Genomic DNA, 144,179 nt, shown 5'->3' on the forward strand with positions numbered 1-144,179 from the left:
AGATTATCTCACAGGTTGGATAGAGATCGACTAGGTAATGTATGTGATACTTTTCAAACTATAAATAGCTAAGCTCTGTAAAATACCACTAAGAGATGAGCTTCCCGATGTCAGAGTCCTGTTGAAGCAGAAACTTGGCAAGAGGGAGCAGGCCGGACCTGGTGTGACGGATGGACCTAGGGCTGGGCCATGCCACAATGAAGAGACTTAATAATTACTTGCAACTGGTCCTGGGAGCAGACACAGAGAAAACCGGTAGTAAGAAAGGTGAGATGAGGAGGAGGCAACCACAAATTTTACTTATTTCCCAATCTTAGTGGCAATTAATATTAGGGGGAGGGAAGGAACAAAAGGAAAACACATTAAAATGCATCACCACTAGGTAGGATGGTTAGATATACATTTTTCTCAATTCCAAAATTATTCCCTGTATGCAAATTAAAGTACCATTGAGAAATACATGAATTCTACTAAGTTACATTTTCAGTATATGGCGAGTCCTCCTAAAATGATGAAAAGAAGAATCTTGGCATAATGAGCTTTTGCACTGGACAGAACTCCCTTCTCGTGCCATTCCCACCAGTCATATGGCACATGACAAGTTATGGAAACTTTGCGAGTCTTAGTTTTCATAGCTCAAATATTTAATAATGCTTTCTGGGGTAGGTGACTTTTCTGTGAAAGTACCTAGCAGAGTACCTCTACACAATGAGTATTCAGTAGCAGTCAATGGATATATTTGTCTTATACACTGTTAGAAGAATGAATTATATTACTTCCTAGATAAAGTTCATTACATGAAATATATCAAAAGGTCAAAGGAAAATCTAGGTACTAATTATATTTATAGATTTTGAAGCAACTGTTGTATTCTATAAACTTTTGGAATTATTTATATTGCCCTCCTCCAAGTCAACTTTAATGCTGATATGACTGATGATGTTTCTGTTTTCTTATTAAGGGATTTTTGAGCTTTACGCTGAACAACTCATCCCAGACTGACGAGGCCATAAAATACAATACTTGTTTTCTTTAATTTATCATTTATGGTCTGAATGTTCCTTCGTGTTTCTCACTGTGATGGAGAGTGGCTGGAACAGGAAAGCTACTTGACTGGTTACAGATCCACCCTCATGTTTACCCAGACCTGGAGATGCATTCCAGACAGCCCAATGGGAACTTGTGACAAGAGATTGCTTGCTTCGTTGCCCATCCTTGCAACTGACTAAAAGCCACAATTTGAGGTCCCTCAGGCTGGAAGCTATTCCCTTAACTTTTTGCTTTTGCCCAAGGATTGGCAAAATTTCACATGTAAGGGCATATGTCTCTTCACAGATGTTGTCATGACAAAGTTTATTGATGGCTACTTCATTGTTTTCTATGGTTTGCCAAACAGATGGCATCCTGAAATGAAATCACAGCTAATGGCAGAGCTAAAAGCTATGGTGATAAGAATGAATGGAATGAAAAAGACTTAACAGGAGAAATGAGGGACTCTAGGAAGTATAGAAGTCACTAATTAAAAATCAGCGATCCCTTGACAATTAAACAGTGAAATCAAAATATCAATACCTAAAGCTAATTTTAAACAAAGAATCATCCATTTTGGTGACTGTGCTCTTCTAGTAGCACACATTAGGTTTCAATAAAGAATTTCAAGAATTTCAAAGGTTTCAGAAAGTCAATATTAGTTAACAGCAATATTTGAATTAATTGTTTAGGCATACTCTTTGTTTTGGCATATTATGGAAAAACTCATTGAACAATTTCTTCATGAAAAGTCACTTAGAGAAGAATCAATTGACTTGTAAAATGGAACTGCGTTGTGTGCACAGAGCATGGCACCTGTAATCTGTCTTGCTTTCTAACTATCATTTGAAAAAATGGGAAACAAAAAGAAGTAAGAAGCTAATTTAAAGCAAAGGAAGAAAGAGTGAATGGTTTAGGCATTTTCTCTGGAAAATTATCAATCCGTGGGCAGCCTGATGGGGAGTCTTGAGGGAGGAACCATTTACACAAAGAGATTTATCAGACCAGGCACCGCTGCATGTGTAGGAGATAATGATGATGCTAAAAAGAAAGAATTGATTCTGGAGCAGAGAATAGAGCTCATTTGAGATAAGGAACGGAGCTTCATTAAATAAATAAAATGAAAAATAACAGAGTGTGGGCAATATTGTAACTTCTTCAAAAATTTGGGCTAATGATATTTGGAATTTGTCACTTGTAGTACAAGATGGAGTTTGGTTATAATTAATCAAAAGTTTAAAAGTGCAATATGTTCAAAAGTGCAGAATGTTTCAAAGGGTCTGGTCAGCAGGTTGCTTGTTGTGAAGATGGTGGCATCTAGGACGGGGGGTTCAGAGATGCAGAGTGCAGTTAGGCGCAGGAAGCAGAAGCATTACCCACATCCTCTGTCAGCCAGGGTCCTACCCAAGCCTCTGGCTTCCGTTTTCCAAGGCAATGGCTCCGCAGAACATTAAAGGAAAGAATAACGCCAACCTGGTTTACAGATGTTACCCTCTGTTCTGCAGAGCTTTGACCAGGGGATGCGTGTCTGCGTGTGTGTATGTTTCTTCTTTTGAACAGGAAACTAGTTCTCAGTGATTACTTTGCATGGAAAATAGATTTTGAAATTCACCTCAGAAGCATCTCTCTTAGGGATGGCTGCAAGATAATGATCTTGCCCTTTCAAACTCCTCTTTATTCAACTAATTTTTCTTTATTTTTTAAACTCAGTAGTTTGGCCAATTATACCACCAGTAACAGTCTTGGGTGCTACTGTTTTATAATTAAGATAATTTCTTTATGGTCAGCTCTTTAATTAAGTCATTCAGGAAGCTGTCATTGCGCGCTCCGCGTGTTCCACATTGCTTCCTCCCAATCAGCGGCATTTAAGCTTGGCCTTGGTGGGCGCTGAAGGAGCCTTAGGGAGTGAACCCTGCTGGCTCCTCAAACCCCTCTCGAGGCCGTGCAGGGGAATGAGCAGCTCCCCTTGGAAGGACTGAGGGTTTTCACCGGAGAGCTAGGTTTCAATCAATGTGTGTGTTGGCAAATAATGTAAGCTCTAGGGAAACCGTCTGTTGAATTATGTCTTAGGAATAAATACCCAGGAGTCGGATTAATAGGTCAAAGATCAATAACTTTCTCTTAGTTCTTGAAATATATTCCCATTATGTTTTTAAAACTTGTGTCAATTTGCAATGTTATTGGGAAGGAATTAGTGTGATTCTGTGTGTCTCGTTTTGAATTAAATCCTAACATGTATTTAGATTTATGTTAATTTAATAGGCATAAAATTAAATTTCATTGTTGCTTAAATTCCTATGCTTTCATTACAAATGTTCTTGGACATTTTCCATATTTTTTTTATTCTTCCTGTTTCCTAATTTGTGATGCTTCCACTCATAATAATCACCCATGTATCTATGGGAGTGTTGATAATTTTCTTACAATTTTAAAACCATTACTATTCTTCTGAAAATGATACTTGCTAATTGCAAAAACAATAAATATGTATAGAGAAGCATAAAGAAAAGGTGCGATGCTATCATCATACAGAGGCCTGGTGCTGAGTAAGCGGTGGATTACGAATGCAGACAAATCTGCTTCCTCTCCTATTAGTTGTCACCTAAGGGAGGATAGCAGTGAAGAAGGTAGGGTGACTTAGAAGTTCCACATTCTAGGTAATTGCTGTTAAGTCTTTGGTGACAATTTGTGATATATATTTTGTAAATAATTACCCATTTTCTTTTTTCTTGTTTATGTGAAGTTTACTTTTTCTATTCAAAAGTCAGTTTGCTGTAAAATTTAACAATGTTGCTTAAAAGTGACTTGGGTGGGAATTTAGAGTTGTTTGAATTCTGTGGAATAACCACATGCCCCTGCTCCATTGATGTCAGACCTGGCCATTAGACTAAGGAAGTGAGGTTGCTACATTCAAGATGAAGCTTCAAGACGTCATGTGGTTGTGCTGTGTCCCCTTTCCTCCTCTTGTGGTGGAAATGTCTGGACCGGATCTGCTCTTTCAGCCTGGACCCTCAAAGGCTAATGGAATAGCAGCCCAGCTGATCTGTGATGTATATGTAGCATGAGTGAGAAATATATGTTTTGCTTCTATAAATCATTCAGATTTTAGAGATTATTTTCACCACATAACTTAACCTAAGCTGTCTGATAAAGTCACATGCCTTCTGAAAGGCGTTGCATAATTCCTGTTACATTTCTTTTTGGTTACTATGCGTTTGTGTCACTGCTGTAACCAACACACATTGTTTTATTCTGTCTCCTTATTGACAGTTGTTCATACAATAAAAGCTGATTTGTACTTATTATTATTATTATTTTTATGTTCCAAGCAAATATCTATACTGTGGATAACATTTGTCTGTTCTTCATTTCTCCCGTAGTGTCATTACCAGGTGGTCACCACTCCCTATACGCTCAAAACCTTCAAAAGGAAGCCTTGAGTTCAGATTCCCCTTTTGAGAACTAACAGCATACTGTATATCTCAGCCTTGATTTTCCTAAGTTCAGCAATGAATCTATTAAAAAAAAAATTCTTGATTTTATTCCCAAATGTCTTTTTCTTTCCATATCCTCTATCCTAAATAACAGCAATACCAACACCCAGTCACCTAAGCCTCCAGTGTGGGAGCCATGCTTTGACTCGCCCTTGCATTCCATCAGCAAATCTCATTTATTCTACCTTCTATACTCCTTTAAAACATGTCATCTTCTTACATTTACACTGTGTCTGCCTTATTTCAGTCCCTTATCATTAATTACTTAAATAGTTATGATACGATCAGCTATCTCCAACCCTCCAACCCTTTCTTTACATCACCCCCAAGGGTGATTTTTCTACAATCCATTTTTATTACTTTTAATAATTTTCTATGATTTCCAATTGTTTCCAGGATAAACTCATTGAACTGTATTTTGTCCTAGTTGACAAAAACATTTTAGATTTATGATTGCATTACTCATTGTTTGAAGTCCAATAAACTTATTTTAATGATGAAAGACAAGGTAGGGAAATAGGCTTATTAGGGTTCTATCTCCTTGGGAATCAGAACTAGCAGGTGGGATCTGTGATGGCATGGGAAATAAAATGGGATATCTCATGGCTGCCCTTGAAGATGTGACACCTGGCTAAAACAGTATTTATCTACTATCATAAGCCTTTCATGCATTACTACATAAAGTCCTTAGCTGCAAGAAATTAGGAACCTTGAAATTCTCACTGCTACGTAAAACTCCCATGGCTTTGCCATATATATCTCAGGAGAACTAACAACAACTTCTCCCTGTCAGTACACAAACAGGTTCAGATGGCTGTCCTCCTCTTCCTGGGAAGACAAAAAGACAATTGCAGACTTTAAGAGTTGATCATAGTATATAATATATAGGCTCTTCCTTGATATAATTAATGTTTACTTATCTTGCCTTATTTCCAACCTCTCTTTTTTAATCAGCAATATTAATATTGTCTAAAATTTGTTGGATTTTGGTCATATCTTTTGCCTTGGTCTTTACATGTGCTTTTCTTTTTACTTAGAATTCTATTTCTGCTCTTTTTGTCTAAGTGCCTATCATCCATCAAAATTTAAATTAAGTGTCAATTACCTTATACCACACGACTCATTGCCATTCCCTTGAAGCATGTTGATATCTACATTCCTTCTGTACTTACTATATATTGTACATATTTGCCTCAAAATGTTTAGTGTGTTTTGAATATTGTTTCACATATTTTTCTCACTGATTAGATTATGAGCTCCTTAAAAAAAAAAGTTTTTGTCTTTTTCATCTTGTCCAAACAGACACTCAATAAACGTTTGCTGTTTAAAAGAAGGAAGCAAAATTTGCAAACCTGTGGGCCTCTATATTCAAAAGATCAAAGAAAAACACCTCTATTTTACTAAAACATTTTTAAAACATCTACCAGGTTTGTGTAGTATTTCTTAATAATCAAAGGTAGGTTACCTTACAAAAACAACTGACTAGTTATAGAGAAAGTACCATTTATTATTTATCTTTTGACTTGTATTGTGAAAATATTCAAGCATATAGAAAAGAAAGAGACTATAATAATAAACGTACTCATCTGTTGATTTAATAATTGATACCATGTTTATCTGTATATACCATATGGTTTTTGTTTTGTTTGTTTGCTGAAATATTTTAAAATCTGTTCTATCATCTCTAATTCTGAATTATTGAGGTCCTTTTGGTTGATGGTGTTCTTGCACTCTTCAATGTTCTTTCTTGTTTTATCTGTAGTTTTTCTATCAATTGTTAAGAGAGGAAAGTGGAAGTTTCCAACTATGGTTATGGATTTGTCTACTTCTCCTTTCAGTTCTATCAGTTCTAATTTCATGTCTTTTGAAGCTTTTATGTTTGGTGCATATAAATTTAGGATTGCTATCATTTCTTGGGGCATCAGCCCTTTTATCATTATACTGTGTCTTTCATTGTCTCTGGTAACTTTTGAAATCTACTTTATGTGTTACTGTATTGGTATTCCCACTTTTCTTTGATTAATATTTCTCTGATGTATCTTTTTCTATCCCTTTACTTTCAGCCTGTGCAGATTGTTATATTTGAAGTCACTTTCTTGAAGACAGCATATAGTCAGGCCATGTTTTGTAATCCACTCTACTAATCTTTATCTTTTAATTGGTTTATTTAGATCTTTTAACTATAATGTAATTATTGATGTGTTGGGCTTAAGTTTTCTATTTTATGTTTTCTTTTCTATTTTTCTTTCTGTTTTAGTTCATCTGATTTATTTTTCCTTCTTTTTTGTCAGTTATTTGATCATTTTTTACAGTAATATTTTTATTTTTCTTTAATGTTCTTAGTATATATCTTTGTATAGCATTTTTAGTGATTGCTCTAGGTATAAAATTATATATGTATAACATCTCTATTGGTATCAGCATTTTACCAGTGAGGCATATAAGTCTTACCTTCCTTACATCCTTTATCCTCCCCCATTTGTAATTGCTTTAAATGTCCTCTATCAACATTTGGAATCTTATCAGGAAGTGTTAAACTTTTGCTGTAACTGCCAAGTATAATTTAGAAAACTCAAAAAAAAAAAAAAGGAAAGCCTATTTTATTTACCCATGTTTTTGCTCACCAGGCTCTTTCTTCTTTTTTGATTTCCAAGATTTCTCCTTTTATCATTACCTTTTTGCTTAGAGAACTTCCTTTACCAATTATTTTATAGAAACTCACTGGTGACAGATTTTCTTAGTTTTCCTTCATCTGAGAATGTATTAATTTTCCTTTAAATCTTGAAAACTATTTTGCAAGGTATGAGTCCTTTTCTTTCAGCCCTTGAAAGACTCTCTTCAGTATTGTTTTATTGTATATTTTCCCTCTGCTGTGTGCACTGATTTTTCTTGTTTTATTTTTCAGTTTCTGATTCTTTCTTGTGTCCCTTCCATTCTTCTGTTTAGTACATCCACTAAGCCTTTTCTTTTGCTTACTGTATTTTTCAGTTCTAACATTTGCATTTGATTCACCTTTATATCTTCTATTTCTTTGCTGAGATTTTATGATTTTTTATGTAAGTAGGTTTATAATTGTTTGTGGAAGTATATTTATGATGGTTGCTATAAAACCTTTGTTAGATATTTCTATTATCCAGATCGCTTTGGTATTAGCATATATTAATTCTCCCTTTTTTCATTCAGTTTGAGATCATCTGGTTCTTAGCATAATGAGTGAATTTTTAATTGAAACTTGGACTTTTTTATACTATGTTATGAGAGGCTGACTCTTATTTAAACATTCTGTTTTAGATGGCTTTATTTGGCATGGCAGGGGGTGGGTACTGACTCATTATTGCCATGTGGATATAGGAGTCCAAGTTCCCCACTTAGCCTTCATTGACACCCAAGGGAGGGCATTCTCATTACTGCCAGGTGTGAATTCTGCTCCCCATGTGGTCTCCACTCACACTGTATAGAGGGGCCTTGTTACTGCTGGATGATGGCGAAAGTTCATGCGCTTCACTAGGCCTTCTCTGACACTATCCCACTGGGTAAGCATGTAGAACTCTCAGCTCCCCATGTGGTTTTCACTTACCCCAGGGGGAGGAGAGAGCTTTTATTGCTAGCACATGGGGATGAAAAACCTGCCTCTCTACTTGGCTTTCTCCAGCTACAGTCTGGCATGGGTATTGGGGTACTTCATGGCAGCCTCGTGACGATAGAAGTTCAGGTTCCTCACTCAGCCTTTGCTGACATGGAAAGGGGTGAGACTGCAGTTTTCCCCATGTTTCTGTGGTAGAATGTTTATTATGTAAACATTATGTAAAAGTTCTCTATTTTGATAAACTGCCTCTTTCCTGTCCCTTTGGATACAAAGAGCAGACTTTCATTTATTTTTCTCATAACTCTTAATGTTTCTGATTAGCTATCTTCTTCAGCTCAGAGTCTGGAGTATATGAGCAAAAAAAAAAAAAACACAAAGAAATCACGGCTGCGCAGCTGCCTGAGTCCTGAGATCCCTGTCCAGTCACCTTCTTCTTTACACCTTTTAGAATCTTCCTATGTCTGTTCTGTATATGGTGTCCAGGAGTATGAGTTGTACTTAAAGTTAATCGAGACTAACTTTAGTTGCATAGGAGGGATAGTAAAAACTATGTCTGCTCCTTTTTTTCTAGAAGTGGAAGCCTCTTCTGTCTCTTTTAATTTTGAGAAGAATCTTGCTGTACTGGAAAGCAAAGAAGTTCATAAAACTGAATGGTATTCTAACAAAAAGACCTAGGAATCAGCTTGAAGGAGATTCTTCAGGACAAATTTGGGACAGTTTGAGCCCTTCCCTTCAAAAATGATGACTGCAATTGATGAAAACAATAAAAAATTTCTATCTAGGTGTGTGTGTGAGTATGTGTGTATGTGTATTCCTTAATTCTATAATCATATTCACAAAATAGAATGCCACACACATACAAATTAACAAAATATATTTGACGCTATTAGAAGTGACTACTACACTGAGTTCTTTCTTTGAAAATTGATAATGTAAAGGAAAGAAATAAGTATTAAACTGCCTTTCTAATAAAACTGTATTTCAAGGTAACCAACATGTCCATTTCTGAAGCAAAAGCTCTTTATACAAAAAGAATCCTTGAATGTAATCATGGCCATTTAACAAATCCTAATGGAATAATTGAATCAGATAGTCATCATCAAAAGGTGATAAAATCATTATTTGAAAGTTAGTCAGAAAATGAAATATTCACATTGTGCAAAGTTATTGCTTCACATATTATTACCAGCCCTGAGGGCTGTAATGTAACTTCACTGGAGAGGTTCTGCCTGTCGTTGATTTAACCCAGAGATTAATCTCACCCTCACTACTAGTGACCTTATGCCACTACATGTGCCTCCTGAGGTGATGCAAATGAAGTATATCACAGCTCCTGTGAGGATCCTCTCTAAAATATATTACCTGAATCAAGCCAAGCCTTTAGATTTAACTTTCAGTTAACAACATATATAAAAGACAGAAGGACAAGTTAAAGCACATCAGAATAAATTTTAAAAATCCAGAATGTGGGTTGTTTTGTAGCACATCTGGATGGTCTTTTCTACAGTCAATAATGTGGGTAGGAGTGCGGCGGTGCTATTTATTTGAACCTCATTATAGCTCAGTCAGAGACCTTTTAGTGGCTTTTAAATACTCAATTTGACCACAGTGATATATCCTCAAGGGTACAAGAACTGATGACACATGACATTCAATATTTCCTAATCATCACTCTTTACGCAAATAGATCTGCATAAAGAACAAAGACTAAATTGTGAAAGAGCTACACCCTCGTTTCAAAGTCTGGAAAACCACACACTTGGTTCTCAGTACTTTTCCAAGGGATACTTTAGTATCCTTTTTTCCTATCCCAGGTAAGATGGTCTTCTTAGACAAATGACAAGAAAATGCAGATTCTAAAGAATTTCAGTGTTGCCGTTTGCTATTTCAGAGGTAATTGAGTGCAGTGGCGAAGAGCGCAGAGGCTGGATCCAGACTCCCTCCATTTGAAATCCAACTCTGGCAAATGTTAACTGTAACCTTTGGCAATTTACTAAATTTCTCTATGCTCTCTCTAGTTCTTCATGTGTAAAATGGAGATAATAATAGTGTCTATATTACGGAGTAGATTGAGTATTAAATAATTTAATATTTAAAGCAGTCAGAAAAAGACCTGCCACCTACTATGACAGTTTTAATGTTAATTAATATTGCCTTGACGACAAATCCCACAACCGAGTCAAGCCAGATGATATCCATATAAAACGTGCCCTTTTCCCTCACATCCAAGCCCTTCTTCTGCCCCAAATGGCCTGAGACTACCTCTGCTTTTGACTTTCAGCATATCCTTTAAGGCTTAGTGCAAATATTGAAGATGGAAATCAATATTACTCATGTCCACTCATCTCTTTTGTGATATTCTTGCAGTTTATTTTGTGTTGTAGTTATTATTTCACCTGGGATGACTTAAGCTCTTTTATATGGTCATAAATCTAAGGTTTAGTGAGCATTTATTAATTTCCAGGACTAATTTGATTGATTTACATGTTTTACTTCATCTAGTTCTTCCAATAATACATAATTACCTCCCAGAGGCAGTACACATGAGGAGCCCTTCAGCCCTTATTAGCATGATAATTCCTGCCCTCCTACCATCATATTTACCTCACTTAGTTCAGTTCAATCTGCACTGTTTTGGAGTCCATCTTACCCATGAAGTCCTGTTTGAACATGTTGATGGCATAATTGGGCAGCATTTGTTAGCTTAAATGTTTTTTTTTACTACTTTGGCCTGAAATGCAAAGCTAGTGTCACTGTTCCAAGTGCTGGAGTCAAAGTCATAGCTGAGCACACACCCTGCAGGGTTAGATCCTGAGGGCCCGCTGAGCAGAGCAGCTGCATTTTCTTGATGTAAAAATCTTGGCTGATACATTCTGCTGCTTCTAAGTGATGGATTCAGCATTTGCCATTATGTTTGTCTTGTTTGCTGACTAACTTCATCAGTTACTTTTCTTTTGTTAGAAAGTTCAACAATCGAAACTCTGATGACAGGTAGGTAAAATGAATTTTTCTCATAGATTTTTTAAGGTCTAATTAGATGGATACTTTCAGATGTTGTTAGAATCCAAGGGCACTGACCTTTCTTATGAAGAAAGTAAATCAATTGTATTGGAAACGTTTTCTGAGTCTTTGATAAATGATGGGCTATTCTCACTTGACAACTCTACACAACTGAAAACTGCATAAAAGTTCACTAAAAAACTGCAATTCCTATGACTATCTCTGAATATTTCTATACAAAGCTATGTTAGAAATCAGATCAAGGTTTGGATACCTGTTTTACTGATATATTTTCAGAGTTGTTCAGATAACGAAATCACACTTTAGTAGATCATATTGTAGATGAATAGTGTTCATGAGGGACAGCATAATTTCAACAAAAATGGTTGGTGATTCAGTCACCTTTAGACTATAACCTGGTATTGAGTGTGTTACTAACTCTAACTTTTCTCTGACTGGCTCCCCTCCAGGCAGTTTCTGCAGTGGTTGGGGTCCAGGGGCTGGAGACAGACTGAGTTGAAATGCTGGGTGGACCTCCAATTACCTTTGGCATGCCATTCAGCACCCCAGAACTCATCTGTTTAATGGGGAGAATAATAGTTCTGTCTCATCAGAATGTTGTGAACGTCATATTAATTAGCAAGGGAAAGAGTTAAAAATTTACCAGCCTTTTAGGAAATTAAGGTCACAGCAAATATTAACTATTATAATTACTTCCATAGTGATTTTTAATTTTTAGAGTATTTCTCATTTATTATATTGTTAAATCCTTGTAACAGTACTATGAGGCAGAAAAGCATTTCAAAGATGAATAAACTGAAGAAAGGGAGTTGAGCATTATGTCGTTTTTATGCATTGAACTTGGGGAGACTAGAGCTGACAGCCCACTTCTCCTAATCCCTAATCTGGTGCTCTTTCAAGTTAAAAAAAAAAAATCTGGTTTCTCAAAATGGTACTGCTGTCTCCAGTTAATTTCCACATCAGCTTACCCTTCTTGGATCACTGTCATTTTCTTTTTGGCTACCTTCGGGGTCCCTAAGTTAATTAACCTTTCTGCATTTTAATACCCACATTAAAAATCTTCTTAATATATGGTGTCATTACTGGTTTTAATGAAAATGATGATGATGATGATAATGATAGCAATATTTAGGTAGCATTTCATTATTTTCATGTCACTGTTCTTGATACTTTGCAACTTATTTATCTCTCGAAACAAGCCTGTAAGAGAGGTACAGTCTTAATCCCTGTTTTACAGATGAGCAAACTGAGACACAAAGAGTTAAGCAAGATTCACACCCAGTCCAACTCCAGAAGACAGGGCCTTGGCCATCACTCTCTTTGCCTCTCAGTAGATAGTTACTGTGGTTTCTTGAGAGCCAGAATTCTTAGGGGTGACCAAGAAACAGACTAGCTTCCCTGATGCTCTCTCCTTTCAAAAGAATCCTCTCCTGTGCTTATTATGAAGAGGCTCTTGTTTCAGTTATTGCTATTCTGATAACCTCATCTGCACTGAGATGTCAGTGGATGAAAGATGCTAGTGTAATGATCATCTCAGAAAGTACTTTTGCATTTATCAGAATGGCAGCTTGGGAAGGTTTTGGCCTGGAGAGTCTTTGGCTCTATCCAAAGAGGGACATTTATCCTGCCTGTGTCCTCAAGCTGCCTTTCATGTAAAAGAACAAGTTAAGATAAATCAAAAGGAGGACGTGACTTATTACAAGAAAGACTTGATTCAAACATCCCAAAGAGACTAATATGCATCAAGATTTTGAATTCTGGATCACATTGGAACATTTCAATCTTATCACCAATTCTGAGACAAAGTAGGATAAAAATAAAGTTTTCTGAAGAAATGGTGCAAAATACGTAATCCCAAAGAACAATTACTCTGCAGACATGCCACCTTCTGTGAAAATGTAAAGTTTGACCTTTTTTTCAAATTTCCTTTGAACTTAAAGAAACTTAAAATGTGCAAGAGGTTTTGGCTGAATGAGTAACCTTGAACTGCAAGTTCAGATGTATTGATTGATTCTGTCCTTTCGTTTTCAAGTGTATAAAGGCTGCTGGTTTCCTTTGAGGCACCCCTGAGACGACGCAATCTGTTCTGTTCTAACGGTCTTGGTGCTGCTTCTCCTCCAGTTGAATATTCTGGTACATCTGGATGCTAGACTAAAGGAATGAACCCCTGCAGTGCTTTCCACCAGAGTTTCCGGGATTTGATTACATCTTCCTAGGAGAATATGCAGAGTCTCAGGGCACTCCTGGAGGATGAATCCCGTCGTATGAGAGTAAGGTGGTCAGAGCAGATGGATAGAAACAGTGATGGATTTCTACGGCATCCACATATAACTGGCAAAGGAGAGTGAAAGAATTTCCCAGATGATTTTAAGCTAGGAGTGTATGATCAAAAGAAAAAGTTCAGGCTCCTGGTACAATGGGAAAGATACACAGGGAATTCTGGAAATTACAAGGGAAATGTTTTACTGTTTCTCGCTACCTTAGGGTACTCTTCTGGGTACAGAAGTTACCCATTTCTAGCATGAAAATAGTAATGAGAGGAATTCTGAAGAGCTTGGAGTTGTTTAGTATCAAGCCAGTCAATGGAGGTTTATACTAAATAATCTCTAAGGTCCACATAGATACTACTTGGCTTCCTAGCGAATTTGGGTCCAGTATGTGGAATGTACCATTTATTACGTACTTTTCTGCTCTTGCATCTGCCTGTAGAAGGAGATGTTTTCAGGCCGTGCATTTTCATGCTCATGTATTTCTTGGTATATGGAATCAATTTGCTTTCCTTCCTACACAATTATGACTTTTGAATAAAATCTCTCTCTCTCTCCCTTCTCCCCATAGCTACTTCCACTTATATACCCCTTCTCATTGTGCCTTTGTGCTTCCTATGTGATCCAGTCACCTCTTTATGGGGCCCTAAGATCACTTTTCTTATTTCCTTCCCCTGTATGGACATTTGGTGTCCTTGGTAGCAGCCTTCCTTCCTGTCTTTGTCTGGAACACTGGGCATCTTTTGCATCTTAATTATATTTCTTAGAAGATGAAGTTTACTTCATCTGGCTGGGTTATCTTGTTGCAGGTTTTTTCTCTATCATGTCCAGGTTTATTTTTCAAACCTCTTGATCAAATCAGGTGGCCTCTAGGTGAGCAAACTGTGCTGTTTGTGTGTGATGCCTGCCCATGAGAAGGCATTGATTCCTGTATCTGAAGCCTTGGCCAGAAAAACAAACCTTTCGCAGCATGATCTTTATAACCCTGTTCACCTTCCATTTCCTCCTTATTCATCCAGACTGTGAATCCTTTTTAGAAACCAAGAAAAATGGAAATGTTGCCTGTACCCTGCAGTCCTTTCTTCTCTCAATATATTTTACCTTGAGATGCTTCCTAGTTGTCATCACATCCCTACACAATCAGCAGAGTTGAGCTACAAGGAGCAGGTGTGATTTGCTTGGTGAGCTCCCAGCCATAAAGTAGGCAGAGGCTCCTGAATTAGCTTTCGCTCCTGCTGGCCTCATTGTCCTGTACTTGCAGCCTCTAGCTTCGCAATGTAACTTCCTCTTGGTCCAAAAAGAGTTCTCATACCTTTAGTACTAAACAAAGCTTGTCCACTTCACATTGCATGCTGCAAAGTTGTTGAATAATACATTTATACTATCATTAAAAACCTATGTTTTCAACAACCTTAGGCATAAAATAAGGGAATTTTTGGGTCAGGAGCAGAATATGTTTTTGCATAAATTTTGCATATTCATTTGTATATCTGTGAACATCAACTTTCAGAAGAAATACAAGAATATGGTAATTAAACAAATGTCTCTTATTGGTATTGAATTCAAAGTAGAGGAGGTCATACCTGAAATAAAGAGAGAGATAATTGACAAAAGATTTGGACTTTGGATTAGCAAAAGATTACTCATTTGTAAAATGTGGATTATAATAGTATTTGCCTCATGTACATCTTATGAGAAGTAAATGAGGTAATTCACATAAGGCTCTCAAAGTTGTTCTGGACCTGGCACATAGTAAATACATAAATATTAATTATTATTTTTAATAAAGGAAAAGTAAGGAGGAGTTTAGATAGCAATTATATATTTTATAATTCAAGCAGCTTTCCTTGCTTCTGATGGTGGAAAAGTTTAGCTACATACCAGGAAATTTATTTTAATCAGAATATACTAGAAATTTATAATATATTGAGTAGATTTATTAAATAAATATGAATAAATATGGTTAATTAGTCTCTGTTAGCAAAATTTATATTTTCTAGACATCATCAACTTGGGGAAAAATTGAATAACTACATTTTAAATAGAGTAATTTCATCAATATAAATATCATAACCCCATCCACACCCAAAAAGTTTTTCCATCAGGATCCCTCACAAAAAAATTTGAGATGTAACATCCAAGTTGTGGTGGGCCCACTGGTTACCCCAGCAGCCAGAAGTCAGGTTGGAATGGTGGTGAATCTGGCAGAGAGAAGAACATCATGACTTAACCAGGTCTCTACCCAGTAGATTTGTCCAAGATGACAGGATGCCAGACCCTAAGCTGGGATATGGGATGAGGGTCCAGTTCAGAGAAGAGCTGGCAAAATTCTGATAAGGTGGTAGGTTGCCTTGGACATTGGACTAAGTTCCAGACCTGGAGGAAGTGGGAGTACCAGAAAACACGCAGGGATAGGGTGAGGTGCAATCTTGTGAGATGCATCTCCATAGCTCAGAGGCTGAGTAGAGTCTGCAGCTTGGGGGAACATGGCTGCTTAGGTCTTGTCTTCTGGGACATTGTGGGCTGGGTCTTGTATATGGCATACAGACTCCCTAGTCTGATGGAATGACTCAATTCTACCACACTGATGGAGGCTTGTTCATGGAGAGCTTAGACCTGAAACTGTGTCACAAGTGATCTGGGTGTGTGTTGTATATGGAGTGTTGTGTGCATGTATGTGTGTATTGTGTGTGTTTGTTGTGTTTGTGGTGTGTGTGTGTGTGTGTGGTGTACCAATAGATCCAGAAGGAGGAGACTGGGAGGGAAGCTTATTTGGGGCACAAAATCAAAGTAAAGTTGAGATGAGCATAATCAACAATAACAATGGCCGGCATTGACTGGGGACTTAAACGCCAGGTACTATGCTAGAATTTTAATATAGTTTATGCATCCAGCCACTTAGATGGTAGTTCTCACAATCCCCATAGAGCAGTTGAGGAAATAGAAACTCAGAGCACTGAAGCTACAAGGCAAAGATGATACAGGAATTGCAGAGCTAGTACTTTTAGCTAGGTTTGTTTGACTTTAAAGATAGCATCCTCTCAATTATGATATGCTGTCCGGAGTCAATGAGCATATGTCTATTAGTGTGTAGATCCAGTATAGCCAAACATCCCAGGGAATGTTGACTTTGTCTCTGCTCTTCCTGCACAGCTGACTCTTGATGTCACCCTAGCTGAAGTCCAACTTGGCTGAATACCCCATCCATGTTATCATGATCTTAGGTCATCAAAGGGAAAAATGAGTGCAATGAAGAAAGAGGCACATTCATTTCCTAAAATATTATTAAGAGAAATAGAGATGGTAAAAGTTATTATAGTAATAAGATTATCTATTCCTATATTTGACAAATACTTATTAAGTACTCATATCTGTCTCACTGTTGAAAGGTTGACAAATAATCGTTGTTGTATTTAAACCTCAAACTAAACTTGTAAGGAAACTAATGCTATTCTTTGATTTTTTAAAATGCATCTCAGAGAGGTTAAATAAATTTCCTTCAATATTATATGGCAGGGCTAGACTTAAAATCCATGGTTTTCTGATTTTTTTTTCACTACCCTGCTTTGCAATAGGAATTGTGGTGCCAAGTAAAAGGGCAAAAGAAACATCTGGAAAAAAAGCTTCTTTAAAAGTTATATTTCTATTTCATCCCTAGAGTAAGAGCTTCAGAAGAAGAAATGGCTGGAATAAATAAATTTTGACCACACTTTCTAGAAAGAAGGCACATCGTAATGATATTAATACACTAATAATAGCAGGAATTGGAGTGGTGGGTGTCTTTTTGCATAGGACGGATAGCATCTTGAAGTCCTACATGGAAATAAATATGCTTTGTGTTCAGTATTTAGAAGACAGATACAATAGCATTTCCCATATTAAAAAGAAGCACATAATTAGAAGTAGTTACTTGGAATGTAATGATTTCTTTCTTCTTTTGTCTTGGCCCGGCCACAGCTGTGCCTGTTATTTCAAAGTGTTCCATCTGTTATCATCCATCACAGGAGTTATGCAGCTAGAAAAATCCATGCGGCCTTCTCTTGAATTCTGAAATAGATATGGGTATTTTTCAGGGTCCTGGGAGTCAATGCTTGTAGGAACTCTGTTATGCCCTCACAATAAGATGTACGTATGCTGACTTTATTTTTAAAGGGCCACAACTGTGCCCAGTTCTCTATTGCAGAATTCCCTGTCTGCTAGTCTGTATGTAGATAAATTCCCAGGAACCGGTGCCTGGATGTATGCCTTTCTTTGCCCTTAAACTGACCATGGAGGCCAGAGTTCCTTATTGGGGTACTTAAATCATTTGGAGCTGGTCATCAGAGATGCTAAAGATGTAAAAACTGGCAAATATAAAAGAAGGAAAATCTCTCCTTTCTTATTCATCCTGAGGGAGTCAATGGAAGAAGAGAAAACAAGTGTTTGATTATGAAGTTAATGTTTCCCATAGCAGTGGGTAGTTTGATTCAAGGGGTCTCCCTTTTGTTTTGGTGCCTACTTTCCTGGTGGGTAATTAAGAATTCACAAAGCACTAAAGAGATCCGAGGCTGTCTTGGTAGACTAGTCTACAACATTTCAGCCCTCTGCATCCATTGGTTCCTAGATAGATACACACATTGCATCGGATGAAGAAACAAACACTAAACAATTGAAATTATTTGAATTTTTAAAAGCATGAGATTGGATTTGATCTCTCAGATGTTTATAGTTACTGAGTAGTTTCGAGTCAATGGCAGATATCTTAATGACAGAATTTGCTGATATCTTTGTCCCGAGATATCATTTTATTTTTACTTTCTAAAGGCAAGAAGTAAGTAGAAATTGCCAATACATAACTTTTTTTGATATGATCTTCCAGGGAAACTCCATTCTTTGGCGAACTCAGATGGTAAAAGAAATAGAGAGAATTTGATATTGACGATGTGCTGTTTCTCCCATTCTACACTATAAGCTTCTTGTGCATAAAATCCTTGGCTATTGCACCTCTGTATTCTCACAGTGCCTGACACACTGTAGGTGCTTAGCAAATAGGCATAGGATGATGGATGCTTCCCAGCTCATTGAATGTCTAAACAAACGCTGAGGGGCTATCAGTGATCTATTATGTATTTAAACAGGCGGCACAATATGAGGATTATTAAAGAAGAAATAGTCTCACTTTTAAATTAATTTTTAAAGGCAGAATAATTGACAGCATTCATTATTTCTGTCCTGTGTCAAAGCTATTCTTCAACATCTTTTGAGTAACACCCATGAGGTGGATGACCTCACTCAGTCTGTTTCCATCTGACTTGAGCACAGACTCAGCCATACAGATAGACAGACCCAGCATTCTCTTTTCCTACTCAAGATTCATGAGGGAGAACTGACCCAAATTGGCACATGTATTTATGCCTCATCCAATAAACTCTGACCCAAGGGAGGGGTTATAATAATAAACAGAAAAGAAAATCATGTCTTCATGTGGATTAGAAAAATGGAAAGATTTAGAAAGCGGGAAACTGTGGTCAACTAGTTAGACATTTAGAAGATTTTGGCCATAACACTTTGTTGAACAGGATGATTCCCTGATGACAGCCATTCCCCAGGTGGGCTAATCTGGCAGCAGTGAGATTTTACTTAGAGAAATAGAAGGAGGGGAAAATTAAGAAGGTTTCTGCTTTAAGAAGGCTCCTGTGGAGAGACTCTATCTTGTAGGGAGCCATTGGAGTCAGATAGGGTACGTCTGAGCGGACCACAGGAGTTTCCAGTGGTGGCAGAAAGTTTGTTCATTTTAGCTGATATGTGGAGCATTCTGTGGCACAGCACAGGTGTCAATGCGGTTCCCAGACACTATGCTCTATCAGGACAATGAGACTTGGCACAGAGAGTGGAGAGAAAGCTCCATTCACAAAGACGGAGCAGCAAGGCCAGCAGGTTCAGACCGTGAACCTCCAGGGATTCCTTTATCAGGAACAGGAATGCTGATTGGAGTGACCGTCAAAAGAAAAGTGATGCCCTGGGATAGAAGGAGGGGATCCCAGACTTGGTCAAGGCAGAGACCTATCTACTAGAAATGAAACACAAGTTGGTTGATTTGATCCTATTAATAAAAGCAAAATGGTGGCCTCCGTTTGGAACTGGATGAGAAGAAGATCGTGATGAGAGACGTATAAATGGAATTCCACTACATAAAGGTGGTAGTTGGAGTCATAGGTTGGAACCAAGGATGCAGGCTAAGGCCAACTCGTCCACGATATCCATGTTAGGATATGTGAGGAGGAAACCAGAGAGGTAGAGAGTGGAGAAGAGGAATGACCAGACAGGGAGAATGAGAGCCGGGTGACAATTGTCCCTGACTTCAAAGGGAAAGGAACATTTAAGGAGGAGGGGGAAAATTATCAATTTCAAATTCTACAAGAAGGTCAAGGCAGATAAAAAACTGAGAAAAGGCCCATGAATTTTGGAACTAAGAATTTACAGGTTATCTGAATTTAAAAACCTCGATTCTATTTGTTTCTTCCATCCCCCCTCCAGCACACACGAGCTCAGTCTCTCACTACACAGCCCCTTTCATATTTCTAAACATATTGTGCAAATGTCTTCAGAGGATGTACTGAGTCAGTACCCTCATGGAACAAGGAAGCACATTATTGCTCTGGTTCTTACTCTCCCACATTAAGCTGCCACAAACCATTTTCATGACATTATGACAATGTTGTTGATGCACGTTTAAAACAAGTTGACTGACAATTTTTTTCTCTGTAAATCCACTTTGACTCATTTTCAAATCCCCTAACCTGGTCAGTGTTACAGATAAATCCTTATCCCAGGAATTCATTCTGTTGCAAAAGTTACTGAGCACGTTGTATCCTAGTGTAGAGATTATTTTGGAAATGAATCCTGCTAGAAAGTTTGAAGATACAGGAGAGAAAGAGAATAAACACTGGAGGAAGATTCCAGACAAAGGTCAAGGTGATGAGATAGAGAACCCATGTGTGCAGGTAAATTAAAACAAGGCGAGAAATTCGACCTTCACTGAGATGAAAGAGAACGAGATGTGGATGGGAATGATGAAATATGCGTGCATGCATGTACCTGTGTGTGTGCGTATGTGTGTGTTGGGGGAGGTGAGGAGAAATTAATTCCTGATGCAGAATTGCATAAATTACAAAAAGGCATCCTTTTTGGGTGGACCAACTGCCAAAGGACTCCCTCTCCCTTCAGACAAATTACACAAACTGAGAAAGCCCTCTACCTCAATACACATTGGGTTTTATTTTTCACTCCACCCCTCAGCAAGTTGCCTTTGTGTGATGCAAGTGCTGCACATCTGTATGCAGAAGCCCTCCTTCATAGCTGTATCTTATTTCTAAATAAAAAATAAATAAAAAATGTAGATCTGCTGCTTGAAATAAAGAGATTGATAGAAGGAGATTGGAGGGAAATCATGTATATTTAAAATAGCCACTGAGTCAAACGGGGGAATAGAACCTTACTAGGGAAGTACAAATGAGATTATGGCCACTTCTGAGTTTGGAAGAAAAGGGTATCTTTGGCCACATTTGTATCTGTCTCTATCTAGGCAGGGATTTGAGTGGTAGGGCAAATGATGGATGATTAGATGTTGAGAGAAAGACAAGTGGAAAAGAGACGACAGTGTTGCCAAGAGGGTGGTTCACGTGGAAAACCATGAGTGTAAGACGGATGTTAAACAGTGAAGCCAGAGAGCCTGAAGTGACTGCAGACAAGGAAGGGTCAAGAGGAGGAAGAACTGATGAACCAGAAGGAGAGCAGAAGCTATGGAAGTAAGGATATGCGTGTATTGGAAGTTCAGAGTTTGTGATGAGAGCACAACACTGGGCTTTAGGATTCCAGGTGTGGATCAGTTGTGGATGATGACAAATTATGGGCCGTGGCCATGGAGTGACTGCTGTTTAGAGTCTGAGAGTGCCTGGAGTGGAGAGTTTCAGGGAACCACGATAAGGTTAGTTGAATGGCTTCTTTGCACAGGTGTCGAAATCTTTCAGCATGAATGTGAGAGATGAAGTACAGAGGAAGGTGAATGGGGATTGTGTGGGGTGAGGGAAGGTCAGGGCTCTGTATCCATGTGTCCTTGTGTCATGGCTTTCAGCAAAGGAGGAAAGGGATTTCATAAGAGTAGAAGTGAGCTAGGAACATCACACTTCTGTAGTTGCCTTCTTGGCTCCGGGATAGGGGTCTGGGGGAGAATGGGCTGCCTCTGCCGTGAGCAACCACCTTGCCTGGGTGGAAGACGGCTTTCAGTTACGTCTAGGAGGGAGGATATTTGAAGAGACTCAGTATGCAGTGCCAGCCTCTGGAAACTAAAGCCTTCAGGATCCATGTATCTTCTGAAGGAATCCCTCTCCCTCTGCCTAACTAATTTGTTTTTTTAAATGCTGTTTCTTCCTTCCCTTTGACTTAGAACATTCTTCCATATTTCTACAGCAAAACTTGCTGCCTTAGCGCTTCTGATTATTTCTAAGTATAACATTGTTTCAAAGACAGCTGTGGCTAAAGTAACAGGTGTCTGCCATGAGCCTGGAAACGTTGCACAGCTGACTGACATTAACACAGTGTTCCCCATAAACCCAGCGAACAGGGGCTCCATGCCTCGGCAGTACCACACTGGGTGGGCCTGGGTAAATGACTGGAGTTCTTCGCTTCTGCTGTGGTATAAAACAACACATGCATTGCCTGCTTTTCGGCAGTTTTAAAATAAATAAAAGTGATCAGTTTCCTTTAAAGAAAATCTAAAATGAGGTAACCAGGATGGAAATTTGTGTAAATAGGTTACAGCAACCTAGCTATTGCATTTTCTGTTTTAAAAAGGAGGAAATAAAATGCAGAGACAACCAATGAAAATCACAAATGGGGTCAATATATAGAGTTCTATAGTGATGCTTATGGAAAATATGTGAGTGTCAGTGTAAGGAAAGGTAATACTTCGCCAGAAAGGGTCACTTTGCAAAAGGGAAGCCATTCCAGTTAAATGGCTACCACTTCTCTGCTGAAACATTTAGAATGGTAAAAGTCTTTGAAAGCTACACATTTCATTCTATTTCTTTTTCTAAAGCTAGCATCTGAATATGTCCACTTCAATTCAGACTAACCCAAAGGATAGCTCTATGCAGCTTGAGAGACAGTGAAGAAGAAACAAAATTTTGGAATGACAAAGAAAAACTACCCCCCAGTTTCCTGTAGAGAGCACAAAACAGTCCCATTCTCTGCTGCTCTCTTCAGCTTGTCACAACCCACGCAAGCTGACCCCATTAGCTAATGTCTGCAACATGAAATAATTTAGGGGAAAAAGAACCCTGCAATGCTATATTTCTAGCAGTATTTTCTAATCATAAAATGCATCCCAGAGAAAATTCAGAAGGGATTTAAAAACTGAAAACGGCAGCATTTATAATGTGAGGAGTGTAAACCATTGCCACAGGCATTTAATGGCATGAAACAAAATTGCGTCTTGTGGGTAAGGTTTCTGGGGGTGAGAAGAAGAGTGTTCTAGACGATGCAGCGTTTGAGTTGATCTGCTGCCTAGAGCTCTAAGGGACATTGTCTTCCCAAGAATTTAGAGACTATTGTTCTAAATCCAAGTGTCCCGTCCAGCAGTATTTTTGAAGAACTGGGAGTCTAAATACACCTTCCATCATGACACAGTACTCGCACATATGTGTGTAACGGTGAGATGCATGCTCATACTTTCCTTTTTGAATAATCTCTTCTCTTCAGTTTTCAAAATGCTGATCTTGACCCCACTGCATTGATTCCAAAACCTACTATATGTTGCTGCCATGGATGGAATAGTGACCTGTTTGTGAGAAGTTCTTAATGAACAGGTGCTGGTTTGGTTTTTCATGCCCCTCTTGTTCCATAACCTTTTTGAAGGTTTTTTTCCCTGTCATGATTCTCTCCTTTTCTCTGTGGATCCCCTACCCACAAATGAGGCCTTGTTCATGGGCCATGTGTGAACACGGCTCTCTGACCTTCTCCTAAAGCCTACTTTCTGGGGTGAGGTTGGAGAAACAAACCTCTGAAGACTTTTCACTTCATCTGAACACCATTGGGCCGAGACTCCAGGATTCACAGCTGAAGAGCTGAAGATATTTAATACGACTCTCTAAAACTGCTATGTCATGGCTTATGTCCTACCCCATATTTTACAAAGAAAGGAAATTGATGAAAATGTTCTCATTTTCCTTCCACCAAGTCTCCTGACTCTGCTGCATGCATAGCCACATCTGTGTGCCCCGTCCTGGTGTGATGACAAAGTGCCCTTTCTCCACGACTCTGCTGTCATACTTAGGGTACTAAGCCTCCCCCTTCCTGTGAATTATCCTTTCTGTGATTATCCTGTCTTCCCCTGCATCACTGATTCTCTCTTTCCCTTCAGCCGACAGACACCCTGTAACACCCCACATTAAAACTAAACAACATGCCTCACGCTTGAGCACAGATTCCTCACCAGCTGTCACCTTGCTTCTTTGCTTCTCTACACAGCAAAGCTTCTTGAAAGAGTTGCACATGTTTACTATATTTACTTAACCTCAGTCTTCTCATAGTCCACTCCTCCAAGACATCAATCTTCAAATGCGAGTGAATCTGCTCCTGATACTTTTACTGGTGACATTGTGCTACACTCTCAGAGGTCACTTACTTGGTCCTCCTCCTGTTCACACTCAGCAGTGTTCGACATAGCTGACCACACCTCCTCTCTGGAAAAGCCTACTTCAGTCTCCTGATGATCCTCTGATCTCACTGGCTGCTTCTTCTCAATCTTCTTTGCTTGCTCAGCCCTCTCCTGCTCTGTTATTGCCTGTAACCCTTGTACTTTCTACCATTATCTATTTTAGTTAGTTTATTGTCAGTCTCCATCACTAAAATGTACTCTCTGCCACTACAAGAGATGTATGTTTATATATATTTTGTTCTCTGATAATCTCCAGCATCTAGAACTGTGTGTGATATATAATAGTCATTCAATACTTTGTTGAGTGAATACGGTAGTGTTTTGGACATATATGTTTTTAAATTTTCCAAATGCTATTGTGCTATAGATCTTCTTCCATCTTTTCTTTAAGTATAACTCTAAGCATTCAAGACCACTAACGTTGCCATATGTAGATAGAATATATTGCTTTTAATTGTTGCATGGTATTCTCTGTCATGTAAACATGACATTTTATTTTCCTGTTTACTTAGGAGTGAACATTTAAGTTGCCTCCAACTTGGGATACTACAAATATTGAAACCAAGATGAGTCCCACGAAAGTCACCTTATGGACCTGTGAATTTCTCTGGTAGGGGCATACTCAGGAGAAGGACTTTGAGTTAGAGGTTACACATGTACATAATCTCAGTACATACTGTCAGATTGCTTTTTAAAAGTGACGCACGAGTTTGCATTCTTATCAAAGGTACATGGATGCCCTCATTTTCCCATATATTGTAACAAATTTGTAATTATCTTTCTTCCTTTTGTCAATCAGATTAGTGGACAATATTTTTTTGTTAAATTAAAATTTAAAAAAATGTTCATGTTCCAATACAGCTTTATATATGAACACTGAAATTTGAATTTTAATAATTTTCATATGTATAAAATATTAATTTTGATTTTTTCCCCCAACCATTTAAACATAAAATAATTTTCAGCTTGTGGACTGTACAAAAAATAGGCAGCCAACTGGATTTGGCTAGGAAGCCGTGCTTTAGGTGGTTGGGAGAATAATACCTTAATGTTGCTTTTCTTTGAAATTGTATAACTACTAATGAATTTAAGCATCTTTTTCTGAATGTTTTAGCTTTTTGGATTTCCCTTTTTTTAATTGCCTATTTCCTGTCTTTGCTGAATTGTGCTCTTATTAGTTTTCCTGTATGTGTTTATATTTTTAGGAATTTCTTATATATTCTTAAATATTAATCTTTGTCAAGCTTTTACATTTCAGTTATGTCCTCTCAGTTTATCATCTGTAAGACAGCCTCATATTTGTCTCTCTGGGTTGAGCAGATATTTCAAATTTTGATATAGTAAGTTCCAGTAATTTTTTTTATCTTCACGGTTTGTGTGTTTAATATTACTGAAGAGATAATTCTCTACTTCTAGATCACAAAGATAGTATTCTATATTTTTAGCTCTTAATTCTATGTTATCTTTCACTTTTAAGTTTTTAATTCTGCATCCACCTTGTAGTTAGTGAAAGATATAGACCCAGATTAATTTTCATGTGAGGTGAATAGTCTTCCCAAAACAAGCTGGTTAATAATTTTTCCTTTCCTGTTGATTTGTTGGTGCCACATTTATTATTTATCATGTTTTATCTGTTTTCTGAGGATTGATTTCTGAGCCTACTATTCTATTCAAAAAGAGTCTATATTTTAATTGGTCCCACAGTAACACACTGTTTTATTATTGTTAACATTATTATTACATTATATTCTGTCTTAAATTCTTGTGTAATCAATTTCTTTTTTATCTTCTTAAGACTAATGTAGCTATTCATGAATTTGAATTCTTTAACATACATTTTTAAATAATTTTGTTGAGCATTTGAAAAATATCCAACTGAGTTTTTAATATGGTCTCATTAAATTATAAATTTATTGATTAATTTGGAGTTAAATGATATCCTTTTCTGTCTTTGTAGTCTAAGGTTTTAAGAATTTTCTTCATCAAGTAGTGCACTTTCTTTGTGAGCTTAGTTCCTGGTATATTTTTTTGATTTGCTCTTGAAGATGTAGAGGAATGTTCTTGATTAAGAATCAGTGCTAGCAAACTTGTTGTACTCATATTACTCTTAATAATATATTAAAATTCTGATATATTTTCTGTAGTTGCTCAAAAATATCTATAAATAATGGATATTTTACATAATTTTTTAAAAATCCATATCATTTTTGTTTTTTTTGCTGGTCTCAAAGTATTATCCAAACCTTCTAGTGTCATGTGTAATGACAGCAGTGTTAATAGGTATCTTGTCTTTTCCCTGCATTTTAAAGGAGCACATGGAGACTTCTAGCTTCTTGTCACACACATAAAGAGTTGGAAGTTATTGTTCCTGTCCACACAAGAAAAAAGCTGAACAAACTGAAAATAAAGAACTCTTTTTAGATCCATTGGAGAACTTAGCACACAGGACATACTGCTGCCCTCAAAATTCAATAAACAAATATGTGGGGACAGAGAATCACAACTCACCAGCACAAAAACCCCGAAACAGAAACCTGCACAGGGACAAGTACCCAGTGAGAAAATGTAAACTGTGATTAATGAATTGCTGGAGGCTCCATGTGCAAAAGTTTGAGTTAAAAACCCATGGGCCCGGTATGAGGAGGGAAATGAGAAAGAATAGGATATCCAAGAACTGTGGGACAACTATAAAAGGTGTAGCATGTGTATAATAGGAATATCAGAAGAAGAAAGAGACAAGAAGAGAAAACATACTTGAAGCAATAATGACTGATAATTTTCCAAATTAGTGATAGACACCAAAGCATAAACACAGGCAGTTCAGGGAACATCAAGTAGAACAAATAGCAAGAAACCTATACCTAATCATATCATATCTAACCTGCAGAAAATCAAAGCCAATAAAAAATTCTTCAAAGAATCCAAAGGAAAAAAACACCTTAGCTACAGAGCAGCCTTAATAAGAATTACACCAAACTTCTCTTTAGAAACAATGCAAGTAAGAACAGTGAAGTCATATATTTAAAGTGTTAAAAGAAAAGAAGGAACAACCTGGAATTTTATATCCAGCAAAATTATCATTCGAAAGTGAAAGAGAAATAAAGCCCTTCTCAGATGAACAAAAATTGAGAGAATTTGTCACCATTAGACCTAGCTTGAATGAAATGTTAAAAGAAATTCTTTAGTAGGAAGGAAAATAATATAGGTCAAAAATTTAGATACACACAAAGAAAGGAGGAGTGTGAGAAAAAGAATAAATGAAAATAAAACAAAATGTTTTGTTTTTCCTCTTCTTCTTTTTATTTTTTTGGAGGAAGATTAGCTCTGAGCTAACTACTGACAATCCTCCTCTTTTTGCTGAGGAAGACTGGCCCTGAGCTAACATCCATGCCCATCTTCCTCTACTTTATATGTAGGATGCCTACCACAGCATGGCTTTTGCCAAGCGGTGCCATGTCCGCACCCGTGATCCAAACTGGTGAACCCTGGGCTGCCAAAAAGCAGAACATGTGCACTTAACCACTGTGCCACCCAGATGGCCCCTGTTTTTATTATTCTTAGTTGATCTAATAGATAACAATATGTTCAAAATATTAGCAACCATGAATTCAGTGATTATAACTTAGTATAAGTGAAATTAATTGCAGTAATGTTATAAGGGATGGTAGGGAGGAATTGGGAACACTCTATTATAAGGTACTTGCACAATCCAGGAAGTGATATGGTGTTATTTGAAAGAGGACTTGGATTAGTTGTAAATGTATGTTGTAAACTTAAGAGCAACTACTAAGAAAAGTTAAAAAAAAGAAGTATAATTGATATGCTAAAATGGGAAAAAAATGAAATCAGACAAAATGCTGAGTTAAAACTAGAGAAGGAAGGAAAAGAAAGAAACATTAAAAAAAGAAACAAAGACCAAAGGAACAAATAGGAAACAGTAACAAATATGGGAGATCCTAACCCAGCTATATCAATAATTACTTTAAACATCAATAGTCTAAATACACCAATTAAAAGACAGAGACTGTGAGAGTGAATTAAAAAAACAGTCCCACATGTATGTTATCTACAAGAATCCCACTTTAAATATAAAGATACAGATTGACCAAAAGTAAAATGTTATAGAAAGATATACCATAATAATACTAATCAAAAGATAGCTGGAGTAGTTATATTAATTTCAGACAGAGCAGACTTCAGAGCAAAGAAAATTATTGGGGATATAGAGAGGCATGGCATGATAATAAAGGACATAATAAAGGACATGCAAGAAGACATAACAGTCCTTAATGTGTGTGAACTTAACAACAGCATCAAAAGATGTGAGGAAAAAATCTGATAAAACTGTGAGGAGATATAGATGAATCCACCATTACAGTTGAGGAGTTCAACATCTCTTTATCAGTAATAGACAAATCCAGTGAGCAGAAAATCAGTAATGGAGAAGTTGAATTGAATAGCACTTATAATCAACTGGATTCAGCTTCATCCACTGAGACCAGAATATTCATTCTTCTTAATCTCACATGAAACATTCACCAAATTAGGCAACACTCTGGGCCAAAAAACACACCTTAACAGACTAAAAAAAATAGAAATCATACAAAGTCTGCTTTCAGAACACAAAGGAATTAAAATAGAAATCAATAACAGAAAGACAGTTGGAGAATCCCCAAATACCTCTAAATAACACATGGATTAAAAAAAATGCAAGAGAAACTAAAAAATATTTTGAACTAAATTGGAATGAAAGCACAACTTATCAAAAGCTGGAAATTTAGAGCTTTGAATTCATATATGAAAGAAGAAAGATTTAATATCAATAATCTAGGTTTCCACCTTAGAAAACTAGAAAAAGAAGAAATTAAATTCAAAACAGAATTGTTAATCAGAAGCAAAAGTAGTAAAATTTACAGCAGAAATCTTTGAATTTGGAAACAGGAAATCAATAGATAAAATCAATGAAACCATTCTTTGAAATGATCAATAAAAATGATAAACCTCTAGCCATGTAAACTAAGAAATAAAGAAAGAAGACACAAATTACAAAGCTCATAAATGAAACGGACCATCTCTACTGACTCTATGGACATTAAAAGGATAGTAAAGGAATATCATGAACAGTTCTATGTGTACAAATTTGATAATACAGATTAAATAGACCTCTTCTTTGAAATACACAATCAATTAAAACTCAAGGAGAAATAGAAGATTTGAATAGTCCTATATATGTTAAAGAAATTGAATCAATAATTCCTTAACAGAAAGCACCAAGCTCAAGTGGGTTCTCTGGTAAATTATACCAAATATTTAAGGAAGAAATTATATTAATTGTCTACAATCTCTTCCAGAAAGTAGGAGAAGGAATACTTCCTAACTCAATCTATGAAGCCAGTGTTACCCTAATACCAAAACTAGGCAAAGATATTGCAAGAAAATCTCTCATGAGCATAGATGCAAAAATCATCAAGTGTACTGCAAATCAATTCCAACAACATATAAATAGAGTTAGACACCAGAGTAAGTGAGATTTATCTCAGGTATTCAAGGCTAATTTATAACCAATTAAGTAATCTATCACATTGGTAGGTTAAAGAAGAAATATCATATGATCATATAAATAGATGAAGAAAAGCATTTGAAAAATTCAACATTCATTCATGATAAAAACTCAGAGTAAACACTAGGAATAGAAAAGAATGTCCTCGAACTAATAAAGAAAATCCACAAAAATAATCTACCGATAACATCATACTTAATGTTGAGAAAATAGACGCTTTATAACTAAATTCAGGAACAAGGCATGGATGTTTGCTCTCAGCATTCCTATCAACATTGTTGTAGAAGTCCTAGCGAATGCAATAAAACAGGAAGGGAACATAATGGGCATACAGATTGAGAAAGAAGAAATAAAACTGTTTCTGTTTGCAGATGACAAGATTGCCTGTCTAGAAAGTCCCAGGGAATTTACTCCCTGTCCTCGCCCCCATGAAAACCTCCTGGAATTAGTAAATGATTATAGCAAGGTTTCAGGAAACAAAGTTAACATGTAAGAGTCATTTGCTTTCTTATATGCAAAGAATGAATAATTGGAATTTGAAATTACAAACACAATCAAGTTTTTAGGTAAAAATCTAACAAAATATATATCAAATTTCTTTGAGGAAAACTGCAAAACCCTAATGACAGAAATCAGAGATCTAAATAAATGGACACATATTCCATACACATTATAAAAAGACTAAATACTTTCAAGATATCAGTTTTTCTTGATCTATAGATTCGATGCAATCCCAATAAAATCTCAGCAAGCTATTTGGTGGACCTTGACAAAGTGATTCTAACATTTGTATTGAAAAGCAGAAGACCCGGAATAGCCAACACAATATTAAAGGAAAAGAACAAAGTCAGAGTACTGATAATGCCTGACTTCAAGACTTAGTATAAACCTATAGTATTCAAGAAAGTATGGTATTGGTGAATGAATGGAGAAATAGATCAATGAAACAGAATAAAGTGCCCAGAAACAGACTCACAAAAATATAGTCACCTGAACTTTGATAAAAAAGCAAAGACAGTTCAATGGAGAATGAATAGTCTTTTCAAAAAAAGGTAGTGGAAAAACTGGACATGCACATGGAAAAAAAAGTGAATCTAGAATTTGATCATACACCTTTCACAAAAGTAAATGCAAAATAGATCATAGACCTAATTGCAAAACATTAAAGTGCAAATCTTCTTGGGGCCGGCCTGGTGGTGCAGCGGTTAAGTGCGCACGTTCCTCTTCAGCGGCCTGGGGTTCTCCGGTTCAGATCCTGGGTGCAGAGATGGCACTGCTTGGCAGCCCATGCTCCGGCAGGCATCCCACATATAAACTAGAGGAAGATGGGCATGGATGTTAGCTCAGGGCCAGTCTTCCTCAGTAAAAAGAGGAGGATTGGCAGCAGTTAGCTCAGGGCTAATCTTCCTCAAAAAAAATAAAAAAAGAATTAAAGTGTAAATCTTCTAAAGGATAGTAGAAAAAAATCTTCTAAAATATAGGAGAAAATCTAGGTGATTTGGGGTTTGGTAATGCCTTTTGTATACAACATCAAAAGTATGATCAATGAAAGAAGAAATTCAGTTGGACTTCATTAAAATTGAAAACTTCTGCTCTGTGATGGGCACTATTAAGAGAATGAAAAAATAATCCACAGACTGGGAGAAAATATTTGCAAAACACATATATCGTAAAGGACTGTAATCCAAAATATACAAATAACTCTTGAAACTCGGCAATAAGAGAGAACCCAACTGAAAAACAGGCAAACATTTGAACAGACATGTTACCAAAATTGACAATGTCAAATGTCAGCAAGATATGGAACAACATGAACTCTCATTCATTGCTGGTGGGAAAGTAAATGGTAAAACTTTGTAAGATAGTTTGCCAGTTTCTCACAAATCTAAACATACTCTTGTTAGATGATCCAGCAATTACGTGCTCCCAGGTATTTATCCAAATAAGTAAAAAATGTTTGTCCCCACTAAAACCTGCAGATGAATGTGGTACAGCAGCTTTATGCTGAATTGCCAACACTTGGAAGCAACCGTGGCGTCCTTCAATAGGTAAATGGAGAGACTATGATACATCTATGCAATGGAATATTATTCAGGAATAAAAAGAAATGAAGCGTTGTTTTAACTCATGCTTCCATGATAAATACAGTAGACTGAGTGGCTTAAACAATATGAATTTATTTCTCAAGTTTTGGAGACTATAAGTCTAAGACCAAGGTACCAGAAGGGTTGGTATCTGGTGAGAGCTCTCTTCCTGGCTTGCAGAAGGCTGCATTCTTACTTCTCACTGCTTACATGGCCTTTTCTCTCTGTGTGCACATATATGTGGAGAGCACACACACACACACACACACACACAGAGGAGAGATCTGTTCCTCTTCTCAAAAGGGCACTAACGCAATCATGAGGGTCCCATCGTCAAGACCTAATCTAAGCCTAATTACCTCCAAAGGCCCACCTCTAAATACTATTACATTGAGGGTTAGGCTTCAGAATATGAGTTTTAGAGGACAAAAACATTCAGTCTATAGCAAGTATCGAGCCACAAAATAACATGGAGGAATCGAATGTATATTGCTAAGTGAAAGTAGTCAAGCTGGAAAGGCCGAATACAGTAATGTGCCGCATAATGCTTTGGTCAACAATGGCCCATACATACAACGGTGGTCCCATAAGGTTAGTACCATATGGCCTAGGTGTACAGTAGGCTATACCATGTAGGTTTGTGTAGGTACACTCTACGATGTTCACACAACAATGAAATTGCCTAATGACACATTTCTCAGAACGTCGTCCTGTTGTTAAGCAACACACGACTGTACTGTAATTCCAATCATACTACACTCTGAAAAAGGCAAAACTTTAGCAAACAGTAAAAAGATCAGTGGTTGCCGGTGGTTGAGGGGTGAGAAGGAAGGAAGGGATAAAAAGGTAGAGCACAGGGACTTTTAGAACAGTGAAACTATTCCGTAAATACTTTCATACTGAGTACATATCTTACACATTGGTCAAAACCCACAGAATGTCCAAAACAAGGAGCGATGCAAATGTAAACTGTCTACTTTTGTTAACAATGAGTATACCAATATTGGCTCATCAATGCTAACAAATTTAACACACTAATGCAAGACGTTAATGATGGGGAGAAGGCCAGGGGGTATGTTTGAACTCTCTTACTTTCTGTTCAAATTTTCTTTAAAGCTAAAACTTCTCTAAAAACAAAAAGTCAGGAAAAAAAAAGAGTGGCCTATAAAGTAAAAGTGACTTGAGAAATATAGCTATAAAATGAAATATGTACACCGACTTTGAACAAATCAATGTAAACACATATGAGAAAATGATAATGATATTTGAAAATAAAAAAGGAAGTTCATCTAAACTTGTCCAGCAAGTATCTTATGACTCCTGGATGTTGTCTTTCATCAAGAAAAGGAAGTTCTTCTTCTCCATGCTTCTGATTTTTAAAGATCATTAGGAGATATTGCATTATACCCAATGTTTTTTTCTTTTTTATGCGATTAGTGAGTTAAATTCATATATATAACATTTTATGATTCATGTAAACAAGTAACACAGGAATACATTGATGCTTAATATCTGAAATATCTATAAATGTGAATATATATTTTCAGTGTATTGCAAATATGTTTGTATCATAGATATTTTGGATATTAACCATCAATGCATTAGTGAGAAACTTGCTTAGTAGAGTTTATTTTAAAAGAATCTGTTGGATTCAGTTAGCTACCATCTTAATTACAATTTTTGCATCTCTGTTCATAAGTGAAACAACATTAACCAGTTGTCAAAATAATTTTTTTCTTCCTTCTTTCCTTCCTTCCTTCGGGCCTTCTTTTCTCTCTTCCTCCCTGTCTCTTTCTCTCGTTGTCTCTTTCTGTATTTTCCTTTTTAGGTTTGGAATTTAAATTATTCTTTTATTCTCATCTGACAAACTGACTGGGCAGCTTTCCCTTTTTATAATTTTTTTTTGAAAATGTTGTACAATATAGAGTATCAATTCTTTGAAAGTTTGGTGCAATTTACTATAATAAAGTCTTTACCTGGGGCTTTTTTGAAGGAATACCTTATATTATTATTTACTTAAGTGTGTCTATTCAAGTTTTCTATTTCTTTCTTTTTCTGAGGTGATGATTTATTCTTTTCCTTAGATATTTATATATATTATCCAGGTTTAAAAATTATTGTTGGAGAGTTGTTCATATCTAATTTTGTAATTTTTATTACTTTTATATTCATCCTTATTTCTCATTTTCTTTATTCTAAATTTTATTTATTTGTTTATTCTCTTTTTAGCTTTATGAATATGTCTTTTTGATCTTTTGAAAGAATCAGGTTTTGGGTTTGTTAAATTTATAGAATTTTGTTAATTATTTTATAATTTCTCTGCTTAAATTTATTATTTCCTTTTTTATGTTTATTTAGGTTTGTTATGTTGGCCTTTTTCAAATTTCTGGAATTGAAAAGTTACCTCAGCTGCTTTCAATATTTCTAGTTTTCTGATAAATGTCACTAAGTAGTGCTACAGTTACAATTTTCATATGAAAAGTCTTGCATTGCTGTTCAGTTCCAAGTATTCCTTAATTTCTCCTTTTGGTCTTCACTCTACCAATCAACACTTGGCGCCAGTAAGGGTACAAGGAAAGGCACCCTCAAAACTGGGATTCTGATACTGAGTTGCTAACTGTTTAATCTGCAGTAATGTTTTCCTTCCCCTTGGAAAATAGGATATATCTACAGCATCACTGGCATCTAGACTACTTTTCATAATTACATGTTGCTGTTTGGTGTGGAATTCTACCTGGAGAACAGATTTGCATGTGCCATGAGGCAACTTCACCTGAGCACAGTGATGATGGTCACATGACTGTGACCTCTGTCCAAGAATAGCAAAAATAAAAACAGTGCCACATACTTTGTGGAATTACAAAGATTCGTGCCAACATAAATGCCTAAAAATTACATTGTAGATTCTTTTTTTTTTGCATCAATTTTTAACTTTCATATTTGGCCCAAGCAGGAGGTAAACGTGTCTTAGAAGATGTCTGCATATTATCTTAAACTTTATCAGGTGGAGACACCAACAGCAGCTCCTGTTTAGATGCAGTCTCTTTATTGGAGCAAATCTACAAAGGCAGTGGCATTTGGTATGGAATGATTGTCTTGGAAATTGCTTTCTCTATATATTAGTTGTTAAGTACTATCAGATACAGTTTACCTGGCAGGCACAGCAGTACACTTCTCATATGGCTATTTTGTTTCTATCTTTCTATCATAATCTGGTTTGCACAGACCCTAACCAGTCAGTATCAATCTACTCCACTGATGACAATTGTTCCGTTGTATCTGGTAAAGAGAGTAGCACTTACCTTATATACCTAAATATGACACATGTATGTCAGAAAGTGGGTGACAAGCTGGCAAATATTTTTATATTTTCATACAGTAAATTTGACATTTCTGTTTTGTTGTACAGTTTTATGCATTTTAACATACATATAAGTTTGTGGAACCACACCAGAATCAGAATACAGAACATTTCCATTATCCAAAAAATTCCCTTAGGAATTTTATAATCACGTCTTTCTCCAACCTCTAACCCTTGGCAACCACTGTTCTGTTTGATGTCTCTATAGTTGTTTCTTTTTCAGAATATCTAAGAAATAGAATCAAACAATACATAGCCTTGTAAGACTCCTTTCATGCAACGGAATGCCTTTGAGATTCATTCAAGTTTTTGTGTATATCCATAGTTTGTTCATTTTTATTACTGACTAGTATTCCATTGTAGGGACTTCTCCCAGATATTTCATCCATTCACTAGTTGAAGGAATTTGAATAGTTTCCAGTTTTTAGCTTTCACAAATAAAGTCACTATAAACATTTGTGTACAGGTTTTTCTGTACACATAATTCCTGAGTGCTATTCTGGTCCATTGATCCATTTTGTGATCTCTATGCCAACATCATATTGTAGCTGTACAGTGAATCTTCACAGGATATCAGATAGTTTGATTCTTCCATCTTCTGTTTTTCATATCTATCATTCATCTATTATTAATTAATTTATTTATTTATTCTGATTTTGGTTATTGTATTTTTCAGTTCCAAGTTTTCCATTTGGATCTGCTTTCCACTCTTTCTTTGCTGAAACATTATATTTTTCCATTTGTTTCAAGCATTCTCACAATTGATTGCCAGACAATTCCAACGTATGTGTGGTCTTAGTCTTAGTCAGTCTTGGTGTCTGTTGTCCTATCCCATGAAAGTCGAGATTTTCCTAATTCTTTGTATGCTTAATACTTTTGGTTTGTATTCTGGACATCTGACGAGCTACTATGTAAACCATGTTTCAATTTTATATATTTAACCTGAGGTTTTTCTTATTTTATGTTATAAAAATTGTTAGGAAATCTGTTGTAGTTAAATTTTTAAGTTAATCTTTCTTGAATAAAAGGCTCTCTGTATCGTCATGAAAGGACACGTCACATTCTCTTTGAATTCCTTCATTTTCAATTAGGTGTCTTTTTGATGCTTTTTCTTATCTGTTACCTGAAAAGATAATTGAGTCAAATTTACGTCATTTGTTTAGGCACCTCCCAGTTTGATGGAACTAAGGATACAGATATAAACAGTGGTTTTCCTAGTAGGAAACTTAAACCCTATGTAGTTTATTATTTGTGTTTGCTACAGATATAGTGGAAACTAGATTTCTGTTCCCAGTCCTATATTTAGACTGACTTTTATGTGTTCTTTCCAGTTCGGCTACCCAAGGTCATCTTTGTATATAAGATGCCTAACATGGTAGTGAGAAGCCCTATTATCTGATGTCTCTTTGATGCAACTCCAGCAGGGACCTGCAGCCTCTCAGTGTAGCTACTGTCATATGATGTTGATCCAGAATAGTGTAAAGAGTTCTGGATACTTTGTACGCTAGATATCCTATGACTTGATTTTGCCATCAAAACTGGGTGGTATAAGTGGGATTTTGCCACTAGCGAGAGGAATAGGCAAGGAGGACTTAGTTGGCTCTGCCAAGATGCTGTTTCACTTGAAAGAATGCCTTAAATATATTTTTATTGTCTTTACCTGTGATTACATCTGTTACATTTTGCCTTTGGTTAGGAATGAAGTAGTCTAGATACAGATGGCATTTACCACCAACTTTTTGACCCCTTGTGTCCCCAAAACCCTGCATCCTTACAATCAAATCCACACAGCCACCACCTGCAGCTTCAGACACTCTGGCATCAAACCTGTGTGATACGGTGTGAATATCTAAGCTATTGGCTGAAACCTCTGCTCTTTTGGCTCTGCTTGTTTCTTAATAACTTGGATTCTCTCTCATTTCTGTGTCTGAGCATCCCCTTTGGAGCTTATTCTGTTTCCTTGGACTTTATATTTCCTTCTGATATCTCATATTTTTCTTGATAAATTAGCTAAGAGAACGGGGCTTTGCTTGCTTTTTTCAGTCCACCAAATCTGCAACACCGATAACCCGCAGACTTACCTCAACCTCACAGCACTGTGGAGGTCATAGGGCATTGGCAATTTTTCTGAGCCTCAATGAACTCACTTTTCAGGAATCAGACTTCCTCCTGGCTGCTTTTCTTACCACCTCCTGTTGTTGATGCCGCGTCTTCTCTGGAGGACTGACAGTATTTCTGTCATCAGTGTTCACTCCTCAGTTCTCCAGGGCTGACCCCACCTGGCAGGCACGTCCATTTCTGAGTTTCTGACCACTGACTTCTGCTCTGAGCCATTTCTGTTAACCTCTTTGCAGCTGGCTGGTTATAAGTTCAAACTGAGCCTTTGTTCAGTGAAATAGTACTTTCCTAATTCTTGAATAATTGTGGGTCAATCTTTCCAGCTTTTTCAAGCTAACTTAGTAACCTATGGACCTGTTGTGATTAAAAAGCAGCCTGTCTCTTTCTACTTTTGTTATTTCCTTGAAAATGAGAGCTCAGAGCACAGCATTTTATAAATAGGGTAGATTTTCTTCTCAGATGCATTATCTTCCCCTTCCTCACAGTGGAGATTATTTATTAGGTTTCTGCTCACTCACTGAGCCCTGTGAGTTTTCTTTTTCCTGCAATTTATCCTTGTCAGCATGGCATTTCACTACCTCTGAAATCTGCAAAATAGGGTATTTTATGGTATATTCCTTTCCTATACCATTTAGAAAACCATAGAAGCCAGACCTAGCAGCACTGTGTGAGGGGGCAAACTGTTTACTTTTATTTATCATATTCTTCTAAGGAACGTTTATTAAAAATGTAAAGAAAAAGAAAAGTCACGCTGTGCTAGGATAGTGTGTAGTGAGGAGAGGATGGTGGGTGCTATAGTTATAAAGATGAAAAATCTATAGTTCCTGCCTTCTAAAAGAGAAACTAGGTATGTACACAGAATATGATAGTTGCTGTAATGCTGAGATGATAAAAGTGACCAACAGATGGTGTATTTTGGAGGAGACCACTGTCAGTTATCATTTGTCTGATTATGAATGAGTGAATATGAACTAGAACATCAATAACTACCCCCCCACCCCGAAATGCTGTGTCTCTGGACTTTTAGCTGGGGGACCACAGAACACGGCACAAAGGGATTCCTTATAAAACAGGCTTCAAAGAATGGTGATTGCTGCTTTACCATAAGCAATTTGTGCATGAAGACACAGCGTATATAATGAATGAAGATGTGGAAGGGAGGAAGAATCAAATTAGTGGTTTATTTCCAGTGTTCAGCAGCCACATGTCCAACATGATGGCCACTAGCCACATGTGGCTGCTGAACACTGGAAATGTGGCTAGTCTAAATTGAGATGTGCTGTAAGTATAAAATGCACACTGGATATCAAAGACTTTTGTACAAAAAAGAATGAATAATACATAATTAATTTTATTTTTATTGATCACATGTTGGAACAATTATATTTTGGATATATTGGGTTAAATAAAAATATTATTAAAATTTATTTCACCTGTTTCCTTTTACTCTTTTAAAGTGGCTACTAGAAAATTAAGAATTACATGACTCACGTTATGTTTCCATTGGGCAGTGCTGGACTACAGCATGAGGTAATTTTAGGGAGAGAGAAGTTAGAGTCAGTGCATCAAGGATGTTAAACACCTGACCAGGTAATTCAAACAACATTTGCCAGGTGGTGGGAATTCATTGATTTTTGAGGAGAGGAATAAAATAGAATACCAAGGGAAGATTAATCTAGTGGCCGGGGTATATTTCAATTTCCAGTTCCTTATTCACGATAAAACATTACTCTAAACCTTAATGATAATTCATTTTATAGCTTTCCAGTTGAAATTTTGCCAAAGGAAAATATGATTTATGTCATCATGCCTATTTACTCATTTTCAGAGAGATCCTAGGTAGATTAATTTTTTTAAAATAGCCATATTTCCCCTTAAAGAAACTTTGTTACCTTTCTCTGAATCACGTATGTTGGCGTAATTGCATAGAGCTCTTTTTGATAAATCTTACCCACTTGCTGAGAAGGAAAGTTATTCTTACTCTTTTACCAATTGCGAGGACTGCACTCCACACAGTAGGCATGCAGGAAACATTTGAAGGAAAGTGTGTTACAGTCACATTCTCTGGCACAGTGTTGCATATATTTTTAATGTTCATGTAGAAAAAACCCATAAGGTTTGTGCCCAAGTTTCTACAAACTTTGAGTTCCTGGATGTGGGTGTTCTTTGAGATGAGGTGCCATATTTTTAAGAGATGTTTTATCTAAGTTTTAATATCCTACTGGCAAATTAAAATGTGTACATTTACTGGGCTGAATCTGATTGTCCTGTTTTCAATGTAAATAAATGATTGAGTTATTTTAATCACTCTTTGCCATTTCTTTCTTTCCTGTCATATATATGCATGTATATACTTTTAATTTAAAATCGGACCATGGAATCCTATGCCTACCTCTGATCCATCTAATATGAGCAAAACCTAACTCTCATTCCATTCTCTCCATTCATTCTTCCACATGGTAACTAGAATAATCTTGACAAATTCCAGAAAAATCTTAATGTGATTTTATCAAAATTGTCTTAAAAATTATAGCACTCTGAAGTGAGATTTTAAATCTTTACCATATGGAAAGATCCCATTTTGGAACTTGATATGTCTATCCATTTAATCTATTTTTATTTCTATCAGAAATGTTGTTTAATTTTGTTTGCATATGATATACATATTACTTATTGAATTATATTTATAAGTATTTTGAAAATTTTTGAAAAGGATCATTTTATGTGCAAAATATATATTGCTATAATAAAGAACACTTACTTTCATATTTATTTTGCTTATGACCTCATTCTTGAACTCTCATTATTTCTAAGAGCTTTTCTGTTTGTTCTTTTGGTGTGCATCATAAATCTATAAGTAATGATGATTATTTATCCTTTTCAATGTTTATGCCTCTTATTTATATTGACTTCTAGAGAGAGAGGTATTTGAAACAATATTAACCAACACTGGTGGTAGAAATTGTCTTGGTACTTTCTAAGACTCTATTAATTATGATTTCTGTTGTTTTGACTATAATTTTTCTTTATCATGTTAACGTTGCATAAATTTATTATTAGTTTCATAACTACTTGCAAGTAATAGACATAGAATTTTATGAGATGTCTTTCAGGATATTCAAAACAGTCATATGCTTTTTATGCCTTTAATTGTTATGAGGATTCATATTATTAGTTTTCTGCTAATATTGAATTATCTTGAATTATTATATCATGGTCACAATATATCACTATTGTGATATAACGCTAAAGTAAATCTGGTCAAATTATAGTCAGGATACATATATATTTGAAGATATTGTGTTCTTTGCATTGCTTTGACTAGGCTTAATGTTAGCTTTATGTTGGATTTATGAAACAGAATGGAAGACATTCAATTATCATTTTTAAATTCCCTTTTATGATTTGGAATAGGAATTATCTACTCTTTGTAAATTTTAAAGGACTTATCTTTAACTTCACTTTAGACTTACTGCCTTCTGTTGTGTATTTTATGTTTAATTTTTCCTTGTTAGTGACTTTTGTATTGTCTGTTTAAACGAGTATAATTTGATTTATTTGTTAATTATGATTTTTTATATTTATTAATATCATATTTTTCCTCTAGATTAGTTTGCTTTTTATGGCTGTGTAGTTTTCTATTTTATTGAAATACATAAGTTTATTTTTTAACAGCTTTATTGAGGTATTGTGATATACAATAAACTGCATATGTTTAATGTATACAATCTGATGAGTTTGGACATATGCATCCACCCATGATGTCCTCACCACAATCAAGGTGGAACACATATCAAGACACTTCCAAAAGTTTCTTTTTGTCCTTTTGCTTTTTTTCTTTGCTGGTAAGAACATTTAACATGAATCAACCCTCTTAACAAAATTTTAAGTGTCCAATAACGTTTTATTAACTGTAGGCACTATGTTACAGAAGATCTCTATAACAGATTCATCTTGTATAGCAATAACTTTGTACCCATTGAACAACTCCTCATTCCCCTTTTTCCCATTTCCTAGCAACTATCTTTCTATTTTCTGTTTCTATTAGTTTGACTGTTTTAGATATCTCATATAAGTGGACTCAAACAGTATTCGTGCTTTTGCGACTGACGTATTTCACTTAGCATAATGGTCTCCAGGTCCATCCACATTGTCAGAAATGTTTAGATTTCCTTACAGGAAAGAAAACGACAGAGTGAAAAGGCAACTTATAGAAAGGGAGAAAATACTTGCAAATCATATATCTGATAAGGGGTTAATTTCCAAAATATATAAGGAACTCACACAACTCAATAGCAAAAAAAAAAAAAATTAATTAATTAAAAATGAACTCATTTAAAAATGGGCAAAGAACTTGAATAGACATTTCTTGGAAGAGCACATACAAATGGCCAATGGATATACACAAAATTATTCAACATCATTAATCAAGGAAATGTAAATCAAAACCACAATGAAATATCACCTCACACTTGTTAGGATGGCTATTATGAAATGAAAAAGATAAGTGTTGGCAAGGATGTGGAAAAGTTTGAACACTTGGGCACTGTTTATGGGAATGTAAATTGGTATAGACACAATGGAAAACAATATGGAGGTTCCTCAAAAAATTAAAAATAGAAGTACTATATCATCCAATAATCCCACTTTGGGTATATGTCCAAAGGAAATGGAATCAGTCTCAAAGAGATATTTGCGTTTTCATGTTTTTTGCATCACTATTCACAATAGCTGAGACATGGAAACAGCCTAAATGTCCATCAACAGATGAATGGATAAAGGAATTGTGGAGTATATATACAGTACAATATTATACCTTAGTTTGTTTTTACTATCATTTTCTCAATAGTCAGTGATTTGTTTGGATTAGTGTGTTTAGGTCTTTCCTCAGTTTAAGAATATTTTCTTCTATTAAATCCCTTAGTAGTGTTTCTCTCCATTTGAGACATTCACTTTGTAGGAACATTATGAGGATGTTCTAGCTCTGGTTTCAGAACTCCATTTTCTTCCATTTTTCTTTTGTGAGGAAGATTGGCCCTGAGCTAACATCTGTGCCAATATTCCTCTATTTTGTATTTGGGACTCTACCTCAGCATGGCTTGATGGGCAGTGTGTAGGTCTGCAACAGGGATCTGAACCTGTGAACCTTGGCCCACCAAAGAGGAGCACGCAAACTTAACCACTACATAACCAGGCTGGCCCCTCAGGTCTCCCTTTTAATCTTTTCTCCTTTAATTATTTTTCATGTCTGACCCATGTCTCCATTCTGTAAGAGACTCTCAGACTTGCCCTCTGAGACTCAGTTATTTGCATCTGCAATTGTATTTTGACCACTTTTATAGGCATCTGAAATTATGGAGGGACAGAATTTACTTTTTCCTTAAGTCAGCCTCTTCTTTTTATAAATGTTTTGTCTCTTGGCTTAAGATCTCACCCATCTCTTTTTACTCTGAAGAATTCATATTTTCTTTATATGACTTCACAGAACTAGTAGATATTTTCTATCAAGTATTTCTTGTAAGAAATCTATTTTTAAAATTTCATTATCAATTTCTTTATGTCATAGTATATTGATTGTAAAACTGGGTCCAATTTTCCACCTCTTCCTGTGCCCACACCATTTACAATATTACCTTGCAGCTTCTACTATCAAAAGGTGGGATCTACCTCCACCCTTTGAATCTGGGTAGGGCTTGTCACTTGCTTTGGTCAGTAGAAATGAAAGCAGAAGTGACCTGTGTTATTCTGAGTCTATGTCACAAGGGGACTTGGACTCCTCTGCTTTGGAGCACTGCCTCTTCCAAGGAAAATGCTCATTGTAGCTGGCCAAGTGATGAGACACATGGGAAGGTGCGTCCATCACCCCAAATGATGCCAGTCAACTTCCAGATGTGGGAATGCACCCAGTTAGACCAGAAGCAATGTCGAACCTTTCTTACCAATCCACAGGACTCATGAGCTGAATAAATGTTTACTGTTTTAAGCCATTACATTTGAGATGGTTCCTTTTTCTGCTCATTGTGGCATTAGTTAAGTGATAATGATTATATATTTATCCCTTTTTTGATTCACAGTTTTGTATAGATATCATAATGAAATGTTTTCCTGGGTAATGATTCTGAAACAGAAGCATTTCTTTCTTCAAGTCCTGTTTGTCCCACTACCATATGGACGGATTCTTCCTTGATCCTATATTTATTTACCTGTCTGTTTCTGCTTCCCTCTTCCTGCCAATGGCCACAAGAGTCATATGGGCTGTCTTTGACTGTTGAGGAAATTCTCCCCCATGCTGGTGAAGTTCTATTTGAGAATATTGCCCATACTCACATGCGTTCTGGTGCAGCTGCACCTTGACTCCATATGGCCATTTCCAACTACTGATCATCTCTGGAGAACTAAGTAGGTTCATGAGAATAATGACTTCTAAACCTCTTCTTCTCCCATTGCCACTCTTTCAAATTTGGGGTTTCACCAGGATTTCCTCTCAAAATTCACCGGGAAAATATAGCAACATTGTCCCATCTGTACCCAGAAGAAATAAGTTGATATTTAGTATTTCCTTTCCTAGTTTCAGTCTTAATGCAACCTGCCTCCTATTTATGATTTTCTTTCTTCATTTTGGTTGTTTTGGCTAGGAGAGGAGCAAAAAATTGTGTATAGTCATATCTAATTCACACAAGTTTTTCAGAAACAACTTACATTTGTATTTTTATAAGTGAGCTTCTGGAAGCATTGAGCTCATTCTGTGGTCACAGTCTCTGTTTCTGGGATACAAGTTAGTGTAGGGTGATCCTGCCAGCCTCTCTGATCCCTGGGAATCCACGCCAAGTGGGCTTAGGATGGAGCACTCACCTGGAGCTGGGCTTATCAGAATCCCTTCCTGGGAACTTGGATCTGGAGCTAGCAGTTTTGAGTCTCAGCCTGGCTGGTAATTTTTATTGTTTTCATGGAAAATGCATACGACACAATTTTCTACATTGTGATGCAGGATCGAAAGAAAAGTATTCTGAAGAAGGAGGAGAGAAGAACAACCAGGTGCACAGAAAGAAGCAGAGGTGAGAAGAAGAGGGGAAGTGCTTGTGTGCTCCATGGCCTTTCAGCTTCCAGTGTTCTGAGATCCACGTTTATCACTGTAATAAATCCATTTTTCACATGTAAGCCTGAGCTGCATTGGGAAAGAGTGCAAGTATATGCACCAAATGTAATCTCTGCTTACCTAATATCAGATTTCTCCGTGATCTGCCTTCCATGACACTCCCTCAGGCCAGCAGTTATGATACCTGCTGTCCCAGCTCTGGAACTTTCTGGAGACTGAAGGATCTGTGAAAATATTAATGCAGTGAAGCACCATAACTCACTGTGAAATATCACTCTAAGGCTTCAAATATTGTGATCATTCATAAAATAATTACATCCATGAAAAGTCAATACTTCCCTGAAGACAATTTCACTGCACCAAGATTGATATGTTCCCCACATTACATGGGTAAAGTTAACCAACCTACAGTACATAATAAGTCCAGAAGGCCAAGGCAAAGAATGTGGTTTCAAGCATACGCTACTTTTCTATTAGCCTTTCAACTGACCATCTCTAAAATATTTATGTACAATAAACTGAATTATCTCCATTATTAGAACTGTGTTTCACAACTTGCGGGTTGAAGTGTACCTTGGATTCTTAGAGAAATGTGTTCTGATACCTGGATAAAAAAATCCTCTCCGAGGAGGATAGGTTGGACCCTGCATTTCATGCATTTCTTTATCTCATTCCAGTTTCACCATCTGCTTACTACAAGAGATGTGATCTGTGAAGTTGTTTTATTTGTTAAGCTATATTTTTTTCTTTCTTCTTCATCTATCATTTCCAAATCTTTTGTAATTGCAGAGTTCTTGCCATTTACTTGCATGAATATTATAATTGTTAAAAGCTCTCTAAGCCACCATCTCCTAATTTGGAAATTGGAAATGATCAGATTTACCTTATAGGACTATTAAGAGGATTCGATGAGCTTATTATGTAAATGTAGTTGTCAAATTCAGCAAAGCAGTTTCTCTCTCCCTTCACTTGTGGGAAGTCTTTCCCACGACTGAGGACATCCATTCCAGGCCAATTTTCTTTGTTGGTTTTGTGGACCCAAAGTCACGACAGCCCAGATGAACACCCACAGGAGCATGTGTTGGAAACAATAACTTTGGATTTAGTTCAAAGGTGATGAGCAGGGTTTTTATGAGAACATGTAGAGATCAAACTAGTGAGCAATGTTTTACTTTCATTGATACTAGTGTAAGGTTGGCTGATTTGTTCTGAAATTGGATTTTGACCTTTTGTCTTGGGGGCTTGTAGGAACCTAAAGTTGAGGTTAGCATCTTGCTTAAATGGAAGCTTTGTTTAATGCCCAACTGTGGAGATGAGTGAATTTGTATGGGGCTCCATAAAATCTTGTTTAGCTATACATGAACCATGACATTAGGACTTCTTTCCAGGAACTTCCTACTTTCTTGTCCCTTTCTGTGATGTTAAGACCTCTCTAGGAACTACTTACTTGGTTGTCCTTTTCTCTGAAGTATAAAGTCAGTTGGTCACAAAGGCTTACAAGGTATTTTATTGAAGACTCTTTTTTGTTGTTGTTGAGGAAGATTAGCCCTGAGCTAACATCTACCGCCCATCCTCCTCTTTTTGCTGAGGAAGGCAGGCCCTGAGCTAACATCCATGCCCCTTTTCCTCTGCTTTATATGTCGGACGCCTGCCACAGCATGGCTTCACAGCAGTGCTAGGTCTGCACTCGGGATGTGAACCGGCAAACCCCAGGCCACTGAAGCAGAAAGTGTGAACTTAACTGCTGTGCCACTGGGCTGGCTTCTGAAGACTCCTTTTGAGGTGGAGATAGACTTGGAAAATTTATCGTTAAACAGGAGTAGAGTATTTACTGTCTGAAGAATCTCAACCCCATTCTGTGAAAGCCTGCTCTAAAAGCTTTCTAGGTTCTACTCAACCCTCAATTAGAGAAAGCACAAAGGCAGGAAATTGACGCCCTTGTTGGTGGGATGGCAGGTGGAAGGGTGGCCTTCTCTATAGCCTGGCTTTATCATGACTGCTGCTGTCCTCCTGCTCAGAGGAAGAGCATGTGGCATGAGATGTGTCTTGTTTACTAAATGACGGTCAGTGACTTAGCAAAGGGCCCCGGGGTCAGCCACTAAAAACATCAATTTGAACATTGCATTACTACAATGATTATTGATCTCTTTACTTAATGTTTATGTAACATTGGCTAAGCCTTTCACCCTTTACATAGCATAAGGCTTGACAGTACCATTTATTACACTCTCTAAGTAAAGAACTATTTTCTAAATAGAAGCGCAACTTGATTTTAACCTAAAGGTCAATCTCATCATTGAGGCAGAATTATAAATGGGGCCATCTTAAAATAGAAAATAATCAACTATTAATTATTTAAAGTGCTTAATGATGCATGAAATTTGTTACATTTCCAAGTGCATTTCTAGTTAAATATGCACAGATGATAAAATCCCTGGGATCTAAGTCAGCAATTAATTTCAAATCAAAATATATTTGAAATTCAGCACTCTACACTTCTATTTTTTAAAACATAAAGATTTAGAAGGATCTAAATGCCTTGCCTTCACACCTTATTTATAGCTGCAAGTTTCAATAAAACGCTTCTGTTTATATTAAAAGAGAAACAGCATATTCTTGCAAAAGCTTTAGAATTTTGAGATAAATTTAAGTCAGCATTGTTTGAAAGCAACCAAGTTAGATTTTGGAATATTATGTTCAGATATCTTCAGTAACAAGATTAGAATAAATGCTAGTAAGATATGAAAAAGAATGAGGTCACTGTGTTTAAATATCGTACCCTATGTGAGTCAGGAAAAAAGTAGACATTTGCAAAACACAATTAACCTTTGAAAAGAAAAAAAGCCACATTCACATTAGGGAATGGGCAAACTTAACTAATGAAAATTTATAGCCCTGTAATGTTTGCAAAGAAAAAGTCTCTCTCATTTGAAATGTCAGAATGATCTCAGATCTCCTGTTAAACAATTTGTTAAACTTGAAATGGTAATAAATATTAGATTCAATAATTGAAAAAACTCAAGTAGAATGAGTCTACTGAAGTGCAATTGCAAAACGCTTCTCTTTTAATTTCAAACATCTATTTGTTGATTAAATTATTTATTCATCTTATTGATCGCTCCTTCAGTAAATCGAATGTCTCCTAAGTGCCCAGGCATTGAACTAGAATCTACTGACACTAAAAATAAGTAAATGAGGTGCCTGTCCTCAAAGCCCTCACAATCTTGAAAGTAAGACCTGTATAGGTAAGTCATTTAAATGATATGGTACATGCATTATGGATCATGTGACATTGACTACTAATTGCCTCCCATATCAATTCTCCCTTCTTCTATTAACACAACCCCACTTTTATTCTGGTACCAAATAAAGGCCAAATTTTCCCAGACTCTTTTGCTGCTAGATGTAGCCTCACAGAATGTTTGGCTGGTTAAACATAAGGGAAAATGTGTAGGAATTCTTAGAAATCACCATAAAGGAATAGGCCCCTGTCCTTCCTGTTAAGTGAAAGGCAGTCATGAAGGCTGAGCATCTCCAGCCATCTTGGACTATGAAGGAACGTTGAACACACATGCCATGTTCTGGGATGATGGTGCTGAAAGAGGGAAGGAGTCTGAGTCACTGATGATTATGGAACCTCCAAAACAATCTGGGGTGGATCACCTCTGAACTTTGTTTTATGAAATAGAGAAATATACTTCTATGTTATTTTGGGTATCATGTTATAGAAAACTGAACTCAACACTGATATGATTGTATATTCAATTATATGCTGGTACTTTATAACATACCTCATATCCTCAATATGTTTCTAGTACACAGGAGATACGGTGGTAAAGAGCACATTCTCTGATCACCCCATATGTCACAGAGAAATAGACCAAATAAATAAGCATAATAACATTAAAAAAAGATACAATACTGAGTAAGATACTTTCTCTGAAAAAATTATTGTGGTAGCCCCAACATTTAACAATAATCCAGAGGAAGACTTGAGGAAAGGTTTCACTGTGGAGTCATAATTGAGCAGAATTTAAATTAAGGAATATTTTGGAGGCTGCTATTAGGCAGACGAATAATCCAAGCAGAGAGGGCAGCATATGCAAAGACAGAGACGTAGGATAGCAGTGCATTTTCTGTGAGATGTAAATTGTTTGCTTTGTTCTTGGGGTAGAGGGTACCCATGGTTGAGTGGTGGGCTTTGTGAGAGAGGGGGGAGTAAGAACAGCAAGTTACAAAGGGCTCCATCCTGGGAGGCCCTGTTACTTCAGGCATGCGTTTGTGTTACAGGAAGATTACATAGATGCTTGGAAAAATTGGCATAGAAGTTGGATTAAGAGAATATTACTTAGATTTTAAGAGTTAAATATGCCTCTGTAACATTTTGAAGAATTTCTTTGTTCTACATGGAATATTGAGAAGCTTCTCAATTGTTCCTTAAAAATAGTAACAGACACTTATATAGTGCTTGATCTGTGTGAGGCGCCACCAAGCACTTAGTATTTGGTAGTTTATTTAATTCTAAAATCACTGCTATAGGCTATAGGCTAGGTGCTATCATTAACCACATTTCACAGATGAGGAAATTGAGGCTCGGCGAGGATGAGTGACTTGACTGGGGTCACATGGCTAGGAAATGGAAGAGAGAGGATTTGAGTCTATGTTTTGCACAGTGAAAAATTGTTGATCTCCATGAATCACATTCTCCTCCTTAGGGTTAGGTCATAGCCAAGCAAGAGGAGCTTAAATTTGGACACCACTTAAGATTTTGGAAGAACAACGTCATATTTAATTTTCACTACTATCTTGTAACTTTGTTCTTTCCATCTCCTTTCTGTAAAGAAACTAAAATCAAAGGAATAAAAACAACTCATCTAGTGTCATACTGGGAGACCATGTTGGGACTTAAGCCCCAGGCTTCTGACTTCACAAGTTACTTCCTTGTCATGTTTACCGGTCAGCTCAGCTATCTTCTTGCTTTATTGGTAAATCTAAGGCTCCAACTGCTAGTAAAGTTCTGTCACCCCTCTATAAAGGTTATTCTCTACCCAGAGTGTCCAAAGCTACATATTAAGGTAGTACAACTCCCAGGCTTGGTCTCAAAACAGGAGCCTAAATACAGTCCTGTCATGAGGAGGCAGCAATGGACCATTACCAGAAACCAATCTCGGATAGTTCCCCAGGAGAAGAGGCTGCAACTCATCAAAATGGAAGGCCTCTGGGATGTGGTGCTTATCCTGCCTCTGCTGAGACTAACACAAAGGGTCTTCAGCAGGTTCTTTTGAGGCCTCTTTTCAGGGGTCACACTCTATTTTCAGGGTAATCCTTTGGAAATTCTTCATAAGTTGGGAGGACTTTGGGGATTTGACCTGGCTGTGTTAGGAACCTGTGTGCTTGCAAAATAACTATTTCCTATCCTCCTATTTGAAAATAACTTGTTTTAGAGGTGCAAGTAGAGATTTTCAGCTGCATTATTAAAATCATTCTGGAAAGGGAAATTTATTAATCATTTATAGTTAGAGACAAGTCACTTAATATTTAATATTATTTAAATGAAAGTGTTTAAACATTGTTTTTTCCCCCTACTTGATTGTTAAACTGATGCCGAAGTAATTCCAAAGTTTGTGACAAGTTTTCCCACTAAGCTTGAGTCTGTATGAGGCTCTGAGGGCCAATAGTTTCGCATCAAAACAGGGAGTGTTGACAGTGCATTTGGACTCTCTCTTATCATTAAGTACTCACGAGGGGAAGAGGCAGCTCATTCTGAGGAAAGAGGAGTCAGGGTCATGAGAAGGAGTGGGGAGGGTGGAGCTAATGGGAACTATGGGATCTCAGAGCAGAACAGCAGAGGTCGTACACTTATGTCATTTCCTTAGCTTCTTAGAAGACAGAGGGAATGGGACACTGGTGCTTCCTTTTGAGTCCTGATCTCTCGTAGTTGTTGGAGGATTTATTTGTTCATTTAACAAATATTATTGAGAGCTAACAATGTGTCAGGAATTGTTCTGGCCACTGAGAATACAGGGGTGCACAAGACTGATTAGTGCTAGTCTCTGTCATCAAGGAAACAAACACATAATTTGTGACTAGACATGTGTTAGGAGGGAAGACACACATATAACATCATAGCGGGTGACTTGTGGCTGGAATGAGGTGGGAACATTGGAGGGTTTCCCAGCCTGGGGCACCTCAGAAAAAATGCAGGCTGAGGGAAAGAGATGCACTGTCTCTTCATTTATAAAGAAACATTAGTCCTGTGGAAGTGAGAGTGAAGGAAAGGAGAAAGGCAGGAAGTATGGAGACATATATCCAGAGGGGGAACTTTAGAAGAATTTATTTACCCACTCCATCGCCTGTAAGTTAAACCCAAAGTGAGGTCTAACTCCATGTGCTTCTTGTTTTGCACACACACAGGTGCAGAGCGGGGTGCTCTGGGCCCACTGTTTGGATCTGAAGAGGAATGGAGTGAGGTGCTGTCAGGTTGTGCTTGCATGGAATTGCCCAGTGCCTGCAGGGCTGGTCACGGGAACAACAACTATAACAGAAGCCCCAATGGGTCTAGAGTGCTGTGTGAGAGCGCACATAGTCTGCTGATGGCCTCTGTTACATTTGGCTCCCATAATATAACTCAGGCTTCAATTTTTGTGAAAATGAGACATCTTCACTTCTTTCCTGAAAGGAGAGGTGGAAGACAATCAGTTGTCTTGTTCTTGATTGGACAACGGATAGCTGCAATGGACCATTTTCTGTGATCCCTGAGCAAGAAAGCTCCAAAAGATGCTCAGGGAATCTATCCTTCAGGTCCAGAAAAGTTTGTTCCTTCCTCTATAGCAAGCCTGACCCCTCAGAGTAACCAGAGGTGATGACCCTGCCAACTTAGTAACACAAGTGACGAGGTGTTAGCCACAGATGAATTCCATAGGACACTAAAGATTCCCTCTGGCAGACACATTATTTGTGAGGAATTAGGACCTCTAACTCGGTGGAGCCTAAGGTTGGGAGATGGAAAGCTCATCTTCCTCACATGGATCACTGTTTTGGCCTGTGAGGACGTGCTACTGCCTTCTAGAGTGTAGCACCCCACTCTGCAGTTGTTGTCCCCAAGATGACCTCATAACTGAAATTTTAAAGGTTACTGCACAGTTCTATTAGAGCAGCTGTATCCGGATGATACAGATGGATAAGACCAGTGCATTGTGTATCCATTTTTATCCCTCTTCTTTTTTTTTTCCCGAGGAAGACTGGCCCTGAGCTAACACCCATGCCCATCTTCCTCTACTTTATATGTGGGACACCTACCACAGCATGTCTTGCCAAGCAGTGCCATGTCTGCACCCGGGATGTGAACCGGCGAACCCCGGGCCGCCAAAGCAGAATGTGCGCACTTAACCACTTCCCCACTGGGCAGACCGCTATCCCTCTTCTACCATAAAATGTGCCCCTTGGTCATGGGCAATGCTGTATGTGGATGCAGTGTTGGAATGTACATTCCCCAGATCTTCACATAGTACTGTTGATTGAGGCGCTGCAGTCAATGAAGAAAACTAAATGCAAACATGTACATATACAAAGTGTATATCATTCTCAATAAGGACAAATTCCACCTCAGATTGGAAAAGATCCATGAGCCGACTGATTTGATTAAAGAATGGTGCTCAGCCCCAGTCTCTGCTCTTGGCATCTTGGGAAGTCTTTACCAGCAGTAACTATCTTAGATGTGTTGAGAGAGACAGAAAGAGATAGAGACAATGACATTGGGCTTTATATCTCTATCTCTGCCACCATGCCTACTCTGTGAATGGTGGGGACCATAGTACAGCAATGGCATAGCCAAGGAAAAAGGCTCGATGACATCCACAGGATGAGCCACTCTGTCTACCTAGCTGTCGGGATCCTCCTCTGAAGAAGATGCTCTCTGGTGGGCATTAGCGTGAGACATGAAATGTACTTGCTTCTTGCCTACTCCCACTCTTCCATTCACAGACCAACGTCCTCAGTCCTTCCTGGACTTGATCTTTGAATTTTGTTCCTTCTATGTCTCTTAGCAACTAGCCATGACTTTAACCACTGCCCAGGACTTTGCGTTTTCATAGCTCAGCCCAATTCTCACTATATGAAGTAGAGAATCAAGTGAACGTCTCTCAATACTGTCCTTCAGGGGATTTTCCTTTACTATTGTTTTTTTACGGCCATCACTGAGCAGGACTGTAATGTATCAGAGTCCTTCTTCTGCTGACACGAACTTATTATGTCAAGACATCTGTGAACTAGGTGATAATTCTTTCCTGCTCTGTCAACTGGGCATTGGGAATCTCCCAAAATAAGTATCCTTTGAAGCACAGGCTTCAGTGCAAAACAAGTGGATGCCTTGGGCATTTGGAGTACCTGTTCATGAAATTTCCTCATTATTCCTGGAACTACATAGATTTTATTCCAAATATAACATTTTCATTAAACATTGGATTGCTACTGCCACTTGATCATATGGATTAGTGGATTTGAGTCACACAGTCTCTGGGAGGTCAGGCTCTGCCAGGTTCGCCACGTCTTTTCCCCAAGACCATGTCGGGGCAAATCCAGCATCTCCTCCTCTTTTGTTATAGGTCAACATTGTGTCCAAGTTTCAAGAAGCTACTCTAGTAGTTCAATAAGATCAGTTCCAGGGGTCCTAGCTAGAACTTTGAGTTCCAAGTCCTGAGTGATATAGCACATGTCATTGTACTCTCCATATCCAGATTTATATTCTGACCCCTCTGTACAAGTCCAGGAGCCTCCAAATTCACTTCCACATACATTTCTCCAGTGGCTGAAATTCCCTTGTCATTTAAGCTACCTTCTCCAGAAGTGGGTTGTGCTGAGACTTGACTCTGGTTTTCATCCTGGAGGCAACAACAAGTGGTGTATTAATTATCTGTTGTTGCATAACAAATTGCCTCCAAAGCTTAGTGGCTTAAAGCAAAAATCATTTATTATATCATCATCTCTGTGAGTCAGGAATCAGGCATGCTTAGCTGGGTGACTCTGACAGCGTGCACTTAAGGTGCTGGTTAGGGCTGTGGTCTCCTGTGAGGGCTTGGCATGGGGAGGATCCTATTTCAAGCTTACTTACATGTTTGTTAGCAGGATTCAACTCATCTCTGGTTGTTGAAAGGAGGGTCTTTTGTCTTTGCTGGATATTTGCTGGTGTCTTCCCTGTTACTTGCCATGCGCACCTCTCCACAGGGCACCTCAGAACATGGCATGTGGCCTTCCTCAGAGTGATCAAGTGAGTGAGGGGGACAAGCCAAGATGAAAGCCATGGTATCTTTGTAACCCAGTCTCACAAGTGACACCCATCACTTTTGCCATATTCTATTCCTTAGAAGCTAGTCATTAGTTCTAGCTCACACCCAATGCGAGGGTATTACACAAGATTGAGATCACCAAGAGGCAAATATTGGAGGCCACCTTAGCGATGTTAGAAAGATGTGATTCTTTCATCCCATTCTGAACGTGAGTCTGAAAATGTCAGTGGTTGTAACAGTTCGTCAGTGAGCAGGGATGATTTACTTTGATATTCAACTTTTATTATCTCACTTCCCTGTTTATAAACTTTTAATGCATCTAATTGTGTACACTATAAGATAAAATCCAATAATCTGCATTTGTCCCAGGCACTTTGCTAAAAGTTTAAATGCATTTACTTCTTTAAGTCATACAATGAATGACAGAAAGTGAAGGCCACATAGTGAATGTGATGGGCCCTAGGCACTTTTACCTTGTTAGACCACTACTGTACACACACGCACACAAGCATACACTGTATATACATATACATATATACATGTGTGCATTTATATATATATATTTATTCTGTGATTATATTAATATAATGGCATATATAATCCAGGTTGGATTATATTCACTTTTTTCTTATGATTTAAAAATACATTAAAACATAAAACATTTTTGTAGGCTCCTAAAAGTATCACGGGCCCTGCATGGGGTAGATTAGATTTATTATGCATTGAGAAAACAGTAAGCGCAGGAGATAAGAACTGGAAGTCTGGAGCCAGACTGCCTAGGTTTGACTCTGGCTCGCCATATATGGCCCACGTTCATGTAAGCAGGTTACTTGTCTGTGCTCGGCTTGCTCACTATGATTTACGGATAACCACCTCACCCCACGGCATTGTTCTAAGGCTTAAAGGAGGTTTTACTTGTATGGAAGACAATATAACTTCATCAATATCTGATCTGAATTATGTCTCTTTCTGGGCACAACTGTAATGCCCCATACACTTGAGGTTAGGCAAGGCAGTGTGACTTCATTCGCCTAAGGAAACGTTAGAGAAAGTGATTGGTGTCAATTCTGGGTGAAAACGTTTAATCATTGGTCTTAACTTTCTGCCTTGCTACTTATCTGCTCCAAAGTTAAAGTAAGAAGGAATTAACACGGTGCTCTACAAACTGAAAATGGAAATGCAGCACTAGTGAAAAACACAGGTTTTATTGCATTATGAGTGAGATATTAGTTATGATCGTTATGGCAGAATAACCTATCCTATACTTCCTAATGCCATATGAAAATACCAAGATCAAAACTGGGCACATCTACACAGTAATCACTTTATATATAAGGAAACTGGGACCTTTAGAATTTGAATAACTTGCTTGGGAGTCAGATCATTTGGATTCTACTACTTTCTAATTGTGGAATATTAGACAGGTTACATAGTATCTCTAAACCCCAGTTTTCTTATCTGTAATATGAGTTTAACAATAGCACAAGTTCAATAGCTTAAAGTGAAACTTTAATACAAACAATATAATATATAAAATGTGAGCATTCCATTTTTCATTGCTCAATTCTCTTACTTTATGGAAAACTCTGTGCTAGGTACGTGAACGCAGATGCAAATATAATGGCAGTCTTAGGTTCTTAGGAACTATTTATCTTGTAGGGAGAGAGACACCAAAAAAATCGGTAAATAGTATGCTGAGAACTATGAGAAAGGTACAAGTAAAATAATTTGTTTTTAGAAAGATATAACAAAATGTTCTAAATTTCAGTGGGGTTAAAGTGATATAAAATTTAACCCAGAATTTGAAAGACTAGAATGTTTTGTGCTTAGATAAGTAGGGGGGAAGAGAGTAAGAGTATTTAGATGGAGAGAGGATCAGTTAGGAACCAGAGAAGATTCTAGTTCTTGCAGTTTTATAAGAATGCATGTAAGACAGGAGACTTGACTGGAGAAGTAGGCTGATGCCTCAGCACAGAGTTCCTTATGGCAAAAGGGCTTTATATAGAATCTTCTATTTTCCTGTGTGTTCCTCATGTCAGGTAAGCAAGGTGTTCTATCCAGATAGGAGATCTGTGGAGATTACATTGATCTAAAATCAAAAGGACCTTCTGCCAATTCGACCTGCATTCATCATAGGCAGAGGAAGAGGAGAGGAAATAGGCTGCTGCCAGAGCTCAATTCTTGCTGAGCTCTTTCTATTCCTTCTTTGTTTTCTTAAGAGTTACCCTATAGCTCACATCCTCTGCCCCTGTCAACTTCACTATTTCAAAAGTCAGTGCATTAGTACCCTTGCCCCCGTCTCTCCCTTTTCAGTCTTGATATACTATGAGGTCCAGAAGGCAGAGATTATGTCTTTTGTGTTCATTCGGTAAATCCATTCCTTAATACAGTAAGTGCTCAATATATATTTGCTGAAGGAATCTTTGAGGGAATAGATTCTTTCTATACAATGCTGTGCGGGCAGGTTTATTGCATTAAAAACACTGCTGATAGTGTCATTTTCTCTCTTAAAAATAATCAATAGCTCCCTGTTATCTATTGAATTTAGTCCTAATTCCTTATTCTGACCTGCAACACTATCCTCAATTGTCTCTTTTCAAACCTCCTACAACAATGTTACATGAACCTCATCCTCTCACTTAGCATCTTGGAAGTAAAGGACATCTCTTAAGGATTTGGGAGGGATATTGTAATCACAATAGTTAACACTTCTTTGGGAATTTATAATATACTGGATAAGGTGTTGACAATATGAGAAAGTTTCCCAACAAATCAATATAGGTAATAATAGGAGGAAACAGGTTATAGATTAAAGCAATGTGATTCTAGTTCCTAGCCTAAGCTACTACACCAAAAGGACTTGTTATTTAAGCTGACAGTGTTAATAAAGTTCAAGATTCACGGCATAAGTATTCACAATACTTGTACATCCTTAATGCATATTCAAACCACTAAAATACAGGCTTTATCTCATCGTTCCATTGCGGCCGATAGTCTCTGTTGCCTGCACTCTTTAGTCTACATTCCCATATGGGCATTCAAAGTCATCCATGATATGGCTGCTTTTGTACTTGTCCAGTTTCACTTCCTCTATTTCCCTTCAAATACTCTTATGCTTGAGGCACACCAAGCAAATGTGCTGCACTCTGCTCCAACTCTCCTTTCCTTTCCTTCATTTCCCCATGTGGTACGACATCATCAGTACTTCAGGGCTCACCTTAAGTGCCAACTCCCATAAACAACGTCCTGAACACCCTCTTCCCTACTTCCACCCTAGAAGTAGTTCCATGGAATTTTATCTATACCTCCTTAACTATTTTTTTCACATTCTCTGTTTTATTTATTCAAATGCATCGTTAAATATCCCATATTAGTCTATAAACTATTTGAAGTCAAAGACAACATAGACAGAGATCCTGAGAACTCCAAACTGCATAACAAAAGTCATATTAAATTTAAGAGATTTTTGTCCTTCCCTGGATCCCTTCAGGTCCCACTGTTGCTGTGCTCTCTGTTCATAGGAAAGCTTTCTATAGGAGTTGTCTACACTTCCTCACATATTGCTTCTTTTACCTGTTAAAATCTCTTCCATTCATTTCATAATATTTTTGTCCAAATCTCAGTGGCTTTTATTTTCCTGAGCCAATGACCACTTCTCTTCGCGAATTTTATTTAACCTTTCACCAGCATTTGAAGCAGATTCCCACTCCCTGCATCCTGAAGTACAGTCTGGTTTTGGCTTCTGCAATACCCTGCTCTCTTTCAGTTTTCCTTCCTGCCAAATTAGATGCTATTCTTTTAGTGTCCTTTGCTTGTTGCTTCCCTTGAGGTCAAGAAGAAATGTGGGAAGTTCCCAGTGTTCAATTCAAGATTGTCTTTTCTGCTACATCCATACTCTTTTTCTAAGTTGATTTTGTCCAATTTAGTGACACTAAACAATGAAGAGAGAGAACTATATTATTCCGAACTCACATAACTACGCTGCATCAGTAAAGTCTAGGAGACTTTTCTAAGCCTTGAGTCCTAGTCTCTACTTCATTTTGGGAACGATGACATTTCATACAGAGAGCCATACTTTCTATAATTCAGGAGTTAAAGTTCCTGTAAGATGGCAGACCCAGATAAACCTACTTGGAGAAATAAATAGCATATGGTACTTGTCTCTCTTCGCTATACCCACAGAGCATAAAATACGTGTCCTTGTAGGTTTCTCCAAAGTCCCTTGCCCACAGAGTGTGTGAGAGTTTCCTCTGACAACAGCCCATTTCCTTGAAGGAGCTCCACATTTAGCACTGCCTAAAAAAATCTGCTTCAGGTACATGGCTGAACTTTCTAAATCATGCATATTAAATAAAATGTTCATTGCATTTATGGCGTTTTCACAACTTCTAAAAGATAAGCGACTGCCTGTGCAGAGCTGATTGTGCTTGTTATCCTTTGCAGGAATATAACTGTCAGTTTACCTAGCACTTGGGTTTATTAAGCAGATTATCACTGCAATTTTAAAGCTAACTATTAGCATGTGTTTGGGAGAGACTGTTATGTTTCACAATATTAAGCAAAGAAATGGACTCATAATTGCAAATTAAACTATAAGGAATTCTTTATTTTAATAAAATATCTATGGTTATACATGAATGAGGATTTTTCTTTCAGGAATTAAGCAAAAGAAAGAATACTTTACTGATTTTATAGTTTTTATTTTTTTGAGGAAGATTTGCCCTGAGCTAACATCCACCGCCAATCCTCCTCTTCTTGCTGAGGAAGACTGGCCCTGAGCTAACATCTGTGTCCATCTTCCTCTACTTTATATGTGGGATACCCGCCATGGCATGGCTCCATAAATGGTGCTTAGGTTTGCGCCAGGGATCCAAACCAGCGAACCCAGGGCTACCAAAGCAGAATATGTGAACTTAACTGCTACACCACCAGGCTGGACCCTATTTTACAGATTTTAAATGACAAATTTACACAATTGTTTTAAACATGCTCCATCTCAGAAACCTTCAATGAATTCATGCCTATCCCATTCCTGTGGATTAGAGAGAAACCATTTAGGGCAAAGTCAAGGAATGGTATTCTAAGGTCCAAAAAGAAAGTAAAAGAGTGCCAGATGCCTTAATTTCAACAGGAAATATTCATCTGGAGCCTGTGGGCACACAGTGTGCAAACCTAGGTACCACCTGTCACCTGTGAGCCGAGCTGCTGTGGACGGGTGGGTGGAGGATAATCTAAGTGCTTCACTCAATAAATAGCCCATGGGAGCCCCACTCGAAGTGAATCCTTGAGTGTACAAACACAGTATAAACACAGAGCTTGCTGGTGACAAATGTGTTACTGTTTATATAGAAAGATTTTTGTTGTGACTGAAAAGCATTCTGGAAAAGGCCTGGAATTTGGAATGAGACAGGAGGTTTGGATCTTAGCTGCACATTAAAGTTTTAATCTTTTCCAAAATTTTAAATTTCTCTGAGCCAAAATTTTCTCTACCATGAAATAGAGATGATGTACTAACACCAGTGTGCCCTAGGCACCTTGTGAGGTGCAAGGACTAGAGCCTGAGAGGAAAGGAAATGTTCTCCAAGAGAATGTTCTCTGTATCACAGTAGTTAAAGAAAACCTCTCAAACCAGAAATAAACAGAACAGAGTGGATGGAGGATTGGACTCCGAGTCGTTAAAAACGCTGAAGAACACAAGCTAATTTACACCACTTTAAGCATGTTTTACTCTCTGCAAGAGAAAGAAAGAAAAAAAGAATAGGTTAGTCTTTCTCAAACTCTTTCATTCAAATACCTAAGGTCATAGAAGGATGTGCGTATGACAGAAGATGTACTATTAAATTAACCTATGCACACTCAGATTTCTTTGAAACGTCCTGATCAACTACCAATGTGAATTTTGCATTCGACTTCATAATATAAACATTTTTTAACATAGAATGTTTCTTTAAATTACTTGCAAACTAAATGATATGACTTCCTCCTTCTCCCAAAGCTTTGGGAAAAATTCATGTTTCATACAGACATTTCTTGTAGTGTTTCAGATCTGCCCTGCCCAGCCCGCCTCAGCCCCACCAGGCACACAACCACGTGCCCACTAGTTGGAGAAGCCCTGTGTGAGATGATTTCTAAGTGCCCTCCCAGCTCTAAATTGTGTTCAATTCACACATGGAGAAAACATTAAAATGAAACCCATGGGAAGATAAATTTGTTAGTGGAAAAGTATTAATAAAATGATTGCTTAAGCTGGAAAAAAGCATGAATAGGGAGTAATTAACATCCACAAATTATATCCTTGCCTGAGGGTCCATCTGAGTGATATTCCTACAGCAGGTCTGATTAAAATGGATATGACCTGATGAAGGAAAACATGACCATGGGTTTTGCTTTGGTTTTTGCCCATAAACCTTGGGCAGAGAGATAATCTTGAAGGAAAAATAAGGCCACCTTACAGCAAATTCCAACCTAAAAAGAAATAAAAATGACACAGCAGAGTACATATTATGAAACCAATTCTTTGTCTTAGTTTTGAGTAAAGCAAAGTTAGTTGTTGGATGAGACTGACCCGTTTGTCAGGGACTTCAACTCTGAGTTCTATACCAAATTTCCATTTCCTTAACAATGAATTAGGCAATGGACATGACCCTGGGTTATCTGGTAATAAAAAAGAGATGAATGTGGTGCCGTCCTTGGCTATTTTTCTGGTTTGCAAGATAGACCAGGAGACACTAGGTTATAGTGCCAGGTTATGATAGAGAAGGCATAGCATTGACAGAAGCTCTCATTCAGCCTGCTTGGAGGAGAGGGGTGGGTTGTTCAATAAAGAAAGACCATGGGTTGAAATTCAAAGGGATTATTAGAATGTACTCACATATTAAACTATTGCTGTAGATAAAAAACCTTATAACAAAAAGGAACAGAATGTGCAAATATGTAAGAAACATTTTAAAAAATATTGGAAAGCATGTCATAGCTGGCAAAGTCTAACTATTTAAATATGACTAGTATAAGGTGAATATAAAACATAGTGAAAATAAAGCCAGAAATATAAGAAGGAAAGGGCTAAATCACACAGGTTTTGTAGATCTACTAATCATTTGATTTTATCCTTGCAAGTAATCGAGGAGAATTGAATTATTTAAAAAATGGAAGTAATGTGATATTTGTCTTTAGAAAGATCACTCAAAAAACACAGAAGATGTTCTTTGGAAAGGGAGAGAGGAGTTTAGAGCTTTAGAGAGCAATTAGAAGACATTTTCAGTGTCTGCACAAGAAATAACAATGACAAGAATTAAATAGCTATGAGGACGTAAAAATTTGGACCAATTTCAAGGATCTTCAGAATTGAATCAATAAAACTCGGTGACTAGCTCAATGTGAGGGACAATGTCAAGGGAAAGTAAGCCTCATGCTACAACAATGTGTCTGATTTGCTCACTCTTAGAGCCTCATAATTTCGGAGAGTTTTTGACTCACTTAGGCAGTTAGAAAATACATGTTATTTAAATTAAAGGATGAGTAAATAAATGGTTTGTGTAAATTTGATATTTACCAAGGGTACATGGGGGAGAAAAGATGCCATGTGGAGTGTGAAACGAAGACTTATGGGTCATCCAGAAGAAGTTGTTCAAGAAGCAGGTAGAAATAATGATCTGGAAGATTCCAATTTTAGTTGTATTAGACACATCCTACAGCAGGTAACAACAATAAACTTTGAACAAAATATTTTTTAAAACCAGGCTATTTGTAAGTACTTGAAAGTGAACCAAAGCAAGAAGAATATGGAGATAATTTGACCATTGAAAGAAGAAAGTGGAGTTTTACCCTGAAGAAACTTTCCAGTAAAGACAGTGTTGAAATATTGGAGCTCGAGTGGAAAGTCACAGTCTTTATGGCTTGAAATGTGAAAGGAAGGAGATTATGGAGACGAGAGGAGCTGAAAATTGAAGACTAGAATCCCCAAAAGAAAGGAATTAAAGACAGAGAGTCCACAAATCTACATATAAACTTTTCTCAAAGCATTGGCTAACCACTGAACTATGTACATGGAGGGAACCTCCAAGGAGTCCAATGGTTAGCTAGAGTTATAAGGCTAAAATATTGGAGCAAATATTTCAGCAGCTACCCATCACAAGAGATAGAGTTTGGAGTTTGAATCCTAACAAATTAGAAGAGCTTGGTAAATATTCCAGGCTCACCATTAAAACAGAGCCATTCCAATAAAATGCAATTTTAAGCCTATACAATTCCAAAGTACTAATTTCCAAAGGCAGTGCTTTACCTACCTGCAAGAACAAAAACTACACTCTCACAGGAGGCCACAGAACTCAGAGCTCTATAATATATCCAATGAATCATTTACAGTGATGAGTATATATTAAAAAAAAATGACTAGATGTGAAAAACACCTGAATATATAAGCTATGCTAAAGAAAGAAGCAGTAAGCAGAAAATCACCCTGCAATGACTCCAATATTAGAATTAACATTTGAGGATTTTAAAGCAGCTACTATAAATATAATCAAGAATTTTTTTTAAATGGTCATAATGAGTGAAGAGTGAATCTTAATAAAAAAACAGAAACCATAAAAAACCTGGAAAATATAGAAATAGAAAGTATAATCTCTAAATGAAAGATATACTGAATGGAATTAACCACAGAATGGAAATAAATAAAGAAATTATGAGTGAGCTTAGAACAGGTGAATATATATATATATAAGTATAAATAAATATACGTGTGTATATATATACATATGAAATCTCAAGGGGCTGGCCCCGTGGCCGAGTGGTTAAGTTCGCGTGCTCCGCTGCAGGCGGCCCAGTGTTTCGTTGGTTCGAATCCTGGGCGCGGACATGGTCACTGCTCATCAAACCACGCTGAGGCAGCGTCCCATATGCCACAACTAGAAGGACCCACAATGAAGAATATACAACGCTGTACCGGGGGGCTTTGGGGAGAAAAAGGGAAAAAAATAAAAAATCTTTTAAAAAAAAACTCAAAAAGATAGAAAAAATGGAAATGCTTTAGCAGAGTCTCAGTAACTCCATAAAACAATATCAAGCATGTTTTTGAAGGGGGAGGATAAAGAAACTTGAAGAAATTAGCCAAATGTCCCCCAAATTTGATAAAAGTTTCCACTTCTAGATCTGAAAATCTAATTTCAAATTCCACACAGGGAGCAACACCTTGGTCTATCATGGTTAAAGTACTGAAAACCAGTGACGAAGAGAAAATCTTGAAAGAATTCGAAGGAAAATAATGATATTATAGAGGGATGCAATGATATGAATAAACACTTACTGCTCAACAAAATCATTGGAGGCCAGAATACAATGGGAGACAACTTTGTGGCATTGAAAGAATAAGAATTGTCAAGTATGAGTTATATATAAAGTGAAAATATCATTCAAAATGAAAGCAAAATAAAGACATTTTCAGATCAATGAAAGCTGATAAAATTCATTGTCAACAGTGTTGCATTAGAAGAAATATTTCAGGAGCTGTTTAGGTTGAAGGAGTGTGATGCCAGATAGAAAGCGCAAACTCAGTTCTACAAGAAGGAATGAAAAGTATTAGAAACATTGGTAAGTAAAAGAGAGAACCTTTTCATCTCCTCTTAACTTAAAAAAAAACTGTCAAAGATGAAAATTACATCAATTTACTGTGAAGTTATATGTCTATGAATGTAAAATATTTAGCAATAACGTTACGAAGGGCAGAAGTGTATTTTTAATTATATTGTTGCATAGTTCTTTTATCTTACATATAATAGTACAATATTAACTCTAAGTAGATTCTGATAAGTTAAGGATGCATAATTTAATGCCTAGACAAGCACAAAAATACCAAAAAAAGAGCTAAATATATTTAGATGAGTAATAAATAAACTATTTAAAATATCTGGTTTATACAAAATAGACAGCACAAGAGAAGTAGAGGAACAAAAAATTGATGGGAGGATAGAAAACAAATAGCACTGTGGGAAATTCTCACAACTATATCCATAATTATGTTACATATAAATGGAATAAATCTCCCAAATAAAAAGGCAGAGATTTTCAGAGAGTATCTAAAAAACAAGACAAAATTCTTCAAGAGAAACGGTTTAAATATGAAGACAGGAATAGATTGAAAGTAAAAAGAGGGAGAAGACATAGCGTGTAAATAAATAACATAAGAAAACTGACGTTTTTATGTTAGTATTAGACAAAATAATTGTATCATTTTTATATTGCTGTTGTAACAAATTATCACAAATTTAGTTGCTTAAAACAATGCAAATTTATTATCTTAAAGGTGTGTAGATGAGAAATTTGCCAAGGCTCTCACTGGGAAAAAATCAGTGTGTTAGGTTTGTATTCTTTTCTCCAGTCTTTAGGTGAGAATCTTTCTCTTTTTTCCAATTTTAGAATTTTTACTTTACCTCATTATTTTAAAATGTCTTTTAAATGTTGTATCCATTTAACGCTACTTTTATTTGCTATAACTTTTTATTATAAAGATAATATGTATTCTTTTCTAAAAGTTCTTTTATTTTGTTTTAATATAGCAAAGAAAATATATAAAATTATACATAATGCTCACACATAGGAATAAATGCTTTTACCATTTTGGTAGTCTTTCATTCTTTTATTTATTTACTTTAGCAGCTTAGGCCAGAATATTTTTGCAGCTTCTCGAGGTTGTCCGACTTCCTTGGGTAATCTTCCTTCATCTTCAAAGCCAACAACTTTGCATTCCTCTGTTTCTTATTCTGTAGTTACAACTCCCTTTGACTTTTCCCAGCAGGGAAATGTTCTCTGATTTTAAGGACTCAGGTGATTGAATTCGGTCTACACTGATATTCCAGGGCAATCCCTCTATCACAGGGTCCTCACCATAATCACATCTGCGAAAGCCCTTTTGCCATGTAATATATTCACAGATTCTGGGAATCAGAGGATGTACATTTTGGGGGTGCTATTATTCTGCTTACTCTAGTAATATTAATCATAAGAGTATTCCTACTAATACAATTAATATGTAAAGAGGGACATTTCATAATATAAAGAGGTTAATTCATTAAGCACACATAACAATCACACACGTGTATGCACCTAAAAATAGAGAACGATGAAGCAAAGCCCGACTAACTGAAATAAAAGAAACTGACAAATAAAAAACTGCAGTTAGAGATTTTAATACCATTTTCTCAATGAGTGATAGAACAACTAGACAAAAAATCATTAAGATTATAAAAAATATGAGAAGACCATCAACAACTCTGACCTAATTAATATTTATAGAGCAGTACACACAACTGCAGACTACAAATTCTTTTAAGGGCTTACTCAACATTCATCAAAATAAACCATAACTTAGACCATAAAATAAGTCTCAATAAATTTCAAGATTGAAATCTTACAGAATATAATTTCTGATTTTAAGGAAAATCCTTTGAAATCGATAACAGTATGACATTTATAAAAGACCCAAATATTTGGGAATTGTAAGCTTCTAGAAAACCTAATTTTTCAAAGAAGAAATCATAAGAGAAACTGGAAAGTATTTTCAATCAACTGGTAATTAAAATACGCATATAGAGAATAAGGGAATGCAGCTAAAGTAGTGTTTAAGGAAATATATATCTTTAAATGTTTATTAGACATGGTGAAATATTTAAATAAATTATCTAAATTTCTAACTTAAGAAGCTAAGGAAAAATGAAAAATCATAGAGGTATAAAATATGGGGGAATAAAAATAAGAGCAGAAATTAATGAATTATAAAATAGGAAAACAATATAGAATATTAACAAAGTCCAAAGTTGATTATGTGAGAAGATGAATAAAATTCATATTTAACAATATGGGTCAAGAAAAACATTTATAGAAAACACAAAGTATCAAAGCCAGAAATGAGGTGTTAGCCTGGTGGCGCAGTGGTTAAGTTCTCATGTTCCACTTCAGTGGCCCAGGGTTTGCTGGTTCGGATCCCAGGTGTGTAGGCTCATTAAGCCATGCTGTGGCATGTGTCCCATATATAAAGAAGAGGAAGATGGGCATGGATGTTAGCTCAGGGCCAGTCTACCTAAAAAAAAAAAAAAAACCTAGAAATCATAGGCTTGCTATCTAGTCACATCCCAGTGACAATAAAAGGATCACAAGGGAATATAAAGAACAACTTGATGCCAATAAACAAGACAATATAAATACTATAGGCAATTTATTTAAAAAGAACATTTCAAAACTGATAAAATAGAATATATGAATATCTGTATATTTTTAAAGTAACTGATTTCATAATCAAAGAGTATTTCATTAAAAAATATAGCTGGACCCAGGTAACTTCACTGGTAAATTCTATCAAACATTTAAGAAAAAATATTATCAGTCTTATGCAAACATTGTTCAGAAAAACAGAAAAATTGAAGACTTCAGTACTTATTTCTTATATACAGAATGTCCCCCAAAAGCAAAGCCTGAAAAAGACATAAGAAAAGAAAATTACACACCAATATCTCTTATAAACACAGATGTAATAAATACTTAAGGAAATATTAGCAAACCAAATATAAAAAAGTTAATTTTATCATGACTAAGTGTAAAAGAAAATATATACCCACAAAAATTCTTGTGCAGGAATCTTTAGGTCAGCTTAATACATGATAGACAAAAACTAGAAACAATCTAAATGTCCATCAATAGGAGAACGGATATAAAAATTGTAGTATATTTGTAAAATTGAATGCTTCTCAATAATAGAAATTATGAACTGTAAAACACAACAATATGGAGGATTCTCAAAAGCATTATGTTGAAAGGAAGAAGACTGGCCTAAAAGAGTCTCTATCACTGTATTAAATTTTGTATGAAGTTCTAGAACCACCAGTTTTAATCTATGATCACAAAAAGCAAAGTAATGTTTGCCTATAGGGAGGGTGTAAGTATGACAGACCTTTCTAGATCTTTATTATCTTGGTAGTTACTTGTATATATACATACATTTTTCCAAACTCATCAAATTTTGCAGTTAGCACCTATGCATTTCACTGTATATAAATTTCAGCGTGACTGCACCTAGTACCAGTAGAGGAAGAGGAAATGTTGGTTGAGGATGGAGCCCCGGAAAATACAAACATTTAAGTGTGGTGGAAGAAATGGTAACTTTAAAAGTGACTGAGAATGAAAGGGAGATATGAAATAGAAGTAAGTACATATGTTCGTGAAAAGACTTGTACTAGAATGTCTGTAAGAGCACTACTCAAGCTGGCCACTATCCTAGTGTCCCTCTACAGTAAAGTGGGTAATTAACTCATGGTATGTTCACATTTGAATACTGTCAGCAATGAGAATCACAGTTGAATCAAAACGTGTAAGAATCTTGCAAACAAAGAGTGCAAAGGGAGCCTTTGAGCAAAGGAAAAATAGACACACTGTGTGGTTCCCTTAGGGGAGATGGCGGTCTCTGCCTGGAAGAGGCATGAGGGGTCTTCTGACTTGTTGATCATGTTCTGTTTCCCCATCTGAGTTCTGGTTACACAGATGTGTTATGTTTCTGGACATCATAGAGCTCCACACTTATGAAATGTCTATTCTGCTATGTGCAGAGAAAAAGAAAAAGAGAGACTGACAAAGTAAAGTCTGAGACCTGAGTTAGCCTGGGATCTAACATGGCCATTTATTTCAGACAAATGGCCAAATGTATGTACATGTTAACCGTGTTAACCATGAATCTTTGCATTTAATTATGTTGCTAGTCTGTATGTATATGTTCAATGATAAAGAAATTTAAACTGTATAAACCTATAGATAATTCTAGAAATAATTTCTCTACAATCTTAGGGACAAGTAAATCCTTTCTCAGGAAGGGGAAGAAAGAAGTAGATTTTTTGCTGTACTAGTTGCTCTGCCTTCAGTGCCTGGTTTACTAATCAGAGGGTCATATCATACTGTCCATTATATAGATGAGGAAATGAGGTTAAAGAGATGAGCTTAAACAAATGAAGCGTTTTGGCAACCCTCATGGAAGCTGACAAGCATGAGACCGGCATGTGATCTTAAGTGTGACATCAAATCCTATTCTTGATTCATTCTCATCAACCTAAGTGAAAAACATTCCACTGGTTATTTTGTTTTCTTTAGTTTATTAATACTTGAACATACAAATTAAATGAGCATGTTTCTCTGTTAGAGAATTTAAGGTGTCGGATATCAAAGTAAACTACTTATATTACTTAAAGACAGGGCACTTTATAGCCATTCTTAATTTTTAATGAAATTGAGATCTATAATATACTGAGAAAAATTCAGAGGATAGTTTGTATATACTTGCTTATCTTTCATATATTTTCATACAGAAAATGACTTTTCTAATGGACTTAGCTGATACAATGTTCTTTTTTCATATTATTGTATTCGATCTAAATAATACTTTACACCCAAATATAAAGTGTCTCATAATTGACAAACCTTATAATTCTCCTATATTTATGTCAGTAGTTCTTGACTTCAGCTGCATAGCCAAATAACTTGAGGACTGGAGGAAATTTTTAAAAATTCTGTTTCTTAGACCCAACTTCAGATATCCTGAATTGATTTCAGAGGGGGAGCAGCTGGCCAGGTTTGAGAACCACTTGTTTATATGATGGGAGGGAGGACACTAAGCATCACCCAGTTCTTATCTGATCCACAAATGCTTTATTAGATTTATTCTTCAAAAAGTTACTGAAGTGGCATTTTGTCCTCACATACAACACGTTTCCTTTCCATTCCACATTCCACATGCTCTCATTTGTAGTTCTGCTAATGTACAGTTTCCCTGTTATGTCATAACACAGATGACATCTTTGTGTCTCTACACCACTGTGAAGCATTGCTCATGCACTATGCTCCATTTATGTTATATCTGCAGGAAAATACAAGGGGCTCTTTGCCCAACCACACAAGCCAATCTCTTTCTCTCTTTTCTCAGAAAAGGAGAAATCTCTCTCCCTCTGAAAAGTCAAGTCCTCCACTTGTGTTTAGTCTCTTCCCCTTTCATGTTCGCCTGGTCCTCAATCTCTTGGCCCTACATATTGCCTGTCTCCTCTGCCTACAAATAATGCAGACGCTACATTTTAAATGGAAACACTGGGTCCCCAAGTGGTCCAATTGTTGCTTAGAGTCACATCAGGCAATAGTAATTATAAAAGAATTCTAAACCTTATTGGAATATCTCTATGAATATTGTCTCTACAAGGGAAGTCATAGCCACTGCAACATTTTCCAAAGTTCTCTTGCTCTCCTCCTCAATTATTTTATGTTCTGAACTTCTCCTTTGGCAAACTCCAATTTCTGTCCCTCAACATTTCTTCCTCTTTTTTTCCCCAGCACTGCCTCCGCCGGCTGGCAGGGTTCCCAGGGCCCCTGCACCTGCTCGCTACCTCGAAGCGGGGAGAAGCTGGTGCCCATTCCACCAGATCCCGCCCCAACCCCATTTAAGTTGTGGCTGCAGGCACTCTGAGAAGGCTGGGAGGTTTTTCCTCCTCTCACTGCTTTCTGTGATGCCCATGGAGAATGAAGTTTGAAGAATTAATTTCTCCTCCTCCTTCCTCAAAAACATCTTCTTTCAAACCTACAAATCTATGTCAAACACCATTATTTACTCATTCATTAGCAGTTCTTTCCCCTTGCTATCCTGACCTCTTCTCAAAATACCCGTGCATATTGTACAGTAACCAGCTTCTCCAGGTCACTAACCTTGTCCTTCCTAGTCACGCATCTGGTTGAAAGATATATTTGCGGCCTCTTCATGCTGCTGCGGTATCTAAATTTGCCCTCTTGGCTTCTGGAAGACTGTGTTCTCCTCATCTTTGTCCTTTTCATACACCTTTAATCAGGAATTCTTTGTCTTTTTCTGGCTCCGCTTCCTCCTCCTGCTTCCTAAGTATAAGAATCCCCAAAGAGCTGCTCTCTCTCACACGTTTCTCCATTGTCTGCATGATGAAATATTTTTTTAAATGACTCATTTTTTGTCTATACCTTATTCCCGTTCTCAACTTTTAGCCTTGCAGTTCCACTGACTAATGAACATCTGCCTGTGGATGTCCCCCTAGCATGACGAAGTCAACATGACTGCAAGTGAGCTCATCATACTCTCCCACTCTGTCCTTTCCTCTGCATTCTCATTTTCTCCTGATTGTACTATTTCTGTCACACAAGTCTCAACACTTTTTGATTCTCCTCTATTTTCTCCAAACATCTGATCAATCACAAAGCCTTTTGACGATTTAATTTTGGAATATTCTTCCTTGTTGATTTCTTTTTTATGTGTCACCTTTATGTGGCTCATCATTACATCTTCCTAGATTTATAAAATCTTAAAATAGACCCCCACACTCATAATCCTCAATTGGCCCTGCTCATTGTTGCCACTTCAACATTTTCTTATAAAACTTCTAATCGTGTTACTCCTCAGCTCTGAGCACTTGTGGCAGGTCAGGCACCCTAGGAAGCAGGCTCTGAGGTGGAGTTTAGGGTGCAAGATGTTATTTAGGGGCTGCCTCCAGGATCGGCACCTGTGGAAAGGAGTGGGAGAAGTGGGTGAGGATGCAGGGAGAAGTTGAGATGCAACACCAGCGCAATGCCAGCCTCAGCTGACCCACAGGGAGCTCTGGATCTAGATGATCCTTAAAAGTTATCTCCCATTGGCTTGAGATGGCCAGACCTTTTTACTCCAGCCATTTTAGCCAGTCTCTGATGTTGGGCAAGGAGTCTCCCTGCAGCTTGGGCAATCCTTGGAGAGGCTGACAGCCAGAGGGTCTCTATCGACAGCCCTCCTTAGTGCGTCTTCCATTGAAGGGGAATCTGAGTGGCTCTTCACATTCTCCACCAGAGTTCTCAATGGTCCCCTATTATTTACTGGCTATAATTCAAGCTCCTTAGCCTCGAGTTCATGAGCAACCACTGCCTGGTACAAATTCCCTTCCAGTTTCATGGTTCCAAGTCTCTGTTTTTTCAGGGCTTTGCTGTCATCAGGTTGAGTTTCTCAGTATTCCTTCCACATGACATGAACTTTTTCATCTCTGTGATTTATGTTATTGCCCATTTTGCTAAAACTCTCTATTCAATCATTCCTTCATCTCCTCATTTTTTAAAGTTCAGCTTACATGACCTTCTGTCTGAATTCCTTCTCTAGTTAAAACTTGTATGGATCTTAGTAAAGTGATAATAATAATAATATTTAGGCCTATTGTGCTTACCGCCATCACTATCACCATCATTGTTGCCATTGCAACTTAATAAGGCCTTACTGTTTCCCAAATGCTGCACCAAGTGCTGATCAATTTCTAGTTTTTATAACAGTTATCAGTGCTCTATTTCCCATTGAGTGTTGCTTGACATAACTTTGCATTCTCAGTCAGATCCAGCCTAATGCTTGGCTCACAGGACCCAGTCAACAGCAGTTTTCTGAATGACTAAATAAATAAATAACTGTTATCCAATAATGTGTGACATCATGGACTTCTCTCCTGCTCTGCTCCTGGCCTGGCAGAAAACGATCCTTGATGTCTGAGAAGTGCATACTGAGGAACACTGAGAAGGAGTGTTGAACGGCACATCTCAAGTCTGTAATTTCACAATGCACTATACACTTTTATGACAGTCTTCACAATAACAACCATACTCTCAGAAATAAAATTTTAAAGTGCCCAACTGTGTCCCACCTTTGTCAGCACGAAGCAAGTACAGTCCAATGAGCAGGTGAGTTTTGCTGGCTGTATGTCCCAAGACAATGACAGAAAGTTGGAAGAGTGTAGACGCAGAAACAGGAGTAATTTGTGGAGCACAGAAGCATTCCAGTTTAATGAGTTGAAATACCCTTTCAGCTTTTAATATTTGAGATCCTACTGTTCTTGCTTAGATTTTTGCAGCTTCCTTGAAGGAACAAATAAGAGCTTGGCCTCTTGAGCGCAAAGAACACAGTTTCTCTGAGTAAGCTTATTTTACTCTTCTTCACTCTTGAGCCTACAAGCTCTCTTGCTTTTCCTCTGAGAAAGGAAGCTTAGAACATGTTAGGTAAGACACTGAGATTATTTAGTAATGAGGAAGCATGAGGGTTTGGAGAAAGAATGAGCTGGAAGAGGAATGAGTTCTAAGTTAGCATTCATAAGTTTGTTCTGTACTGTGAAAAATAGCATGCATCAATTATGCATGGATACTATTATTGCAGCAATGAGCTTATTCAAGTTTATACCATTGTAAAATGTAATAAATAGCTTATTTTCATGTGGGGAAAAATTCATTGTTTTTCAAGGTTCCTAATTACAAAAATATGCTTAAAGTCTCCTTTGACCTTATGGAATTTTCCTTTCGGTTCACAAGGAAAAAGCTTTGCCTCACCTGACCCTTCTTTCCAGCTCTTCCTTAAAAAAGATCCTTTTGCAATTTTGATTTAATCAAATAAGGTGCTCAACATTTTCTCAATAGAATGGGAAATCCTGCAAATAATAGACTTATGGAACAGTATGAATCAACCCTTATCATTTAAAAATCCTTAAGGGAAAAAAAAAACGTTTATTTTTTTTCAGTTTCCCAGAGCATAATTTGGTTCTGCCCTTTAATTTAACAAAACCATTTTTTAAAATGTCTTTTAAAAATCACATCATATTGTGTTTTCAAACAGTCAAAATATCAGCAATTTACAGCATCTTTTGTTCTCTAACAGTGTGAATGTTTAAAATAGCTACAATTAATGTGATCATTAGGAAAGGGAAAGGAAAGTGAAGACTTGTACATGGCCAAAGCACAGCTCAATCTAGATTTTTAGCTGCAAGTGATTAACACAGGGAATTTGTGCCCTCACAGGTCTCTAATTACAGCCACTCCTGCATCAGCAACCTCTCATGGCTGGTTGAGGGAGCCACTGTGGGTACGGCTATACTGTGAATTAGGAAGTGCTGAAGCACGATGCTTACATATCCCTTCATCGTAAAATGGAGTTGACAATGGCAGTTTTGCTTCATTATTTAAAATTACATGTGAGGTAACTTTAAATGTGACCCACTGAAATATTTATGTAGCCAGAAGACTTTGTGCAATGCTGGTATTTCTTTTTAAGACGGGAATGCTATCTTTAACTTTTCTGTATATTATACTAAATCAAAAATGATATTAGAACATGAATAGATGACTAAATTGACAAAATGCTAAGAATCTTGTAGAATTGTCTTGAGATGGGGTAAGATGAAGCTATATGAGGAAGGAACACACACACATACACACGTATGAATATCCATGTGTATATATACGCATATTTACATTGGAGCCACAAGAGACACATTAATTTGAAATATGCTTCACTCTACCCTCTTCCTGATGGCTTTTTAAAACAGTGTTGTCTCTTAAGCTGCACTGGCCACAGGGACCAGCCTTCCTTCCTCTTTTCTTCTCCTCATCTACTGTCCATTTCTTTTTTTTTTTTTTTAAAGATTTTATTTTTTCCTTTTTCTCCCCAAAGCCCCTCCGGTACATAGTTGTGTATTCTTTGTTGTGGGTTCTTCTAGTTGTGGCATGTGGGACGCTGCCTCAGCGTGGTCTGATGAGCAGTGCCATGTCTGCGCCCAGGATTCGAACTAACGAAACACTGGGCCACCTGCAGCGGAGCACGTGAACTTAACTGCTCGGCCACGGGGCCAGCCTCTCTACTGTCCATTTCTTGTTAGCTAAACATATATTTTTACTTTGAAAGGATGTTACTGTGTGTATTCTATTCTACAGTGATATTTATATCTTCTATTTTTCATCTATAGATTAATTCTCAATGTTGAAAACGAATTGACAGTTTTTGCATAATTATGTTTCAAGTGGATGAAATAAAAAATATGGTACTTAGAGCCTCAAGTAGAACTAAAATAATATTCATTGAAAATTATGGAGGGAGAGGGCAATGTTTAAAGTAGGCTAAATACCAATCTTTTATATATAATTAATAAGTGTTTAATGAAATTGATAGCCAACATATAGATTCAAACATAAAAAGAAGACTGGGAGCAATAATATGCTTGGTGATTGGTGTTAGGAAGTGGGAGTGGGGATGAGGAGTGGGTCAAGCAGTCACTGCTTTTCTTGAGAAGCCCTTTCATATGATTTCACATTTTGCCAGTTGCATGTATTTTTTTCTGCATAAAATAACCAACGGTAGGTTAAATGAGAGGATGGAGAGGCAACTTCCAAAGGAGTGTTTTTATATCTCTGACATCTCAAATTCCTTTTCTCTTCCATTAGTCATGTACCAAAGGACACAATCTAGCCCTGCACTTTAGTGTCACATCCCTGAGAGAGTTAGTAGAGAGGGCAATAGATACATCCCTTTAGTCCTTGCTACAGTAATGTGTTAACAATAGCTCAATTAAACACAGAAGCAGCTGAAAACCACATAAATCTATCACACCCAGCCCAAATTCAGTTTTCTCTAATCACATTTCCTTTAACTAAGTTTCAAAAATGTCCACAGTTACTCCAGCACCACAAGAAGCATTGAAGAGAAGTATGAAGAAGGGATGGCAGAGTGGCAAGGGATAGGAATCTCAACTTACTGTAATTAACCTATTTTATTTTGGAAAATTTATGATAACATATGGGCAAGCAAACAAGTTGGTAGAATCTGCTGCAGGGGTCTTGGAACGAGCCATGCAAGTGAGACCCCCTGAAGTTAGAGTTTCATTGGCTTCCTGGTGACACTGCCTCTGGATACCAGTTCCAAGAATTTGTTGTCATGGTGGGAAATGAAATACAGAGAACTCTCTGATTCAAACAGATTTCTCCACTCAGGAAAAGAGAAAGAAAAGCTTCAGAAGAATGTCTGACCTTGCCAAACAAATAGTTATCACAATGAAACCCAGTGTCTTCTGTCTGTTGTATATCCAGATAAATTACCATGGACAGTTTGATTTTGAATACTGATCTTCCCACATACATTGTAACTTCTTCAAACATTGTTCCCTGCTACTCTGATGTAAGTTCACCAAATTTGGATTTTTATGCATCAGGTACAAAAGCCCATTGTGGGCCTTGGCAGCCTGCATTTTAGCTTAAGTGATATCTCCATCTTTGTTAAGCAGATTATACAGTTACATAAATACTTTACTGTAGTGGCTTTCAAACTGTGCAGCAGAAAAGGGAAGATATGCCCTAGGGACATCAACCAAGTGGTGGGGATGGTGGTAGAAGGAGTTCCCTGAGATAAGGAGGTCTGAGCCAGTAAGGATCCAGTCAACTGCCACCAGAGGCATTCGGTGATTATCTGCTCTCTAGATCAGAATTTCAGGCACAAAACATCAGAAGCAGCCCCAATCTTCTATAAAATCACACCTATACTCTTTTATTTATTGTATAATTACCTAATCCTGGATAGGAAATTTAATATAGGTGTGGCATCATTGCAAATTATATTGTGGTCCTCTACAATACATTAATTGATTAAGCACTGGATTAGGATATTTCCCCTAAATGGCTGTGTGACTTTGAGCATGTCCCTTCACCTCTCTGGCCTTCCATTCCTAATCTCAAAAATAAGGGACCATAAATAAATGATTTTTAAGGCCTCAAGTTCAGTTCTGATATTCTAGTTCTGACCTTTGGCCAATCTCTTATGCTTGAATAGTATTCTCTAACATAAAGTATAGCGCCTTTCTTTACTAGGAGTCAAAGAAGAATAAAGGAAAGAGGATGGGCTTTATTTCACATCCTGAGTAATTATGTGCTTCTTTGAGCATTCCTCATTTATAGAACACTGTGAATAATATGTAATCCATAAGCATTTTCAGATTGCTAATTGAAGTTATGGTATAATGTGCCTAGCGTGACGTCTTGTACCTTTGTTTAATTATTAGTTATCATCATCATCATCATATCAATCAACTTAAGAATTACATTCCTTTGTTCTCTGGTACAAATACAGCTGGGGAGAGTACCAGATCTTAACAATAGATGTGTCAGAAATTGAGACAAAGGGTTTGCCTGAGCAGCTGGGCAGCCATAAGTGCAGCCGTCTTTATGCATGTCTCTCTAGTCATCCTTGAGAATGCAAATAAAGATAAACGAAAACCATTTTCTTTCTCGGCCCAAGGAGCTAACTCGTCTGTGGAAATGAACTTCCATTCTCTCTGACAATTAGTTTCACTCTAAAATATGATAATTCTTTGAAGTTGCACCACGAGAGGAAATATGGCATGCTCCACGTTAAGCAAAGGAAATATATGGCGCTGCCGGAGACATTAATCTCATTTGCTCTGCACCTGATTTTTCACCGTTAGAATATTGCAGCAAAGCTCTGTGCTAAATCTCAAGCAATTTAGTTCAGCAAAGTAGATTAGTTAGAGCCAATGCAAAGCTCTACCTTATTACTTTCTTTCAGTAAAAGTGATATTCAGATATATAGTCTGAGGCTTGCACTAGAAACTGAGATGTTCTGCTTTTTCAGTTTTAACAATATTAGATGTGAATAAAGGCAAGCAAAACAGGTAGCTGTGGCCTGGACTCTCACTCCAAAAACTTTTAAATCTTAAATAACTTTTATACAGTCAGTGCCTTTTGCCAAAAGGAAAATCTATTGTGAAAAGGGCTCATGAAAATAGGTGGGCTGAAAGGTGAGAGGATTGTTTATGGATGTCTACTTAGCTCTGCAAAATTGCTTTTTATCTTTTGCCAAGGACATAGACTTAACAGAGGTATTATTTGATTAAATAGTGCGGCTCCATATCAGACCCATCTGGAATGTGGATGAATCCACTGCCAACAGTTTTATTAGAATGTTTTGTCAAATATAACTGGTTAACTGCTTTACCTTCATCCTCACCGCCCATCTTATATTCCATATAGGACTGTACTGGGTTGAATAGTGTCACTCCAAAACACGCCTGCCTGGAACCTCAGAATGTGACTTTATTTGAAAATAGAAATAGAAATTGAAAATAGATTTGCAGATGTAATTAGTTAAGATGAAGTCATACTAGAGTAGGGTGGGCCCTAAATCCAATGACTGGTGTCCTGATCAAGCTCTGTGAAGACATAGAGATGCACATACAGAAAAAAGGTGGCCATGTGAAGATGGAGGCAGAGACTGGAGTGGTGCTTCCCTGAGCCAAGGAACACCAGAGATTGCCAGCAACCACCAGAAACTACAAAGAGGCCAGGGAAGATTACCCCTTAGGGCTTTTGGAGGGAACATGGTGCTTGCTGGCAGCTTGATTTCAGAATTCTAGCTTCCAAAACTTGGAGAGAATAAATTTCTGCTGTTTTAAGGCACCCGGTTCGCAGCACTTTGTTGTGGCAGCCCCAGGAAACTAACACAAGCACTATGATCATGGACTCACAGTTGAACCTCTGGGTCGATGCAGTTGTCACCTCTCCGGACCACTAACTTTAGATCTGACAGTCTGTCTTGTTTTAGGTATGAACTCCCCAAGAGGAGTTAACACCTTTTACACATCTTTCTACCCACAATATCTGGTAGCCTATTCGTCTTTGCATCTCAAGTATCAACGCTCGGTGTCTTGTGCACCACTTCAAATCTTCCTCCTTCTCTAGCCTATGCCTACCAAAGTCCAGCTTGGCTTAAATGCAGCTGATAGCCCCTGACCTCAGGTCTGTCCCACACTCCCTGACTTCCTGCTACAGGGCTCCTCTTTTCCCAGAGTGGGCTGCTCTGGGGATGTGCCAGCTTCCCCTTAGAGCAGGGGAGTCAACACCTGTGAGGCATGTTCAGCTAAAGGATGATGGAGTCAATGGATAAATACTTTCTTCTACTTTGCCCCAGGGGAACTGTTCTTAGGTACATCTCACAAAGGTTTTTGGTGGGTTCTGAGGATTCAGGACCAGTTGCCCCAAACAGTGGAAAATTACATAACACATGACTTCATTGGCATGTCTTCCAACCTGGGTTTCCTCCATCCCTCTTAGTATGACCCAAATAAACAACCCACACAAATGTTTCAAATTCTAATCTTCAGGGGAACCCAGGCTGATGATTGGTACTAGAATTAGCCCTAGTAATTAGGACTTTCCAGGCCTATTAAGTAGGAGTTTATAGCTGGATCATTCTCTAGTCAGAAGGCAAAAAGACCCCATTGTCTGAGGTAAGTAGGGTGGTGATAATCCCTAGCATGGAGCAGCATCACAATTGTTGTGCCTCTCACCTATGAGGGTCGGGAATTGATTCAAGTAGCAAGTGAGGAGTTAGGTTATATGTTAGCTGTGGAAGGTGAACAGTATGAGAGGGAAAATAATAATTTTAAGGTTTTTGAAATTGACTAGTTAGCTCTTCAGAAGTCTTGGGATAAAATGTGCTCCTGGGTCAGTCAAATAACAACTTAGGTGTGCTCTGAAAGCCAGAAATCCTCTATGGCCATATTTAAAGGAGACCCTCATCTTCTACAGCTCCAGGGAAGACCTTGCTGAAAATCAAGCCAAGGATTTAATTGAAACAATTTCAGAGCTACAAAAGAGGTGAAAGTTCCGGCCTCAGGGTATCTCCTACAACAAAATCGGAGTCCTGATAATAAAAAGGGGTCCCAAAGGAAAAAATAAAATCTTTAAAAAAAAATTAAAAAAAAAAAGTTGGGGCTGGCCCCGTGGCGAAGTGGTTAAGTTGGCACGCTCCGCTACAGGCTGCCCAGTGTTTCGTTGGTTCGAATCCTGGGAGCAGACATGGCACTGCTCATCAAACCACGCTGAGGCAGCGTCCCACATGCCACAACTAGAAGGACCCACAACGAAGAATATACAACTATGTACCCAGGGGCTTTGGGGAGAAAAAGAAAAAAATAAAATCTTTAAAAAAAAATTTAAAAAAAAAAGTGGACCCAAACATAAACTTGCAAGACATGACCTGTATGAGAAGAAAAGGACCTCACAAAAACAGCAAAAAGGAAAAAAGAAAAGTCAGAGGGGCTGAGAAGGTAAATGTCGGTGCTGGCAAAAAGTGAGCTGGAGATTGGACAACAGAAGGAGTAAAGATTCTTTATTCGCCATCACTTTATCTCTGGTGATTGTGCAGATTTTTCATAAGAGGATTAATAAACTAAGAACTTTGAAAGAAAAAGTGGAACTATGAGACCTGGAATGGGGATATTTGGGAACAGAAGGCTGAAAATCTTGAATCCGGATCCCCTTGAACCTTCTATGAGTTAGAAGCAGCCCTTTGCAGAAGATAGCAGCCTCCTCTTATTTGGAGATATAAAATGAGGAAAGAGCCTGTAAGATAAAACTAGTCCTTTTTAAGATATATTCTGTGACCCTTCATTGCCTCCAGGCCTAAAACAAACATCAGGTCCCAGTACAGCCCTAATAGGGAAATGCAATGGTAGGTCTGGGAGGAAAGAGCTCACACATGAAAGTCCTTGAAGGAATTATCCAATATATACCAGCAGGAACTTTGAGAACACATGTGGAAGAACACATTGAGGGTATTGAACAGGGGTGGAATGGACCAAATACTAAAACTGGATAATGGAGAAATTTTTAATGTGGGAGCCCTTGTCCATGACTCAGAAATAAATGTCTTGGCTGGAACCCATGGGGCTGATCCTAACTGCTAATAGGATATAGAGACAGTACAGTAAATGAGTTGCAGATTCTTTAATTTCCTTGGCAGAGTATTGAGGAAGGGGTCAGGAGGCTAAAGGAGGTAGCAACATTAGAATTTATTATGATTATTAGATTTATTATGTGAGACCAGATGTCTTACTGGATGATGTATGTGTTAAGTGAAGCCAGACTCTCAGCAGGCACTGTCATCTTCAGGCAGAAATTGACAATAGGATATGATGACATGAGGTTCCAGAATGGGATAGCAGAAGTCAAATAGTTGCACTTAACTGTCAGAGGCAAAGTGGAAATAATGACCATAGTGAACAGCAATCAGGGGATCTATGGTTAATAGATCAATGAGTAGGAAGAGCCAAATAGGATGTTACTGCCTTTATATTAGAAATAAAAGTGGAGATTTGGTGAGCAAAGACAGAGAGAGAGACAGAGAGAGAGACAGAGAGAGAGTCGGTGATGAAAAATTGAATATTCACCTCATGTTGATAGAAACAAAGCCCGTCGATTACAGAGGGGGACAGATTCCATTGAGGAAGTACTCTGCACACCTTCACACGTAAAAATGATAAGCATCCCCTAATACTGACAAAAGAGATTTGCAGCCATTTGCCAGGGTAACTATGCACTGGTAAACTAGTTTGTATAAACAACTAAAAAAGATACCAGATACTCAAAATGACATCACAGCACTCAAATTAGATTGTAATCTAAAGAGAACCCAGGTGTTAACTTGACTTCTGGCCCGAGTCCATGTCACAATGATCTAAAGTGTCCAGAGATCTACTTACAATGACATTCTTCTAGAGTATAATGAGGATAGATACACTACATGGATTCTTTGACCTATGGAGTAAAAGTCATCCGGATAGGAAGGGCCAAGGAGAATCTAATGAAACTTCATCACTCCCTCAGTCCAAGACAGCAAATCAGAGGAAATATATCCAGGAAGGAATTTTAGAGAACCTGAATATGGATAAGTATACAATTGCAGATCTTTGTGTCTCATGTTAATTCCCTTCAGAGAGCATTCACCAGAATGAGACATTCAACAGTTTCATGGGCAGGATGACTACTCTTGTGGGCTATGAACTGAGAAGCCACAGAGGCAGAGTTAGAAGCTCTGCGTGGACCCAACATCATGGGCTCTGTCTCACTAAACCTGTTTTAACTAAGGTTGAATATTCAACCTGTCAACAGCGGGAACCAGTGACGAATCTCTTAGGGAAATTCTTCCACTGGGATATGCAATGAGGATTCCATTGAATTTGATGCTACCACCTGGCCAATTTGGGTTCCTGAGACCAGTAGACCAGCAGATAAAGTTAGAAGTTACTACACTAATGGGTATAATTTACCCTATTTACCATGAGAATTTAGGATTGGTGCTACACAATGGTGGAAAAGAGGAATACGTTTTGTACCCAGGGTATTGCTTCCATGCTTTGGTAAAAAAAAAAAAAAAAAAAAGTATGAGAAACTGCGGCAACCACACCCTATGAAAGGAAAAAAAAAAAAAGGCAATTAAGGCTTGAAACTCTTGGAGTAGGTTTAGCAAGCAACCTAGACCCGCTGAAGAGCTAGCCAAAGGTGAGGAAATGATGTTGGTGGAGGAAAACATGCATATCCATTTTGTCACTGGAACCATCTGTGGTGACAGTGGGGACTATAATTTATTCTTCTAATACGCATGAGTTAAGCCCTTGCAGAGCTAGTGTCTGGCTACTTCCTTTATCCAGCAGCAAAATCCCGCTTTAGATTTGGCTTCCTGATTCCAACTATCTTGGAATTAGCCTGCAGGAAGTTTATTGGGGAGTGCCCTGGAGCTCAATGCCTGTGGGAGACTTACGTACAATTGGGCAGAGGAAGAGCTGAATGAATGCAATGTCTTCAAAATTCGCAGCAGATCTCATGAATCTGGGATAACCATTCAGAGTTCTCCCAAACTTGGACAAGGGAGCGCAGGTCACTGGATAGACATGGACAGTCATTGCATTTGGGATGCCCCTCAGGAGGACTTGTGGCGTTGGGCAAGGTGTTTCACTTTGGCTGAAGGCAATTCCCAGAGAGATTCAGCTGAGAGTTGTCAGCCCCCAACTCTCTAGCAGATAAAATAATGGATGTCTCAGTTGAGATGGTAGGATGTGGGCCGCACACCACTACCTTGACTGCACATGGGAATATTGAGAGCTAAAGAGAATGGCGGATCCCAAAGAAGAAAAGAAAGAATCAACCCAAACTCTCAATGCACCAGGCTAGAAATGCCTGGACAACAGAGCCAAGAGAAGAGCATAGGCCTGGGCAGGGAGGAAGTTTCTGAGGGACAAATCCTAATGAGGCTGCTTAGTACATTGGTGACCTTGGGCGTGTTCCTTCAACCATCTGTGCTAAAAGTTTAGTTTTTGGTTGTTTTAATCTGTAAAATGGGGGTTATGGTTATGCCAACATGATAGGATTTTTATGAGGATAAAGAGAGTCAATATTTGTAAAGTACTTGTCATATAGTAAGCTCTACAGAAGGATTTGTTAATTGATAGATAAAAGGGCCCCAGGCAATAGTGTTTCCTGTCAACCATTAGAATATATGCACAAATAGAAGTCTTCACATAAGCAGGTATCCTGGTATCACAGGTTAGGAAATACTAGATTATGGATGAAAGGGATTTTATTTTTTTAAAGAGAGAGGTAGTTGGGCAAATTGCACAAAAATTAAACTGTTTCAGATCTACATGATAATTTAGGAATTATAATGTATAAATATAAAATTTAAATATGTTTTATATTTAAGATACATACACAATTATACCTACATGTATATTATGTAGAAATACTATGTATAATTATAATATATAAATAATTATAATAAATATGATAATACAAAAGAAGAGAGTTTGGGGAAATATCGTTTTCTACCAAGAAGAAATCACACTCATTTTCTAGCATGTGCCCATAACAGTATCGATAGAAAGGCAAGATGTTTCTACCTTATTCAACAAAACTGATGATAAAAAAGAATGAAAGAATAGTAATTTTAGAAATGGCAATGAAAATTCTGCCATAGATTTCTAGAGATGCATTCAGAAAGCCTGCTACATCTTCAAACATTTTTCCTATTTGGTTGTCGAGTAAGGATTTCAACCACAAATATATCAGAGAATGTTTTGCCCAGCAAACCCAGTGTCACACCCCTGTCCGTTACTTTTTCAGGCTCCAGCCCATTGCTTCTCTTTCTTTCATTTCCCACCATACACATTGGCCCAGATGGTTAGAAGATCTATTCTGCTCTTTCATGTATGAAGGCTGTGATGTCTTAGCGGCTTCAGCTCCCCCCAATTTTTCTCATTACTGAATTCCCAGTAACTGTTTCTCTGCATTGTAATTGGATGGCACTCTTAGGAGCAAGTGTTCAGGGCACAAAAGTAGGTAAATTCTAGTAAAATGAGGAGATAATGTCCATTAAAGCAGAAGATCATGGGCAAATATATTCCCCAAAGTGAGGGGAAACAATCAATAGCTGAAATGGGGAAGTCAGCCTCATTTGTGTTCTGATTAAGAAAGGATTTACATTCTTCCTGCTAAGCCAGAGTGACCTGTGGCACTTAATTAGTGAATGCAATCTATGCCACCTTTCTAGCAGGTAAATAAGGCTCTATGTCAGACCTCCCCATGTCCCCAAATCTCCAAAGCCTTCATACATGTGCACACACACACACACACAGATACTTGTCTCTCCATTTATTAATACTCTTCATTATTCAATATTGATGCCTATTCAAACACTGAATGGATTATTAGCTTTTAGTAATTAATGATACCATGTCAAATGATAAAGATGAATTATTTCTCAGAACAATATGTTTTCCATTAAACATTCTGAAAAATATTATCTTCAGGAATCTCTACTTAACATGATAATGACTGCATTCCGTTAAAAATGACGTATTGAATTAGTGGCTGTTCCCAGTATAGAGATTAAGATGATGATAACTTATACTAATTGATTCACTGAACACGTATTTAAAGGCGTTTAGGAGGTATCAGGCATTCATTGGGTGGAGAGCAAGCCAATAAACAGGTCTCTGCTCTCTCCAAAGGAAAAGCAATGCCAATCAGAAAATTACAGTGCTGCAGGAGAATTGCTCTCCTGGACAAGAGCATGGCGCACCCGGGAGGGAAAGCCTTTTTGTGTCCACACGTGTGATTATAAGTGCATATCCAAATGCATGCATTATGATCTTCAAGATTATCATTTTTATCCTTAGGATATTAATTTAAGTAATGACTAGAATAGAAAACAGACAGATGAGGATAGATGTTAAGCATAAAAATTCAGACGAGTAACCTTTAGCAGCAAACAAACAAGAAAAATGTTCCCTTGTAAGGAAACATACTATAATATAATTCTTAGGACTAAATTCATGCTTAAATCATCATAGTTTACAGGTGTCTTATGCTACATACCTAAGTAAAATGCTATTATAATTAATATAATATATGATTAATTTTGTTAATTTAGTTTGTCTTAGGTCTAGTAATAAGAATTAACAAGAATCTTTTAAATTCCAAAAGTGTGTCTACCATAATACTTACTTATATAGAATCTGGAAGGTTTTAGGTTCTATCAAATTACACAAAGATAAAACATTTGTAACATCAAATCACACCAAATTTTTTTATTGTGGTAAAAAATACATATAAAATTTACTAGCATAATCATTTGTAAGTGTACGGTTCAGTAGTGTTGGGTATATTTATATTGTAAAACAGATCTTGAGAACTTCTTCATCTTGCAGATCTGAAACTCCATATCCACTAAATAACAACTCTTCTTTCCCCCTCCCATGGCGCCTGGTAACCACCATTCTACCTTCTCTATCTATGAATTTGACTACTTTGGATACCTCACGTAAGTGGAATTGTAGAGTATTTGTCCTTTTGTGGTTGGCTTATTTTACTTCACATAATATCCCCAAGGTTCAGCCATGTTGGAGCATGTGAGAGGATTCCTTCCTTGTTAAGGCTGCATAGTATTCCATTGTATGTATATACTGCATTTTGTGTATCCATGCATCACATCAAAATGTTGTCAAAAATTAATTTTAACATGCTTTAATGTTAGTTTTTCTAATTTTCAAAGCAATACTTGTTCATTGGAGGATATTTGAAAAGTATGAAAATAAATAAATAATTTAAGATGCTATAATTCTACCATTCAATGGCAATCATGTTACTGTTATTTCACACATTATTTCATTTTTGCTTTTTTCACCCTAACTTATGATAAAAATTTTCGTATGTAAGTGAAGTGATCCCTACTAAAATGTGTTTAACTATTTGGCTAGGATATCAAATAAGAGCATTTGCTATGATAACCCAGAGGGAGAGAGACAAAGACAGAGAGAGATAGAAAGGAAGCTTATATTAAGTGATAGCAGTCAGAATATAAAGAAGTGAGTACCATTTGAAAGATATAGTCTTTTTGTGTATATAAGTCTCATAGTTTTCTTCTGGTAGTGCACCTACATTCACATACATTTCTCATGGTTTGGTTTCCAGTGTTGAAATCACTTTCTAGGTCCAAGATGGTGTTGCTCCTGCTTACGGTGCCATGTCAGCAAAGTGAAACTTAGATCTAAATTTCTCCATTTACAGCTCCGCTTGATTAGAGAGGCAGTATATCCAGTCAGCCACTCCCCAAATGCCAAGCCAATTCTGGTCCTTCCCTCCCTAAACTACGTCAACAAATGTGGTCCCACCAATCAGTTATTTTTCTATTTTTCTCTTCCTTGTTTTTTATTCTTTAACCTATGAAAGCTTCCTGCCTTCACCTCGTTTTATAGGTCTCTGAATGGAGACTGTCCACTTCATGAAATGTTAAACAAAATTTGGTTGTATCACCTAAATTGTCTTCTTTAATCATTTTTAAGTACCAGTTTTGAAATATTTTTAAAATTTTAAATAGAACCTCTTCTGAAATATAATTAAACTAGTAATTACTACAGTGAAGAAAGTTCATAGATTTTTGTATATCTATCTTTTTTAAGGTTTTGTTGATGTATCTTAAAATTATAATAGCATTATTTACACTTTGAGATTATCTAGAAATCTAATCTTCCTAATAAGTAAATTACCATTTATATTTTGGCTTTGCTACAAATTTCAAAACAAAATTAAATAACGTTGAGAGTAAATGTTCTTGTGTGTATTTTGATGTCGCTTAACATTCCTCTGATATTTCATGAGAGAGTGTTACCCTTGACGCCCCATGTTAAAGTTGTATCAATATTTAGAGGGGTGATTTAACTTTTCTTCACTTGCAAATTAGCAGTCATGAAGGCATACAAAAACACAAAACCTGGAACTAAGAATATGATTCCATCAAAGTTTAGCTTCCTGACAAACTGTTCACTTTCCCCACAACAATTTATTTATTAAGAGCTCATTCAGACCTTACCTTGTTGTGTCACCTGTCCTAAACTATTCTATCATAACCTTGGTCAAATCCCAATCAACTTCCCACCTTGAAAGATCAGCATTTAAAACCACTTGAACACATAGTCTGAAACTGTTTAATTATCCTCTCCTACTAATGCCAGAAAAGCTACTTTAATTGGCCAAATTAGTGGTTAAGTAATTCTCTGTGTTCTTATCAAATAAAATTTATGCAATGATATGGAGAAACTGTTAACATCTTTAGACATCTTCTTAGGAAGGCATCTTAAGAAGAAAACTTTATTCGGAAATTATTTTGATCAGTCACTTAAAGGATAGTGAAACTCCAAGGACATGCCACTACATAAACTGATATGCAGGAGAACAGAAGAGCAAAAGTTTTACTATTGGAAAAGGGGTGAGGGAGAATAAGGACATAAATGAAGCAAGGAAGAGGGTGGAAAACTAGAAAGATGAAGAGGAGACAAGACTCAGTAGGATGGAGAGGATGTATACTTCACGGAAAATGGTGTTTGAGGAACATTTTAAGAATGGTAGTGCCTACAGGTCCATTTAAATGCTTAACCTGCTGAATGTAACCTAACAGCCACCTTTCTTCTGAAATATTTGCTCGTCTATTTAGTTCACCAATAATTTGTGTGATGGAGCTTCCTGAACTTCATTTTTGGGTGAAATTAGTGCAGCTGGATGAACCCTAGATCCCCAGGCCTTTGCAGGATTCTTTAAGTGGTTTCAGACCTTCCCAGGCTGTGGAATTGGTGTGGTGGGGGAGGGTTAATCCTAGACACCCACAGACAGACAAAGACACAGACATCTACCCAGCCACATGTCCCTTCCTGTGCTCCCCAGACAGTGCTGCTGCTGCTGATCGTTCTTCTCCTCTCCCTTCTTAGTGCTCTTGTTCTTCTGGTTGTTGTTATTTTCCATCCCCTCCTTATTCTTCTTTCTCTCCTTGTCTTTCTTCTCATCATTTTTATTTATTTAAAAGAGATTAACTCACAGATTTTTATGAGGACATGTTCTCTCTTTATCCTTCACTTTGAGAGATTTTAATATATTTATTTTGAGAATTAAGATCATTTTCATCCACAGAGCTTAACTATCAGGACTCAGAACTAAGGTCACGTTTGTCAACATGGCCTTCATATTTGCTCTTGGAAATTATTTCCCAGGAGGGTAAGGCTAGAAATCAACAAGTAAGTTTACAATTTGCTTTAGAAAATTCTTGAAAACTAATGTGTGGGAAGAAACTGTTTGCCTCTGTGTAAATAACTCTTCTATCAGAACAATACGTCGTTTACCTGGCCAAACTGTTCAATTGGAAACAACAGTTTACTCATTAAGGCTTCTTTCACCCCCCTGGCCTTGGTGTGTCTACCAATCCTAAACTATTCTGTCATGAACTTAACCAATCCCAAACAGTTTTCCACCTTGAAAGACAATAATGGAATGCCACCATTTAGTGGCTAAAACTGTCTCAATACCCTCCTCTCAGATCCCCCTTATGAGACATTACTAAGGCCTAGTTTAAGTAATGGCCCCCACTGTAGGATACTAAGAAACACAGATTTGATCGAACATCTGATTATTCCGGTGGCCTCCTGGGGGAATTGACAGTCAGTACCTTTTCCAGAATCTCTCATAGATCTTAAGTAAATTAGACATTTCCCCCAGCTCTTCTCCTGCCCCACTTACCAAACTCTGGACTCACCTTGACAGTTTTTAAATAAAATTATTCTAATCATCAAAATAATATGAAAATTAGACAATTCTTTTTCTTTTTTTGAGGAAGAGTCTCCCTGAACTAACATCTGTGCCAATCTTCCTCTATTTTGTTTGTGGGTTACTCCCACAGCATGACCACTGATGAGCAGTATAGGTCCATGCCCAGGAACCAAACCCAGGCTGCTGAAGCAAAGCGAGCCAAACTTAACAACTAGGCCATGGGACCAGCTCCCTAGAAATAATTTTTAAAATAAAGAATACAATATCCATAATTGTATCTACTCCACTGGTAATTGGTCTATTTATTGAATTACTATTTATTGAGCACCTTCTCTGGGCCAGGTGGAGTGCTAGGAACAAAGGACACAAGGTGGAGAAGGCATCTATGTTCTCCGTCTTAAGAAAGTTTACAATCTAAGAAATACTGATAGGCAATGGGGGTGAAAGAATGACTAAGATACAAATAGTGATTAGGACTTTTAGAAGGAGACAGGTCATCAATGTGTGTTGGGCAGGAAGGAAGAAGTGGGTGCAGATGGGGGAGGTGAGCTTCAGGGGAAGGAAACCACATATGTCCTTGGAGGCTATTGGTTCAGCAACTTCTAGAGTCCACAATGAACTTTTCTTCTGTGGATCTCCACAGCAATGCTTATCTCTTGATTAAAAATGCAATATTTTTTTTGCCAGTAGTAAACAAATGGTGATTATAGAATTAAATGGACAATTTGTGGAGGGGTCAACTTACTCTGAAATACCTGTCTTTTAAAAGTTTCCACAGGGAACTAGAGGAATCCAAAGTGAAGGAAACACTAAGACATCCACAAAGGACTGAACTACAGTCCACCAGAAGGTCCAAAATTATTCTGTGTTCTTCTGCTTTGTGAGTTTGGCTTTGCCCTAAGAACAGACTGTGAGGGCAGAGAGCAATGTCCACACACCTTCTAGCCTTCTCCAGACCCCTGAGCACTGGGCTGGACATGTCATAGATGGACAAGAGGCACTAACTACTGAGAAATGGCAACAATAGCACAAAACCTTTACTCACGTCTTGTTACTGCTCTCTGTCAATTATTTGAGTAGGACTTTGATTTGTTTCATAGTTTATAGATAGTCACAGAGTGAGAGTTGGAGAGAGATGACAGTTTATTTTGTAACCTGGGCAATTTCAGCTTTGAGGCATCATACAGACAACTCACTGCTAGATAGGAGGGTTAGGAGAATAAACCTGGAGAGAGGCTAGAGACGTTCGGGGCATGCTAAACTATAGAACTTGTCTCTAGATAGTGACATGCATAATCTAAATCAGATAACTCCAAGTGGCACAGTGGCTATGCATTGGATCTGAGTGTCATGGATTTCCAGGACAGATTCCCTGCTTGGGATGTGGCAGGAGTGCTCACCAGGCAGGGGAAATGCTACATTGGGGCCTCTCCCTCAGTGCCTAGCTGAGCAGGAGAAGGGGCGATAATATTGACAAGGGCTGGCACGTTGTTAGAGCCCTTCCAAGCTAATGGAGAATTAGTGCAAGACAGTTGTGTAGAAAGGAGAGATGTGATTTAGGAGTTGTCGGAAACATCTTCTGGGCCAAAGAGGAGTGGTAGGAGGGATTCGTGTTTTGGCAAGGTAGCCTCAAACATAGTGGGAATTTAAAATGGCAAGATGAAGTCTAGACTCCTCTTGGTGGCATCTGTGAAGGATGCTAAAATCCTTGGTTAATATTAACCCAGTAATTTGATAGGCTAAGCTTTCCAGCTACAGACGTCAATGCTTGCAATTGGAAAAGGCAGAGCATCTGTGTGAATGTGTATATGTGCATGTGTGTGTGAGAGAGAGACAGAGAGACAGAGAGAGACATGGAGAGACAGAGACAAAAACACAGAGAGAAAGTGATGGAGAGATGAATTCCTGCAGTGGGCTGGTAACATATTTAACAGCTTTCTCTCTGGGGAAAAAAATTCTGTTTTATAGCAATTACTGATTTAGTGGCTGATTTCAAGTACCCATATGACATCACTCAAAATGGAATTGAGAGGCAATATGAACAATTGACTCATGGGCACTGGTGTAAGCAGGTTCCAGTGCATTGTTACTATTTGCATATACACATGAATTTATCAAAGTTGGGTGACTTTAGGTTGCAAATAGGTCATGTCTTTTAATTAGCTTCTTGAGTTTCCATATTCTTAATTTATTGTGATATCCACTTTTGTTCTCATGGGGCACTTGGATTATTTTAAGAACCCCAAGTTTAATTTGGTCCAAAGAAGCCAATCATGCATCTGGACTTCATCTTGTAGAGAGACCTGGGACATAGGATCAACCATTGTGATCTAGATGACCCAGTTTTTAGCCACTTTGTGTTTAGCCCCTTTGTCCTGCAACATAGTATCCAGGCCAGAGAGTTTGATGCATCTTCAGCCCCTGCTGAATATCTCATGGAGGCCACAGGCAGTCTACACAAGAGAGTGATCCCTCTTCCAGTGTCATCCTCAGTCATACACATGTATTCAGCTATTTTTCCTAAAATATGTTCTCATTTTAGGGGATTTAGGCAAAGTCAGGCCACAACCCGCTCCCTCTTCTATTCCATTGAGTTACATGAGGAGGTACTTGTTTGAAGGAATTGGACCTTAGGTGTGATCCATCCAAGAGCCACATACAGAGGGATTTACAGACTCAGCCACATGATAAACTGAGTTGGCCACCCAGAGCATAAAGTTTTGGTTATATACAAAAGAAAAAAAAGAAGTAGTTATCATAATATTTAATATAATTAGAATAATACCTAATATTGTAAAAATCTAATGACTAGGATCACTAACAGAGGGAGAGAGAAGATATTATTTAGAATCTCTCTTCAAGATTCCTATGACTGGTTCAGCCGGGGATATTTTGAGCCCTAGGTCAGGCCCCATGTACGGTTCTTTCATATTCTTTTCTTTGTTTCTAAACAACTATTGTTTTTCTGATTTGCTATTCTGAGTGAGTGGAAACGCAGCAAGGGTCTGGTGGTTCTGTGCAAATGTCCAGGCTATATATGTTGACTTCTCAGTGAGCTTTGTTTTAGCCCTTCATGAGAAACTGAGTTGACAGATGTATCAGATTTAAAAATGGGGGCTGAGACGTTTCAATCTGGGACAGTGGTGGGTAGATTTCTCACCCACTCTCCTGTTATATTTTTCTCTGCAAATCATTTCTTTACTTCTGTTCTGGTTCTTAGACATACTTTTGTGTTTTATTTTATTTTGGTTTAATGGCTAATAATCTGTGGTAGACTTTTTGGTCTAACGAAAGAAGAAAATCATTAAGCACTGAAAATTGTCATATACTTGACAATAAAACTATTGACCACAATCTTCAGTCTTCTTAAGAAACCCTCTGAGCTTTGTCTCAACATTAAGAAAATATGATATTTTGATACAGGCTCTTTGGGCTCTCCAAGGGGGTGAATTTATTGCTGAGAAATATTACTTGCGCCCGTCACTAGAAATTATAGGAGTGATTTTGCAGGTGATTTCAGAGACATTCCTTCTAAGAGCTCTGTCCTCTGGTGATCGTGCACTAGTATGGAGAGGAGGCACCACAGTGAGGTCCATCTCTTTGTCCAGCAGGCTGTGCTGCATGGGAGGCCTGGACTGGCTGAGAGAGACACACAGCATTACAGTCATAAGCAGACACGGGGTAGCCAGATGATTTGGTTTCCACTCCCAGCTCCATCTCTTATTCACTGTATTATTTTGAACACATTACTTCATCCTTCTTTGCCTCAGTTTCTTCCTCCATAAAATAGGGATAATGATAGTATGTACCTTACAGGTTATTTTGAAATTATGCTGAGTGACTCTATGTAAAGTACACAGAGCATTGCTTGGATGCTAGTAAGTACACAAAAAGTTACCCTTTTATTACTATGATCACAGTTTTCAATAATTGAGGTAGCTTCCATTATGGCTGCTCAGTCAGGACCTGTGACAATGCCTGTAGTAATAAAGTCCATGTCTGTGCTCACAATGCAATCTTTACCTAAAGGAAAAATATTCCTTCTCTTGTAGTAGGGATCATGTTTTTTAATGTTGTGAGAAAGATCACAGAGTTTCTTAAGCATGCATTGCACTGTAGCATGGTTTCTCCTACAGTATCCTTCTCTCATGGCATGGGTTCTCCTGGAGCCTGGTTCTCCTGGAGCATACTTTCCCATGTAACATGAATTCCATTGTAGCATGTGTTCACCTGCAACATATGTTCTTCTGTAGCATGACTTTCCTATAGCATGGGTCCTCCTGTATCATGGCTTCTCCTATTACATAGAATTCTCCTATGGCATGCATTTATCTTAGAGCATAGGTTCACTAGTAGCATGAGTTCAGCTGTAGCGTATCTTCTCCTAGAGCATATGTTCTCCTGCAGGGTAGGTTCTCCTGAGCGCGCATTCCTCTGAAGTGTTGGTTTTCCTCTAGCATGAATTTTTCTTTTGCATAGGTTTCCAAAAATTACAGATAACATAGTGATCGGTCAAGTTTCCCTCATACATACCAAAATTCTGATTTTGTACTCTGGACATCTATTGTTTTATCAGGCTGCAATATCGCATTACTTTCCATATGCCTATGTGACGGTAATTACTCTTTCAGATTGGGCGTCATTTGCTTAGTCAATATACAACCAAGTTATTTATTAAAATAATATTTCCCATGATTCGTATGGAATCTCTGTGAATGCATTGCAGTGAAAGCCTGTCTATCCAATTTTGCTAACATAACGGTAGTTGTTCATTTAATTGAAAAAGCCCATTAAAATATGGAATAAAAATGTTATTAGCATAATTCTACATTTTATTTTAACTTAAAAATATGAGTGGACATCCCTTGTGAATGTTCGGTTAAGGGACAAGATGTGTATTTTTTTATTATGGGGTCCGTTCCAGCTCTCAGCATAAACTTTATTACACACGACACCCATGAATGATGACTTTCAGTTCTGAACCCTTTAAAGTGCATTGAGGATCTCAATGTAGTTGACAAGCAATGAGCATGCACAGCATCTCTAAATTTATATGACCCTCTGCCCCCTACATCTTCACACTTGTCTATCTAATTTGGCAGCAATATTTTTAGCGATTATTATTTATTCATTTTTTCCCAAGCATTCAATTTGGTTTTCATTGGAACAACTCCTTTTTACACCCATATTTCACGTTTCCATAATATTTAATAAAATTAAATAATTGTGATAATAATCCTGCCATAAACATATTTGGGGAGAAAGTTAACTGAACTATTTGTAGAAAGAAAAGTCTACTGGGGGAAGCAGAAAAGTGTAGTCATCCTGGGGAGCCAGAAGAAATCATCCTGATGTTGACATCAGCCAGTATATTTCCTACAGGGACTACACAGAGAATCTGGGAGCCACTGAGGTTGAGGCTCTCTAAGAGAATTTGGGCTGCATTCGCTTTTAACGCTGTGAATATTTCACATTCGACTTATCAACAGAATAATTTTGCTATAGGAAGTAGAACACTGAATAATTGCTCTGTAATTTTGTTCTCTTCCTTGCATAAATAACACAATTTATTGATTTATATTGGAAAAATTCTTTCATATTTATTCAAAATAAAAAGTATGATTGAACTCTATTTCATTTATTGATATAATTACCAAGACAAAAAATAACAAATGTTGGAGAGGATGTGGGTAAAAGGGGACCCTCATGCACTGTTTGTGGGAATGCACACTGGTGCGGCTACTATGGAAAACAGTATGGAGATTTCTCAAAAAATTAAAAATAGAAATACCATATGATCCAGCTATCCCACTACTGGATATTTATCCAGAGAACTTGAAATCAACAATCAAAAGAGATTTAAACACCCCTATGTTCATTGCAGCATTATTCACGATAGCCAAGATGTAGAAGCAACAGAAGTGCCCTTCTATGGATGAATAGATAAAGAAGATGTGGTGTATATATATATAAAGGAATATTACTCATCCATAAAAAAGACAGAATAATCCCATATGTAACAACATGGATGGTCCTTGAGGGTATGATGTGAAGTAAGCCAGACAGAGAAAGACAAATATGGCATGATTTCACTCATATGTGGAAGAGAAATAAATACATGGATAAAGATTAGCGGTTACCAGAGGGGAAGGGGGCTGAGGGTGGAAGAAAGGGTAAAGAGGCACTTTGTATGGTGATGGACAAAAACTAGACTACTGGTGGTGAGCATGATGAAGTCCATACATCTATACAGAAATTGATAAACAATAATAGACACCCAGAATGACACAATGTTATAAACCATTATGATCCCGATAAAATAATTGAAAAAAGTATGATTGAGTTAAAACTTTTTAATTTTTTTATTACTATTATTTTTAATTTTTTTAATTGCAGTAACATTGGTTTATAAAATTATATAAGTTTTGGATGTACATCATTGTATTTCGATTTCTGTGTAGACCACATCATGTTCACCACCCAAAGACTAATTACATTCCGTCACCATACACATGTGCCTAGTCACCCCTTTTGCCCTCTCCAAGCCCTTCTTCTCCTCTGGTAACCACCAATCCAATATCTGTTTCTATGTGTTTGTTTGTTGTTGTTTTTATCATCTATTTATTAGTGAGATCATATGGTATTTTACTTTCTCCCTCTGACTTATTTTGCTTAGCAAAATACCATCACAGTCCATCCATGTTGTCACAAATGACAAGCTTTCATCCTTTTTTATGGCTGAGTAGTACTCCATGGTATATATATACCAAATCTTCTTTATCCATTCATCCCTTGGTGGGAACCTAGATTGCTTCCACATCTTGGCTACTGTGAATAATACTGCAATGAACATAGGGGTGCATGTTCTTTGGATAAATATCCAGCAGTGGAATTGCTGGATCATATGGTAGTTCTATTTTTAATTTGTTGAGGAATCTCCATACTGTTTTCCATAGTGACTGCACCAGTTTGCATCCCACCAGCAATGTATGAGAGTTCCCTTTTCTGCACATCCTCTCCAACACTTGTCATTACCTGTCTTGTTAATTATAGCCATTCTGATCAGAGTGAGGTGATATCTCATTGTAGTTTTGATTTGCATTTCCCTAATAATTAATTATGTTGAAAATCTTTTCATGTGTCTATTGACCATATATTTATCTTCTTTGGTGAAATGTTTGTTCAGATTTTTGTCCATTTTTTAATTTGGTTGTCAGTACTTATGTTGTTGAGATGTATGAGTTCTTTATATATTTTGGATATTAATTCCTTGTCAGATGTATGGTTTGATTGACACTTTTTAATTTTTTGTTATTACTTTTTAATAGCAATGCAGTTTCTTAAAAGGTTATGCACTGAAGTTTATAGGAAAATATACTGCTGGTCCTATAAATTCCAATTTTCAGTTATTTGTATTTATTCTTCCTAATCCAAACATTCTTTTTTTTTTTTTTGGCAGGGAAAGAATCTCCCTGAGTTAACATCTGTTGCCAATCTTCCTCTTTTTTTCTCTTCTTTTCTTTTCTTTTCCTCCCAAAGCTCCAGTACACAGTTGCATATCCTAGTTGTAAGTCAGTCTAGTTCTTCTATGTGAGCTGCCACCACAACATGGCAACTGACAGATGGGTGGTGTGTTTCTGTGATGAAGAAGAGAACCCAGTGCCAAACTTTACCCACTAGGTCATCAGGGCTGGCTTTACAACATTCTTTTTAATTCTGTTTGTGTGGTAGGTTTCACATTGAATGTTTCTCTTGTCACAACTTCACAATCTCCATTTACATTGAAGTCTTGTTTGCTATTTGTTTTTATAAAATTATTTGGAACTGTAAAAATTTAGTCGCTGTTTTTGTCATTAATTTTTCACATTAGTGACCCACTTTTTCTTGCAACAAATCAATTTTTGTGAATTAAATATCAACACAATAGAAATAACAGTAACATAAATTCAACAACTACAAATAACTGGAAATAATATGAAATTATATCAGCCAAAATGTAGTGCAATTAAAGTACTTGTGATTAGATAGATCAACTTGACAGATTTAGTATCCATAGCATATGCACAGCCTTTTAGTCCCTCACAATTATTACAGGAAATAATTACTACTCAGTTTTTACTGAAAATCATTACTACTCTTGCCTTTCCAACATTTGAGATGAGTTTGTGTGTGTGATGGGAGATATTGTATTCTGTTTCTTTTTTAATAAGGAAAATAGGCCTGGAGCTAACATCTGTTGCCAATCTTCCTCTTTTTGCTTGAGAAAGATTGTCACTGAGCTAACGTCTGTGCCAATCTTCCTCTATTTCATTTGTGGGACACCACCACAGCATGGCTTGATGGGCAATGTGGAGGTCTGCACCTGGGATCTGAACCCATAATCCCTGGGCTGCCAAAGTGGAGCATGCAAACTTAGCTACTATGCCATGGGGTCAGCACCAGTATTCTTTACTCTTTCAAGGGAAAGTACTAACCAGCCTGGGAGTCATCCAATCGACCATGGGGACACCAGGTCTGTGGGCCAAATTTTGGGGGCCCTCTTGTTGGTCTCAGTCAAAAATCCAGTCTACCTTCCTCTATCATAAATTCTCCTTTGGAACCCTTGCCTTCCAGTGGCCCTTATCAGGTCCAATCCAACCCATCCCAGAGGACTTGCGTTCCAAAGGAAGAGCTCTTTCCTCCCTGGAGCTCCTTGGTCCCTCTGCAAACTCACCTATCTGCTCTTCAGAGTCCAGCTTTGCTAGTTGGCACTGAGAAAAGGCACCCAGGGACAATGTTCCACTTGCTCTTGTGCTTACAAAACCAGCAAGGCATATTCAAGGAGAGTCTTGCTCTAATAAAGAAAATCTGCTTCTGTCATCTTGCTTTCTTCTTTAGACCTAAGTTTGATGTCTACTATCACTTCCTTGCAGTTGCGTAGGTAACGATGCTATTTTCACACATGCACACACATACGATGCCTTGATAACCTAGGACATGTGAGGAGGCTGCAGACTCTATTTGAGTTTTAAAGATGTACCATTCACCCCTGCTTTGACAGAATTAGAAGCGTAGAAGACCACAAGAGAAGCTGATCTCTCATCATCGAACAAAGTTGAAGACCAAGCAAGGCTAATCATGGCCATGGACTTTTGCTGTACACATCACCATGGCAAGGGGCTGGAGAACATACTTGTAATTCAATTCATTCCTGACTTATCTCACAATGAAATGAGTACGAAGATGACTAGAATGTCATTTCTAAAGGGCATTTGTAAAACACTGATAATGTTATCATGATGTAACCAAAATATAATTATCCAAGTTAAATTAGAAAGAGTAAGCTATTGCTTCTTTTTCAGCCTTTGCTGTTTTTAATATACTTTAGGGTGGCTCAAATATACATGCATTTATGTCTAGAGATTAACAACTAGAATTTAATTATCATAATACATCTACTTTGACACCAGAAATGTGCAGTGGTCAGGGGGTCACTGCATTTTGTTCATGAAATGAAAATACTAAGAAATGGCATAGAAAATGTTCACTGAATACTGCCTTTGGAGAGCCATAAAAACTAACATCAAATCTCCCAGGTTTGTGCAGGCATTTTATTAACTAAAAATAGCACATTATTTGTGCCCTACAGATCGCAACTCTAATCTTTTGACCCTGTGGACGAGGCCTGGCCCCTGCTCTTTTCTTAATTTCCCACAGCCTTGCATGGCCAAGAGAAAGCACTCCCCCTGATGCATTGAAGCAATCCCAGCAGGCTGAGCTCTCTCTTCTCTTCCTTCCTGTCTCCACGGACTTGCCATAGATGATCTGAGACAGTGTTCTCCCCCATCGTAGCAGCGTGCGGGACTGGGGTAGAGTTTAATTGGGCATCGAAGAATTTGAAGTAGGAGACAGAGGAGCCCAGGAAGCTAGACTATCTTCAACAGTGAGGAGAGGGAAGGGGAGAGGAGGGCATTTTCAGCAGCTGAGGGGAGAGAAGTAGCTATAACTTGGAAATGTTGTGACAGGAGATGACTGGGGCCCTTTGGCTGTTCTATAAATACAGGTACATGTCAGGGATTGCTTTTATTTTGAACATTTATACCATTGTATGAAGCTCCTCCTCCTCTTTCTCCATTTCCTCTTTCACTCTTTACTGTCCAGAAGTAGAGGAAATGGCTTCCTTGTGAGGCCACTGTATACATTTACCCCCAGTTGATTCCATGGTTTGCAGAGCAGTGGGATAAACGTTTGTTGAAAAGAAAATTTCCCTAAAATACACAGTTTGTATGTGATTTTTTTAAACTTGATGGATCTGATGCACATTTAATATCTATTAACAAAATGTGTTTGTGGCCTCCAGTTTCCTTTCATTGGCTAACAAGTCTTTAATGATATGTTAAAACATCAAATTTACTTAAATAGGATAGTAAAGACTTCAAGATTAGAGAAGCAGGCTGGAACTGGTCAAGAAGTAGAAATTTATGGCTCTAACTACCATCCTTGTCTGATCTGTAAACATCTAGTCAAATATAATTGCATTGCAATTATTTTAGTCTTTAATTAACTCAATTTCCTAACTTCAGCCTTAAACTAGATGTTGGGGTTATGAGTATAGTTTTAACATATATTTTCTGATTTACCTAAGTTTTTTTTTCAGCAATACCACTTAATTTGACTATACCAATAGCTTTTTTCTGCAATGCTTTCTGATCTTCTGTAGGTAAATGCATTGTTTACACTCATTACAGTGATGATGAGTTGGGCTTAGGGATGTGGTAGCTGACTTGACCTTGAATGATCACAAGTGGAGAACAAAGAGGTGGAGGCAAAATGAAATAACCTCACATTTTGGAAACGGTCTTGGCTCCCGGATCCACAAGATCTCAGCAGTGAAGTGAGATGAGCGACCTCCACGAACAGCGATCTGTTACCGAGGAACAATGAGTTAGGGTGGAAGGCCCTAGGAACACGTCTCATTTCAGGAAAGGTCATTGACTAAGCTTATTCTTGCCCAAAACTATGTCTTTTGGATTTTATTTTTCTTATTTTTTGTGTAGACTGATGAATTCTATAGAAAGGCCTTAGGGCTCTCCACGACAGTAATTAGATTGTATCTTACACGTATTGGTCACTGAATTAGCCATTTAACTGAGCATATTTTGAAAAATATATTTGGGATATATATGTGCACACAATGGAAAAAAAGGGCCATGGAGAATGGAAAAATTTTAGAACTATATTTGCTCAAAATTGTTGATGCCTGGATGTGGCCTCCCACAGTTCTCTATAAGTAGCAGGCAGTAGATAGGATGTACAGAACTCTACAAAGCCCTGCTCACAAGCCTGCCCACAGTGTCTGCGGGCAGCCCCTGTCAATCAGCTTTTTTGAATCAATCTGGTAGCAGGAGAAGGGAACCAAGGTCAGGCTTGTCAGTCTGCCTTAAGAGGAGAGAGAAATAAAGCTTTGGATGTATTTGCATCAGAAATTAGCTTTCTCATATTGTCCATAAGACAACTAACCACTGTATCTGCTACCTTGAGTCCTACAAAGCGTTTTGAAACTATTGAGCAGAACCATGTTCTAATACAGATGAAATGCATCCACTTTTAGCTTGAGTTTCTTTTTTTGATGTCCTGCCTTCCCATTTTCTTTTCTAGTGACTCACTTGGTAGACAAATACACCAGCATTTTGTAGTTTATGTCAATTTATCTTGGATGCCTCAATGTTTCTGAGACACAATAGCACTTATGTATGGTTTGAGGTTATAAGGCTCGCCTGAAGTTTGTTTACATCCCTAATAGGAATTCAGTGTCTTCAGGAGTCCTCCAAAGATTGCATTTCCAATACAGAAGGAAAGGTGATTCAAAGGACTATAACACACATTCTAAGTAACTACAAATTACTTTCTTCTTTCTCAAAAACTGCTTTCATGGATTAACTTCATGGTGCAATACTGTGTATGGCACAATATATCTTGCATAATAACATTCTCACGCTAGGAGATTCAAATGTCTTTTGAATAAGCAGTATTACGTTTCCCTCAGTGCCTGGGCTTCCAGGGGAGACTTATTCAGCACTAAGTTGGGAATAAATAAAGCATACTGTTAGGAAGAGTCTCTTATAGGCTTATGCTTATGCTAATTTATTTAAATATATACATTAGGGCAGTGTGGCTCTGAAGATTTAAGGGGTCTTCGAAAGTTCTATGTGTAGACTATCCCTTTTATTGAAGATCCAGCTGTTGCTGTTGCGATTTTTCTTTGCTGACTTTTTCTGTTTCTGAGAACTTATTTATCACTTTTCAGTAATTATCATCTCTATTGCATCATCCAGTTTTTCTTTTTTTAACCATCTTAAGTGTGTGCAAAGAAAGCAAGGTGACTATTAGGTTTAGAGTTCAAGCTTTGATTGTACAGAGCACTTTTAAGAAAAACTCATGAGATGACCACAGTCAGGGAATCTGAGTTTTTGTTGGTTCTATCTTGTTTTTCAGTTTAAATACCAGAGCAAGGTTTTAAATCCATCGAATACCTAAAATACTTTGGTAACTCCAGGAAGCCAGGTGACAACCACAAACAGACAAGGAGAGACACCTGCAACAACATGGATACACTGCAAAGCCGTTTACTGTATACCTAGAACATCTCTGAAATGGAGCTTTCCTCCTTCATTCTTATATTTATTCATCTCCTGTGATCCCAGTCTAAGCAAGCAGGACTCCTCCTACACAGCTATGCGACAAGGAAGTGGGTCACCTCTGTAGCCTCTGCATCCCCTGCATCACTATGTTCCTCCTCTGAAGGCAACATGGATTCCAAAGAGCCACTTTTCCTCAGCTCTGCTGGCTTCTCGCCAGGATTTCTGACCTGGTCCAGCCCAATGACTGTGAAACTCGTCTCCCTGCTTCCCCTCAGGGTCCCTAAATCATGATCCACAAGATTGCAGAATTATCTTCTCTTTCGTATATTCTATGTCAAAACTTTTTTTGATTTTTCTTGAGGAAGATTAGCTCTGAGCTAATATCTGCTGCCAATCCTCCTCTTTTTGCTGAGGAAGACTGGTCCTGAGCTAACATCCGTGCCCATCTTCGTCCACTTTATATGTGGGATGCTTACCACAGCATGGCTTGACAAGCGGTGCCATGTCTGCACCAGGGATCCAAACCGGCAAACCCAGGGCAGCCGATGCAGAATGTGCACACTTAACCACTGAGCCACCGGGTAAGCCCTGTATCAAAACTTTTTTATTATTAAGTCATAAAACTATCATATGCTGCCTAATAAAATACAATTAAACAGTTTAGAGGCAATATAGAAGTAAAAATCCTTTCCCTCGCCCCATACTGGTCTCACACTCCAGAAAGAGTAATTTTAAATAATAAACATCATACTTTTTTCTATTTGCTGATTTTCAATAATATATTTGACTTCCTGATATGGAATACAAAGACATTAATACCGTCCTTCTCTCTGCTAATTTATTCATTATTTATTTTTGTATTGCTAAGATTTAAAACATTTACATTTTATTCTATAATTATATCTTCTCTGCTTTGTCTATATGTCAATCATAAAATCTAAGAAATATAATATTATAATTACACAAATACTATTTTCTGCAGAACCAAATGTTTCTCGAGTAATGTAATTAGACTTAGAATCGTGAATGTAAATAAGACAGCAAATTCATTGGGAAAACGATCCTCTGTGGTAGGTGTATCCATCAGGGGTCACTTCTATGAGATTAAGTAGCTTATTCAAGATCCTTCAGTTGTAAGTGATAGAAGGGAGCAACTCAGGTAGTTACTTTCTACCCCTGAGAATCTGTTGCTCAGGTAGTAACCTACTCAAGACGGTAGGACTCAAGAACAGAGGCTGTTTGCCGCTGTCCTCCACCGTCTCCTGTACCCAGAGCCACTTGGGCTGACCTTATGGAAGGGAGAGGTTCCAAATATTGGAGGTAGGGAGTCTGCTCTGTGTCAGTGTCTCTTTATCTTTCTCCTTCCTGATATCTGGAAGACAGCCCCTGTACCTGGATGTGAGAAGTTACCTGGGACTAGGAGGGAGAAAAGCTACAAGCTAAGGATGACAGAGCAGAAGGAGAGAAGCAAGCTGAGCCTGGGTCCCTGGTGCCACCACGGAGAGACTGGGCCAGCCCCAGATGGCTAAGCCCAGCCTTCTTGTTGCATGATGAAACAAAAGAACTGCCTCTCCCAGAGCACCTTCTCTATTGTTTAAATCCTTGTCCTTTGAGTTGTGGATCCCTGGCAGCTGAATGCATTCCTAACAATCCCATGTGTGTAGGTGATGGCTTGGGTTTTTCCCATTATTTATCCTGCTCTGCTATTTTTTGTGTGTGGTGGTCAACATTTTTCACCCAAGGAAAATATTGTCCAAACATTTCTCTTTGAATTTTCTTCCTTCTCTTTAGCTGTTCACTTACTCTCTTGAAATCCTTTTAAAATGATCTTGGATCTCCCAGTTATGTATTTTGCCTCAATCTTCTCATATTCTCTCTCCTCTCCTTCTCTCCCTTTTGCTCTTTCTCTCTCTCTCTTGCTCACTCTTGCATCTGGTAGATTTCCTCAACATTATACCACTGGATCTTCAATTCTACATACTCTACTAGTCATTGCAGCCACTAGAGTTTGTTTATATTTAGGAATCATAGCTTTTCATTCCCAGGAACACGTCTTAATCTCAGATTTCTCCTTTCAGCTGACAGTCTTCGCTGTTGATGTGGGTGCAATGTGTAAGCACATCACTCAGAGGACACTGGATTGTATTGGTTTTCTCTGCAGAGTTATTCTCTTGGTACATCTCTTTCATGCTGGTCTTCCTAACATCGGGGACCCCTGAGGGTCTTCTCATGTTAGTGGGGGGACCTCTGCTGATTCATGGAGGTATTGATGGGTGGGTCCTCCCTGTGGTGTGCCAGTCTGTTTCCCCACAGGCCTCCCTCTGCAAGATGGTGGGTGTCGGGGAGGTTCTCCTCCGTGGGACATGGGTGAGGCAGGAATGCCAGCGGGATCCGCCTCAGTGTCCAAGGTCATGAGGTGGCCATATGGGTAAGTGGGCATCTGTGTCAGGATGTGTGCCTGGGCAGTGCTGGGTTGGTATTCCTTTCCTTTCCTTTGCCCTCTGACTCTGTTATTGAAGTTGAGGTCCCTGTTGCTGCTGCTCCCTTGGCCCCAACACTCACCTTGAAATCATGGCCCTGGCCAGTCGCTCATTTTCCTCAGAGGTCGTTCTTTGAGGCGCAGCCTGCCCTGGGGGACAAGCCTCCACTTGTGCACATGAGGTGGAGGTGGAATTCAAGTGGCCCACTCCTTGGAATGCCTCAAAGAGAAGTGCCCTGTCCCACATCTTAGAGACTCTCAGGAGCTACCTTGCGTTTAACTTTGATGCCTCAAATTGCAGTTTTTTCTGATTTATTTCTGTTTACAATCTAATCTTTTGTTTTTTATTTTTCAGATACTCTTGAATAATTTTGGTCTGCTGTTGGTTCTTTCTTTTTTCCTCCAGAACAATTATGATTGTATCATTTTATGCTCCCTTTAGTGGGAGCTTGGAGGATATTTTTAAGAGAAACAATTATCACACACTTAAAATCTTCCAGAGCCCCATTGTAGTTAAGATGACATGAAAGTCCTCCATGTGGGTGGTAGTGGTGTCACACTCCATGGTCTGGCCTCCAATCCCTCTCCTGCCTGGCTTCTCCCCCTCTGCCCTGCTGAATGCACTTTCCCTACCCAGACCTCGGTGCAGCTTCTTGAACCCACAGCTCTGCACTCCTCAGAGGCAATTTCCCTCTTCTCTGCTCAGACTTCTTCACGTGCTGATCTCTCAACAGTCAATCCTCCAACAGTTTTTCCTGCTATTACCTCCTTTTACTTTTCTTATGTAGCTGTTAGCACAACTTGTAATTAATTATATTATTCCTATGATTATTTTCAACCTCTGTCCTCACTGTTAGATGGTAGGCACCATGGCTGAAAGGCTTGCAATACTTTCTCATCACCACACATACATATGCACGCATGCTTACACATACACACACACAGACAGGCACTCAATAAGTATTTGCTGAATTAGTGCATACATATATTTAATGTTTATTTCTTTTTTTATCCATGCATTCATTCATTCATTTATTTAATAGTCAGGTTGTATACATTAAGTTGTTAACAATTTCAAGTATGCCTTCCCCTAATATTTATGGACAATGATGAGAATGCACATTGAGGCCCACATACTGTATCATTGATTAAGCTAATGACTGTTGCACAAAATATGTTCCATCCTACTACCCTGAAAAATACATGACGACTTGGAAGTTATGTCTGGTTCAGGGAATGCAGCAATGCACTCCTTCTCTTTGTCCCCGATGCTCTGTCTCTCTGCAGGGGGCACACCTCACATCCATCTGTTTGGACACCCTAGGCAACATGTGTGAGATTTATGCTGACCCGCCATAGATAGCTTCCTCTGCCTGATCCCCCCAGCTAGGCGTGCACACACCTATTGTGCCCTCAGCTCTTAGGAGTGTGAAACCTTGGAAGAAGCCTGTAAAGGCCCTGGAACTGGGCTCAGAACTGGTTTGTCAAGGAATTCTGGGGTCGCCAGTTTGCACTTGTGGTCTAGAAGATGAGCATATGTCTGAGTGGTCATGTCTCTTTGGTCCAAAGGACTCCTCTCTGTGGAGTGGGGAGTGGTTTAAGGGAGAGCCAGAACTGGGAATCCTAAATCAAGGGGTCCATGGTAAAGGCCCCTATTGCCTGGATCTAATATTGTTGGCTTAAAGGAATTCAACGAGTATATGAAAAGTAGGCTTAAACGCTAGAGTTACTGGACACTATAGGCCACTGTGGGAGACAGACAATGAAACAGACTCTTACAACACACTGTGGTAAGCACTATAGTGCATTGGAGGGGCTCTGGAAGGAATGTGCTGACTTGGCGGGTTCTTGAATGGTGAGACTGATCTAGCTAGGAGAGGAAAGGTGGGATAAGTATTTCTAGCACGTGCAAAGGTCAACAGGCAAGAGAAGCATATTAGTTAGGGTTTACCTAGATGTACATTACACAAACCCCAAATAATAGTGGTTTTCTGTAATTCAGGTTCACAACAGGTAGTTTCCAAACATTGGATGAGAGAATCCGTGATACTGGAGCTGATGTTTTTGTCTTGCTTTTGGCCTTTCCTTTTCAGCTGCTGCAAACATGTCATCACAACCACATTCAGAGAAGAAAGGAGAAGGTGAGGGCAAATAGTGAGAATATTTCTCCTAATGAGGCATTGTCATTTTATTCTAAAAGAGATCCCCAAACAACCCCTCCAACCCTGTTGGAGACCCAGCAACTTCCCTTAGCTCAGGATAGCCAGACAGGGGCACATGCCCACCATGGGCTCATCCTGGGCTAGTGGGAATGGGATTGCAATGACTGGTCTCATTGCGGGCAGGGCTTCTTCTCCCTGGGATGAACAGATCTCTGCCCTCTACTTGAACAAAACAGGCTCTCTTAATTGGGAAGAAAGAAGGAGGCAAGATGCTCTAGAGAAGGCCAAGCACTTATGTCCACCTCCCACAAGGAGTCAGCATATTAGGGATGTTCTAGAGATTTGGCATGTTTGGAGGGAAGGATGTGAAAATGGATGCACCAAGGGGTGAGGCTGCACAGGTAAGGAGAGGTTAGACAGGCCACGCTAAAGAGTTGGGAAATTCCCATTACTCAAAGGGTTCCATCCATTTTTAAAAATGACTTACAGACGGTAATTGTACTTCTCATACACATTCATTAGAACATATAGAAAAATGAACTGCTATGAATTAATAAAAGTTTAAGCTTATGTGTAAATACACGTCACATGCTAATCACAAAAGCATCTACATATATTTAGAAAACAGTCATGCACGCCCAAGAGAAACTCATTTCATATTCAGTTTACACGCTGCACCAGCTTTTCCAGTGCACAGTGAAGTGTTTTAATTAAGAAAATGACAAGATCAGTTTTGCCTTTACTTAGTTATCTTTGTGGCCAGAAAGAGGGGGACTGGAAGTGATTAAACAAGTTAGAAAACTATTGTCTGAATCCAAGTAAGAGTTGATAAGAGCCGGGATTAAAGCCGTGAAGAGACTGGTTAAGAAAGAAGAGTCAAAAGAGATTAGGGACTGATTTCTCCCAGAAGATCTTGTAGGCTTAATGCCTGATATCTGGCACAGAGTAAGCTCTACATGCATGTTTACTGATGGTAAAATAATGGAAAGAGCAGGAGATGCAGGATTGGAGGGCAAGTGGAGATGGGGGAGTATGGGGTCGGTTTTAGACAGGTTAGGTTTGAGGTCATTGCAGACTATATGAGTAGAAGGGCATTGAAGCAGTGGTCACCTACAATTCTTCAATTTAGGAGAGAGGTCTGTGTTGGGTAGGTTAAGGAGACATCAGCATGCAGAAAAGGGTTGAGTTCAGAACCCTTGGAAAACTCAAGTGATATGGCAAGAGACTTAGAAGAACCATAGCAAAAGGAAAACCAGAAAAACCTGTTAGCGTGAAATCTAGGGGAGTAGAGAGACAAAGGATTCCATCATCTCTGCCAACCTGAGTGGGGCCAAGAAGCAAGGTCAAAATTAAAGTGTTTCCTTTGGATTCAATGATTAGGAGACGTTGTTGACAGTGGCAAAAACAAATCCAGAGGAGCACTTCAGCAATTAAGCAGACTGGAAAAGGATTATCCCTTTCACGTCCACCGTCCCCAGTAAAAAAAACACTTACCTATAACACAGGAGCACCAAAGTTTGGTTATAGGAGGAGAGCAGTGCCCATGCATAAATGGTTTAGGTAAGAAAACAAGAAAGCAAACGTCGCTATCAAATGCCAAATGCCTCAGGAACATGCAAAGAACAGCCAGGGGTGGAAAGGGTAGTGGGAGGAAGAGAGTCGAGTTTCCACTTATAGGAAAGGCATGGAGACAGAATATCAATGTTTCCAAAATTCCTGGAACAGACTGGTTCCAGTAGGAACATGGACACACAATATTTGCAGGAACATGTTATTGTTTGATGTTTTAGTAGAATTGAGGATATGCTCAAGTAGCTGCATATTACAAGTGATTATTTCATTTTAAATGAATCATGTGACATATTCTGTACTAAAAGCATAAATTGTCAAACTCTTATATATGTTGTTTCAATACTTTTTTCCTTCATCACTCTTAGGAATGCTCAGTAGAGCATGAACACAAACAAGATTTTACTCGAAAATTGGTTGTCCTTTTTCTGAATTCATTCCCACAGTCTTTATAAACTTTGTAGTTGCTGAGAATTCATTACATTCTTTAAAAATATTATTGTGTCTGTTTTTAATTAAAATTGGTTCATCAGGTGCACAGCATGGATGTAAAAGTAATAGGGTCATTTTTCATCCTGGACTTTCTTAAATGTGTGGTTGGTTTTTGCCCTTAATTGTCCACCAGGGCTTACTGCATTTGGCTTATTATTTGTTTATACGTCACTTTTCATCCAAAATTACTATCAGGCACACTAGGCAGATAGGAAAATTTTCATCTTGTGTAATTTAAGTCATAACGTTTTGATGTAAAAGCCATCAAAAGATTGATAATGATTCTTGTATTCTATATGAAACATTACAATACTCTGAAAGCATTGTTACCATATTTTCTATTTATTTCATTTAATTTAGAAAAATACTCCTTTAACACCAATGAGAAGAATTGTCAGTGAATAACGGCTTCAATCAGTTAAGATCCTTCAAATACATCATCTGTTGGGTCAGAGCCCAATTAAAATATGCAGTAAGACCCCCTGAAACTGTGGGGACATCCGAAAGGCTATAACAGTAATCTTCTCCCTTTGCTTCAATATTTATCGGCTGTCCCATTCAACTGTTATCAAGTATATATTGTCAAGTATCAGTTTTTACCTTATATTTTTCTCTAGTTCATTTCCTATTTCCACAACAGAGAACTGGACCATCAATGTGCTCAATCTCCAAATCTCCCATCGGGCCCCAGGGCTCAGTGTTTGTGTAGGCATCTTGTGGTATTTTCTGTAGTCAGCTTTCTTTCTGAAAAGTGTCCATTTCAGAACTTCTCCTCTCTCAATAGATGGTTTAGCCTTCAATTTGACAGAAAAGAGAAGTCATCCAGCCCTCCCTAACTGCTGCCGCCACCCGACTTCCCACTGGCTTGTGTCTGCCCTTCCTTCCTGCCTTTCCCCAGTCACAAGATAGGGCTCCTCCTGCTCCAGGCTCATGGCACCACTTGCTTTCTCTCCCTTTTCCTCTGAGAACTGTTCTGTCTGTTGGGCCTTCTGTCTACTGTGTGCTTATTCTTCCACTCTTTACCAACTGCTGCCAGTCAACATTTGTATAGACTCTTCTCTAAACAAGGAAGGTGTGTATAGGTGGGATCTGTGGTGCAATGCTGCCCTGTTGGCAGTTGGAAATCCTAGGACTATGCTGCACTCTTTCTGATACTCCTACCTTCACTTTCAGAAATTGCTAGTACTGAGTATGTGATTTTGTGGACCCCAAACTCTATTGAGCACATGAGGCACTTTAGAGCTTGCTCACATTTCTGAGTTCATCTTTAGTTACTTAGATTCATTTGGTCCTTCTTAGAACCCAGAAATTTAAGATTTTAACCACCACTCCAGATGATTCTGAAGCTGCATGTCCATTGATTATATTTTGAGAAATGCTGTTTGGATGTTTACATTTCCTGACTCAACCCAGCTTTTTCAAGCATATTTTAATCTTTGTAGCTGCTTCTCTTCTTAATAGATATTTGATAGATCTCTGCAATGCATGCTGTAAGTACGATTCTTTATCATTGTGTATGCTCTATTAACAATTTGTTACCACAAATGCCTTCTCTTACAGTTCCTTTTCTCCGAGCTACTGAGGTGGGAGCAATTATTTCCACTTCTCTTTTGGGTAATGACATTCTCAAGGTTGTGATGTACGTGACAAATTGTCCCCATTCCATAGGAGAACACTTGTCTACAGATGAATCCTTGTATACAGATGCTGCCCTTCCTGAAGCAGGTGAAGTTAGCTTCTGCCCCTTAGGACAAAGGACAACTGCATCAGGGACTGCGGCTTAACTCTCCTGCGCCTGATGATTTCTAGCATTCTATAAGAAAAACTACAGCATTCGGTTTTTGGAATTTATTTTTCTCTCTGAAAAGTCTTGCAAGTCCTATTTATTTTGCAATGTGTTTAATACAAACTAAGTTCTGATGGCTACATTACATTGAATTGTCCTTTGAGAAGCCTGAGGGTTCAAGGAGGGAGAAAGAAAACTCAAGAGATTCCAGAGATTCCATGGATTTTGCCCATGGTACTGTGCTGTCTCTTGTTAATATTTTTTAAAAAAAGCATTTTAAAATGAAATTTGATGAAAGATTCCCAAGTTAAGTCAATTTTTATGCAGTGCCTTTGAGGGCAACCATTCTGAAAACAAGCAATTGCTTTTTCGATTGCATTCATTGAAACTAACACACTTAGGCTTACTTAGCTAAAACAGGGAGGAAAACATCCCTGAAGTTTGTTCTTGTGCTATGTGTTAAATTGAAGTGTCTTTGGCAATACAGAAATCTGATTACCTGGAACAAGCATGGGGCTTTGAAGGAAGGAGGCCAAGTTATGGCAGAGCAGACTACCCTGAATCTCATATTCACAAGCACCTCAGACTGCAAATTAAATGCCTGAATCACCAGGCATGCAGGTGATATGCTCACCTCCGAAAGACCTGAGATAGCCTGTGTTCCTGTCAGCCATGCGGAGAGTCTGGCTTCTGAATTACCTGGCTTCCTTGGCTTGGAAACTACAGGATCCTGATAAGTAAGAACCTCTCAAAGCCCTTATTTTCTCATCTGAAAAACAGAATTAAAAAGGTATACCTTGTGGGGCTGGCCCCATGGCCAAGCAGTTAAAATACAAAAGAGAGGAAGGTTGGTAGAGATGTTAGCTCAGGGCTAATCTTCCTCACCAAAAAAAAAAAAAAGGATACACCTTGCAATATTCTTGTGCTTGATTAAAGAATTTACTCAACCTTTTTGGAAGGTTAAGCTAAAATCACACAAACTAACATTTCTTATCCCTTGATATTTCATTTTTCTAGAAGTTTGGAGAGAAAATTTTTTATACTCTGTCTCTGAAGAATTGTCACATCTAGTCTCAGAGAGAAGAGAGGCTACAGTCTCCTCGCAACTCGTGGGATGTTTACTTTTAGATAATTATTTCAAAACATATCCTATGCACATGTCTAAACCAGCCTTCTGTGGCAGACCAGGACATGCAGCTGTAAACTGTCAGAGATATTGTGATCTGTGTTTGACAGAGCTGCTCTCTGGATTAGCAAGTTTCATGGAATTGCATAAGAAGCACGAGCTCGTTAATTCTAATCTCTAATAATTGTAATGATTGAGCCACATACAAGCTAAATTTTATTGAAACATGAGACCTACTGTGGGCCAGCACCAGTCTAAGTGCTTTAGACGTATTATCTCCTTCAGTCTAACATCAACTGTATGGGGCAGATACTGATATTTTGTCCCCATTTTATTGGTTAGAAGCTTGAGGCACAAGGAATCTAAGTAATTCAACTTAGAACAACCTCTGCATCTATTAGTGTGGAGGGGAAAAGTAGTTAACAGTTTGAGCATTCAGAGAATTCCAGTGTGTGGCCAGGACGATGGCATTAGAGGCAGACCCATTCACCCTGCAGGAGGGCACGAGGTGGCTGGCCTGGACGTACACTGGAGCAGTGAAGGCAGGAAGCATTAGAACTGGAGGAATCCATTCCCTGAGTTTCAAAGTTTGATTCAATTCACTGAACAATTCTCACACAACTCCTCTGCACCATTCACTGGTTGAAGTTCAAGACACACAAAGATAGATGAAAACCAACATTTCCACAAGAGAGAGCAATCAGAGTCACCAATCAATGTGGTTGTTTCAGGAGTGGAAGCACCATGTGTTAGTGCTCCCAAGAGGGCAGTGATTTATTCTCTGAAGGCAGAATGTAATTGGAAAAAATTTCGAGAGGAGGAGATGTCTGAGCCCTGGGGTTGGTGGAAGAGTAAATATTGACAGGGGGACGGAGTGGAAGGTGTAAAAAAGGAATTCCACACAGGGAATCCAGCTGCCAAGACAGACATACGAGAGAGATGCATGCTCAAGAAGCTCTAGTTGTTCTGATAATTCTGGAATACACTGTAAGAGATAGAGGAAAGAAGACAATATTAGATGAGGCTGGAAGCTGGGTAGGTTTAGTAGGGGTCTGGGATTTGCTCTTTAGTCACAGTGTGTGCATATGGAAGGCACTCAGGAAATGCTCATTAAATGAGAAATGTATGACTGTATGACTGTAAGAGCAAAGCATGGCGACTTTACTGTCCCTCAGACTCTCCCTGGGTCTTTCACGGGAGGTCCTGGAAGCCCCTTTCATAGTCGGGACTCCCCAGAATCAATCCCTCTCCACTGGTTTGTCTCAGTTCTTGCATTAGAAAGCACTTTGGGCATTTCAGAGACCCGAGGCTTTGAAACTTAGGATGGAAAAGAATTTGTGAGTTAGGTTCTAGAATTGGATCTCTAGCACTACCTGGGAGCTGAGCTGAAATCTGTTGGAACTGGCAGACAGATGAGGGGTGTCTACAGGTGTTTATAGAGGTTCTGAGCAAGGGAAAGATGAGCACAGCTTTAGTGGGAAAATTCAGATCTATACTGCAAACTCAAAGTGGAGGCACAAGACGGCCCTAATTATTTCCCTGGTTAGCCAGTCTCAGGGGTTTCTCCATCTTGTAGAGTTAACTTTTGAAAAATGGGAGTAAAAGTCAGTGAAAATCTACTTACTGGAATTCAATGAACATAATTAAATTAGGCTTCTGTTCTTTAGAATTCAGCTTAGAGTGGCTGGTATTAAAGGAAAAAAACAGAATTTTTATAAGAAAAAGAGTTTTAAAGTCCAAAGAATTACAAATCCTTTCTAACTTGTAGGATAGTATTTCTAAAGCACAAAATGGTTCACTCTCAAAAATTATTAATAGAGTGTCAGCAGAGAACAAAGCATTTGTAAGAAAGACCATAATTTTTACATAATATTTTTTGTAATTTGCAAAAAGTGCCATTTGGGAAAATTGAAAATTAAAGGATCTAAACATTTCTAATTAAATAATAAAAACTTCTGTCAGCTTTCCCCTCTGTGTTTTTATTCTTATTTTAAGGAGATGTAAAAGGATAAAGCAGAAGAGAAATCCCTCTTTTCTCAGAGAAATCCATGTATTCTCCAGGCACAACTTGCACGTTTTCGTCTTTCTTTGGCCTCCTCTCATCACCGATAATTGCTTTGTCCCCTCTCTTGGTATTCTGAGCGCTCCTATTTTTCTTTTTCCTGAGAAGAAGTCTTGACATTTGGAGGTGTTCTCTTATTTGCTTCTTAGGTATTTCTATACAGAGATTTATTTGATCTAACTTAGCCCCTTTCAGTTCTTGTGAATTCTTGAAGAAGTTACAGTACTTAGTGAAGAATTAGAAACACCTTGCAATGTCAAGTGTTTCTCTTAAGATATACTCTGCACAATTCTTGAAGAATAATTGCTTCAGATTAACAAATAAACTCTTAATGAAAACAAGATTGAAAAAAGAAAAAACTTCAGAAAAAGTTTCAGCCTCTCAGGTAGGACTGTCACTAATGAATCTACTCCTGATGCTCTGCTGTAGAGTCTGTGGTTGTCAGGAAGCCAGAAAGTGTCGTCCGAGGGCGCTCACTGAGAGGTGCCACGTTCTAATTCTGGAATCATTACTGTCAAGATGGGTGTTGGCTGAAAGACAGTTCTACGGTTTTTCAGAACATCTCAGAGTTTCTCCTGTTCATTCTGCCTTGATCTGCATTGCTCAGAAATTACTCATTATTCTATACCTTCCCAGGGCCCTCTTCTCTCCACAATTTCTCCACACTCTAGTGAAAAGCCAGTGCCTAGCAACGGCACCTCACGTGTGACTGCCACTGATGTGGCAATAAGTCCCTTCTGTGTGCTCTGCTTTGAGGACTCAGTTGGCCCTGGAACATGGGAGTGTAGACCACACCCAGACGCCACGTTTTTAGGTTCCTAGAGTCCTTCTTCCTCCTTTGGGCTACTCTTTCCTGTTACTCCTCTTCTGTAAGCACTTCCTGTGCACTGTACTGCCAGTCTTCCCTCCAGGACTGACCAAGGAGGTCCCTACAAGTGCCCACAGTCTGGTGTATTTTCAGCTGCATGGTAAGCCAATTCAAATGGCTTGGAACATTAAAAATATTTAAAAGCTCACACCTAACATGAGGTAGGTGGATGAATTCAGTGGCTAGATGATGTCATGAGGAACCTGGACCTTTCTCAAGTTTCTGCTTGCGTTTTATCTTCTGTTCTTTGTCCCCTAGTGATGGCAACATGGCAGGGGCAACTCCAGGCATCGCCTCCTCTCACAACAACAATGGAAAGTTCTCCTCACAAAAGAATTCCAAACAATATATGAAGGTACATCTCTCTTCTCTTCTAGGCTGGTCTTAGTGACTCAGTTCTAAAGAACAGAGCAAGGAAAGGAAAAATACCTACTTATGTGGAGAAACCTGCAAACACCTTCACCAGTTGATCAGGGTCAATATCATGAGTGACATCACGGGAATATCATTTACCTCCTGATATAATATGATGAGAAGGGCACTTCGCATTTGTGGTATTCTTTCCAAAACCCCATATGCCCTGTCTAATATGAGGAAGACATAAGATAAAGCCAGTTTTAGGGGCAGTCTACAAAATACTGAACCAATACTCCTCAAAACTGTCATGGTCATGAAAAATAATAAAGATGGAGAAACTGTCACAGATCAAAGGTGACCAAAGAAGATGTGACAACTGCATGTAGTGTGGGATCCTTGACAGGATTTTAGAACAGAAAAATGACATTAGTGGAAAAACTGGTGAAATCAGAATTAACCCTAGAGTTTAGTTAATAGTCATTCACAGTGTTAGTTCCTACCTTTTGACAAACGTCCTGTGGTATTGTCAGAGGATAACATTGGGGAAACAGGTATATGGGAACTCTGTACTAACTTTGTAACTTTTCTATAAATCTAAAATCTGTAATGGGAAATAAAAATGAAATTTCTCACAAACTCAAAAAAAAAAAAACCCAGAAATTTCTCCCTTCAAATCTCATAAGAACAAAGAAAACTCTCCTAGAAGCCACCCTGCTGACTTGCGAGCTGTGGAGGGGTACCTGGCCCCTGGAACCCTGCAGGGTGGGCAACCAACAGTGACAAACCATTTTCTGCTACCTCTGAAGAGAGAACGTTATTTGTTTGGGGAGTTTTCTTGTTAATTACTAAGCAGAAATAGTCATGTGCATCAGTGGGAAAAACACCAAAATTGCTGAATTTAAACAGTTCTCCGGGCTATTATCTCTCTCCCATAGTCACTGCCTGTTTTCGTAGATGGCCCCAGGTTTCCAGATGAGTTTTCTTGTGTTACTGAGTCATTAAAGCTTGGGAAAATAGGCGGCACACTGAGCCAGCCTGTGCTGGGACCACAAACTGGTCTGCTCTCCCTCAGTCAAGTGGGGCTTCTTGCTTTCCTATCACCACCACTCAACAGTTGTCGGGTCCTACCTTATTCCTTGTGGACTTATGGGTGTCCTGGGGAACTCTCAGGGAGCGGGAGGGTTGTCTGCCTGGGTTCAAGAGGGGTCTCACACAACTTCAGAGCACAGGCAGGCTTCAGCCCTGCCATGTGGTCACCAGATGAAGCACTGGCAAAAGAGCAAGGTGCCAACTTCCCAAACCCAGCTGGGAAGAGCAGCTCAGGCAGCCAGGCTGCAGCAGATCATGTAGTCTCAGTGGATCTCAATCCCAGTCCTTGCCTTTCTCAATGCCCTTTGCAAACATGTCCTTTCTCTGTGCAGGGTTCATGCCTCTCTTTTGGGCCCCCTGTCCTCTTTGTTCTAATCAATGTCCTTCTCCATCTGTCCTCCCTCAATGAGCCCAGGAGATCGTCATCTGGGGATGAAGGTGAGAATCCCAACTCTCCCTCTTGTTTATCTACCCCTAAAGTGCTCTCTTGTCCTTTAAATATTGTAGGAAATGCTGACAGGAAGATTGTTTTTTTCCCTCTTAATGGAATCACACACTGTTCTCTGTGGTCGAGAGCAAAGTTGTTGAATGGAGTTGGGGTGGGGCTGGGGCCCGAACACTGCACTCAATTGTGTCAGTTTCCCAGGGCTGCCACAACAAAGTCGCCTACACCATGTGACTTGGAACAATAGAATTGTACTGTCTCACAGTTCTGGAGGTTGGAAGTCCAAGATCAGAGTGTCAGTGGGGCCCTGTTTTCTGAAACCTGTAGAGGAGAATCTGTCCTCTCCTCTTCCAGCTCCAGGGGCTGAAGGCAACTGTTGGCATTTCTTCATTTGCAGCGGCAGCACTTCCGTTCCTGCGTCTTCATCACATAGTGTTCTATCATTGTCTCTCTGTGTCTTCACGTGGCTCTCTTTTTATAGGGACACCATTGGGTTACAGGGTTTTATATATAGGTTTTATAGGGACATATTGGGTTAGGGGTTCATCCTAAACAATTAACTCCAGTATGACCTCATGGTAACTCATTAGATCTGCAACGACCCTATTTCCAAATAAACTACATTCTGAGGTACTAGAAGTTAGGATTTCAATATATCTTTTTTAGGGAAAACAGTTCAATTCATAATATACCTGAAAAATAACTTCACCTTTCTGTAGACTTTGATCCAACTGTCACCCTCCCTTCTCTTCAGACTTTCTCTGAGTCAGCTCTGAAGGCCTTGCCCTAATCCAGAAGTTGGGGATGAGCCCAAAATAAGAGTGAGACAAAACAGGGGAGCAAGACTCCCCTCTAAGAGTCACCAGCTCCAGCGCGCGCAAGAGAGATCTGCATTTCTAGAAGCACAGCTAGGCACCTGGGCCCTGGGCCTCTTCGCAGGTTGGTCATTTTGGGCTTGATCTAAATGCATTTTCTGCTACTTCTCTGTACTTTATCTCATATTGCTTTTTCCCCAAGCCCCTTAATTATCCTCTACAAAGCATTTCTGTGAAATGTATTTCACCAGGAACTGTAGCTCATTACTTTATTGTGAAAAAGAAAATATGAGTCATTCTCTCTTCTTTCTTAAAGTCCAGTGCTATCTATTATTTACAGAACATATATATTTTAGGGAAGGAATATAGCTTATAAATGTAGGAAACCTGATATTTTTTCATCATAGAGAAACAGAGAACTGTTTGATTTGAAGGTCCTTAGTAAATGATGGTTTTCTGATGTAGTAGCGGGTGGAAAAGAGAAGGCTGTGTGTGTGTGTGTGTGTATTTTAATTATCAAAAACAAAAGCTATTCATTGACTACAGGACTTCTGGTGTGTGTAATAATCATTCACATACTTCCCATTTGCCCATGTAGCTATGCATCTATGGGTCAAGTGGACAGTGAGCAACACAGAGCTACAGAAACTCAAAGCCGTCTTTTCAGTGAGGGGATATGGGGATTGGGCTTTGAGACCAGAGAGGCTTGGATTCAAACGCACACTTGAGTACTTAGTTCAGATCCGTGGACCTTACATTCCTCAGCTGTCATGTGTAGATATAGCTTTGCCTTGTAGGGTTGATATGAAGGGTGGTGCTAAAATAGTTCTTGGCTAGCACAGTGTCTGGAACATCACAGATGCTCCTTAATTTCTAGGCGCTATTTTATTTGAAAATAATATTCACTTAGATCAAAATGAACAAATTTGGATAAAGGATGAACTGTGCAGGCAATTTTATGACTTTTTAAGCATCATATATGTCCACAAAGTTCATATGCTATCAATATTGTAATGCATATGCTCCAGTATACTATAGTATAATTGGTCACTTATTTCTGTTATTTGATAGCAATTAGTATGGGATTTGGGGTCACAAAGGACCTTGTACAGTAGCTCCATGTATTTAAATGCTTTCACTCAGCAGACGCTTACATTAGTTGCACATGAAGTGCAAGCACAAGAATACTAATAAGACAAAGACAAAAGTAGGGACCCCACATTTTCTGCTTTAGCAACGTTTGGAAGGAGGTGGACAAAGATTTCAGTGATGTGTGATCTTGTATCTAACAGATCCATTGTATTGGGCAGAATTTCAAGATGGCCCCAAGATTCCTGCCCCTGGTGACCAAATTCTCTAAATAACCGGGGAATAGGATGAAATATCACTCCTGAAGACTCTGAGTTAATAAAAAGGAAGATGTTATGGGTGAGGTGACATAACCAGATGACTTCTGAAAAGGAGAGACTGGGAGTGTGAAGGGTCTAGAAAGGGGCCACATAGGTAAGGATGGAAGGTATTCAGCTAGGGCTTGTACCTCTAGGACCTGGCCATCAGCCAGCAAGAAAATGGGGCCTTCAGTCCTATAGCCACAGGAGCTGAATTCGGTAAATACCAGAATGAGCCTGGAAGAGGGCCCTGAATTCTAGATGAGAACTCAGCCCTGATCAACATTTTGATTTCAGCCCAGTAGGACCTTGATCACAGGACCCAGCTAAAGTGAGCCTGGACTCCTGACCCACAGAGACTGTGAAATGATACATGTGTGCAGTTTTCAGCTGTTAAATTTGTGGTAATTTGTTATTCTTCAAAGAAAAAGTAATACATCCACTTACATGAAAAAGAACTCAGTAAAATCATAAATAATCTCATCGTAGCAAATCCAAGAGCATCTTCTCTTTCTTTATTTTATTTGACTTCCTTTAAGCATTTTTAAGCATAGGGTTTTGTTCCAAGACCTGATTTGGGTCCCACTTTCCATAGTGAGGCTTGGACAAATTGCTTAACATTTTTAGATGTATACTTTCAGAATAAAATTCTCATCTCTGTAGCCACCTCATAGGATTAAAGATGAAATGAAATCATACATGCAGACACTCAGGGGTATAGTATGCTCTCTCCACTGAGACTCGGCCCTGGCAGTGAAAGGCTGTTGAGCAGCTTTGGTCAGCTTTGTTAATCTCTCTGTGCCTCAGTTCTCTAAAAGAATAAATTGAAACTACTTCTCTGTGAGGTCTACAGAAAACGTCGGTCCTCAAAATACTTGTTATTTGTGTGTAAAAAACTGCAAATACAGATATTGAGCATGTTTAGAAACTTAACAACTTTCTAGTATCCTACATCCAAGTAGATGGTTATTCTGCTTACAGAAAGATCAGCTCACAAGTTATTAGGAGTTCAGGCGAGGATTAGCTGGGTACTGTGCTCAGGGGCTCTTTGGGCTGAAATCAAGGTGTCAGCCAGGCTGAGTTTTCATCTGGGGCTCCAGGCCTTCTTCCAAGCTCACTCAAGTTGTTGACAGAATTCAGTTCCCTGCAATTGAAGGACTGAGGTTGAAAATTAAACATAAACAATTAAATAAAATAGAAAGCAAAACTAGTCCGTCACAAGAGTGAGTTTGAGAAGCAGCGGCTTGAGGGTCTCTAAGATTTCTCAAAGTGCTAAAATTATACGAATCTATGTTTCTTCTTACTTATCTGATAATTCTTACTTGATATTTCTGTTTGATGATCCTTCCTCTCACAGCCTGAGATGAGCTCTGGAAATGAGGTACTTTATGTCTTTTGTCTCATCTCATCCATGGATGGATTTTGGTTTACGTCCCCAGAACCTGGAACACTGGTGTCTCTGTACTTGGGAACACAGAAGTTTGCGGATTTGTATAACCTGAAAATGCAAGGTTTCAGATGACAACAGTTATGTTTAAATTACATACTGAAGTTCACCATAAAGGTGATTACAATCAATTCATGGAAAAACCTAATGGTGCATTATATTTGACAAAAGAAATCATTTGACACTTCAGACTTGATTAGTGCTAATGAATACCCCTGGCAGCAAAAAGGCCTACATTGAAGGTGTTCATATTTGAGGCTGATTTCTCAAAAGGGCTCTGTACCTCTTAAGAGATTTCCAAAAATGAGCCACACATTGTTCCTTGAAACGGGTAATTGGTCATTAGCAGATGGTCTCACTCGCATTATTTCATAGACAATGAAGCTCTTCAACATTGTAGAAGGTCAAATTGCCAAGAACATGCAATAAGCAGTGCACCTGGGTCCAGGCTAGAGATACCTGACTGGAAATGTTCTCTGACCTGGCACTAAACATCTGAGTTGTTGTTGAAACAAAAATCCTTACCTAAAATTGGATTCCTTTACTGCCTATAAGCCTTGTGTACTTCACTGATATGATCATAAGCCCCATAACCACAGCTCTGCTTGGGGAACAAAATCAGGTCATTCGAAGGCTGAACTAAACATTAACACAAATGTGAAGTGAGCATAATGCTTTACATTTATTTTCAAAGTCGCCCTAAAATTAGGATTATATGTGCATTTTCCTGTTAGCTAATCAGTTCTGGCAGGTGAAGAAACAGAAGAAAATTAGAAAAAAATGAAGCTGTTAGATACATGCATCTATTTATGAACAATTTTATTATCAAATATGGGAATAATTAATTACCACTATATTTCTGTTCACTTTTTAAAAATTTTGTCTAACTATTTTATTATATTTTCCCCAACTCTTATTGATATTATAAAACTACAGGGAAATTGAAAGATCAGGATGATGAGGGACAGAGGCTGCCCATGAGCTGCCATCAGATCCCCATCCCTTACCCCACAACTGTAAGAGGGCAGTGGAAGGATGCTCACCGAGGGTGGGGAAGTGATTGAGTAGTTATGATCAGGGAAGCAAAAAAAGAGAAATCTAATTCTTGTGTTTATCCTTATCTTTTACTAATTAAGACTGGAGTGGGGAAGTCCAAGAGTATGAAAGAGCTGCACCAAAGTCAGCCCTCCTAACAGAAGGTAGTAGAAACTTAAGGAAGTAGAAGTCTTAAGGAAGTAGAAATTTACACCAGGGAGACACCCCTGGACTCTGTTCTTTCCAGGGGTAAACATACAATCTAGGCTGATAGTGGCTTAAGAAGCTACTTCTTCACCATTAGGAATGCTTTTCTTGAGTTGATGCTGTCAAGGTTACAAGTGGAGTAAAATTCCATAGGAACTGAAGATACTATAGCTGATCTTTAACCAGCAATTTTGGAGGAAAAAAATCTTTAAAAATCCAAAACCCAAGCAAAACAAAAGCATAATTGTCCCATCAGTTATGGTCTGGCTATGCGCTAGTCATTATAGTCTTAGCTAAGACTATTAGTTAGGTCTAATGTTGAAGAGCAGATATTAAAATGCATATCTGAGTGGGCAATTCAGCTATTTGTCTCTGTTTCAAAGGCAATAACAGAAGAGTCCCAAGAGCCTGAGTATAATTGCTATATTAATTCAGCTTATCAAAAGCCACTAGAAACATGGCATTTGCTTGACTAACAATTCAAAGGACTCTGGCATTTCAGTTGGTGTTAATTGGCCTGAACTGGCTCAATGCATCTGGCTATCCCCAAACTATTGTGCTACTCTTCAAATGGATCGATTTCACCATATGGACCGTTGTGTAAGCTATACTCTGGAATTGTGGGAAACCATGTTTCTGAAATGATACAATATTGTGTGCAGTTGTTTGTCAAAATACCAACAAATCCAGCTGTCTGGGCAACTCTAAAGCTGAATACTCTCTTTCAAAATAAGCAAAATCACAAAAGGAAACGAAAGATCTTTAGACCATCATCATTCTATGTGATAAGAAAAGATGACAGCAAATTTAAGATGAAATTCAGAGGTAAAATTCTAAGATATATGGTTATTAACAAAATTGAGCACCTGTTGGCATAAACAACGATATGAACGCAGTAATGGTCCCTTTAAGGCCTTAAAAGTTATACCCTATTATTAACAACAGTAAAAGAGATTGAGAAAGAAAGCTGGAGTGAGAGTGAGAGGAACATTGGAGCACCCTAAATGTGCTATGGGGATTTCACGCAAACAAGGCCTATCAGGAGGGCCTTTCAAGATAATGATTTTTACAATAGAAAATGTTTGGTTTATGAGTATGAATGTTATTCTGAGAGCAGCTGTTACTGTTTATCTCAGTTCTACTATCACAAGGTTTTAGAATTCTCTCTTGCAAGCCAGTGTTCTCTTCAAATGGGTTTTAATTGTTATCGGTAATGAGCATTGGAACCTCACCTGCTGACAGACGCTTAATCAAACCATCTGCCGATGAAGACATTCTGCTCTACGGTCAGGTTTTCGGGACAGGACAACACTGCTCATCTCAGTCAAGACAGGAGGGAAGGGTCCCATCTGGAGAGGAAGGGTACCATTAGGGAGGGCGGGAAGGGGTCATCTCTGTGCACTTGGCAGCAGGTATGTGTCCTGATGAGGTACATTTTCTTAACAACACGTCAAATGCCTACAGGACGGCACATTGGTGTTACAGGATTCCCCTGTCTGGGTGGATGGTGACGGTGCAAATGTTATAGAGAAAGAGGGGAGTTGAGTCAGTGAGGAAGATGAAAGCCAAAACAGTAAGTTGCAAATCCATCTAGCAATCATAGGAAATAGGTCAGTGGGAAAAATTTTAATGCTAGCATACGTCAATTTTGTAAATATTTGCATATGCAAACTTTCTCACGGGAGGTCCAGAGCTTTCAACGGACTCTCAAAGTGCCCCAAGACACTAAAAAGAAAATAGAAAGAAAAAAAGAAAAACCAACCACTGAGTTGGATGGAGAAAAGAATTAGAGGGGGCAGGTAGAACATTAAAAGAGATGAGAGCAAGGAGCAAGAGACAGCAGAGGGCACAGAGAGAGGGGCATCATTCAGGTTCCAAAGGACCAGGCTAGGGACCTGGAGCTTACTGGCTGACAGCCAGCAGAGGCATGCCGGGTCCTCAGAAATGATCAGAACTAATGATGACTGCGAAATCTGTGTCAGCTGTTTCCCTAAAGACTTTACACCGACTAATTTGTTTCATCCTCAGAAGACCTTCTGACATGGGTTTCCTTAGCGTCCTCATTTTAGGGATGGAGACGCTGATTCGGACAGAGGTCCTGTCCCAGCAGGTGGGAGAGCTGGGCTGTGGGCCTTCTGGCAGGAGACTCCACTAGCTTCACAAGCTCTGCCTTGAATCCACAGTTTCCATTCACTTTGTGCCCTGCTTCCTCACAGAGATCTCTGGTTCTGGTTCTGCGGTCCCCTCACTCTGCTGACAGTGGGACTGAGGTTCCACTCTCCCCTCAAACACAATTTCTAATTTTGCCTGGTCACCACACACCCTGCAGCCTCTGCATTTCCCCTCCAACCTGCAGTGTGTGCATTCTGTGTCCCTCTCTCCTGTCTAAATGATGATTGTTCTTCTTTCTCTTCCCTTTCTTGCCCTGGACTGCTGGTAGGGCCCTGCTGGGCGGTAGTTACAACCACATCAGACAGGGATATGCTTTTTCCCTTCTCTTTACCAACCACCCCAGTGGGCTAGAGTTAAAAGCTTCTTAAGTGGTTTCCGAGTTTCCATTTTTTTGGGCTGAGAGGCTGGGTCTTATCCTCTTGGTGACAGAGACGTGTGCTAGTACAACACAAACTGTCCCCACAAGTTTGCCCTGAAAGTCCCATCCCTCTTCCACAGCGGATGGACCCCCCACGGCATTTGCCTGCTCTCAGCTCCAGGTCTATGGATAGAGAATTTAGGATCCTTAGAGCTAGAAGAGACATTAGAGATTCATTATTGTAGTTGAGGGAAATGCTTTTTTGCCAGAGCGTGTGCCCGGCCCCACGGTGCATAGGTGATCCGGTGCAGAACTTGGACTAGAATTCAGACTCCCCAGCTCCTGGGTCAGGACGTTTGCCACTGCATCAGTTTAGTCCTCATGGTCAAACCGCTTGTGTCTAAAGAACCCCACTTTGGTACTGCATGTGAGGTGAGCCCTGTGCATAGAAGGGGTGTCTGGAAAGACAGGGCCCAGGCTTAAGAGCCTGGGGGAAGGTGGGCAGGGTGTGGAGAATGAACAGGAAAAGGATCTGTGAAGCCAATGCGCAGCAGAGGCCAAGCCATCTCCGGTGGCCAGGGAAGACCTCTTTTGCTGTGAAAAACTAGCGAGCCCCTGAGAAGATGAAATGAAGAGTGAGGACAGGTGGAGGTATAAATAAGTAAGACAGAGTCCATCGGGATTAAAATAGGTACATTCTAAGCTTGGGATAGGCCCTGGTCCACATCCCTGGGCAGTGAAGCAGACTTGACAAGCTGCATTGGTCACGTAAGCTCCTGTTCTCTCGGACAGACCTGGCTTAAAGGGATTAAGAGCACTAGTGGAATAACCAAGAGACTCACCGGGGCAGAGGAATGGCCTCTCCTCAGAGCTGCAAGGGCTGCTAGAGTCACCATGGGCATGGGGGAGGATGAGCTATAAAGGGCATCTGATCAGTCACCAAGACAAGGAGCCGGGCAGAAGCGTTGCTGGACTCGATGGCTTATGGCTTTGCAGCATAATGGAAGAAATATAGAATTGCTCTGTGCCGATTTCACCAGCCTGGCTTAACCATGCAAATGCCTCAAGAAAAATGAAATCAAGCACCTCCAGTGCCAAGGCCTTCTTTTTCATGGGTGGTTCTCTCTGGGACATAATTTGCTCCTGCAGGCAACACAACAAGCTAATCTCCATTTTCCAGGGATAATGTTAGCTACCCATTCAGGAGCATAGTAATATGCCATGGCAGGCATGAATCTCCCCACTCCCACAATGTGCCGCCGGAAAGCAATTTAAATCACCACCTCCTCTTTCCTAATTGTGGTCTCAGGGTTCTTTTCTCTTCTCAATTAGTGATACAGTCACTAATACCTGCAATCACAAATAACTGCCATGACCTCAGCAGAGTTTTCTTTCTTTCTTTCTTTTTCGTTTAATCAACTATAATGGAAAATCACAGATGCTAAAATCGAGTGTTGGCCCAGGCAGAGTGAAAATGCTTTATCTCACCTTATCAAGTGTACTGTTAATTGTGCTGCCTAATGCTGCGCCTTCATCTCCTTGATGACAAACAGCTAACAAAGTAGTTCCGTGATCTTTAAATCTGCTTTTCAAGACCCGTGAACCATAACTGGGTAATCATCTGCCCTGCATAATCAGATCCATAACTGGTGTGGAAAAGGCAGCAAACCACAGGACATCAGGGTTACCTGGGTGTGGGGCCAGTAAGGAAAGCGGAATCTCACAAATAGAAGGTGTTGTAAAATCTGATCCCTCCGAAATGTGACTCTCTTTTGGTATCATAAAACTATTGACTGTGCTTTCGAAAACTGTTTAGGAAAGAAAGTATTTTTTACATGATATTTGCTTCTCACTGAAGGTGATCAAGTGGGTACGACCCTTCTCTCATTGTCATTTTCTAGATGGGCAAAGAGATTCAGAGAGATTCAATGTCTACTTGTGAGGGGGATGCTGGGAGTTGGGATAATACCTAAGACCCCACACTTCCAATTAAATTGGGAGACTAAAAAGAAAAAGAAAAAAAATATTCCTTTGCTCTTCATTTCCATTGAGAACTTCTGACTTTACCCCTGTGCCCCCAACCCTAGGGTTTTGGTAAGGTACCAGAATCCAGGAAGGCTCGGGTAGGTCCCAACTGTGAGGTGCTGCACCTGCTACCTCTCTGCGTTGGGCGGATCCTTCCTATTTAAATATCATGGGGCACTTCTCTGAGCTGTGGACCGGAGGAAACCAGAATTTGAGGAGCAGTGTATCACATTAGGCCCTGGGGAAAATCTCTCCACTCATATTTTGGCTTTAGCATAAGAATTAAGTCCTGTTTCTCAAAGAGTTCATTGGGGCTATTTTTATTTTAAGAATCCTGAAATAAAAGAATTAGACCAAACAAAATTATAGTTTTGAAGGAAAATTGGCTAAGACTACATATACGGCTCTTGTGCTGACAAACAACTCCATTGCTTTTCTGGTTCCCCAGAAAAGATTCTTAAGAACAACATGAAAAGGTTTGCAATTTCTCATGGTTTTTGAAGAGCCTCACCATACTCAGTTTCAGCATCAGAAAGCAACTTTCGTAGACTTAATCAATTTACACATGTACAGAGACAACTCTCCCCAGGAAATTGTGCATTCTGCCCTTAGCTTTTATTGAATGCTCTTGTAAAAAACATCATTTGAAGAACTGGAAATTTGTAGTGGCTGAAAATATTGCCTGTGGATTCCAAAATCCACTGGGAACTTAAGGGGTATAATTTTTGTGAATCTATATACAAAAAGATCATCTCTTACTTTAAACAATTTGTTGGCTTCTCTTTAGCAGAAAATAATAAATATAAAACATGAGTAACTCAGGGATGAATTCATTATTTATTGATGATTAAGTGCTGTACTGATTTCAGGCACTTAAATGTAAGCTGAGCCAAGCACTCAATAATTTACACATCCTCACATGGACTTACTGCTAATATTTCCAACTCAATACACTCGAAAAAGGACTTTGGCATCATTTTATTAGTTGCCTGAGTATTAGTCAGAGTCTCACAAAGCAGGGAGCTCAATCCATGTGATGGTCTGCAGAACAGTGAAGCAGAGAACCCAAACAGCACACAATAAGGTGTTCCATGGTGCCCGGATGTTGCCGAGGAATGGGTGAGGGCGAGTGTGAGGACAGGGTGTTCCCATAGCCCAGGTGCCAGAGCAGTGGAGGACATAGCTGCCCTGCATTAGCTGAAGCTACAGAGGGTGAGGTAGGAGTATAGCAAAAGTTGGAACCCTGGAGGAGATTCTCCCAGAAACAAAGAGGAAGGAGGAGAAATATCCCAACCTCTCCCTTCTTCCTCTCCTCTAATCTTCCACCAGTGGCTGCCATCAGCCAGATCTCCCCAGACAGCATGACGAAAAGGAGACTCAAGAGGAAGATGAGGGAGGGGATCTGAAAGAAATGGGTACCCCATATACACCATCCCATCTGTTTCTGACCACAGACCTGCAGTATTACTTATCACCATTTAACAGATGGGGAAACACAGGGTCAAGGAGATAAAAATCAACAAACAAAAAAGGGCACATCTCACCCAAATCGGTAGGATTCTTTTGTTCTACCCTATGTTGTCTCTCTTCCTGTCCTGAGTTTTACCCTGGTGACTACTTCTGCTCTTGTTTCCTTCACTTAGAGTAATGGTACCACCAGTACATCAGTAACTCAGGTCTTGACACTTGGAGACTTGATCAAACTGTGCCTTGCATCTTGCCTATTCCTCATTACAGTCTTATTTCTCAAGCAAAGAAAGAAACATATAATTTCACCTGCCATTTAAAAAGTCTTCTTCAACTTTTTTTTTTCTCAAACTGTTATCCCATCTCTCTCCTGCATTTCATCCAAATTTTCTGTCCTTCCATCTGACTTACTTCCCCTCATTATCCATGTAAATATAAGTATGTTTGCTAAAGTTTTGCTTTGACTTCACATTGAAACTGCATTTTCTTCATGATTTTAACTATTCTCACAACTACCATCAGAAACACATATCCAACAAATATTTAACTATATTAATGGAAAGAATCTCTCTTCTGAATTCTAGATTTGACTTTTGAGTGGTTTTATGTGAATACATAGTAGGTATCTCAAATTGAACATATGTAGTACTAGGGTTTCTCAACCTCAGAACTATTGCCATCTTGGACCATGCAAAACCTGGCATGCTCTAGGATGTAGATTCATAGGTGTATTGTAGATTCTAGTAGCATTCCTCCATTGCCTCAGTGATGAGAATCAAAGGTGTCTCCAGACGTTTCTCTATGTCCTCTGAAGGGTGAAATTGTTTTATGTAGGGAACAATTGCCTAATATTGAATTCGTCTTTGTTTTCCACATCTACATTTCCTTTGATTCATTGATTAATGGATTGGTTGCTTACTATTATTGTTAATGGCAGTACTGACCTCAATATCTCTAAGATTTGAAATTATACCATGATTGCATCTTCTTCCATATTCTTGATATTTCATTTCCAACCACTTGCTAAATTGTTTAATAATATCTCCATAGCACCACTTGAATCTACTCTTGTTTTTGCACCTTTGGACTTAAACCATGTCCTTATATGTTTTCATTTGGACTATTGCAATAGCATGATAATCCAGACTCCAGACTTCCAATTTCTAACAATAGTCATCTATCTTTTACACTGTCCTCACAGCTTTCTCTCCAGAGCATGTATCCAATGACTCTGCTGCATCCTCTAACTCCTGCAGTGGTTTTCCCATGTGTCAATGTCAGCAGTAACTCCTCAGCTAGTATTCAGCACAAACAACCATGCATTTATTTCAAGCATATTTGTTGATTGTCAGGCACTCTTCTGGATTCTTTGGATCCACTAGTGAACAAGATAGACAGAAAACTCTTACCCCGGGTCTTCACAGTATAGCAGGGAAGAGAAAGTGTACAAATGCATAAATAAATAACTTATAGAAATATTAACAAGTAATATATGCTGTGGAAAAGTTAAGTTGGAAGTAGGGTAGGGAATGCTTGCATGGGCAGATGTGGACTTTAAATATAGTGGTCATGAAAATCATCATTGAGAAATGAACATGTGAGGAAAGACTAAAAGGGCGTGAGGAAGAAGACCATGCAGATATTCAGGAAAAGAGGAGATGAAAGAGCAAATGCAAAGGTCTGAGTGGGAATATGCCCACGTATTTGAGGAATAGCACATTTTAGGAACAGCAGAAGCCAGCATGGCAAGAACAGATCTGGTGATGGCAAGATAAGTAAACGACAAGGTCAGAGTTAAGCGAGGGCTGGATGACTTAGGGCTTCTAGACAACTTTACCTTAAAAAACGCAAATGTACTTATACTCTGTTTGAAATGGGAAGCTGTGGGCAGGTGATGAGCAGACAGTGACATAAACTAGTGTACTTTATTACAGGGTGACATGGGCTACTGCTTTGGAAACAGACTGTGGAGGGAGGGGAGAGGGTAAAGGGACACTAGCAGGGAGCTGTTGCTATTATGTAGAAGAAATACAAGGTGGCTTAGAGGAGAGATTTGTTAGCTAGCCATGCAATGTCACACATTGTGTATCTTTTGAATATTAAAGCAATAGTATTTGCTGACTGACTGGATGGGGTGTGAGTGGAATCAAGGAGAGTCAAAAATTTTTGGCCCGATCAAAAGATGGCATTGCCATTAATCAAAATGAGAAAAACTGAGGGTAGGTTGACTTTTGAGGGGGATATTCAGAGTTTATTTGTACATGATTAAATTTGATGCATATATTAGATATCCCAAAGGAGATGTTGGATAATATGAGTTTGAAGTTGATGTGAATTATTTGGGCCGAGATGTATATATACACATACATGCTGTTGGTGTACAAAAGATATATAAAATCATGAGACTAAAGATAGGTGATGGAATGATATAGAGAAGTCTAACAGAAAAGGATCAATCCTAGAACCCTGGGATACTCCAGCATTGAGGTCAAAGGGAAGAAATCTATGCAAACAAGCTATGGAACTCGGGTGAAATAATGAACTGCTCTGATCTTGATGTTCTCATATAGGATGTTCTACTTCATGACATTTTTGTGTTGTGAGGATTAATGTGATTCTGTTTATGATGTGCTAAGCATGGTGCCTAGAACAGAATGAGAGCTTAATATAGAGGATGGATGATGATGGTGATGGTGGTGATGGTAGTAATGATGATGGTGATGATAAAAATGGGAATAAAGGTGGAGAATCAATACTAGTGATGATAATAAGAAGAAATAGAGCATAAAGCAGATAACAAAAATGAAGACAAGGTATTATCTGCCCTATAGACGTTCCTAAGTGCCAATTACTGAGCTGGTGCTATTAGGAGTCAACCTCATCTAAACTTCGCAATAAACTTGAAGGATGCATATTATTAAACTCATTTTACACATGTAGAAACTATTGCTTATAAAAATTATTTTTGGGCCAGCCTGGTGGCACAGCAGTTAAGTTTGCAGGATTCACTTCAGTCACCCAGGGTTTGGCAATTCAGATCCCCGGTGCGGACCTACGCACTGCCTGTCAAGCCATGCTGTGGAAGGTGTCCCACATAAAAAGTAGAGCAATATGAGCATGGATATTAACTCAGGGCCCGTCTTCCTCAGCAAAAAGAGGAGGATTGGCAGCAGATGTCAGCTCAGAGCTAACCTTCTGCAAAAACAAAAACAAAAACAAAAATATTTGCTCCAAAAGTACGTTTCTATGGAAAACAAAACCCAAAACTCTTGTAGAATCAAATTGAGGTCTTTCTGATCCAAAGACCATACTCTTCATTGCATCTGTAATCTCATGTTAAATAAGGAACTATAGTATTGTGTTTAAGGTAATTGCAGAAAATTGGCCGTATTTTATGTGGAACATCATTCAAAGTACTAGAAAGCTACCTCTATAAGTCCAGAAAACTTGAATCATACTACCTTTTGCCTAATTTGGGGCCTGCATCTTACTAGATAATTGCAAATGATGCTGCGTTAGGCTAGCAGGATTTTCTGGGGTAAGTTTCATCTAAAAAAACACATTTCTCCTCTAATGAGAACAAAAGCAATTTGAGGGAAAAGTGCTATAACTATTTCTTTGCTAACTTTATGACATCAAGTTAGACTCTTCAAAATATTGATTTTAAAATTCTAATGTCACTGTACCATTGGTAACAAATACTAGAGGAGTTGACATTGTTTGAGGATATGAAGGTATTAATATTCCATAACATTTTTCAAGTGTACCAACTATTTAGAAGGCAAAAAATATTATAGATGGTGATAATGTCTAATTCTGATGGTAAAATTATAAAAGTATGTATCCATTTCCTATGGGATTAAAATTTTTCAAAAGATTATTTACAGTTTTTAATTTCCTGTCTGCACGTTTCTCTGTGCAATTGGCAGGATGTGGTTTTGCAGCCAGAAATACTGAGTTTAAATTTTGGCTCTGCCGTGTACTAGACGTTTGCACTTGGAAATGTCTCATCAGCTGTCAGTGCTATAAAATACGAGGGTCACTGAGAAAGGGTTAAGTGATAGACGCATTACACCTACAAATGCCTGGTCCATAGGAAGCCTGCTACTAGTAGACACAGAAGCAGATTGAGATGTTAAGGCCTATTTCCAAAGTGAACTTCTGAATCACTTTACAAAAGAAATAGTTACATTTATGTATTCTATGTTTAGAATTTTGATTTCGTTGGACTTTCATGTTGTCTACTTGTTTATAAATCAGATTTCTTTGGTTTAGATTTTATGCCCATTTTTACTGGACTATAATTTTCCACTGTCTTGTATTAGCACCTAAATATAACTGCTCTTGTCTTTTGATTATTAGTAAAACATTCTCATTTTAGGAATTAAAACGAGACAAAAATTACAATCCTTGTTATGGTCTGATTTGTGTTTCTCCAAAACTCATACGTTAAAGCACTAACCTCCAATGTCACAGTATTTAGAGACAGAGTCTTTAAGGAAGTAATTAAAGTGAAATGAGGTCTTGAGGTTGGGGCCCTAATCCAATAGGACCGGGCTCCCTGTAAGAAGAGGAAGATTGTATGAGAGAAAAGACCGTGTGAGAATACAAGCAGAAGGTAGCTGTTTGCAAGCCAAGGAGAGAGGCCTCACCAGAAATCAACCCTGCTGACATCTTGATCTTGGAATTCCAGCCTCCAGAACTGTTAGAAAATACATTTCTGTTGCTTAAGCCCCCCAGTCTGTGGTATTTTGTATGGCAGCCCTAGCAGACAAATATAATCAACTCAATCATTTTAGTGAAGGGCTTTGAATGAAGAAAGAGGAATAAATTGAGTTATATTAAATATGTATTTTTGAAGTTTTGAAATAGTTGAGAGAGAGAGAATAGGAGCCCCTGGCATCCAGGAGCTAGGCATCCATTTAGCGAGGTCTTGGTGTGCTATGAAATGGCCTGTCTGGCACTCACAGCTAGGTTATAGTGAATTCCTGTTTCACAGAACATCAACATTTGAACAAGGCTGCTCTATGACCATTATTGGTCAGGACAAAAACGAGACAGTCTGTAACCGTGCCCAACATAGGTAAAACACGAACATTGCCCAGGCCAAAAAAGTGACTACATACATCCTCTCCTAGCTACTATGAGTGAAGTTTGCTTCTTTACCAATTAGGAGTCTACCTTTGGTCTGGTTTTCCTCCCTTCTAGGTAAGAATTATGAAGATCCTCATTCATGCAACAACCCCTATTTCTTGACAGCAGCCAGTCTAGAGCAAAATCATGTAACACAACCAATCTACAATAAATATAATAACTGTTTTCTGGATCTCTCTAACAGGTCCCCATAGTGTATGTTCCTTCTCACAGCAAAGAGTAACAAACCCAACTTAATCAACGACACGTGCATTCCTGGTGGTCTTTGGCTGATGAGCATTGACGTAGTAATTAACAGATGTAAACTCATCTCTGGATATTGTCTTCTCTCCATTATTTTTCACAACAATCTGACTATTTTCCTATTTGGCAATTGATGTTTTAGAAATTGAACCATAAGTTATTTTACACTGTGGTAAGATGCCAATAAATTAACTAATTTCCATATCACATAACTCACCCCCCTACCTGGCGATAAGATGTTACTTCTATAATATGATTTTAAGAAAGTTTTTACTAGGAAAAGAAATAGTATGAAAGTTGCCAATAAGAGAGAGAAATAAGGCAAAAAGGGAGACCAAAAAGCAAATGAGAGAAAGAAGTACTGGAGAATCAAGGAAGGAATGAGATGGAGATAGAAGCTGCTAGTTCTATACGATAGACTGCATATACCTGTTTGCTTCTGCTTTCTCCCTGAAGCTCAGAAAAATCACAGAAGGACATAAAAAGGGGCAAACACACACTGAACATAAAGTAGGAACCATCACTTAGTGAGAGGTTTTAACCTAGGAGTTAGTCAGCAGGTTGCTGATGCGCAGGAATGAGATGTGGCACTGAAAACACTGGGATGAATGAGCCTGCAGGAGGCATCCCCTCCCCACCACTTACCCATGGTCCTCCTCCATCAATTCCCTCCCCACCTCCCCATCACCAACACCAGTTCTTTACTCACCCCCCCAGGATGGGGGGTGAAATAGAGAGAAAGAGCAAAACTGAGGGATCATCTCTAAATTAACTGAGTAAAATCTCTGGAAATATCTGTGCCACTGTCAAGCCAGAGTGACTCCTTCTTTTATCTTTTTAATTTTTTTTTTCTTTTGAGGAAGATTAGCCCTGAGCTAACTACTGCCAGTCCTCCTCTTTTTTGCTGAGGAAGCCTGGCCCTGAGCTAACATCATGCCCATCTTCCTCTACTTTATATGTGGGACGCCTACCACAGCATGGCTTGCCAAGCGGTGCCATGTCTGCACCCGGGATCCGGGCCAGTGAACCCCGGGCCGCAGAGAAGCGGAACTGCGAACTTAACCGCTGAGCCACCGGGCCGGCCCCAGAGTGACTCCGTCTTCTGCCTGGCAGTGGTGACCCGGTTTAGTGATGGTCAGCTTGCTGCTACTTGGATGGGTTGAGATATAATTCACAAAACCATGTGCCATCTATTTTATGTGTTATTTAGAGGGTATTTTAGACTTATTTTGACTGTCTCTTCTTTTTGCTTCATTCGTTGATTTTAGAACATAGCTGTCAGTAAGATATGGCTCTGCTTTATTTCCTGCGTAAAACAATAACTGGGTATTAAGGAAAATAAGCAGCCAGAGAGCAGGAAAAAATACGATGGCTGAAATACAAGTGCATTAATGCATCTGATGATAATTAATTAGAAGGCAAGGATGAAATGTTAAAAATAAATAGAAGCCAATATTATTTAGAAATATATGTAATGAGAGATATACATTACTTGTAGAAGAAAAGAATCAAACTTCATTTGGTTACATTGGTTATACATAAGAGGATCTTAGTGAATAAAGATACATAAAAGTTAATGCAAGCATTAAAGAAAAATATAGTAGTAAAACAAAACAATTATGTACATATACATATATACGTATATATGCATATGCATGTTTATACATACATATACATGCACATATATATGTATACCTTTGTACAAACTCCAAGAGGCTCTATTTTGTAATCAACCAAATGACTACAAACGTCTTGGGAAAAACAGAAGAAAGTAAATATACGTATATATACACACATATACATGTACATTATATGTGTTTATATGTGTATATGTAGTATGCAAATCATGAAGTGTTCTCAGCCCTATCAGATTTTAAAACAGAGTATAAAACAATAATTTAATCAATGTGATATAAGTGAACATGAACAATGTGACACATAGATCAATGGGACAAAACTGTAATAGAAGGAATATTACAACATTCTTTCCTTCTCTCTGGATTTGCTATATGACAAAGCACATGTTATAAACTAAAGTTAAAGGAAATGTTTACTCTGTTTTACTGGGGAAGATGGATTTCTCTTTAATAAATGAAAGGATGGACACTTATAAGTTTTAAATTAATGGAAAAAATTACAAATAAATGTCAAAAGATGCCATAAAAATTGAAAATAGATCATTTACATATTTCCAAATAACTGAATTAAAATAAAAAATGAAATCACTGAATATTAAAAGTCATATAAAATAAAAGAAAGAGTAGGTTAATTCTTCTACTTGAAAAAATTATACATTTTTTCAAATCCTTTGCTCATTTTTAATTGAGTTTATCTATTTGCTTTGGATATCAACTCCTTATCAAATATGTGGTTTGAAAATATTTTCTCTCATTCCTTGGGTTGCCTGTTCACTCTGTCAAATCTTTCTTTTGCTGAGCAGTATGGTTTTAGTTTGATGTAGTTCCACTTGTCCATTTTTGCTTTTGCTTCCTGTGCATTTAGTGTTGTATCTAAGAGAGAGGACAGGGAGGTCCCTTCTCATCTCCAGTCTATGGTTTGTCTTGTCTTTGCATTCTTCATTTCCTTTTACAAGATCTTAGTCTTCCCAGAAAGGCTTGTAGAGTGAATACCTTTATGTTCAGAAGAGATCTTCCCACTCCTAGAAACTGAGACTCAAGGTAACATGCTTCTTCGCAGAGCAGTCATTCCAAGAAGTAAGTTTTAAAACACGCTCACTAGGAGCAGGAGCTAAGAACTGAAGGTAAACATCTCCTTCTTCCACCTTGCTGCTGGGATCATTACCTCTTCCCTGTGAAATTGTTAAGGGAACTGATTGAAGACTCCGTTCTCAAGGACCAGGTGGGTACAGGTGGGAAGCATGCATGAATGAAAGGTGTGGCAAATTTACTATCGCTGCAAATACTGCAGTGACAAAAATATTGTCATGATAAGCTATGGAAGAATGAATAAATTATTGTATTTGTAAAGTAGAAAATAAGAAACATATCAATTTACACCCCAAAGTTATTTTCCTTGGAGAGTTTTCTCAAAAGATATTTAATTTTAGAAAATATATAGTACACATATATAATTTGCAGAATTATTTATGTAGTGGAAATGAAGTAAAATCCATGTTGAAAGATAGGAGATTAAGTGAGTGATTTATGATACATGAATATGATATAACATTATGGAGTACTTAAAATATTGTGAAACTATTAAGCACTATAATGACTGCACATTAACATGGGCACATTTCTGATATAATACCAAATGAAAAAATACGACAAAAGTTTATGTCACAACTTTTAATGTTCAAAGTGCATGCACCCACTGGAAAAGTAAAAGAACTGGTATTTCTGGTGGCTATATCTCTTTCACATTATTTTGTTTATTATTGTTAGAATACTATTCACGCAATTAACAAAGTCAGAAGATAAGCACATTGGTTCAAGATGATGTAATACTTACTTTCTTAAAATAGTTTATACAAACTTCCAAAGCTCAGGGAAATATCAGCACCAAAATTATCAAAACTTGAAAAATATGGAAAAACCCGGGTGGCATTTAATTTTGCTTTCTTCTCTTATATTCATTTCATTACTGTATATCTACTTACTCATTTATTACTGAAATCCAGAAATGTATGGTGCCATTTGTATTCTTGATTTAGTTTTCCCAATAATATTTCCTTTCTATAACTATTCCATTTAAAACTGGGCAAATGATTGCAATTTTAGAATTTTGCATGTTTTAGATCAATCCATTTTATTATTTTTTAATTTTTTTCCAGCTTTACTGAGATATATTTGACATATGACATTGTGTAAGCTGAAGATGAACTGTATGGTGATTTGATACATGTACATGTGAAATGATTACCACGATGAGGTTAGTTACATCTGTCACCTCCCTCACACAATTACCTTTTATTGTGGTGGGAACATTTAATATTTACTCTCTTAGCACATTTCATGTGTATAATACAGTATTTTTAACTGTAATCACCATGTTGTGCATTAGATTCCCAGAATTTATTCATGTTATAACTGGAAGTTTGCTCCTTTTGAACAACGTCCCCCCATTGCCTCCTCCCTCCAGCCCCTGGCAACCACCATTCTACTCTCTGTTTCTATGAGTTTGGCTCCTTTAAATGTCACATATAAGTAAGTTCATTTAGCATTTGTGCTTCTCTATCTGACTTTGCATAAGGTCCTGCAGGTCCATCCAGGTTGTTACAAATAGCAGGATATTTTTCTTTTTATGGGTGAATAATTTTCCGTTTTATATGTACTCCACGTTTTCTTTATCCATTCATCAGTCATTGGACACAGGTTTTTTCCATGTCTTCGCTATTGTGGACAATGCTACAGTGAACGTAGGGGTGCACCTCTCTTTTCAAGTTTGTGTTTTTGTTTTCTTCAGATAAATGCCTAGGAATGTAACTTCTGGGTGACATGATAGTTCTATATTTAATATTTTCAGGAACCTCCCTGCTGTTTCCGATAGTGTTTGTACCAATTTACACACCCACCAACAGTGCACAAGGGTTGCTTTTTCTCCATGTCCTTGCCAACACTTCTTTTATCTCTTTGATAATAGCCATTCTAACAGGTGTGAGGTGATATCTCATTGTGGCTATGATCTGCATTTCCCTGATGATTAGTGATGTTGAGTCTCTTTTCACGGAGCTATTGCCCGTCTGCAGGTCTTCTTTGGAAAAATGTCTATTCAAATTCTCTGCCCATTTTTTAATGAGGTTATTTGTTTCTTTTTTTTTGCTTTTGAGTTGTATGAGTTCCTTATATATTTTGGATATTAACCCCTTATCAATATATACTTGGCAAATATTTTCTCCCATTTCGTAGGTTGAATTTTTCTGTTGTTAATTATCTCTTTTGCTCTGCAGAATCTTCTTAGTTTGATGTAGTTCTACTTGTTTATTTGAGTTTTTGCTGTCATGTTCAAAAAGTAGTTTCTGGGAACAACATCAAGGAGATTTTCCTGATATTTTATTTTAGAAGTTTTATGGTTTCAGGTCTTACGTTTAATTCTTTAATCTAAGTTGAGATAATCTTTGTGAATGATGTGAGATAGAGGTCCAATTTCATTCTTTTTCATGTGAATATTCAGTTCTTCCAACACTATTTGAAGACATTATTCTTTCCCTATTGAGTATTCTTGGTGGGTATGCTTCGATTCCCTTCTCTTTCTCTTTTGTTTACCTACTGTAGGTTTTTGCCTTGTGGTTACCGTGAGGTTTACATAAACATTTTATAGATAAAACAGTCTGTTTTAAGCCGATAACAGCTTAACTTTGATCACACACAGAAATTCTAAACTTTTACTCATCCCCCCAACATTTTATGTTTTTGATGTTACAATTTACCTCTTTTTATATTGTGTATCCATTAATTTACTATTGTAACTATAGTTATTTTTAACACTTTCAGCTTTTAACCTTGATATTAGAGTTAAGTAATTAACATACCACTGTATTAGATTATTAGAGTGTTCTGAATTTGACTGTATACTCACCTTTATCAGTGTGTTTTATATTTTCCTGTGTTCTTGTATTATTAAATAGTGTCCATTCACTTCAGCTTCAAGAATTTTTAACATTTCTTATAAGGCAGATCTAGTGGTTACAAACTCCCTCAGATTTTGTTTGTTTGGGAAAGTCTTTATCTCTCCTTCATTTCTGATGGACGGCTTTGCTGGATAAAGTATTCTTGTTTGGCAGTTTTTTCTTTCAGCATTTTGAATATATCATTTCATTCTCTCTTGGTCTGCAAGGTTTCTGTGGATAAATCTGCTGATGAGAGTTCCCTTGTATGTGAAGAGATTTTTCTCTTGCTGCTTTTAAAATTCTCTCCTTGTCTTTGATTTTATACAATTTTATTACAATTGTCTTGAAAAAGATTGTTTTGGGTTGAAAATTTGGGGAGACCCATAAGCTTCATGAACTTATGTCCAAATCTCTGCCCATATTTTGGAAGTTCTCAGCCATGATTTCTTTAAATAAGCTTTCTGCTCCCTTCTCCCTCTATTCTCTTTCTGAGACTAACAATTTGCAGGTTGCTTCTCTCGATGGCATTCCACAGTTCACATAGATATTCTTCACTTTCATTCTTTTTTTCTTTACTATCCTCTGACAGGATAATTTCAAATGATCCGTCTTCTACTGCACAGATTCTTCCACTTGATCAGGTTGGTTCTTAATGCTCTCTGTTGCATTTTTCATTTCATTTTTTGTATTCTTCAGCTCCAGAATTTCTGTTTGGTTCCCTTTTATGCTTTCTATATATCTGTTAACTTCTCATTTTATCTGTCTATTGTCCTCCTGAGTTCATTGAATTGTCTTTATGTGTTTTTTTTTAAACTCACTGAGTTTCCTTAAAATAACTATTTTGAAATCTTTAAGAAAATGCTGAAACTTGATTTCTTTCGGGTTGGTTATTAGAAAATTATTGTATTCCTTTGGTTGTGTCATATTCCCTTGATTTTCATGTTCCTCGAAGTCTTATGTTGCCATCTTCACATTTGAAGAAACAATCACCTCCTCCAGTCTTTGCTATCTGATTTCATGAGAGAAATACCTTCTAAAGTCCTGTTAGGGATTGTGAGGCTTTCTCAGACATTTTCTATACATACACCCACTTCACACCTCTTCTTATCTCTTTTTGGGGGGTGGGCTCTTAAGATTATATGTCTTTTCTTGATTCTGCAAAGCCAGGACAGCTACTAACAGCCTTCCACTTACTTTCCCTTGGGTCATTCTGAATTCTCAAGTTTGTATCCTTGGTTACAACCATATGCTGGTTTTCTGCATATACTCACTAGCCACCTACAAGGACTGACTTTTGCTCTCCTCAGGAGTATGCACAGGGAGCTAGTCACAAGGTGGGTTGTGTGTGTCAGTGAAGTGTGTGGAACATTGTGGGTACCCGTTAGACAGTGGAGGATTCTACAGGTAAGATCTCCCTGGTGGCTCCTGGGCAGCCTTCCTGACGGAGTCCACTAAGAAGTTAGTTGGATCCATGACACCTTGATGCCCTCTGAGAGCCCTGGCTGTTTTTCTCCCAGCTTCTTTCCACCCTACAGTTGTGCAACCCACCTCAGTTTTGTGGATGGAGCCAGAAAGAAGTGGGTCTCTTTGGCAGCACCCACGTACCTAGGGAAGATAAGTGCTCACACACATACTCTTGCTTTCCCACATAAGAGAAATCCTGGCCCAAGAAAATCTTTCTTGGCACTAAGCTGGGCCATCCTGGAAAAGGGGTGATGTGGGGAAGTGAAACTGTTCCTCTTACCCTTTACAATGTATTCAAATTTGGATTGTTTTGCTCCATCAGTGTGCTAGAATTTTTTCACTGGACTGCTGGACTTTCATAAAGGCACTTTTTTCAGTAAGTGAGTGTCAAAATTGGTGTTCTTTGAGCCAAAAATGGCAGAAAGCTCCTATTTCACCATTTTGATGGTGTTGCTCTTCCATTTCAATTTAAAATAACAAACCTCTATTTAGCACTTGTAGTATGCAAAAGTTATATATTTTTGGCTGTGAAAAATTTGAAGTCTAGTCCAAAGCTGAACAAATAGAGGGCTATGTTAGAATGGCATTTGTATTCCACAGAGAGAAAAAGGGTGGCAAAATATGCCCTAAAACATATATAAATAGAGCAAGTTTTCTAAGATTCTGGGACTTAAACAAATGTTATCAACAATTTTAACATGCATTGATGATGCTTCTGCTGCTGCTGCTGATATTATTATTAATACAAAAGCAGAAATCCTCTATGGTAAATGCAGAACAAGCAAAGTCAAGATCAAGTAAAGATTTGTGTGTAGATTGATCCTCTTTCCCAGCCATCCTGCATCTATGTTTGAAGAAGCAGTGTGTTTGCAGAAGAAGAGAGATGAATTTGGACCCTGGTGTTTGGAAAGAAAGGGTGTCAGGGAGAGAACTCAGCCACTTTTATTCAGGAGCTCAGTGATGTGGGTGCCCTATTCATCTATTTTTTGCTGATTTAGCTCAGCATATTTCTCACTTTTGGGCAGATGGATATATTGCAGTTGTTAGTATGAGCCTTTATTATTGTACAACTTTTACCATTTAAATCTGGCTCAGCAAAAACCACCCTGATGATAAGTTGTCTACCATATAGGGCAAGCTCATTCTGAATAAAGAATTTGACCATCTTCAGCCCATAGATAGCTATACTTCTAATGGTAAGTCAATAAAAAATATTCTCATTTCTGCAATCTGTGTCTTATGAGGTTAGTTAGTCTGTCTTATTTTGGAAACTTGATATTTTTGGCCAGTGGAAGTTAAAGTCCATCTCCCAATTCTAATCCTCTCTGATATTGGGACCATAGGTGCTCCATGAACATATTTTGAGTGAATGGGCTGAGAAAATGTCAAAGTGGGGGATTTGACTTCAGTTGCTAGTTAACTTCCTTAAGTGTCATCTTTATTTTTATCATGCTAACTGCAAAACAAGCAAAGTGGTGAAAGATCATAGAGGAGATCATGAGTTTCTGCTCTTGGTGTTGGAAATAAAGAAGACAGCAGATTTGTTTAGAAGTTTTCTGACAAGGACATACCTTACTGGAAGTGGTTAGGGAATAGCCAAAATGCTAAAGATTCAAGGGAATAGTTAGACATTTAACATTGATTAGTCCAGGAGGGTATATTGAGAATAGAATTTTGGAAATGATACTAGCCAAGGGTTTGATCTGCTCACTGCAAGACAAAAGCCAATCCTTCAAGAGGCAAAGCAGTGGAGAGAGAAAACTTTATTAAGTGATGAGCTAGCTAATTGGAAGGTGGTGGACTATCGCCTTAAAAAAAATCTTAAAGTGGAATTGATTTGGAAATGACTTATATAAGGCAAACAGGCTTGGGGAGGGGGCTTAGGAGTGTCAGGTGCTGGATGACCACAGACCATTGGGTACCTGTCTATAGACAAAGGTTTCAAGTCTGCTGAGTGCAACATTCATAAGGAATCTAAGAAAATATTAGTTATCTTTTTAGCAGGAAGAGAAGGAACAGTTTGGGCAGAATACTTAAATTTTCTGTTCTTAAGTCATTCTTTCTACTGGTTACTGATTAGCTTGCCTACATGCAATTCTAAGCATTTCTCCAAAGCACACTGAGAGAATAAGATGGGAGAAGGATTAAGACATGGAGTCTCTCAAGCTAACTTAGTCTCAGAGAGTTACACCATGCTCCATGGGAAAGTGCTCCTGGACAGCTATTAACTAAGGTGTGTGATCCTTTCATTGTGTCAATGAAGGCCAAATCTTTCTGGTGGACAATAGAATGTTGCCAGTGATTGTTAAACATGAACATTCTAAGCATTGTCTACAAGGTTGAATAATGTCTTTCATACATATGCATTTCCATTTTCCTCATGTCCATAAATGTGTTTACAGTGCATATATAGCGTACCTTGAAATAGAAATATGTGGTGCATTTCTAAATTCCTAGTAGGTAGTTTTTCATCATTTATTTTCGCAACAAATGAATATGAAAAGCACATATTCTATCACCTATGCATCTCAGTATATTTTGCAGTTGAAATGGGCCATTCTGCGTAAATATCTTGGGAACTATACTCTGGCTGATGGATGAGGCATCATCTTGAACATGATCAGTCATCATACTTGAGGGACAGAACCCTCAAGCCGGAAACCTGCTCAAAACTTATTGACTAGACCTTGCGACATAAACCTACAAGACCTCCAAGGGTTTCTGTGGTGCAATCCTACCATAAAGCAAGAAGGGAGAGAACCAGGAACTCTTGGTGACTTAATGCATTAATGACTAACTCAGCATTTTGAATCATTGCTTTCCTCCAAGAATCCTAGGAAAACTTTTATATAATGGAGATCGTTGAAGTAAAATAGTCATTACTGTTAGGATGAGGAAGCATATCCATGGAGAGTTAGTGAGGCCCTGACATGGCTAGATGACCCAGATCGTGTACTCTAGTGGCATTCATAGGCAGATCCCTTTATTAGTTAAGATATAATGATCTAATTAGAACTAGAGCAGTAACATCAGTGATGTCTAATCAATTCATCCTGGATGTGGAAGAGTAGCCATTGATTTTAAGAGGAAAAACTCATCAGTCACTGAACTAATAGCAACCCTTGATAGGTCTCTGACTGAGCCAGTATAAATCAAAGACATTTTAAAGATATTAAACTCTGCAGTGTGTGGTTAATGGGGACGGTGGGAAAAAGGCAATTCAGACTGAGGTGAGAGCTGCTCTGGAGTTGTGGCTGTAGAAGCACATCCAAAGTGGCTACTATATGTTATAATCAAGGTTCCTGGATTTTCAGTGTCTCCAGTTTCAAATAAACTGCACTCCTGTAAAAAATGAATGATCGGAACACTTCTTGAACTGAATTCACTGTATATCCATATGGGCTTGATCTCACGAAAAGAGGCGTACCTAAAACTTCTGTTTCAGACCATGTGCTTTTCTAGTTTTTGAAGTATTTTCAGTGTGTTTATAACATGCAGTGAACCATGTAGCTGGAAGCACGATGTGGGGGACCATGAACACTAAGTTGAGGTGTTTAGTACTCATTTTGCAGAAAAGATTTTTTGGCAATATTTTTAATGAAATTGAAAGAAAGGGAGAATGGTAAAAACAACAGCAATAATCACTGTCAACAAAACTTTTGATGACTTCCCCACAAGAATGGATTTATCCTTTCTCCTAAGGCCTGAACACTTGGACCACCAAGCTCTCCTCAACACAGTGCAATGCTAAGTACCCTTAGGTGCTCACCAAACATTTGTTTAAGGAAGATAATTGAGGAAGATCATGGTGATAATAAAAGGGATTTTTTAGATACAAATGGAAGACGTTCAGTTGGATAATGTACACAAAGGTCGATACAATATGAGTGCTATTATTAGTTTCCTATTGCTGCTGTAACAAATTGCCATACGTTCAATGGCTTAAAACAATACAAATTCATTATCTTACAATTCCAGAGGTCAGTCTGAAATGGTTCTCCCTGGGATAAAATCAAGATGTCTTCAGTTGCATTCCCTCTGGAGCCTCTAGGGGAGGGTCTCTTTCCTTGCCTTTTCCAGGTTTTGGAGACTGCCTGTAATCTTTGGTGACCACTTTCTCCACACTCAAAGTCAGCAGTGTAGCACCTTCAGATCTCTTTCTGACTCTGACTCTCCTGCCTCCCTCTAATAAGGACCCTTTTGATTACATTGAACCTACTTGGATGATCCAGCGTAATTTTTCCATCTTAACATCCTTAATCTAATCACATTTATAAAGTCCCTTTTGCCATGTAAGGTCACATATTCTCAAGGAACAGGGATATTCATAAATGTCCAGGGACACCTTGTGGGGGAGGCACTGTTTTCCTACCGTAGTGATGAAAGCAAGAGTAAGTAAATAATGGGCAGAAAACACTTGGACACAATTACTCGCCACCTCTCATTGTATCTTATTCTCCTTCCGACTTTAGCCAAATTCCGACTCAATTTATTTGGAACTTTGTCATTTCTTTTTGTTTGTTCAATGCTAAACACAGAAAAGTAATGCAAAATGGATTCAACTTCCCTCAGTGGCTAAAGAAAAACATTATGCTAACCTAAGATGAAGTTTGACAGGTGACGCCTATTCAGAAATCCACTGGGCACTAAAATTGCATATTATGCAAATATATTCAATTCCTGACCATTCTTGAAGTTTTTATAGCTAATTGTGGAAGGCTGCAGCAGTGGCCTTTCTACTAGCGTTTAATGTTTCCAGTGGATGCTCATGAATAGTGATATTTTACCTAAGAATAAAATCACTCACTTCCACTTGAAACACTCATTAGCAAACTTTTTAAATGGTTGCATTGTTTGAAGTCTGATTAGTCCTGTTGGACTTTGATTAATGTTACTCATTACTTAGATTAAGCTTTAGCTTTGTGAAGACTACCCCATTGCCTAATAATGTGAAACATTTTACTTTGAAAGAGAGTCATGTAGACAAATGATAGTATTTTAACCAATTGACTTAGTGGTGTTATCAAAACCCTTATGAAAGGTCTAGACACATTGGAAAATGTCACATCTTTAATAGTTTGTAATTAGCACTGAAGAACGAATTAGTTTCATATCATCTCTGAAGACCTTGTTGCAGGTTTCTTCATGTATAAGATGCACTGCTGATAAAGATTACTGTATACATATCTTGCTGCACGAAAACATTATATTTAGCATTATTAACAGTGGAGGCTGTGAGTTTAAATCTTAGTTTCCCCAATAATCTTAATATAGTGAATCTAACTAGAAATATTGTACACTTGTTTGCCAGGGGAGGTAAATCAGGTAGAACCACAGCATGCTATGCACTCTTAATTGGACTATTAATATGATGGATGAAGAGCATCATTTAAAATTTTATGGGGTAGAACAACATGGCATACAAGTCCCCCTCTGTGTTGCGTAAGCAAATGAACGAAGACAACTAAAACCCCATAAAGTCTCATACACAAGGCTGTAATTGATGAAAAATCTGATTATGTTTTTTTTGAGGGGAGGGGTCAAAACTATATAAATTATGTATTAATTTATTCATGAAAATAAGGTATAGAAATAGTGATAGAAGACATATATAATCGAAAAGCAGAAAGCATAAGAATGAATCAGAGTTTAAAGTTTCTAAGTTGTATCAATTTTTCCTTCATTTTGGTTTACTATGTAAACCACTTTGATCTAAATCTAGAAATCTGTGATATGATTTCAGACCAGTTTTATTATCATATATTGGTTGGGTTAATTTTTAACATTTGTGCAAATTATTTGTGAAAATTTCAAATTTAAAACTGTGCAGTCTTTAAACAAGAGTAAAATGCTTCAGTTTGGAGGTTAAAAAGAAATCTCTGCTTCTCTTTTTTTCTTTTGCCTAATTATATTAGTCACACCAAACTCTCTAATAGTCATAGTCACTGATATCTAATGTTCATTTAGGAATCTGAAATGTCATGCTTTATAAAACAGATAGTATACAGTTTCTCACATAGAAGCCATTAAACAAGCATTAGCCCTCACGCCATTCCTAAAACTGCTGGGGAAATAGTAAGTGTATTATTAAAAAAGAAAAGAACAACTCAGTACACAAGAAATTTCTATTCAATCATAACAATTTTGGTCATGAAGAAAATAGAGATGTATACATATGCAAAAAGACCACAAATATACCACTGAATTATTAATATGCTTATTTGAGGTCGTGTAGACATTCAAACCATCTTAAGAATTTTAGAGTTGGCAAAAAAATGCTTTTCCATGATTCAATTAAATAATTGCAGAGGTAGGTAAAGCAGGAGAATATGAGCTGGTGGGATGTGGGCTGGGTCTGAGAGGGAGGTAATGTGAGATTTGGCACACGTAGGCTCAGAAAGGACAGTATGCAGAGGGACAGGCCTGATGGCTCAGATGCT

The sequence above is a fragment of the Equus quagga genome, chromosome 8 (genome assembly GCF_021613505.1).
Source record: "Equus quagga isolate Etosha38 chromosome 8, UCLA_HA_Equagga_1.0, whole genome shotgun sequence".
Taxonomy (NCBI): Eukaryota; Metazoa; Chordata; class Mammalia; order Perissodactyla; family Equidae; genus Equus; species Equus quagga.